This window comes from Rhinoraja longicauda, chromosome 2, assembly GCF_053455715.1.
Source record: "Rhinoraja longicauda isolate Sanriku21f chromosome 2, sRhiLon1.1, whole genome shotgun sequence".
NCBI classification, from domain to species: domain Eukaryota; kingdom Metazoa; phylum Chordata; class Chondrichthyes; order Rajiformes; family Arhynchobatidae; genus Rhinoraja; species Rhinoraja longicauda.
In genome coordinates, this window is record NC_135954.1 from 60,264,263 (window position 1) to 60,408,441 (window position 144,179).

Consider the following 144,179-nt stretch of genomic DNA (forward strand, 5'->3'; position numbering starts at 1 on the left):
TCATTTTTACTTACATTTTGTCAATTGAAATAATTGGGAAATCTGTAAATCAGGTTATCAAATCTAACACAGAATAACATGAGTAGAGTCTCTCTCCGACTTTAAATATGCCTTAAAATCTTCCCCTTTCTCAAGTCTTTGGACGTTTGTTAAATCAAGTTCTTTACCTTCAGTCTGAATAATCACATGTAATGCTGGATTAGCACATCAGATTTATTCCACCATGGAGTTCTTCCCGTGAGGATCTCCAGACACAATACTAGTGTCTGAAAAGATCTTAACTCAGGGGAGGGGAAGAACAACTTCTCCACGATTGTTTACTTTTTATACAGAAAAAGGGAGGTGTGACAAAAAGAAATCAAGGACCAATTACAAATCTAATACAATTCCCATGGTTACAGAGAAAACAAAATCATTGATACCGGTCACATGCTCAGAAACCAAACCATTAATATAAGTCACATGCTTTTAGAGAAACGCATCAATTTACCTAGAGTGGATTAAAAACGTTTCCTACTTTCACACGCACCCATATAAGGAGTTGTTATTAAGAAAGAAACTTTCTTTATCTCTATAGAGGAGCAATCTCGCAGCTGCATGACCTTGCTTTACTGTTTCAATACACAGCACTCACAGTCAGACAGAGTAGTGGGAGAGGACAATAGCCCCATCTCTTCTGTACACTCCTTATCATTCGTAAAGGGACAAACACATTCTGTTCCCAAGGATAACATTTCTGCCACAAGCATCCATCTTACTGCTTTCCACTAAAATAAGCATTCATTTTATATTAGCCAAAACAACAAAAGAAACCATCTCTACTACAACAAAACACAATATCTCTAATTGACAATATCAGCTAATAGCATAGATTCTCACGTTTGTTGTGATACGGGTGGCTCCGTACAATGGCTGTCTCGCCTACAGTCTGTCTGGACCCTTTCTCTCTTTGTTGTTTTTTAGGCTGTAGTTAAATGTTGTTTTAGTGTATTTTTAGTTTTGTATTATGTGGGGGATGGAGGGGAAGGGGGGGGGGGGGGGGGGGGGGGGGGGTGAGGGAAATTTTAAAAATCTTTTTCCTCTACGGATATGCGACTTTTCCCTTATCGTATCTCCGTCCGCACTGCGGCCTAACATCGTGGAGCTGGTGGCCTCTTGCTGGGGATCAACCTTGGGGGCTCCAATCGCGGGAGCCTGCGGATTTAACATCTCGGAGCTGGCGGTCCCTTTGCCAGGGATCGACCTCGGAAGCTCCAACTGCAGTAGCAGGCGGACCTTAACATCGTGAGCCTCGTGGTCCCTGGTTAACTCCAACCGCAGGAGCTTCGACCGCCCCGATCACGGGAGCTTCAATTGCCCCTACGTGGAAGCTTCAATTGCTGGCTGCAAAAGCTCCAATCGCCCCGACTGCAGATGGTTCGACTCCCCCGACCATGGGAGAAAAAAGAGGAAAGATCACCACATGTACAGTTCTGGTCACCACATTATAGAAAGGATGTGATAGCTTTGGAGAGGGTGCAGAGGAGATTCACCAGGATGCTGCCAGGGATGAAGAGCCTCGGCTATGAGGAGAGACTGGGCAGACTGGGGTTGTTTTCCCTGGAGCAAAGAAGGCTGAGAGGGGACATGATCGAGGTGTACAAGATCATGAGGGGCATAGATAAGGTAGATGGCGGGAAACTTCTTCCACTGGTGGAAGGTTCAACAATGAGGGGATATAGATACAGGGTAAGGGGAGGGAGGTTTCGGGGGGATGTGAGAAATAACTTTTTCACCCAGAGGGTGGTTGGAGTCTGGAACTCACTGCCTGGGGTGGTGGTGGAGGCGGGAACACTCACAGCGTTTAAGAGGCATTTGGATGGGCACTTGAAATGCTACAACATTCAGGGCTACGGTCCAAATGCAGGAAAATGGGATTAAAATTAGACTGTGTTTGGTAACGGGCGGCGCGGACACGATGGGCCGAAGGGCCTCTTTCTGTGCTGTAGGACACTATGAAGACTTTATTGCCTTCCATTACAGTGAGGAATGTTGAGGAGCTGCTGTGATGGATGTTTATGTTAAATTTTTATGTGGTTGTGCGTTTTGTTGCTTTTTTGGTATAATTATATGGAAAATCAAATTCCTCGTATGATTTACATACTTGTTTTGTTTTCACACTTGGCTAATAAAATCAATTACAATTACAACATTTCTTTGAGATTTGGTGTCATTTTTTTGAGAATGCTCATGGTGAAATATTTAGGTTCTTTATAGATGCTATATGGGTGCTTCTAGTGGGTCAATCTCTTAAACCGGTTCCACCAACCAGTCAGATCATAGCTGTTCTACTGATTAACTCCATCCATCCACGTTAGTCCCATAACTTTAGCCCAACACTGTATTCACATATGCACTTGTGATTATTTTATCCTCTGTGGACTATGAAACTGTACAAAACCTCTTTACTCATACCAATCCCATTCATCCCTCTGTCATTCATTTCTGTGCTTGCTGCCCATAGGTAACTCTGGTGAAACAATGTAGCTCCGACAATAGATCAAGCATGAACTGGCTCTTGAGGCCAACCTTGCTTGTCAGTCTCAGCTGGGACTCAATTAGTCACATTCTTGTCTCTGAATCATGTTTCTAAATTCAAGACTCACTCCAGGGATTTGGCAAAAAAAAACTGACCCTGTAATCCTTACATGGTGCTGAAGATGTTGGCCTATAGTAACATGGGTGGTGTCTACTGCATGCAATATTTAACTGAGGTCCCATCTGTTAAACCTGGGGAAATGAAAAACATCCCACAGTATCATTCTGAAGAACAAAAAAGTGTCGAAGCTAATATGTATTTCTTAACATATCACTAAAACTGATTATCTGGCCATGACCACATTGGTGTTTGTGGAGCTACTTCACTTTACCTTAGAGCTACAGCGTGGAAACAGGCCCTTCGGCCCACCAAGTCCATGCCGACCAGCGATCACTCCGTACCCTAGCACTATCCTACACACCAGGGACAATTTACAATTTTTTTTACCAAAGCCAATTAACCTACAAATCTGAACATCTTTTGAGTGTGGGAGGAAACCGGAGCACCCAGAACAAAACACATGGTCACAGGGAGAACGTACAAACTCCATATATCTGTAGTCAGCCCCCTTAGTAAGGATCAAATCTAGGTCTCTGGCGCTGTAAAGCAGCAGCTCTGCTGCTGCACCACTGTGTCGCCCTTTTTGGATTGAAGTTACCTATCCAGTTTCCTTGGTTGCCACAGTGATTACACGTTAACTATTTATCTTGCGGCAAAGCACCCTTTGAAAGGCTCTATAGGAATACTTCACAAGTGCAATACCAGCAAATGGCCTTTTTTGCTCCAGGTTCCAACATTTGCAGTCTATTGATTCTCCAATAATTCCATATGCTGACAGAACTTTAAGCAGGGAGCAGAAGCAATGAATCATGCCTGAGGCGTGGGATGGACTTCCTCAGTTATTGCTACAGTTTAGTGAAGTTCAATATGAAAACATTTTACAACAGGAAGAATTGTCTTCTGTAAAGCTATTCATGGATTATTTAAAATGCTCAGGACATATGGATCATTGTCAGTTGACACAGTCAAGGGAATTGAGTTAAAAATGGGTAAATGGAAGAGATTTATTTGCACTTTGTTGCAGGCACAAAGCATGATTCACCTAGGAATAGCCTGCTTATATTTTGCTTCTAGAAATGGTCAATTTTATTTTTATTTCCAAGCATCTCAATTTCTCTGGTCTTAGGGATGCTGACAAAATTCTTTAAGAAATTCATGTAACAGATAGCAAGAACTTGGGCTATATTCTCAGGATAAGGCAATGTGTACTTTCAAGTTTTTATTTTTGGAAATATCTATCGCAGGGGACTGTGGAAGTTCAGTCATTCACATTCAAGGGTACTTGCACAAGATGTTATACCCTTTATCCTAACTGTGTACTGTGGATGTCTTGATTTTATTCATGCACAGTCTTTTCTTTGACTGGATAGCATGTAAACAAAAGCCTTTCACTGTTCCTCGGTACATGTGACAATAATAAACTAAACTAAACTAAAGAAATCAAGTATTTATAGAAATGATGAATGGGGCATTTGGGTCAATTAGTCATGATCGTGAACAGTTTTTGTTCTTTGTCTTTATCTTTAAACGTGATAAACATTGGAGCATTTCTCACTCTGCTCATTTCCATCAGTCTTTATTTGTTTATGCGGTTTCCTTTAGTTTAAACCGTGCTATCACTTCCCTGCTCCGATCTGAGGAGTTTTTGGATAAATGGGGAATTACATGCTACAGATGCACGTTCCTATCAGACTCTCACGGGAAGCATGAACTTGTATTTGGCATTGCTTGCCATGATGAGGCCTGACATTGGTCTCCAGTTGGTCTCCAGTTGGTCTCCAGTTCAAGGTCACTTTTGGGGAGATTTGGTTTCAAATGACATGTCAAAGGTGGGTACAGGTAATACACTTGGGAGCAGCTGAGGTAAGGATACAGCTTTTCATTAATGCTCAAGTAGGTTTCACTCTTCCAGTAGGCAAACACGCATTCAAGGCCCAATTTCTTCAGTATGTAGGCATTCTTAAATGTACCATGCGAATTGTATACCGATGAATATCACTGCTGCTCATTCATACGCCTCCCCATATAGGTGTGCCTTAATCATTGAAGACAATATAGATTCCCATTAACAGCAAGGACTCTTCATCTTCAAGTTCTCCAAAAGCTTAAAAAGCATGGGCAAACAATAGAGGTTTCAGCCCATTGTGCTGCCACAAATAACGTTTGCATTGTGTCTGTGTGTTTACTGAATATGCCAAACCACCCAACTGAAAATCACCTAAATAACTAGGAAAATAATACTTGGCAAGGCACCAGGGAACAAGGAATAAATGAACCGTTTGATTTTTTGGGGGGATAAATTTTGCAGAACTACCATAGAAAGTATACCAAACAAAATAAATGGCACAAGATATGCAATTTCCACTGGAAAAAATCATGCAATCAATCCACACCATGAGAACAGTCCTTCAACATCACAGTTCCTGTTAATTTACAGATTTCTGCTAATTATAGACGAGGGAGTTGCAAAACAACACACGATGTGGAGGAACAGGGATTTACTGCCAGCAACTCTCAGTTTATGGTTTTCAATTCATAATTTACTTTATTACAGACCCAGGGTCCCGATAAAGACAAGACATTACATAGAATAAATTACATACAAAAGAATAAATTACATACAAAAGCACAATAAATTACATACAAAAGCACAATACATGATTTAAAACCAAGAATTAAAAAAATCAGTGTCCTACGAGACAACAATACCAATGTCTCCTCAGCTGGGATTGGTAGTGTGTAGTGCTAAACCTTACGTTTGATAAGGCCAAGATGATTTAATTTTCAGAGTCATTAATCCGGCAAATAAATTTATACATAAGATTTCTTAAGACAGTTTGTAAAGTATTGACTCCTGCAGCCACAAACATTTCACTTGCACTATGCCATCTAAGTCTCTTAAGTAATATTCTCAAGTAGCATTATAAGCTACTTGAAGTCTCTGTGAGCTTACTTTTCTGTAGTTTGATCACAAGTGTGCAGTATGGACTGGTATACAATATGCTCTGAGCAGAGACATCTTCACTCCATCTGTACACGCTCTAAACTTGCGTAAGAGAATGTTTGCTTGTGTATACATCATGCGGTGTTGCCTATAAATATCCTCATCATCTGTCATTTGTTCTGTAATAAAATGTCCAAGATATTTGACCTTATTACAGACACTAAGATTATTATCAGACAATTTAAAATCAGGAAATTTTAGACGTTTATCCTCTTTGGTTCTACAGATCATAATAACATTATGAGCATTATATTTGATATCATGTTCCACACCACACACAGAACAGATAGTAAGGAGCTGCTGGAGACCAGGGCAAGATGGACTAAGGACCACAAGATCATCTGCATACATAATATGGTTCACGAGAGTATTACCAATCATGCACCCAGTATTACAGGCTTTCAATTGCTTGGACAGATCATCAATATAGTGATTAAAAAGAACTGGGGACAAAATTCCCCCTTGTCTGACACCATTGCTAACCCCAAATATGGCTGAGACCCTATTGCCCCATTTTACTTGCATAGTCTGGTGGGCATACCAGTAAGCCAGAATTCTCACAATGTATTTGGGCACCCCCTTTGAATCAATTTAACAAACAACTTTCTATGATTAACATGATCAAAGGCTTTAGAAGCATCAATAAAGCACACAATAACTGATGAGTTTTTACCTCTATATTTGTTTACAATTTCCTTTAAGGCATATATACACAAGTCAGTGCCATGTTTAGCTTTAAAACCAAACTGGTTATCTGTGGAGTTAACAAACTCATTTAATCTATCCAGCGGAATTCTTTCGAGGACTTTTGACAGTATGCTGGCTAAAGCTATGGGCCTGTGATTATCTAGGCTGCCCACTTTACCAGCTTTGTCCTTAATGACTGGCAGTAACAAACCATGAATCATAAAGGCAGTAAAACAAATAGCAAGGAGAGGAGCTATCCTCATACTGGCATATTTAAGATGTTTAACAGAAATATGATCTAAACCACTTGCTTTGTTGTCAGACAGCTTGTTTATAGCTTGGTACACCTCATGTGACATTATCACCATTGAATCATTACTCTCAATATTGTCCACCCTATACAAATCACTTTGGACACAGTTGAATAAAGTACTATAATGCTGTTGCCATAACTCCGCAATATGGTCTGTTCCGGAGATTCCATCTACAGTGCACGGTAGAGATGTTTTGCAGTTGTAAAGAACTCTCACTTCTTTCCAAAAATCAGTAGCATTGTTACTTATACATACATATCCTCCAAACATTGCCATTGAAATGATAAAGATGAAAATTGACCGTTTCACAATCATTGCAATTGCAATGTGTTGGATAGGAGTCATACAGCACAGAAACAGACTTTTCTGCCCAACTTGTCCAGGCAGACAATGATGTCTATCTGTGTTAGGGCCATCTACCAGCATTTGGTCCATATCCCTCAAACTTTTCTATCTGTGTAACTGTCCAAATGTCTTTTAAACATTATAATTGTAGGTGTGGTGGGATTGGGGTTCCAGGCACAGATGGAACAGGTTTAATAGAATTTTAATTCCTTGGCAATTACTACTCCAGTATTTATTAATTCATGCACCTGTTGCTGTTATTCCAATTGTTTTTCAATTAATTAGCATCTTTTCTCTAGTTTGTTGCTGTCTGCCACAACGTATTTTGTTGATGGATTGATGGTTAGTGTAGTAATTCTGTGGTGATCATATAAATATCAGCAAAGCTCATCAGTAGCTTGTTGTTAGTGAATGATAATGTGTGTGGTTAGTTTAGGTTTCGGGAGATGAATTACTTTAGGGAGATGAATTATTTTATTCCAATTACACTTCTATTATAATTTTCTGTTGCTAACTTTTTTAATGCCTACTTTAAACCCAAGATCTGCAGCAAGGTTGAGAATTTCACCTTTCCATACTTCAGTTGTCAGATGTCAGTTTAAAGACTCTTGGTTCTTGCCCCCCTTAGCTTTCAGCCAGCTGAACATTTAATCATAATAGAGAATTCTTATGGACAACAAATCAGCCAACCAATTTTAACTGACATTTTAAGAAACGTAAAAGAGATTAAACTAGAAACCAAAATATTGTAACAAATACTCGTCTTTGTTGGTATTCGTTGGTAGGTGTCGTTCCTCAGACGAGTGCAGACAGAGCCAAATGGGGGGGGGGGGTGGTGGGGGTGGGGGTGGGGGGGGGGGGGGGGTGGGGGAAGGCATACCATGAGGAGTTTCACTGTACAAGAGGGCAAGAATGGTGAAAGAACATTAATAACAGGGCATTCAATAGTAGCCGGAGAGTCTCTGAGGCAGTGGACGTGACTCCAGAATGAAATTAGCCTCCCTGGTATCAAGGCCAAGGATGTCACTGAAAGACCACAGAGCATCCTGAAAGGGGCATTGAAGAACCAGAAATTGAGATAACATCAGTACCAAAGATAAAGGTGGAAAAGGGGGCAGCACAATGTGCAGCTGGTAGAGATGCTGCCTCACAGCGCCAGAGACTCGTGTGGTGTTTGTGTGGTCACGTGGGTTTATAGCCTCTGGAAAATAACATTGCCCTTAGTTTATAGGGTGTGGGTGCAAAAGCCGGATATCATAATACTAGTGTGATTGTTGTTGGCATGGACATAGTGGACCAAAGGGCTTTATCTTTATCATGCTTTATCTTTCAATCAATCAAAAAAGGGATTTAGGTCTTTTAAGCAGATTTAGTGAGCTAGGAAAGAAGGTAAAAGCAGGACTTTGATGATGGTAATCTCAGGATTATTTTCAGTGCCAGGTGCAAATAGTACACAACTAGCAGGATAAAGCGAATAAATGCATAGCTATGCCAAGAGCTTTAGATTCACGAGGCACTGGGACCATTTCCAGAGCAGATGGAACGTGAAATTTGTAAGCGGGTTACAACGCAGCAGGACCAGCAGCAATATCCAGCAAATGGGGTTTGCGATTGCTTTTATGGAGGGTTAAAACCAGCTTGGTTGGGGGTTAGAAACCCCACAGGAAATTCAGACAAGCATTCCATCATACTTCTGACGAGCCTTGCAGATGATGCCTTGAGCCTTCGTGGATTTGGGAAATGACGAACTTGCTACAGGATTCTTCGCCTCTGAACTGTTCTTAGAGACATATTATGCATATTGCTATTCATTTTCAGTTTATGGTCAATGGTAACCTCCAGGATATTGATAGTGGGCAATGCAGTGAGGACAATTGAATGCCATTGAATGTCAGAGGGTGACAGCTCGATTTTCTCTTGTTGGATGTTCATTATCTGTTACTGGTGTGGCATGAATATTATTACCACCTATCAGCCCAGACCCAGATATTGTCCGGGACTTGCTGCATTGGGTTGTGGACTGCATCATTATCTGATGAATCACAAATGGTGCTGCACATTGTGCAGTTATCAGTGAGCTTCCCGACTTCTGACCTTACATTTAAAATCTGTCATTGATGAAGCAGCTGAAGATGGTTGGAATTAGGACACTACCCTGAAGTACTCCTGCAGAGATGGACTATCGCTAACATGAATGACCTCCAACACCATATCCATCTTCCTTTGTGCTAGGTACAATTCCACCAGTGGAAGTTCCCCTCCCTTTCCTCCCTCCCACCCACCCCCTCAATTCCCATTGACTCCAATTTAGCCAGGACTCCTTGATGCCATATTTGAATAAATACCACCTTGATATCAAGGCAGATACTCTCACTTCACCTTTGAAGTTCACCGTTGTTGTCCATGTTTAAACCAAATCTGTAATGAGATCACGGATCATTCATTCAGCATTTCTGGCTAAAGATTCTTGCAAATGCTTCATATCATATCATATCATATACATACAGCCGGAAACAGGCCTTTTCGGCCCTCCAAGTCCGTGCCGCCCAGTGATCCCCGTACATTAACACTATCCTACACCCACTGGGGACAATTTTTACATTTACCCAGCCAATTAACCTACATACCTGTACGTCTTTGGAGTGTGGGAGGAAACCGAAGATCTCGGAGTAAACCCACGCAGGTCACGGGGAGAACGTACAAACTCCTTACAGTGCAGCTTTCTCTTTTCTCCTTGACCTGCAATGTTAACTAGGTCAACTTTCCATGAAGGCTGCCTGACCTGCTGAGTGTTTCCCACATTTCTGCCTTTATTTTGGGTACTGCAGAAATCTCTTATTTGCTGTCATTTTTAGAATGTTGTAATTGTTAACATCTATAGTTTTGTCACCTTCACAACCACAAAATCCAGTTTGAGCCCTGGAAAAACCATAGTAAAGCGATCCTTAGAAATTAGACAAGGAGTCAAAGCCAAAATGGGATTCAACAGTTTGTTCAATATCCTTTTCCAATTCCATCTGTAGTTGGTGCAGCCTATGTGACAGTGACGTCATCAATGGCATGTTTAAAACACACTATAATTATGGTAGCAGGTTGTATTTTCACTGTTCACAACATCAGTCTTTGACAATAAAAATGGCATTTTTCACATTATTACCTTGTGAAATTCCATGGAGTACTGACTAAACACAATGAATAGGGTTTTCCATTTCTGTAACTGACAACCTCTTGTCACTTTAATGGATGGGAGGCATCAGCTGAAGCACATACACCCCAAATAAAAAGTTGCATTTATGCTGTGCAACTGGAAATGCCATGTCAATTAACATCATTCACCTTTCTGTCAAGTAAAATAACTTTCTATCAACTAAAATATTCAATGTCATATTTTCAAGGTTTTGGTTTATTATTGTCACATGTACAGAAGTACAGTGAAATGCTATTTTTGGCATGCTATCCAATCAGATCCTGTAATACTATATATAAAAATAATAATTTCAAACTAAAGAACAACAGATAGAGCAAAAAGGAAGATATAGAGTACAGAAGATACTTCTCAGCATTGTAGTGCAACAGTGTCATAACTCTGTGAGACTGTAGTCGATCAGTTATTAACATGGACCGACTGTACTCGATTCTGTCAGATTTTTGTTGATTTAAGTCTTGTCCAAAGTATCAAACACTAGGCTGACATTCCACTGCATTACTGACTGCTGCTCTGTGGAACTAACATCTTTGAGATACTTTCTTACTAAATTCTGATTTTTTTTTTCTAGAATTCCCTACTCTGGGAAGATATCACCAGATTGGAAAATGGCAAATGCAAGTTATTCAAGGAAGCAGAGAAAGGCAAAGTACACAGCAGGTGGGCTTGACTAACTTCCCTTATGTCAAGTTAGCCTCCCCACCTTTTTGTCAACATGCAAAGGACAAAGCAGTGAATGTGTCTGTAGCAACATGATCTAAATGCTGATTGAATGCCTCCTGGACAACTTAAACCCCTACCACATCTATTTCTTCCTTGATGAGTGTGTAAATAGAGCTTCACTTTAGCTTCTCATCAAAAACATGTGGCAACAGTAATGTAACACGCCTTCAGCATTGTGTTGGAGCATCTGTCCACATTTCCGCATTCATCTCAAGTGGAACTGAAACCCAAATCTTCTGACTGAGAGGCACAGGTGGGCAGTAGACAAATGATTGACAAGGGATAGTCCCCAATTCCCTCTACACAACCCCACTTTTAACCAAAGCATCCAACTGCAATGCTTCATAAACTAGGGCTGAGTAAAGGCCGGATACGAGCAGAGGCTTGACATGTGCAACCACCGTAGAAGTTTAGTTTAGTTTATAATTGTCACGTATACTGAGGTAGAGTCAAAAGCTTTTTTTTTGTTGAGTGCTGTCCAGTCAGTGGAAAGACTGTATGTGATTACAATCAAACCATCCACAGTGTACAGATATAGGACAAAAGGAATAATGTTTAGTGCAAGATAAATTACAGTAAAATCCGTTTTAAAAATAGTCCAAGGGTCGCCAATGAGGCAGGTGGTAGATCAAGTCTGCTCTCTACGTGGGAGGATGGTTCAGTTGCCTGATAACAGCTGGGAAGAAACTGTCCCTAAATCTGGAGGTATGCGTTTTCACATTTCTGCACCACTTCCCCGATGGGAGCGAGGAGAAAAGGGAGTGATGGGGGTAAAACTAATCCTTGACTATGCTGGTGGCTTTGCAAAGGAAGTGTGAAGTGTAGATGGAGTCAATGGACGGGAGGTCTGTTTGCGTGATGGTCTGGGCTGTGTCCACAATTCTCTGCAATTTTTTGCATTCTTGGATGAAGCTGTTTCCAAACCACACTGTGATGCATCCCCATAAGATGGTTTTACAGTGCACCTGTAGAGGTTCGAGAGAGTTGTTCCAAAGCCAAACTTCCAAAGCCTTCTAAGGAAGTAGATGCATTTGAGTTGGATTTGTATTTGGCTGCACATTTGTGGGTGTATCAGGAGTCATGAAGGAGGCTGAGGATGCATCCTTGCGGGGCACCAGTGTTAAGGATTATCATAGAGGATGATTTGTCACCTATCCTCACTGATTGTGGTCCGTTGGTAAGGAAATCAAGAGAGTCAAGAGTGTTTTATTGTCATGTGTCCCAGATAGAACAATGAAATTCTTACTTGCTGGAGCACAACAGAATACGTAAATATAGTACACTGCAAACAATGAGAAAAAAAGTTCAGTGTGTATATATACACACATACTCCCAAACCTCTCCTGTGGGCCCGACAACCCTCCCCCAACTGATCCAAAACTCTCCTGCGGGCGCAGCAACCACCGTTGGGTGCAAACCTCTCCTGCAGGCCTGGCAACCCTCCCCCAACTGACGACCCATGGACCCGTTGCCGGGCGCCGTTGGACCGGGCACGAGGGGACACGGGGCCGTTGCCGGGCGCGAGGGGACACGGAAGGGGAGGGAGCCACTCACCTCAGCCCCGTGCAGCTAGCGCTGCTGCCAGAGCGAGCCGTGGACCTAAAATGTCTCCAGCAGCTCGGCGGCAAATGGCAGCGACGGCCATCTTGTTGGACCCTCTGCCGCCGCACTGCACCATGGGAGGAAGGTCAGGTGCGGGGCATGCCGGTGTGGGCGTCGGTCCTCCCGGCGTGGGGGGAAACGCATTTATTAAAGTTTATTGATAGACAATAGGTGCAGGAGGCCATTCGGCCCTTCGAGCCAGCACCACCATTCAATGTGAACATGGCTGATCATTCTCAATCAGTAGCCCGTTCCTGCCTTCTCCCCATATCCCCTGACTTCGCTATCCTTAAGAGCTCTATCTAGCTCTCTCTTGAAAGCATTCAGAGAATTGGCCTCCACTGCCTTCTGAGGCAGAGATTTCCAAAAAACAAATCAGGCTCAAAAACAAGTGTATCCTCCTCACCTCAGCCTCCTCGCCGAGACTCACAGCCAAAGACTCGCACTTTTCTCACAGGGCACCTCCCTCGACAGGGCCGCACCCCTTGTGCAAGCCTTGTTTATATCGGTCACTGAATTGACTAATTGGCCAATTTACCAAACTTCTAATTTAATTGCTCAGCCAATCCCTGCACACACTCCTATCCTGCCTTCCTCTGATGAACTTGGAGGAATGCGCTTCACTGAATGCCTGCTAGCATCCCTTTGGCGCTCTTTTTTAAACGGACTTTTACCTGCAATTCACTCACTTAATTTCAGCCAACGTTCATCCTTGCTGCTGCTGCTGCTGCACTCCTGACCTTTGCTGAATCAATTATTTTTAAAAAGTAACGAAACTTGATTTATTGTCACCGCGGGGGAATGGTGAGTAAGGTGGGCCTAAAATTGTCGCGCTATGGTGTACCGTTTTGGCTGTATTTCGAAAACAAATATAAGCACAAATAAACAAACACACCCACAAGTATACAAGATGAGAGTTTGAGTAATATATATACTAGACCAAGTGGGCCCGTTGGGCCCATTCTTCATTGGGTTCCATTGTGATGTTGGAAAATCCCGTTTTATCTGTAAAAAATGAGGCCTTTTCGCGATGAAGAGGTCCCGACGGACAACCAGGGTGCTTGGAGCATGAAGAGCCGGCGACCAACCACGTGGTACCCGGACCAATGAGTCGCCGAGTGTTTTTTAATTAAATTAAACGTTTAAAATTTTTTGTTTAAATCAACTTTTTTTTTTAATGAATAAAATGTAAATGAAAGTGGAGTTTAAAAAAAAAGAAATAAATCTTTCTTTTAAATAAAACGTCATTTCTTTAAATTAAACGCTTTTTTTAAAGGTGAAAGAAATGTAAATAAAAATGGCGATCTTTAAAAAGTTTAAATCTGTTTAAAAAATAAAGCGTTGTCTGTTTAAATTAAACGGCTTTTTAAAAAATGAAATAGACCAAGTGGACTCGTTGGGCCCAAACCTCTCCTGCATTGGTCCAGCACCCTCTCCTCTCCCACTCTATCCCTGCTTAGCTCTCCTTATCCCCCCTCCCCTCCCCCCCACTCAATCCCCGCCTCACCTCCTAAGTCATGGAGCATCTGTAATAGATGGACATGCCCCACCTGTGCACTCGCGGACTGACGTCAAAAACACAGCACGTCCTCTCGGTGGGGGGAGTGGGTGAGGGAGGGGTGCCGGTCCTCCATGCGGGGGGGGGGGGGGGGGAGAGCGGATGAGTGGGTGAGGGACAGGTGCCAGTCCTCCCGGCAGGGTGGGAGCACATTTATTAAAGTTAGCCCCCCCACCCTGATTGGCCGACAATCCCGTCACTCTGGCGGGTCCTGCCCCCGGCGGTCAGCATTCCCACCCCCCCCCCCCCTCATTGGCTGTTACTCGAGCGGGATCCCATTATGTCGTCATACGCTGAACATGGCAAGCATCAGTTTAATAAAGTAATTTTTAAACTTTAAAATCTCTCTAACTTTAAAAATATAAGTCCAATTTGAATGAAACTTGGATGAAGTTGTCCCCAGAACAAAGGTGAGTAAGGTGGTCCTAAAATTGTCACACTGTGAATGCACAAAGAAACTACCGCACAAAGAAACAACCGCACAAAGAAATAACAGCACAAACATACGGAACAAACCAGATGGGAGTTTTAGTCATATTAATTATATATATTATGTATTAAATATTATATATATAATATACACATCATATATATATAATATAAATATATGTAATATACGATACATATATTATAATAAATAAATATATATATGCATAATGTACATTATACATATAATATACATATAGATTGATATAGATATATATAGATTATATAGATATATTTATATATATATACACACATATCCATGTATATGCACACACACACATACTCAAAAAACAAACAACAGTTGTAGTGTTTAATATGCTGATGGCTGTAGGGAAGAAGCTAATCCTGAGGAAGGCTCCTGTACCTTCTTCCCAATGGCAGGGGTGAAATGCTTGTGTGCCAGGATGGTGTGGGTCTCTGATGATGCTGGCTGCCTTTTTGAGGCAGCGACTCCGATAAATCCCTTCAATGGTGGGGAGGTGAGAGTCGGTGATGGACTGGGCAGTGTTCACAACTTTTTGCAGTCTTTTTTGCTCCTGGGCGTTCTAATTGCCCGAAGCAGGCCATGATGCAACCAGTCAATATGCTCTCTAGTGTACACCTGTAGAGGTTCAAAAGAATCCTCTCTGACATGCCGAACCTCCAAGAATTCTAAAACTAGAGGGCAGACTTAAGGTGAGAAGGGAGAGATTTAAAAGGGGACTCAAGAAAGTACTTTTTCCACTGAGAAAATAGTCTGTATCTGGAACCAATTGTCAGAAAAAGCTACAGAAGCAGATACAATTAGGACTTTCAGAAGACATTTGGACAGATATACAGATGAGGAGGGTTTAGAAGACTAGGCCAAATGCAGTCACATTGAACTGGCCCAGGGTGCCAACTTGGTCAGCATAATCAAGTTGTGCTGAAGGTAGACACAAAAAGCTGGAATAAATCAGCAGGACAAGCAGCATCTCTGGAGAGAAGGAATGAGTGACATTTCGGGTCGAGACCCTTCTTCAGACTGACAGGCTGAAGGGCCTGTTTCCATGCTGTCTAGCCATATGACTTTATAACAGTAACACTGATTAAGTGTATTCCTGTTTAGGACGGTGTACTGCTTCTTGAGCACATTGCACCCATTCAGGAAAAAGGCAAGTGTTTATTTAGCCACATTTCTGAACTGAGCATTGAACATCACACGGTAGATCACAGTAAAACTCTCCTCTCCTCCTTTAACCATATTGTTCAGTTCATTGATCCGGTTCTGCTCTGGTCATTGGCTATTTCCACATTAATGGCTGGGTAACAATACCAAGGTAAATTGGATGGTCTTTCAGTATTAGAGGCAGCCTGTTACTCAGGTAAGACCACAACATAAGACCAAACATAACCACAAGGCAGCATTTTAAAAAAAAAATGCCTTCAATACAAGCTCAGTAGAAATACAAATTCATGATATTTTAATCAACTTGAAAAAGCTCGGATAATTTACAGTGTAAATTGATTACAGGGAGGATAAAGCCAAATACAACCTAATGTGATAATGCAAAGTTTTGAACAATTTCTTAATTTAAATTGAAATGGTATTTCCAGATGAGTCTAAAACTATGCAGAACTTTATCTGACACATCAATGCATATTGAATATAAATCTTTAACTATGTTGAAATGGAAACAAATAGGTGATTTTCATGGAACATGTTTTGTCTGACAAAACCATTTGCTGTATTATCCAAATTTTTGTTATTTAGGAAAATACGTGACCAATGCCCGACCTCATGCCAGACTTCCTTGTTCTTTTCTACATACATGATCAAAGGAAACTACTTCTTGTGCTCCAACTCTCACAAGGTTCCATTCACCCATGACCTGCATGCTGGGCGACCTCCAGTGGATTCCAGCGGGAACAAAATTTTTAAATTCTTATACTTCTTTTCAAGATCCTGCGATCTCTGTCCTCGCTTTCTTTGTAATCTTCTCCAGTTCAACAATTTTGAGATACCTGCTCACTTCTTATTCTGAGCTCTTGTCCATTGTTAATCAATTCACTGCTGGCAGCGTTGTCTTCAGTTGTCAAGGCTGACAATGTGGAATTCATATCCTTAACCACTCAGCCTCTCAGCCTCTTTTATCTAAATATATCCTGAGACATTTTTGTTCTTTTAAAAGATGCCATTTAAGTAGCATGTGTTTATTGAAACGTGCTTAGGATTTTTGCAGAACTAATGACACATTTAGTAAAAACAACAATAGCTTTGCTGGTACACATGGATTAAATGTGGTGGTTCTGTGTAAATTCAGTGCCGCTGAAGCCAATTGTAATTTTAACACCACTTCCCTTTCTAATTTAGCAAACTCAACCAAAACCAGTTATGAACCCTAGATCTCTCCAGCAACAAAGCATTATCATAACACAGTCATTGTAAAGTAACTTAAACAACCCAAATTAAGATGCCTAGAAGAAATGACTTGGTAAAAAAACATGTTTTTATTTCATGTATACTTTATGCTGAATACACTCCCCCCGCAACCATTCTCTCTATTTTAATCAATAATCAGATGCATTTATTGAATCAACCTAGAAAATGTTGGGAATTCTGCAGGCCATTGCAGGGTTGCAATAAATTTTACTGCCGTGCACAATTATCTTTCTTTTCATAATGCCTCCCAGCAGTATTATGCAGTAAATTAATCTCTTAAAGGAATATTCTGTGTCCATAAGGTAACTTCAGACGTCAAGATTACACAACAAATTGTATCTTTTCCTTCTTGTATTTTCAATTTACAGCGACTCTTCACTGATATGTTGTTTTAAATTTTGCTTCAGCTTCCACTGAATACATCAAATGGCACAAGCCAAGATATTAAGAAAACACAAGCTCTGGATGAAAGATTCAGCTGGGATGTGCGAGACAAGAGACTTGACACATTGTGCATCTCAAACATTAGGCAACACTGACAGAGGGCTCAGTGAATTGGAACATGTCATCATCAAACAGGTCTTCTGGCAGCTCCTCGCTTTCATCAGCAAAGTAAGTTGGAAATGGTGGATTCTTATTTTCTTCTTGGCGGTTAGGTAACATGGTATCAATGACCTGGTATAAAACAAAACATTGTAAAAACAGCATGAATTTTTATCAGTCACAATGAACTAATGTAACAAAGAAACATAATTTCAAACCAACAATAAAACTCACTCCCATGGAACATTAACTTCGAGAAACGTTTACCATGTTACTTTCAAAAAGCCTTTGATAAGGTCTCACACAGGAGATTAGTGGGCAAAATTAGAGCACATGGTATTGACGGTAGGGTATTGACATGGATAGAGAATTGGTTGGCAGACAGGAAACAAAGAGTAGGAATAAACGGGTCCCTGTTAGAATGGCAGGCAGTGGCGAGTGGAGTGCCGCAAGGCTTGGTGCTGGTGCCGCAACTATTTGCAATATATATTAATGATTTAGATGATGGAATTAAAAGTAACACTAGTAAATTTACAGATGACACAAAGCTGGGTGGCAGTGTGAACTGCGAAGAAGATGCTAGGAGGTTGCAGGATGATTTGGACAGGTTGAGTGAGTGGGCAGATGCATGGCAGATGCAGTATAATGTAAATAAATGTGAGGTTATCCACTTTGACGGCAAGATCAAGGAAGCAGATTATTATCTCAATGGTGTCAGATTAGGAAAAAGGGAAGTGCAACGAGACCTGGGTGTCCTTGTACACCAGTCACTGAAAATAAACATGCAGGTACAGCAGGCAGTGAAGAAAGCTAATGGCATGTTGGCCTTCAATGAGAGGATTTAAGTATAGGATTAAAGAGGACCTTCTGCAGTTGTACAGGGTCCTGGTGAGACCACATCTGGTGTATTGTGTGCAGTTTGGTCTCCTAATTTGAGGAAGGACATCCTTGCTATTGAGGCAATGCAGCATAGGTTCACGAGGATGGCGGGACTGTCATATGTGGAAAGATTGGAAAGACTGGGCTTGTATTCATTGGAACAGAAGGATGAGAGGGGATCTTGTAGAAACGTATACAACTAGATCCAGGAAAATGTTCCCAATGTTGGGGGAGTCCAGAACCAGGGGCCATAGTCAAAGAATAAAGGGAAGGCCATTTAAAACTGAGATGAGAAAAAACTTTTTCACCCAGAGAGTTGTGAATTTGTGGAATTCTCTGCCACAGAAGGCGGTGGAGGCCAATTCACTGGATGAATTAAAAAGAGAGTTAGATAGAGAGAGCTCAAGGGATGTGGGGAGAAGGCAGGCAACGGGTTACTGATTGTGGATGATCAGCCATGATCACAATGAATGGCGGTGTTGTCTCGAAGGGCCAAATGGCCTCCTCCTGCACCTATTTTCTATGCTAGCTAAATTTTCTTAATTTTATTTTAGATTTCCAATATATGCTATAATTTCATTTTGCATTGTAGGTGAACTTGTCTGCCTGGGCAAACATTATAAATGCTTAAGATCTTTTATGAAGACATTAAGTGCTGATGTAGTCCTAATATGGAGGATCCCAACTTTCAATTGACATAATTCCAAATAAAAAATTATTTCATTGTACCATCTCAGCATCTGATGCAAAATATGTACTTCACTCATGTTTATTGTTCTTCCAGCACGATTTCTTGTCGTCATTGTCTAAAACCAAAGGCAAGAGGCCTGGTAAACAAGTAATTTAGCAATCCATCAATAGATCTGAATGGACTACATCAACAGTTATTAGACATCGTTGGCAAGGATATTTTTTCACAACAAATGCGTGAAAATTCCAAAATCCGACAATTCTAAAGATCTTGCTAATTGAACTCTGGAAACCCAATACCTATAAAAACCTTTGATGTGGTAATTTAAACACAAAGTGCACATTTTATCCAGCGACACTTATGCCACCTTATTATTGATGGCAACATAAGGGAGATGAATTTTTTTTCCACACTTTCACCTTATTGCCATTCTGCCACATGCCAGTTTGTTGTAACAATAGTGTAAATGCACAATTAATAAGTATTAATGTAGATACTGAATACACATTGGTGAATTGAGAAAGTTTATTTTTGCTAAAAGACTTTTCTATTATTGAACAGTTTCCAAACTATTTTTTAAACTGTTTTTTTCTGTGATAAGAACATTGTTGCAGGGCGATAGTGGTGGGGGTGTGAATCATAATCATGTTGCTTGGCAATTCAAACCCATGTTTTGAAATTTAGGAGCTCAAGATGATTACCTATTAAGAATCCCCTCTCTTGGGAAATGGAGGTACATACTTGTACATTTTTTGTACATTTCTGAAACATGTAAATAGAGCTAAGGAAGCCAAGAGGAATTAAGGTTCAGAATTTGATCGGGTGAGTTACATCACCAGATATAAGCAATGAATCAACTTTGCAGCAGAGTTGGGTCAAATTTAGATTGAGGTCTACCGCCCAGTGTGAAAATTAAGAGTGAAGAAATCAAGGCTGGACATTGGGATAATCTTGACCTTAAAGGTTGAAGGTGTATTAATTGGAACATCAAGATAACTAAAAAGGCAATACGGGGAGAAATGATGAGGTATGACGGTAAGCTAGCCAATAATATAAAGGAGAATAGTAAAAGCTTTTTTAGGTATGTGAAGAGAAAAAAATTAGTCAAGGCAAATGTGGGTCCCTTGAAGTCAGAAGCAGGGGAATTTATTATGGGGAACAAGGAAATGGCAGACGAGTTGAACCGGTACTTTGGATCTGTCTTCACTAAGGAAGATACAAACAACCTCCCAGATGTTCTAGTGGCCAGAGATCCTAGGGTGACAGAGGAACTGAAGGAGATTCACATTGGGCAGGAAATGGTGTTGGGTAGACTGATGGGACTGAAGGCTGATAATCCCCAGGGCCTGATGGTCTGCATCCCAGGGTATTTCAAGAGGTGGCTCTAGAAATTGTGGACGCATTGGTGATCATTTTCCTATGTTCTATAGATTCAGGATCAGTTCCTGTGGATTGGAGGGTAGGTAATGTTATCCCACTTTTTAAGAAAGGAGGGAGAGAAAAAACAGGAAATTATAGACCACTTAGTCTGACATCAGTGGTGGGGAAGATGCTGGAGTCAATTATAAAAGACGAAATTGCAGAGCATTTGGAGAGCAGTAACAGGATCATTCTGAGCCAGCATGGATTTACGAAGGGGAAATTTCCCCTGGAACCTCACCCATTGCTAACCAAGATGCAAGAGTATCTGTCAGAACCTCAGCAATCTCCTCCCAGCAATCTACAGTGCCCTCCATAATGTTTGGGACAAAGACCCATCATTTATTTATTTGCCTCTGTACTCCACAATTTGAGATTTGTAATAGAAAAAAATCACATGTGGTTAAAGTGCACATTGTCAGATTTTATTAAAGGGTATTTTTATATATTTTATATATTTTATACATAGGCACTGGGCCTGTACTCGATGGAGTTAAAAAAAACATAATTAATGAAGCTAATGTATTTTCTGGACAAATGGCACAGGTTATCAGAATTGCACTGTTTTTTTAGAATGCATGCTAAGATTTTATCTTTGGGAATATTGCCCCAACATTTAGAAATCTCACTGCAATTCTGTACCTCACTCCTAATAAGCTTCACGCTAAGACAATGCTAGTTAAACTCCAAATCATGGTCAGCTTTTGCACAGAAGGGTTTAAGAGAATGGGTTTTGCATGTAATATCCACAATGCAACCTGCCCCCATGTGCACATTAACCCCAACAATAAAGATCCACAAGACGATCCTGGGAAAGTATAAAACAAAAGCAGAAAATACTGGAAACACTCAGCAGATCAAACAGCATCAAATGTGAGGATAGGTCTTCAATACGAAACTTTAACTCTGTTTTACTTCTAGAGTCATTGAGTCATACAGTGTAGAAACAGGCCCAACTTGCCCACAACGGCCAACAATGTCCCAGCTACACTCGGCCCACCTGCCTGTGCTTGACCCATATCCCTCCAAAGCTGTCCTATCCATGTTTAACTGTTTCTTAAACGATGGGATAGCCCCAGCATCAACCACTTCCTCTGGCAACTTGTTCCATACACCCCACCACCCTTTGTGTGAAAAAGTTACCCCCTCGGATTTCTATTAAATCTTTTCCCCTTCACCTTGAACCCATGTCCTCTGGTCCTCTAACAGGAGCTGTCTGACTTGCTCAGCATTTCCAGCCTTGTTTCAAATTTCCATCATCTGCAGTTTCTCCGATTTTGTTTTTTCTTAGAAAATGTAAACCACTTGCTTTCACTCAGTAGCTCAGTGAAATCAGGCATCAATGATGAAATTCACCATTGCTTTCAGTAAGTGAGCAGCCTCTGCTAGTCAGAATAAATCCTTTGAAGATCAAGACATCAAACCCAGCAAAAAGTTGTATTCTATTGAGACATGAACAACCTGTATTCTATTGAGACATGAACAACCTGTAGCACATATCTCAAAGCAGTGGAGAGGCAACATCAATGCAGCCTCTGTAAAATTCTCCAAATCTACCAGCTGGATAAGCAAAGCAACATCAATGTCCTCTCTGAAATAAAAATCTCCAACACCGAAGCTCTAATTGCACACTGCTCCAATGGGCGGGCCATATTATTCAGATGCCCAACCTTAGATTCTCAAAACAAACTGCCCACATATAACTTTATCATGGTAAGAGAGTTTTTGATGAGCAGAGAAAAGCCTCCTCACAAGTGTACAACATCCTCACCCACTTATGTGAATTGCTAGCCTTTGATTGGTTGGAATGAAAAGAGGTTTTAAGAATAATGTTGAGAACCTCAAGGCCTTTTGTCAGGAGTACACAGAACCCAAGCAGAAACAATGGAAGGAGCAGACTACCTCTAAAGTTATTAGTTTTATAATGTTGATTATATAATAATTTAAAAATCCACATTACAGGGCTTATAACTGGCAGGATATTGCATTAAATGCAGTGCATACATTGGCAAGAAATAATTTAAAATTTTATACTCCCTTTCAATTTATCTTGCTTTTAAAACAATAAAAGTGATCTTTAGCACAACAGAATTTAGTTCCTAAAAGACCAGCTGTCAAAACCTAGCAGATTTCCCCATCAATTCTTGTTTATAACTTAAGTTGCTCTTGCTATCTTGGGGCCAGTAAGTAGAAAACAAAGACATCCACAAAGTCAATGAAGCTATACACAACAGTGCTGAATAGAAAAGAGCATTCCAAGCAGTCTTCTGCTGAAACAATTAAAAATAAATCTGTCAGGGCAGCTAGCTGGAGATTCCGGCTTGAACCAAATATCGTTCCATGATGGAAACTTCAAATAGATCAAAACAATTCTTGCTATATTTACTTTGTTGCACAAACTTCTGTGTAAATATATTTACTGGCGGAATTACATTGCAAAATTGATGCAAATCATAAATCACTAAAATCAATTCATAAATTAGTTGTCATAAATAAACAGTAAATAAATACTCCATATGGTTTAAGGTTGTTGTCCCAATTAAAATTTTTCCCTTCAATAAAACTTAAGCAACAGAGATTTCTGAATTTCTTGCCTATGTATAAACAGGGAGAGTGAACAAACACATTTGGAGCTTCCAACCGTCAGCAGCAGATTTTTCTATTAATTTAAAGTGAAACCAATTATTTAAATTTATTAGGGGGACTTTGCTTAAAAATATCTTCCATATTTCATTAAATTATCTGCATGATAAACATCAATTTTTAGAAAATTGTGAACTTCAGTTTATTAACATTAGCAGGGTAAGCCTTAGTTCAATAAATCCATCCACCCAAATTAAATCCAGATATTATCTTCATATAATAAAATAACCTGACTTCAAATTTTAAAATTCCCATCCAAGATGCGAAAGGCAAGAATCAAAATTCAATGAAGAAAGAAAAACACTCGACAAATGAGTTATTTTTCAATTTAAAAACCCAATACTCTTTAAAGGATTAACCCAGGAATGTTGAAGTATTATGAACCAAATGCAAGAGAAAAAGACAATACATTGTGACCAACACTGCCACACTTCCTTAGAAGGTTTAGGAAGTTTGGCATGTGCCCAACAACACTCACCAACTTCTACAGATGCGCCGTAGAAAGTATTTTCTCGGGATGCATTACAGTATGGTTTGCGAACAGCTCTATCCAAGACCGCAAGAAATTGTGGATGCAACCCAGACCATCACACAAACCAACCTTCCTTCCATTAACTCCATTTACATCTCATGCTGCCTCGGCAAGGCCACCAGCATAATCAAGGACGAGTCGCACCCCAGCCACTACCTCATCTCCCCTCTCCCATCAGGCAAAAGGTATAGAAGTGTGAAAACACACACCTCCAGATTCAGGGACAGTTTCTTCCCAGCTGTTATCACGTAACAGAACCATCCTACCAACAAATAGAGGGCAGTTCTGAGCTACTATCTACCTCATTGGAGACCCGTGGACTATCTTTGATTGGACTGTATCTTGCACTAAACATTATTCCCTTTATCCTGTATCTATATACTGTAGATGGCTCGATTGTAATCAACGTCTTGTCTATCCGCTGACTGGTTAGCATACAACAAAAGCTTTTCACTGTACGGGCGGGTTCCCGGTCCTTGGTGGGCCGCCAGGTGGCGGGTGTGCCGGGCCCAACTTCATCCTCCATCCTTAGTCCCCGCCGTGAGCAAGTCCTCAGTGCCTGGCAGCGAGCTGGGCATACCGGGTGGATCCTCCGTCCTCGGTCTGCGGTGAGAGAGCCGGGCTGGTGGGATTGGCCGCGGCTCGCCGGGGTGTCTCAGTTTAGTTTAGAGATACAGTGCAGAAACAGGCCCTTCAGCCCACCGTCCATGCTCACCAACACTAGCGCAATCACTGCCTCCTAATGGCTCTTTTACCTTGAGTCCCTTTATCAGATCAGGCTCATTACACAACACTAAATCCAGAATTGCCTTCTCCCTGGTAGGCTCCAGTACAAGCTGTTCTAAGAATCCATCTCGGAGGCACTCCACAAACTCTCTTTCCTGGGGTCCAGTACCAACCTGATTTTCCCAGTCTACCTGCATGTTGAAATCTCCCATAACCACCGTAGCATTACATTTGCGACATGCCAATTTTAGCTCTTGATTCAACTTGCACCCTACGTCGAGGCTACTGTTTGGGGGCCTGTAGATAACTCCCATTAGGGTCTTTTTACCCTTACAATTCCTCATTTCTATCCATACTGATTCCCCATCTCCTGATATTTATGTCACCCCTTGCAAGGGAATGAATATCATTCCTTACCAACAGAGCGACCCCACCCCCTCTGCCCACCTGTCTGTCTTTTCTATACGTTGTGTATCCCTGAATATTCAGTTCCCAGCCCTGGTCCTCTTGTAGCCATGTCTCTGTAATTCCCACAATATCATACTTGCCAATGTCTAACTGAGCCTCAAGGTCATCCACTTTATTTTTTATACTTTACACATTTAAATACAACACTTTAACTTCGGTATTCACCTCCCCTCTCACACCAGTCACAATTGGCCCTGACCTTACTGTCTTATCCCATCTAGAACTTCCCTTCCCATTTATTCGAGAGTCCTTTGCAATTTCTCCTGTATTCACTTCCTCTTTAACTCCATCTTCATATTCCCAATTTGTCAACCCCTCCCCCAAACTACTAGTTAAACCCACACATGTAGCACTAGCAAACCTGCCTGCCAGAATGTTGGTCCGCCTGCTGTTAAGGGGCAACCCGTCCCTTTTGTACAGGTCACTCCTAGCCCAGAAGAGATCCCAGTGGTCTAGAAATCTAAATCCCTGCTCCCTGCACCAGCCCCTCAGCCATACATTCATATCCACAATCTCTCTGTTCCTGCGCTTACCAGCACGAGGTACAGGTAGCAATCCAGAGATAACCACCCTCGACGTCCTACTTCTCAGTCTAAACTCCTTCCTCTTCCTCCCGACGTCGTTCATGCCCATGTGCATAACTACTTCCGGTTGATCGCCTTCCCTCGCTAGGATGTTCTGAAGCCGGTCCGTCATGTCTTGAACCCTGGCACCAGGGAGGCAACAGACCATCCTCAAGTCCCGCCTGCCGCCACAGAATCTACTGTCCGTACCTCGGACAATGGAGTCACCCACTACTATGGCTCTTCCTGACTTCGGTCTCCCGGTAGAGTCTCCTTGCCTGGATTAGAGCCACCAACCTGTCCGCCGCTCGGACTGGAAGCGTCTTCTGCCCCGTCAGCTCCCAAGAGGGTGTACCTGCTTGCAATAGGCACAGCCACCGGGGTCTCCTGTAGTCCACGTTCACTCCCCTTTGAAACGGTCTCCCACCTTCGCTCGACCTGGACCCTTGGCGTGACAGCCTCACAGTAGGCCCTGTCCAGGAAACTCTCGCATTCCCGGATGGCCCTGAGGTTCATCCAGCTGCTTCTTCAACTCTACCACACGTCCATTCAGGAGCTGCACCTGGACACAGTTCTTGCAGGTGTAGCTCCCAGAAGCTCCAGCGGTGTCCCTACCTTCCCACATCCTGCAGGAAACACACTGCACCACTTATCCGCCATTACTTTAGTGTCGTAAAAACAAATCAGGCTTAAAAACAAGTGTAACCTCCTCGCCAACGACTGGCAGCCAACGACTGGAACTTTTCTCTCAGGGCACTTCCCTCTACAGGGCCACACCCAGACTGGGGCACACCCCTTGTGCGAGCCTTGTTTATATGTCACTAAATTGACTAATTGGCCAATTTACCAAACTTCTAATTTAATTGATCAGCCAATCCACGTGCTCACTCCTATCCTGCCTTCCTCTGACGAGCTTGGAGGTATGCGCTTCACTGACTGACTGCTAGCGTCCCTTTGGCGCTCTTTTTAAACAGACTTTTAACTGCAATTAAAACTTACTTTCTTTCAGCCAACGGTCGTCCTTGCTCCTGATCTCCCCACCTTTACTGACTTTACTGACCCTATATGGTCACGGGGAGAATGTACAAACTCCGTCCAGACAGTACCCAAAGTCAGGATCAAACCCAGGTTTTGCTGCTGCAAGGCAGCCCTGCACCGCTGCGTTACTGTGCCAGGCTAAGTGCCAAAGGTTATGGAGAGAAGGCAGGAGAATTGGGTCGAGAGGGAAAGATAGATCGCCCTGATTGAATGGTGGAGTAGACTCGATGGGCCGAACGGCCTAATGCTACTCCTATGACATGAACATAATCTCTATACGACTCTGGATTCCGATGAAAATAGCTGATTCCAAACTGCTCACCAAAATGGTCTTATCAAATCAGTAGCAGTAACACTTCTGCCATGCGGATTTCATCAGTACAAAAGAGTAGTTACACAATCTCAAGGGCAATTTAAGATACTTATCAATTGTTGGCCTTGGCTTTGCACAATAACTACAAAATCTAATGTTGCAAAATGAGAGTATAGATTTTTTACAAATGATAGAATTTCAAATAACTTTCACAATTTGCTTGCCTTGACATTTGAGAAAAAAAACGAATAATTATCCCTGCAATGCAAATTGAAAGTGAATTTTAGCAAGTAGTACGCCAATGATCAAATAATTATATTTTGCTGAATCCAAAGCCAGATTCCAGAAAATATACACTTTTGTTTCTTCCACGTGTTTGGAACTTTATACATCTCTTTTGCTACAATGTCTAAAACAGAAGTATTTACAGATGAGTTCATAAAACATCAGTGAATATACAATGAAGAAATAGAAATGGAAACAATGAAAATTGAAAACAATGGAAATAGGGCAAGAAGTTTTCATTTCCATTGCTTCGTTTCAAAAAAGGCAACTTCTACTCAGGTATCCTTCCGGCTTGTTCTGTGGATAAATATTTGATGATTCTATACAAAGTGCTCAGGCAGGCAAATTTTGAAAGTTCTTAGAAATTCTATCATTTCAAAAAAATCTGAACTCACATGGCAACATTAGACTTTGCACTTGTGCTGTGTGAAGATGGATTCTGAGGGAGAACAGTGTGCTGAGTTGTGAAGAATAGTCAATGCTAGAGGTTCTTCATGCATAATCAACAGGAAATACAGCAGGCAAGCAGTTTCACATAGATGTGCCTTTTTATTGGAACCAATGCAATAAAGGCACTTGAGACTTTATTAATGCTGCCTGTTTATATTTTTGCTTAAAAAATTTCTGAGGCAGAAGGATGAAACAAAAACTTTCCAATTAGTGTCAAGAAAATGTAGAGATGGGGGATGAAATTCTAGAACTTAGCAACTGTATACAAACCACGTATAACATATATCCTTCTTAGCTTGGGAATGCTTGTTTAATTTGTATGACAAAGATAGAAAGTACTTCAAATGAGAAGTTGCTAACCAACAACACCCATATGCTTTCCTGCTCTTCTAACAAATTGCAACAATTTTCTACTTGGTATAATGAATAATTCTTTACCTAATAAATTGCAAATATGTCCTACCTTCACATAACAGTTCTTGTGCCCTGGAACAGATCCATGAATATAAAGGATGTTCTGTTTTGTATTCACTCTCCAAATCTACAAACAAAAAAATATGTCAATAAACAAGTATCTACCGGAGATGCAGGATGAGCAGAAAAATTGCGCATGTGCACAAAATATTATTCCACTGAGCTTTGCAAAATCTACTTATGGGTGAAAAAACCCCAAAGTGCAGGAGTAAGTTAGTGGGTCGGACAGCATTTATGGAGAACATACAGTACATGGGTGATCATTCGGGTTGGGACATTTCTTCACACTGCTTGTAGAAGGGGTGAAAAAGCTGGAACAGAGGTGGGGGGGAGGGGAAACAAAGTCAGGCAGGTGATAGGTGGATACAGGCAAGGGGAGTTTTGTTAGGCAGATAGGTAGACAAGGATGGTGAGAAGACAAAAGGCTATGAAACAAGGAGAGAAAAGGTGCAAAATGTGAAGCCAGAGAAAAGGATATAGGTGGAAGGGGAAGGGATGGTAAGGGAAATTGTGGTGCATTCAGGAGCGACACATGAAGGGTGGAAAAATTGGGAAGGGGGTTGCTACTGGTAAGTTGCCTAAAATTGGAGAATTCAATTTTTATACCCTTGAGTTGTAAGCTACCCCAACAGAATATGAAGTGTTGTTTCTCTACGTGTAGGAATGGAGGCAGCTCAGGACAGGAGGTCGGTATTGGATTGGGCAGAAGAGTTAAAATACTCAGCAACCAGGAGACCCAGCAGGCCTTGAGCACAAGAGTTAAAAAAAAACCCAAACAGTTGCCTAGTCAACATTTGGTCTCACCGATGTAAAGAGGACAGAGCAGGAGCACTGAATGCAGTAGATGAAGTTAGAGGTGGTGCATGTGAACCTCTTTTTCACCCGGAAGGACCGCAGTGGTCCCTGAATGGATGCAAGTGCGGAGGTGCAGGGACAGGTGTCACATCTCGTGCGGTTGCATGGCAAACTACTTGGGAAGGGATAATACCTGGGATGGAGACAGGCTGGGTGGGAAGGGATCAGTAAACCGAAGAGTTGTGGAGGGAGTGGTCTCTACGGAAAGCGTAAAGGGGAGTGGATGGGAAGATGCGTCTGGTGGTGGGTTCATGTAGAAATGTCAGAAAATTATGAGTTTGATGCCAGTTCAGTAAATGTCACCTTTAGACCATGTGCTGTTCTATAGACATTCCCCATTCTTCCAGGCATTTTCTTCCCAGGAAAAACTCTCGCAGGGTCCTGAATTTAAGAAAATATAAGTTTGTGTGACAAGAAGCAAGCTAGCAAATTTAACAATGTTTCATAACATATGCTCTGCATACAGTAGCTTGCTAGTAATTATCCAGGATGATATACTACTCGTCTAAAATGATCACATCACATTTGCACAAATACAATTTCTATAGAATTTTAATAGCCAAAATGCTTCTTTAGAAAAATACAAAAATTAAATACAAAAGGGCCACCTGAACTCAAACAAAGAACATAATGCATATTTAAACAACAATGCACAATGAAAATTTTCAGATACCAGTTGCTAGAGAAGTAAACCAGTTTCATTCTGTGATGAATCACAATTTTTGAAAGTATGCATTTTCAAAATATAGTAACAGGCATCAGAAATCTTATTGCAAATGTCTCTGATTTGTTGATTTGAAGTAGCGCAACTATCTGGCAAAAAAAGCCCTCAAAATGAATTAAGCACAATGGCAAATAATATTAAATGGAAAAGAACCCGTGTGGCATAAAAGAGTTACAAGGGTTGAACTGCTTAATCATTAAACCTAGTGCAATGTGTGAACGGTAAAACAGCCGGAAATGCTAACAAATAAATAGCACTTACACCACCAGGGCCTGAAGCTCCTGGCCTTCTATGAGTTTTGGTTTGTCCATGAGTTGCAGGTTGGCCTTTAAATCCCCATCTCTTCATAACTCCCTGAAAACCTTTACCAATTCTGCAAGAGAATAGGATTAGAACAAAATATATTTCATCCATGGGTTATCTCAAAGCTCCAAATCATAATTCAGAAGCATTTTTCCAGATATTTACAATGACCAAAATAAGAATAATTAAAAACTAGAATACACTAGAATGCAGTGAGAAATTCATAACTCATTGGAAACTACACCCTAAATTTTAGCAATCACTGTATAATCATATAATCACCAAGCAACAGGACCCATTGAAGGGAAGGGAGAGGAGAGGGGGGGAAGAGGAGAGGGGAGGAGAGGGGAGGGGAGGAGAGGGGAGGAGAGGGGAGGAGAGGGGAGGAGAGGGGAGGAGAGGGGAGGAGAGGGGAGGAGAGGGGAGGAGAGGGGAGGAGAGGGGAGGAGAGGGGAGGAGAGGGGAGGAGAGGGGAGGAGAGGGGAGGAGAGGGGAGGAGAGGGGAGGAGAGGAGAGGGGAGGAGAGGGGAGGAGAGGGTGCTGCACCAATGCAGGAGGGGTTTGGGCCCAACAGGTCCACTTGGTCTAGTATACCTCTAAATCTTTTCAAGATTCAAGATTCAAGATATCTTTATTTGTCATCCTTTTGTACCTGCCCAAATGTCCTTTAAACATACAATTGTACCACCTCTGCTGCTCAGTCTGGCAACTCCTTCCATATACCAGTTACTCTGTGAATTTTTTTTTTTCCTCAGTTCCTTTTAAAATCTTTCCCCTCTGACCTTAAATGTATGCCCTTCAAATACACTCTGCTAACCGAGGAAAAAGAATGTGACCAGTCACTGTATCAATGCCCATCATGATTTTATGTACCATTTATATACCATATATCATTCCTCAGCCTCCTATGCTCCAGAGAAAAAAATATCCTTGCCTACCCAGCCTTTCTTTAATATAATCAATCCCTCCAGTGCTAGTAATTTCCTTGCAATTTTTTTTCCAGCTTAATGACGTTTTTCCTACAGCTGAGCGACCAAAACTGCACTTGTACTATTTCACCAGGACATCTGACTCGTGTGTACTCAATGCATTGACTAATGGAGGCAAGCATGCCAAATGCCTCTCCACCACCCTGTCTACCCAGGTCATCGCTTTCAGGAAACTATGTACCTGTAGCCCAAGATATCTGTTCTACAACAGTCTAGAGCACCACCATTTACTGTGCATGTACTGCCCTGGTTTAACTTCCCAAAATGCATCACTGCGCACTTGTCAGTCAAATTCCATTTGCCACTCCTTTGTCTGTTTCCCCAGTTTATCTGGGTCCTGTTGTGGTCTTAGATGACCTTTCTTTCATTCACTTGTAGTTTCCCCCCCATGTCAGTCTATAGCACCATGGCGTCATATCCTGGGCTAGAGCTCAGCAAAATTACAGCAGATCCATCAATCTCTTGTGGCTCGTACCAGTTGATCCTTTTGAATGCCAACTCCCTTGTTATTCTGAACACTATTTGGTTGAAAGATCACTGAAATGAACAGTGAACACTAGCTACCTCAACAAGTTTGGAAATCGAAAACTCAAGCCCAATGAATAAAAGTTACTTCCCACACATCATTCCCTGAAGTCTACCAAACTTTCCCCAAGTATACAAACCAAGATGCAAAAGGTCTTAACTACCCATCTCCTTTTGCAGATACATCTGTCCTTTTTTAAAACTTAAGCTTCAGAGTTGAATATTTCGACTTATAATTAAATAATTGCTACCTCATTATATTAACTGTAGACAAAAAGTACAATTATTTCATGGCTTCACCAACTAATCTTGTTCAAATCTCTACTGTTTAAGAGTAGAAAATGTATTCTATGAGCTTATCATCAATCCCAGAACGTACAAACATAATATAGTCACATGTCACTTTAGCTCAAAGTGAACAACTCAAACTCTAATGGTTCAAAATTCAGCTGGTTGAATTGAATTGAATACATTTTATTAGCCAAGTATGTATGCATACAAGGAATTTGCCTTGCTGCTTTGCTCACAAGTAACAACACAATATACAGTAGACAATTAAAAATAAAACATTATAATTTAAACATGTGAAGAATGAAATAAAATACCAGAGCAAAAGAAGGCTACAGACTTTTGGCTGTTGAGTAGAGCTACTGCTCGTGGAAAAAGCTGTTTTTATGTCTGGCTGTGGCTGCTTTGACAGTCCGTAGTCGCCTTCCAGAGGGAAGTGCTTCAAAAAGTTTGTGGCCAGGGTGAGAGGGGTCAGAGATGATCTTATCCGCTCGCTTCCTGGCCCTTGCAGTGTACAGTTCGTCGATAGGGGGTAAGATTGCAGCCAACAACTTTCTCAGCTGATCGAACAATGCGCTGTAGCCTCCGAATGTCATGCTAGGTGGCTGAGCCAAACCAGACCATGATGGAGAAGGTGAGGACAGACTCTATGATGGCAGTATAAAACTGGACCATCATTGCCTGTAGTTTGTTATGGTTTATTCTGCAGCATTAGAAGATAAACGTGTATTGTGTTCTGGAGTTTGGATACTTTTATATTTCAGATAAAATTTGCTTCAGCAATATTCCCTAGACTTTCGGTAGGGGGCAAGGATGAAGAGAGAAAGAAAGAGTATAACAGCATGCAGATTGGTTGCTAATTATTGCTACAGCAAATTTAAGGGAGATGCAGCTGTTATGTGTAATGGCATAATCATAATCCAAATCTTCATCCTCTAGGTCAGTTCAACTGGAAGGTTATAGAAGTGGCATTTGTTTTTCAGCGGAGAAACAGCTGCTGCAGCTTGTTTTGTTCTATACAAAGAGCAAACAAAGAAAGACGGGTGAAGGAATAAAAGAGTGTGTCCTTGAGCATTTACTCGATGGCACAGTTTTAGTTTGCTGCAAGTCACTCGGTAAGAATGTAATTTATTTGAAGTTCATCCATTTGCAGCATTCCAAAAATTAAACCTGTGCTTTTGAATGCAAGGATGTTAATCGTGTGAATACAGTATTTTATTAAAATTTACTGACTACACATCAATCTAAATAGAATCTAGTGTTGCATGAACATGTTCAAAGTCACTTAAAATGGTTTATTCACAGCTGCTGGACAGGCACTGTGAATAAAAATACTCTCTTTTAATGACGTCCTCGTTCAGTAACATTAATCAAATTTTCTGATGTTCCAACTCTCAAACTGATCCAAATTAAATGTTAAAATGCTGACTGATTATAATGGCTCCATATGTAAATAAGCAAATGAGTTTGCACAGAAACATGTGGGGGCTGAAGGGAACAAATTGTGATGGAATCATCATGCCCTCAACAGATACTCCATTCAAGAATTTTGAGCGATGTATTATTATTTCAACAATAAAAAATAATACAATGTTGCTGACTGAAAGCCATTTCACTGTTGTTTCATTGAAAGTCAAACGTTTGCATGGAAATGGTTGTACCCGTGAGGTGAACCAGATCTTTACAGATGTGATAGAACAGAGGATAGCAAGGCAGTATCTTCCTCCACATATTGCAGCTTTAATGTCTATAGAACCAGCTAGTCAATGAATTTTAGTAGAAAGTATGAGAGTAAATTCCTCAACTCATGTGAGCTTGTCATAAAAATCACCATTTAGGGGACGCATAAAAGAAAATCACAGCAGCAACCCGTGCTTTTTGCTGCTTTAGAATTTAATGGAAAGAAAATTATAGTAGTACGTATAATTTCCTAAAATACATCTTTGACATAAGAGGATCCACTTCATGAAAGTTAATACAAGGTAATTCATAGGAAATATAAATAGATAAAATACCCATTAAATGAATCACTAAGTACAGCAATTGCTATTGATGTTAATGCACCCAGCACCCTCAGGAGTCCTTTACATTTCAGAGTCACTCCCCCTTACATCTTCATTTTAATACATTAATTAATTGAGAAAATTGAATATTTAGTGTATGTCAGCAGTAGCATTCAAATTTCAGAACTTTTTCTGGGGTATCTGCAAGGTAAATAAATCTACAGATATCATTGAATAATTCAAAATTCAGAAGGAGATGGAATTATTTTTAGAATCATTCAGCAGAGGTGGTGGTCATGAGGTATTCTATGCCTAATCATTAAAATGTCTACATTTCATAAGCACATCTTTGATTGTGGAGAGCATTTGTACAGCAATGCACCAGAAAAGGTATTATCAACATTTTTTTTCAATCTCTTACCGGAGATGCGATTGTTTTCCGGATCGTATCTCCGGTCGCTCTGCGGCCTAACATCGTGGAGCTGGAGGTCTTGCCTGGGACTGACCTTGAGCCCCCGCGGGGGCGTAGACTTAACATTTGAGCTGATTGCTTGCCTGGGATTGACACTCCAACACGGCCTGTGGACATAACATCAAGGAGCTCGCAGTCTCAGGTTGAGACTGGTCAGGAGCTCGAAGCTGCACGAGGTTCGACTGCTCCCTACCCGGGTTAGATCGCCGGTGCAGGGAAGCTGAGATCCCCCCCCCCCCACCACAAGAGCTTGATCGCCCCGACGAGGAAAGCCTGCCACTGGCTACAGGAGTCAAGATCATCCTGTCAACGGTAGGTTAGAGGTCCCCAACCGCGGGAGAACAAAGAAGGGAGAGATTGAACTTTTTTTTCGCCTTCCATCACAGTGAGGAATGTGGAGGTATCACAAAATGCTGGAGTAACTCAGCAGGTCAGGCAGCATCTTGGAGAGAAGGAATGGGTGACGTTTCGGGTCGGGACCCTTCTTCAGACTGATGTGTATGCGGAGTTGTCACTGTGGTGGATGTTCATGTTAAAATGTATTTTGTCTGTCCTGTTGCTTTGTATTGTTATGACTGTAAGGCAAATGAAGTTCCCAGTATGTTGCAAACATACTTGGCTAATAAAGTATTATTGTGATTGTGATTGCAAATGCAAATTATTTCTTTATTCAGTTCTCACTTCATTTGATGCGTTACAATAACCGTACAAATTTCTCTTATTTACATTCCTTGAATCTGTTCTCCACAATGACTTATATAATCTTGAGAATGAATAGGGTTAAGTCTGTGCACTTACTTCACCCTCTTTGCATCCAATATTGTTCCACCACCATCTAATATAACTTCTCTGGATCCACTCATAGCTGACTTAACACCTGCTCTGTATTGTTTGCAACACCTCTACTAGTATGGTCAGCACCTGTGTAATAAAGATCCATCATTTGGCTTCAGATTTAATGCTGCTAAGTGTAGCATGAAGATAATATTTCAAACAAGCAACAGGTACAGTTACCTCATGGCGTAAATAATCTAACTATTGCTGCACTCCTGCACTGCCTGAAAAGACATGCTGAACATTTGTTAGGCAAGGAGTGCCTCAATTTCCCCACATCAGACATAAATGAATGTTGCTCCTTTGCCAGATCATCTTCAGAGATAGCTGCTTCATGTGAAATACCCTTATTGTCCCCAAAGGCACTATTTTGATTAGTTATTAAGCAGAAATTGTTTTGACACTTCGAGTGTATTAACCTACTTGAGTCATCAGAAGACTGGCTGGAATCGTTTTAGATTTGACGGTATTTCAGATATATTTCATTGCTGCAAAGATCTTTGAGATGGCCCAAAGTTGTCGAAGTCACTATATGGTTCAGTCATGGCTTGGAAAAACATTTTAATCTTACTCAAAATGATGAAGACTATACTCCAGGAAGTAGTCAGAGCAATGGTCATAAAAGAACAGGAATTATACATTTTTTTGCTATGGCCTTGGAGCACACAGACAGATATTTAACCAAATTTACTGAGGGCACGGTGGTGCAATAATAGAGCAGCTGTCTCACAGCACCAGAAACCCGGGTTCGATCCTAACTCCAGGTGCTGTTTGTATGGAGTTTGTATGTTCTCCCTGTGACCATGTGGGTTTTCTCCGGGTGCTCTGGTTTACCGGTCAAAGATATGCAGGTTTATAGGTTCATTCGTTTCTGTAAATTGCCCCTAGTGTGTAGGATGCGAAAATGGGATAACATAGGTGTACAGGTGACCAATGGTTGGTGTGGATTTGGTGGGCCAAAGGGCCTGTTTCTTTGTTATATCTGTATCTCTAAAACAGATAAAAACTCGACAGTTAGCATTTGAGTGGAAGAGCTAGTTATGATACAGTTACTCCTTAAACTATACTAAATAATATCTCCCAAAAATTAGAAAAATCTTCACAACCGCTGAAACTGGTAATACTTCCATTCATTTGTTTTAGTAGTGAGAGAGTGTGGGCCAAAGACTAGCAGAGACACTTTTTAGTTGGGCTTTTATGTAGATATTTAAAAAGAAAATATCGCCTGCATAAAATGGCTTGAGCACAAACTACACGAGGCGCTCTAAATTTTCAATTCTGGAATGGAATGGAATGGAATACTTTATTGTCACACGTGACAAGGCACAGTGAGATTCTTTGCTTGCATACCCAATGTATACAAATAGCGGCCACCTAAGGCGCTGACAAAGTTCTGAAGCTGCTTCCAATGACAATAATAAAAGGACAAATATATTACCTCCCAAATGGAGATAATAACTTTTTTTTTGTCATTGCAAATTATATTAATATACTTTAATTGGGGTTTAATTTGATTTGCCCAGATGACGTTAGACTACATTAATTTTAAATGAATGTCCTCAAAAGTTTGTATCTTATATAGATGTGAAACTTTAAAATAATGAATTCTGAGAAAAGGAAGATCTGAAACCAGTTAATGACATTGCATTTCAAAACACAGCTCATAACAAACATTATCTCTTCTAGTCCAGTTTTCTTGCTCATTATTAAATTATAAAAAGCAATTTCATAACTGGAGGGGAACCAATATCTTGACAAGCAGATTTTGTAGTGCTACACGACGGAAGGTTTAAATTAGATTGTAGGGGAGTGGAATCCAGAGCAGTAGTGAGGCAGATGGGAGGCTGGAATTTGGCATTCGAATCAAAAACAGCAAGTTCAATTATCAACATTGACAAAAAAGAGCATCTCAGGGAGTTAAGAAAAGTTGTTGGATTAAATTGCATTTATTGCAGTGCAAGAGGCCTGAAAGGCAAGGCGGATACACTCAGAGTTTGGATAGGTAAATGGGAGTGCGATATTATAGCCGTGACAGAAACCTGGCTGAGGGAGGGAAAGGATCGACTGGTTAATGTTCCAGGGTATAGGTGCAAAAAAAATGCACAAAAAAAGAAGAGTTGTATTTTTGATGGAGAACATCACTGCAGTAATGTACGATTAAATTACTAAGACATCATCCAGTGGAGCTTTATGGGTGAAGCTGAGAAATAACGGAATTATCAGCATATTGCATTTATACTATAAGCTTTCAAATAGTCAATGAGAATTGGAGGGAAAAGTGTAGGGTAATTGCGGAGAGTTGCAGGGAAAGATTTATTATAGTCGTGGATTTTAAGTTTTCCTTTTGTAGATCGAGACTGTCATGGTGCCAAGGAAGGTAAGCCAAGTTTAATACTAGAAATCATGGATGAACTGAGATCCACTTGAAGGTGAAGTCCGTGGCATTCAAGATAGACGATCCCAACCTGTACAAGATATCCATGTGCGGCCTCGTAAAGCCATTAAGGACACCAAGAGGAAATTCCGGACCAGGCTAGAGTCTCAGGATAACTATCTTCTGAAGGAGGCAAGGCTTGCATGCTATAACAGGCTTCAAAATGAAACTGGGCAGGACTACTAGTAACAATGCATTCCTTCTCAACTCAATGCATTCTATTCTTGTTTTAAACGGGCGATCAATGGAATGATATAGCCCGAGCCTAGGTTGTAACTGTACACACAGCCACCCATCGCAGACGTCAGGTTAGCCTGCCTGAGAGTGTACCTTGCAAAGCAACTGACCCGGATAGAGACCCCGGACGTGTCGCAGAACCTATGCGGGCCAGCTGGCAGGAATATTCGTGGACATCTCCTGACACCACTCTGCCATCTCCACCTGCTTTAAGAGGACCACTATCATCCTGGTGCCAAAGAAAAGTAGGGTAGTGCGCCTTAATGACTGGCGTCAAGTGGCTCGGACATCCAACTTCATGAAGTGCTTTGGGAGACTGATCTTAGCACACATTAATTCTAGCCTCCCAAACAGCCTCCACCCATTGCAATTTGCAACAGGTCCACAGCAGACACCATCTCCCTCCCTGGCCCTTCACGCATAACAAGCAAATCTACGTCAAACTCCTATTTATTGTCTGTAGCTCTGCCTTCAACACCATAACTGCAACCAAATTCATCTCCAAACGCATGGCACTAGGAGTCAGCACCCCACCTACAACTGGATTCTTGGCTTCCTGACCCAGGGACTGCGATCGAGGATAGGCAACAAGACATCCTCAATGAAAATTCTCAATTTGGTGTCTTGCAAAGCTAGATTCTCAATTCCTTCCTATATTTATTATACAGGCATCTTTAATGGTTGTAAAGTAGTGGTCGAGAGTGGTGGTATGGGAGATGCGAGGATCATATTTTGGTAGCACATTCTTGGGATCCGATTTGGTTGAAAATTGATATACACCCTACCATCTCTCATTATTTAAATCAATCTCTGTAAGAAATTTCTATTTCCCTTTACTTGTCCAGCCTCCACACTATTTCTTTCAATCACTCCTTGGCAAATGGCAAGTTCTGTATTTTCACTACTCTGTGTAAAAACATACTTCCGAATTGAAATTTTTGATAACTTGATGACCTATAGTTAAGCCATTCACCAAATGACAACATGTCATGAGAGCAAAATTAGGCCATTCGGCCCAACGAAACTATTCTACCATTGACTGATGGCCATTAGATCATGGCTGATCTACCTTTCCCTCTCAACCCCATTCTCCTGCTTTCTTCCCACAACCCTTGACACCCTGACTAATCAAGAATTTGTCAATCTCAGCCTTAAAACAAGCCCCTCGGCCCACCGAGTCCACGCCGACTAGCGATTCCCGCACATTAACACTATTCTACACACTGGAGACAATTTACAACTTATACCAAGCCAATTAACCTACATACCTGTACGTCTTTGGAGTGTGGGAAGAAACCGAAGATCTCAGTGAAAACCCATGCAGGTCACAGGGTGAATGTACAAACTCCGTACAGACAGTACTCGTAGTCGGGATCGAACCTTTGTCTCCGGTGCTACAAGCGCTGTAAGGCGGCAACACTACCGCTGCACCCTTTGTATGTTCTTTTATTCTGAGGTTGTGCCCCCTGATCATCTCCCACTAGTGGGAACATCCTCTCCACATCCACTCTATCCAGGCCTTTCACTATTCGGTAAGCTTCAATGAGGTCTCCCCTCATCCTTGTAAACTCCAGTAAGTACAAGCCCAGTGCCATCAAACGCTCATCATACGATAACCCAATCATTGCCGGGATCATTCTTGTAAACCTCCTCTGGATCCTCACCAGCGGCAGCAATCATTCCTCAGGTATGGGGCCCAAGCAGATCATAATACCAAAAATGGTCTGGCCAGCGCCTTATAAAACCTCAGCATTACATCCCTGATGTTATATTCTGGTTCTCTCAAAATAAAGGCTAACAATGCATTTGCCTTCCTTTTAACCGATTCAACTTGCAAATTATCTCTCTCGGCATCCACTCTATCAAAATCAACCATTGCAAAGACCCTCTATTCGATGATTCCTCTGCAGTGACGCAAGGGAATAGATGCAGGTTTGCCAAATGAGAAGGACAGCATGATCAGTTGCGCACCATCAAACCTAAGTACAGCTATACACCATAAAACCACCCATTACACAAAACAAAGGTAGTACCCATTAAATTGAGGAAATACAACCTTCAACCAAGCTGCTGAATCACTTTATCAGGATTATTTGTTTTAATGCATTTGCACCAAGCTTGATGTGATTGAGGGGTGGTGCACATAAGCATGCTGTGCAAAAATCATGCAAAAAATGAGAACCAATTACCAGCAATAGCAATTCATCATTTTAGTGCAATAAACTATCATTACAGATGAGGCTCAGAGAGTAAAAGTTTATAAAAAGAATTACGGAGTATTGAAATTATTAAACTTGTTCTCCACATGTCATTGAAATACAAATTTAAGATAACATTCATGTTATTTCCCATGACATAAAAATGTATTGAACTTTTTTTAATATGTAAACAAAGGCAGAGAGACCCTGGTATTGCTTGGAGTACAAGGCAGTTGGAGCCAATGTTAAAAAATAAAATAGCTTTACTGCATATTTTAGGCCCTCACCACTCTGAGAAAGTCCAGAATTTTTTCAAATATTCTCTGCACTGCAAATGTTTCAATAGTAATATATAATTTCAGCATTTATGGATGTAGTTTTATTTACAATGATACAACTATTGAACCTTGCATACTGCATCAGGACTAAACACCAGTGAGTACAAGCTGGTTAGGGACCGACTTCGGGAGATCCAGGCCACAGGAGCTTCGACCGCCCCGATCGCGGGAGCTTCGATCACCCCAACGCGGGAACTTCGATTCCCCCCGACTGCGGACGGTTCGACTCCCCCGACCGTGGGAGAATAAAGAGGGAAGATTAGACTTTATTGCCTTCCATCACAGTGAGGAATGTGGGGAATCTGCTGTGGTGGATGTTTATGTTCACTTTTATGTCGTGTGCCTTGCTGCTTTTTTTTTAGTATAGTTGCATGGGAATCGAGTTTCACTGCACCTTAATTGGTACAGGTGATAATAAACAGACCTTTGAACCTTTGAGAGCCAGCAATACATTATTAAAATGCAAGTTCACAAACTAAATATTGCTGGTCTGCTTCCAATTTCTACAGTCCATAAATGCAAAGTCATGGGGTGAAGGGCCTGTTCCTGTGCTATACTGTCCTATGGTTCTATATAAAACTCTACTCCTTACATCCTAAGGTGCACCACAGAGTGTTCTATAATTTTGGGTGAAGGACACTTAGGGATTGCGAGGGACATTCATTAATCACTCAGATTGTAATTATGTCTAGAAATCATTGCTTATAAGAATGGTAGAAATAGAATCAGTGCCTTTGAAAGCAATTTGGACACACTTAAGAGTGAACAATTTCTAAAAAAGAATGGAGGAACAGAACTGACAGATACAGACAATAGATTAAATGGCCTCGCTGCGCCACTGCAATTACTTTAGAGATAAAGCACAGAAACAGGCCCTTTGGCCCACCGAGACTGCACTGACCGGCGATCACCCAGCACACAGACACTATCCCACAAACGTCACCCATTCCTTCTATCCAGAGATGCTGCCTGCCCCGCTGAGTTACTCCAGCGTGTTGTGTCTATCTTCGGTGTAAACCGGCACCTGCAGTTCCTTTCTGCACCCCTCTGCTTGATGACCTTATTGGTGCTTATTTGAAAATGCTTTAATTTTGAAATTCATTTTAACTCTCCAATCTTTTCATGTCGCATCATTCACATCTGGAAGCTTCGCCAGAACTGAAACTCCAAGATTGCTGTGTTTCTCTCATTTTCTCCACAAAATTTGATTTTCATCCCGTTTGGTGGCTGTGTCTTTAGTTACCAATCCTGCAAGTTTCAACAATATTTTCCTAGACTCCATCCTCTCTTTACCTTTTTTAAACTCATAGGACATTGGCCATCACTCACTCTTTGGCCAATATCTTGGACATCCAACCTAAAACTTGCTTAAGTAGTACAGCACCAATTATTTATTTTAGTGTATGCTCCCATGAAAGGACTTTGAATGGTTTACTATGAAATCCATTGCACAATCAGAAGTCACTATGTTCACACAAGAAAGTTATGATCCATCTTCAAATCAAACCACACCATTGAGGACAGGATGAGACAGCGTTGTAATTTCTACACCTTTTCATGACTTACGTTTTTGCTGTGACATCAACATATTGGCCTGGTCGAAAATGAGCAGCATATAGAGGAGTACCTAAAATCAATTTAACATCATATTAATGGGAACGACATATCATTATGAATGATTCCAAATTTTAAATTTAGATCACCAAGGATAAATCAAGACCGCAAAAATTATGTGATAAGTATTAAGTGATCTACTGCCTTCCAGAGCTCTGGTCTATTGAACATATGTGATAATTTAGAATTTGACTATGACAGCGGGGGGAATTTAAATTCACAAAATTGGAAAAGGCATCTGCCATGGTAACTATTTTCTTTTTAATACTTATCTGGTCCACAAATGGAAATATTGTTCTTACCCAATTTGCAAATTCACATCAAACATAGGCATGTGGCTGATTCTTAACTGCCTCCGAAACAGCCTTGTATGTTTAGAATTAGGAATGCCAGTGACACACATATATATCAGAAACATATTTATCAGTCTTTGTCCATCTCATTACCAATGTACAAAGTTTATATGAGATCTTACCTGGTTTAATAATAGCATTTTCAGAGACTTTGAATGTTGTCAATTTCCGTTTTGGGGGTATGCCAGCTAGCCTGAATTTTTCCATGAAAGACTCTGACCTCTACAGAAAGAAACACAGATGTATAAATCAGTGATGAATGATTGCATAGATAGCATGGCCTCTTTATACATAACTACATAACTAGCTCACTGGATAACTGCAATTCAATGCAAAGCATTTGAGTGATGAGAGATTATTCTGCACAGTCACTCCATACATTAATTTTGCCACAATTTGTCCCAATTAGCACAATTTTTACTGCCTTTATTTTGGTAGTACATTAAATAAACATAACCTGTCTTTAGGGCAGGCATGATGGCGCAGCGGTAGAGTTGCTGCCTTACAGCGTCAGAGACCCGGGTTCGATTCCGGCTACGGGTGCTGTCTGTACGGAGTTTGTACGTTTCCCCGTGACCTGCGTTCGGTTTCTCTGAGATCTTCGGTTTCCTCCCACACTCTAAAGACGTACAGGTATGTAGGTAAAGCTTGGTATAAATGTAAATTGTCCCTAGTGTGCGTAGGATAGTGTTAATGCGCGGGGATCACTGGTCAGCGCGGACCCAGTGGGCCGAAGGGCCTGTTTCCGCACTGTATCTCCAAACCAAACTGTCTTTTACAGCTCTTTCCATATTTACAAAAGTCCTTTACAGCCAGCAAAATAGTTAAGTGTAGTCATTGCTGTAATGTACCAAAAGCAGTAAACAATTGAAGTACAGAAAACTAACAAAGTGTGTTGCGATAATGACCAGATAATCTGTCTGATTAAGAGATGCATAATGGGTATCATACACAACAGAACTTTTTGCCCTCAATTGTTTAGTGCTGTGAATCTTTTGAAAAAGACCGCTTTGGTCTAATGACATCTTGAAAAATATTGGAGCTGCACTGGAGTGCCAGCCGAGGTCTGTGTTCAAGTCTCCAGAGTGGGATTTTAATTACTTATTGAGTTTATCTTTAATTTAGTTTCCAGTTCAAACCAGACTATCATGAAAATGGTAGACTAGCAACAACTCACAATTATAAAATTTAGAAATACTATAATCAAATTTCAAACATTAAGAAATAACACAATTAGCAGATTATCAGCTCCCACAATATTTCACTTAATATGTAATATTTTTTATACTTAAATATTTCCTCATGAATAATGATAGCTTTGCAGCCTCGGCCAGGAAACCTTAGAACTGCAGTTCTGCTTGCAACTTTGGTGCCATACTAGCTATGATGAAAACACTTTCATCCCTTGTAAACATGGGACAATTTCTACAAATAAAACACCTTAGTAAACCAGGCTGGTGAGAAACTGATGTTAGATCAAAAGAGAAAAAAAGGTTTGTTTTAGTTTTAAAAATGCATTGTTTAAGATTAGTGGGTCACAGTCCCAAACGCTGCATGATGACAAGATTAGATATCTCAGCTGCACAAAGTTTCATCCCTGCATTTACCTTGTCAAGTACTCATTGCATTTTGCAGGTTTCAATGAGATCGCCTCACTCTTATACTGCTGAATTCAAGGGAGGAAAAGACCAATATGCTTAATCACACTGAATAGGATAGTTCTGCTCTCCCCATCCCAGGAATCAATGATTCCAATGATTTTACTATATTTTTAAAATTAGTTACTTTGTGTGCCAAGCTGTTGCAATGCTTTGTCTGATCTGTAGCCCAAATGTAAGGTAATCATAAGAGAGTATTCAGTCAAAATAGACTCTTGAAGATTTGATCACTGCACAAGTGCCTCAAATGCAAAATAATTTAAAGTCAAATCTTAGACCCACGTTCACCTATTCATGGTATGCAGAATTAACGGGAGTCTTAGATTGCTTATGGGAACTATTGCGCCATGAAATTAAAAGTACTTTTAGAATCTTTAAACTGTCAGCAAGACTCGTCACTTTTGCATGTGCAAGGAAGGGAAGTAACAAAGAGAAAAAAAAAATCGGGAAAATAAGAAAAAAATAAGAAAATGGGTTGGTTGGTGAATGACATAAGATTTTGCTAAAACAAGAATTAACGTTTCATTCCAACTTTCTCATTAATGGTTTAATGACCAAAATTTGTGAAAACAATGTCCTTACCATTAGGTGAGATTTCAATTCCCTATGTCTGCAATTTACCAATGTCCCCTTCAATTTTCATTGGGTTGTTTCTTGCTGGTAAAGGCCATTTTTTTCCATGTCAAACTGCTCGGTTTGCTCCACAGAAATGGAAACAAACTTAGATCTCAGTACAAGCACTGTCAGGTACCAATGTCCCAAATTTGCTGAAAGATTGAGCTGTTGAAACAGTTCTCTCAATTCACTGCTGCACTTCACGTGGATGCCAATAGCCGAGTATGAACTCAGTGAGATACCCCAGCAGTTACAAGTCCTGTGCCAGGTTCTATAAGCTAATTTAGTGAAACTAAGTTTACAGTTGTGGGGAAGAAAATAAGATCAAGGCAGCTTTCATTCTTTACCATGATTTTACTCATTTCGAAGTGTTTTCAATTAATTTGATTCTTGCTATGTGTTTAATTTTTAATATCTGTTCAATAGTTTTGCTGCTTCAGAAATGCAGAAATGTTTATGAACATTTCGATTTATTCACAAAATGCTGGAGTAACTCAGCAGGTCAGGCAGCATCTCGGGAGAGAAGGAATGGGTGACGTTTCGGGTCGAGACCCTTCTTCAGACTGATGTCGGGGGTGGGACCCACAGAGGGGGAGCAGCGAGAGAGCATGTTACTGAACTCTCGTCGAAGAGAGGAGGAGAACTTCTTCAAAGTGGACATACCTCGAAGAGAAATCGCAGTGGAGCAACCAGTAGTATAAGAAAATAACTGCAGATGCTGGTACAAATCGATTTATTCACAAAATGCTGGAGTAACTCAGCAGGTCAGGCAGCATCTCGGGAGAGAAGGAATGGGTGACGTTTCGGGTCGAGACCCTTCTTCAGACTGATGTCGGGGGTGGGACCCACAGAGGGGGAGCAGCGAGAGAGCATGTTACTGAACTCTCGTCGAAGAGAGGAGGAGAACTTCTTCAAAGTGGACATACCTCGAAGAGAAATCGCAGTGGAGCAACCAGTAGTATAAGAAAATAACTGCAGATGCTGGTACAAATCGATTTATTCACAAAATGCTGGAGTAACTCAGCAGGTCAGGCAGCATCTCGGGAGAGAAGGAATGGGTGACGTTTCGGGTCGAGACCCTTCTTCAGACTGATGTCGGGGGTGGGACATCTGTTTATGAACATCTGAATGTTGGGTATGTTGAGAAAGATTCCAGCAGCTTTGACAGGTGGCACAACTGGGAGTGTGACTTTGCCAGTTGTCAATGGTTTCCTTAGCATCTCCTTGAGGCAGGGTTCATTCTGGACATCCACATGATTCAGTTACACTGCACTGGGTCAATGTGCAAAACAGGACTTTTTCAGATGGTCTCTGTCACTGAGTTCTGCCTTACAATTCTGAGCATGAACGTCAGAGGTTGAGGGGATACTTGATGGAAGTATACATCTATGAGAGGCATAGATAGGGTGGACAGTCCGAACCTTTTTCTCCAGAGTGGAAATATCTAACGCTAGGGGGGGACGGGGGGGACGGACATTTAATGGAGATGTGCACGGCTAGATTTTTTTTTAACACATGAGATGCATTGTGGTGGAAGCAGATACAATAATGGTGTTTAAGAGGTTTTTAGATATGCACATGGCAGTGCAGGAACTTGATCAGGTACAGGCAGATGAGATCAGTCTAGCTTGGCATTATGTTCTGCACAAATATTATGAGCCGAAGGGCACATTTCTGTTAGTTCTATGTTCCATGAAAAGGGATGAGGGATGGGGACAGTTAGGGGCATTAGGGAAATTGCACATCAAGTGCAGAAAGCAATCCCCATTGCCTGACATTTCCATGGATACATTTTGTATGCTAAACATAGTTTCATCATATACATGGGCTCAGATAATGCTAGGCAATTAACAGCTTGTTAATTGTACATAAAATTTGGGTAATAGAAAAAAAGTGATAAGATGTGGCAAGAAAAATATGCCTTGAATTACAAATGGCACGTTATCAGATGATTTGCATTATCCTTACAAAAACAAACATTGCTGTCAATTTTTTGATTAATTCTAAAAAACTGCTGCACTTATGTCGTAAATATAAATTCCATTTTGAGTTGATGAAAAATAAATCTATGTACATATTCTTGATTGTGCTACTTCAGAAAATTCTGGGCTATTGACAGAAAAGCATTTCCCCTTGACTATAATGTGCAAGAAGGAACTGCAGATGCTGGTTTAAACCAAAGATAGACACAAAAAGCTGGAATAACTCAGTGGGACAGGCATTATCTCTGGAGAGAAGGGATGGGTGACGTTTCTAGTCGAGACCCTTCTTCAGACCTCAAAAATTGCAGGGATTTTTCTTTGCCGTTTATGTGGGCATCAATTTGCTGAAAACAAATTGTTTTTGTATCTTTAAACTAGGTTAGAACATCATAGAACAGTGCCCCCACCAAATGGACTTCAATCCTTGAATGGATCACTTCTTAGAAATGGTAGACACAAAATACTGGAGTAACTTAGCGGGCCAGGCAGCATCTCTGGAGAGAAGGAATGGGTGATGTTTCGGGTCAAGACCCTTCTTCAGACTGATGTCAGGGGAGGATGCGGGACAAAGGTAGGATGTAGTAGGAGACAGGAAGACTAGTGGGAGAACTGGGAAGGTGAGGGGAAAGAGAGGGACAGAGGAACTATCTGAAGTTAGAGGTCAATGTTCATACCGCTGGGGTGTAAACTGCCCAAGCAAAATATGAGATGCTGTTCCTCCAATTTGTGCTGGGCCTCACTATGACAATGGAGGAGGCCCAGGACAGATAGATCAGATTGGGAATGGGAGGGGGAGTTGAAATGCTGAGCCACCGGGAGATCAGGTTGGTTAAGGCGGACTGAGTGGAGGTGTTGAGCAAAACAATCGCCGAGCCTGCGCTTGGTCTCGCCGATGTAGAGAAGTTGACATCTGAAATAGCGGATACAATAGATGAGGTTGGAGGAGGTGCAGGTGAACATCTGCCTCACCTGGAAAGACTGTTTAGGTCCTTGGATGGAGTTGAGGAGGGAGGTAAAAGGACAGGTGTTGCATCTCCTGCAGTTACAGGGGAAAGTACCTGGGGAGTGAGTGGTTTGGGTGGGAAGGGAAGAGTGGATCAGGTAGTTACAGAGGGAATGGTCTCTGCGGAAAACAGAAAGGGGTGGAGATGGGAAGATGTGGCTGGTAGTGGGATCCCGTTGGAGGTGATGGAAATGTTGGAGGATAATTTGTTGTATGCAACGGCTGATGGGGTGGAAGGTGAGGACAAGGGGGACTCTATCCTTGTTACGAATGGGGAGAGGGGGAGCAAGACCGGAACTGTGGGATATAGAGGAGACCCTAGTGAGAGCCTCATCTATAATGGAGAAGGGAACCCCCGTTTCCGAAAGAATGGCATCTCTGAGGACATCTCTGATGTCCTAGTATGAAACATCTCATCCTGGGCGCAGATGCGGTGTAGATGGAGGAATTGGGAGTTGGGGTTAGAGTTTTTACAGGGAACAGGGGGGGAAGAAGTGTAGTCAAGATAGCTATGGGATTCAGTAGGTTTGTAGTAGATATCAGTCACTAGTCTGTCTCCTGTGATGGAGATGGTTCCCATCCAACTCTTCGAAATGGTAATTGTCTCTAGAAAACGAGAACTATTTAATAATTGGACGCTGCTTAGAATTAGCCAAGTGCTATGAAAGTGGGAAAATATAATCACAATAAACATGGTTAGAGTATGTAGACAACCACCAATCTTGGCATACTTAAATTAAGGCAGATAGCAACGGCTGTTGAATACTGGTTGAGGGCATAAAACAAAAATAAATTAACCAGGAAGCATACTAAAGGTGCTTGGAGAAGATTCAGCAAACTCAATAATGAGGATGCACTGCAAGATGCAGTTGAATACAGATATAATTAGAATGTAGTGCAAAGTGATTGCCTGAAGCAGTGCGCAGACTATATTTAGCTGATGGCCTTCGGACAATGATATACTAGTTTCTACCTTGCACACAGCGGTGATAGTTCATGACCAATATATTTTTGGCTATATTATTCAACACAAATTGTTGTGATATGGTAACTAACCTTAAGTGAAATTTATGTGTATTGAGAAATAAACATTTCTTTATTCTAATTCCTCTATTGGTGTGTTTAAATATATTCCAGATTCCCTGATTTTATGGTCTGTCAGAGATGATGGTCACTTGGGAAGAGATGAGATACCGGCTCAATTCCTGACTCTTACAGTGCATTCAGAAAGTATTCAGACCCCTTCACTTTTTCCACATTTTGTTACGTTACAGCCTTATTTTAAAATGGATTGAATTCATTTTAAAAAAATCATCAATCTACACACAATACTCCAGAATGAAGCAAAAACAGGTGCTCAGAAATTTTTGCAAAGTAATTAAAAAGAAATAAGTGAAATATCACATTTACACAAGTATTCAGACCCTTTGCTATGACACTCAAAATTGAGCTTAGGTTCATCCTGTTTCCATTGATAATCATCGAGATGTTTCTACAACTTGATTAGAGTCCACCAGTAGTAAATTAAATTGATTGGACATGATTTGGAAAGGCACACACCCGTCTATACAAGGTTCCACAGTTGACAGTGCATGTCAGAGCATGAAGACAAAGGAATTGCCCGTAAACCTCCGAGACAGGATTGTGTCGAGACACAGGTCTGGGGAAGTGTATAAAACAATTTGTGCAGCATTACAGGCCCCGAAGAGCACAGAGGCCTCTGTCATTCTTAAATGGAAAAACTTTGGAAACACCAGGATTCTTCATAGAGCTGGCCGCCCGGCCATACTGAACAATCGGGAGAGAAGGACCTTGGTGAGGGAGGTGACCAAGAACCCGATGGTCACTCTGACAGAACTACAGAGTTCCTCTGTGAAGATGGGAGAACCTTCCAGAAGGACAACTCTATCTGCAGCACTCCACCAATCAGGCCTTTATGGAAGTCATTCCTCAGTAAAAGGCACATGACAGCCCGCTTGGAGTTTGCCAAAAAGCACCTATAGGACTCTCAGACCCCATGAGAAACAAGATTCTCTGGTCTGATGAAACCAAGATTGAACTCTTTGGCCTGAATGCCAAGCGTTACGTCTGGAGGAAACCAGGTGCTGCTCATCACCTGGCCAATACCATACCTATGGTGAAGCAGGGTGGTGGCAGCATCATGCTCTGGCAATTTTTTTTTTTCAGCGGCAGGAACTGGGAGACTAATCAGGATCGAGGGAAAGATGAACGGAGCAAAGTACAGAGAGATCCTTGATGAAAACCTGCTCCGGAGCGATCTGGACCTCAGACTGGAGCATAGGTTCACCTTCCAACAGGACAGCGACCCTAAGCACACAGCCAAGAAAATGCAGGAGTGACCGTGACAAGTCTGTGAATGTCCTTGAGTGGCCCAGACAGAGACCAGACTTAAACATCTCTGGAGGGACCTGAAAATAGCTGTGCATCAACACTCCCCATCCAACCTGACAGGGCTCGAGAGGATCTGCAGAGAAGAATGGGAGAAGTTACCCAAATACGGGTGTGCCAAGCTTGTAGCATCATACCCAAGAAGACTTGAGGCTGTAATCGCTGCCAAAGGTGCCTCAACAAAGTACTGAGTAAAGGGTCTGAATACTTATGTAAATGTGATATTTCAGTTATTTCTTTTTAATTACTTTGCAAAAATTTCTAAATACCTATTTTTGCTTTTTTATTATGGGGTATTGTGTGTAGATTGATGATAAAAAAATGAATTTAATCCATTTTAAAATAAGGCTGTAACATAACAAAATGTGGAAAAGGTGAAGGGGTCTGAATACTTTCTGAACGCACTGTATATGCTATAACACACAGCAAAACATTCTGGGAATGGGAGGAAATAATCTTCAGGTGGAGAGAAGCTGCAGAACTCTACACACACTATGATGCGCAATTAACATGAAATTCACAGGAAGCAAAGCTCCCATTTTCAGATAGAAATCTAAACTATTACTTTATCTGTAAAATCTGCAAGAGGGGAAATCTGTTGCACTTTAAAACCTCCCCAATAGCAATTTCTAATAGCTTTACTTAGTGTATAAAATCATTTCCCCTGATTAATTTTTAAATTCAGTCACTAACCAGAGGAACCAAATTTGATTTGCAGTTATAGGCTGATCTCACCATTTAGAACGGAGATGAGGAAGAACTTTTTCAGTCAGAGAGTGGTGAAGGTGTGGAATTCTCTGCCTCAGAAGGCAGTGGAGGCCAGTTCGTTGGATGCTTTCAAGAGAGAGCTGGATAGAGCTCTTAAGGATAGCGGAGTGAGGGGGTATGGGGAGAAGGCAGGAACGGGGTACTGATTGAGAGTGATCAGCCATGATCGCATTGAATGGCGGTGCTGGCTCGAAGGGCTGAATGGCCTACTCCTGCACCTATTGTCTATTGTCTTCTAATAACTATATTTCACACTTCACTCTTCCTTTCATTTCCAACAAAATGTAATAGTTAAGCAGACAGAATGTTTCAAAATAAAGACTATTCAAAGTATGGTAGTTAGGTTAAAATAACCCTCACCCTACATCTGTGGGGTGTGCAATTGCTGTGTCCTCTGCACACTCAAAGATTAGAATGAAAGCAAAAAAAAAGAAAAAGGATTATTGAATATGACTAGATCACGGCAAAAAGGTATATATAATATTTCACTTAAGAGCACCAATCACCATGCTTAACTCAGGGTAAATTGCTGAAGCTATTTTGATTAAAGTGGCCAATCAAGAAGCTATTTTCAATCAATGACAGGTCACCTGGATGCTGATTGCTTAAACTCAACAGGGAAATTACAGATTTCCTCCAGTTAGATGAGCAATTCTAAAAAGATGTTATAATTTTAATATCTACTGTGGCCATTTCAGATGGCAATATATAGCAGGTATTAATAACTGGAAAATACTGGAACATACTATTAAGTGGTGCACTGAAAACTCTGTAGTTCTGGCAGGATATTCAGTGGGATATTCAGTGGGCATGTATCTGCTCAAGTTCAAACAAATGCCTCAAAACTCATTGGCCGGCGGTTCATTCTACAGCAAGACAATGATCCCAAACATGCTGCTAAAGCAACAAAGGAGTTCTTCAAAGCTAAAAAATGGTCAATTCTTGAGTGGCTGTCAATCACCTATTCTGAACCCAATTGATCTGAAGAGAAAACTGAAGGGGTCTAGCCCCCAAAACAAGCATGAGCTAAAGATGGCTGCAAAACAAGCCTGACAGAGCATCACCAGAGAAGACCCAAGCAACTGGTGATGTCCATGATTCGCAGACTTCAAACAGTCATTGCATGCAAAGGATATGCAACAAAATGCTAAACATGACTACTTTCATTTACATGACATTGGGGGGAACTAAATATAAACACTGCTGTAATTTCTACATGGTGAAACCAAAATATATAAAAATACCCTTTATTAAAATCTGACTTTAACGTGCACTTTAACCACGTGATTTTTTCTATTATAAATCTCAAATTGTGGAGTACAGAGGCAAATAAATAAATGATGGGTCTTTGTCCCAAACATTATGGAGAGCACTGCATCTACTGATGGCCTCCACAGCCTTCTGTGGCAAAGAATTCCATAGATTCACCACCCTACCTTTCTCCACTGTTCATTTTTTTATCCGGCTCGGTGGAGTGATCATGCACCATTATGGACCTGTCCAAATGTAATCAATGAAATGGCTTCCATTTCATCAAACACCCAAATATCTATCCATTGGTGACATTTTTTTCCGAATTACCATTCTCACTGACACCATCCATAGGAAGCCAAATGTTTTCTAGATGTACTCTGATTTGTACTAATCACATACCTTTCACTTCCAATTTAGTAAAGATCTCCCACTCCTTAACTGATACCAATCAGTTAAAGCAATTAACACAATTTATATCATTGAAAATGCTAAAAAACAAAGCTTAACATCCCCTGGTCCACCAAAACTATTTTCTTACCACTAACTTTATTTTCTTACCACTAACTAAATTTCCTCTCTTCAGTCATTTACTCAGTCTCAACTAAAAGAGGTAAAATCTTGATAACTTTATGGGACCAACATCAGGCACAAAAAGACAGGTTACATGGGCCTAATTTTAAATACACCAAATACTGCAGCATTGAGAATTAGGAGTAGGAGTAGGCCACTCAACCCTTTTATCCTGCTGCGTCATATAATGAAATCATGGCTGCTCCAATTATAATCTCAGTTCTCCATCCCTGTTTGATAGCAGTAAACTTTCACCCCATGCCCAACAAAAATTTAGCTATCTGTGCGTTCATTCACTTTGCTTGCACTGCCCTTTGTGGAAGAGAAATCAAAAGACTCAAACCCCCAAAGAAAAATTGTTACTGTTTTAAATAGGAAAACTCTTCATTTTAAGCAGTAACCTTTAGTTCCAGGTTCTTTCCAGAAAATGTATTCTCCACATCAACTCTGTTTAGACCCTTCACGATCGATCATACATGTTTTTCTCATGATTGTCCAGTGAATCTGGCTAGCTTATATAAGCTTTTCTTACAAGATAACCCACTCATTCAAAGTATTGTTTAGGAAGAAACTGCAGATGCTGGCTTAAACTGAAGACAGACACAAAAAGCTGGAGTAACTCAGCGGGACAGGCAGCATCTCTGGAGAGAAGGGGTCTCGACCCAAAACGTAACCCATTCCTTCTCTCCAGAGATGCTGCCTGTCCTGCTGACTTATTACAAGTATTCATCTGGTAAGACTTTTCTGAACTGCACCAATGCATTATAACCTTGCTAAATGCAATACCATCAGTGATGTGTACTCCCGATGCAATCTCACCAATGCCCTTCAAAATTGAAGCATTGTGTCCCTTTTGTATTCAATTCCCCAAATGGTATACGATAATATGCTGTTAGATTTCCAAAGTACTTGCTGTTAATAGCCTGAATACTTGCTGAATAATAGCCTTTTGGGAACCATATACTTAAGACACCCAGATTTCTCATATCTCAAGAACTTCACACTCTCACACTACATATATTCCTCCTATAATGCTCATTTCCGGAAGACAAATTGGATGCAATGCAAGTGACAAGTTAGGGAACACTATTTTCATTATGCGGCGTAATTGGTTAAAATGCCAAACCAATTGGAACTAGAAAATTACTTTGGAAATTGATAAGCAGAATAAAACAGTCTTGAATTTAAACAGTATAGGGGAAAAAAAAGTTACCATGCAACCTCCCTGCAGTAATCAAACACCATTATCGCTTAAGAATAAGTGGCTATTTTAACTGTGGGTGGGCATTGAAATTGACAAGCAATCATTTCAATTGACATTTGTGTCGTTTTTTTAGCTTGTAGTAAAAATAAACTATTGCAAATGCCTTTATTTTTGAAAATCGTATGGGAGAATATTACTTTGATTTTGCAAACCTGAAACTTTCAATGCCCCTTTGCCCTATTGGCACAATTGTCCTCATTTTCTAAAACACATTTCTTTGGGATGCAACTATTGATTTATAGCAGATCTACTTGCATTTACATGTTTGTAACTGCCAAAATGGAAACTTTCACCTTTTTCCATATTATAATTAATTTGCCACATTTCTGTCAACCCACTTTATCCATCGATAGCCCTATTTTGATCTTCCCAAATAACTCTTATGGGGCACCCTATCAAATATCTACCTGCAAATATATCTGCTGATTTCTCTTTATTATTGCATCTGTAACTTCATCAAAAAAATCCAATAAATTGGTTAAGCATTATTTTATTTTCATAGAACCATGTTGGTTTTTACTCAATTACATTTTTTAAGCGACCTGTTATAACATATTTAATAATTGCTTCTAACCCATTTTCACTGACAGATATTAAGCTAACTGGCGTGAAGTTTTTGCAATGTGTCTCCCACTTTTTTTGAATAAGGTAGTTACATATGCTATTGTCCAACATAAAGGAATCTACCTCGATTCTATGGATTTTTGTAAAATTAGAACCTATGCATTAACTAATAATTTGCTCCGTGTCATTTTCATGGTAACTATATTCTACTAGAGTTACTCCTTGTCTTCCAATTCATGATTTGCAACAAAATGATTTCTATGATGTTACTTGTATCTTCGGCATGTGAACACATCAAATACATGTTTGATTTATTTGTCATCTTCTTATTTTCTGTTCTTTATTCCTTAGACTCAGTGCCTATAGGACTAATGTTCACTTTGTGAAATTGTCTTTCATAGATATCTGAAGAAAATTATTTCTATTTGTTTCAACATTTCTCTGGCTAACTTTTTTTCGTGTTCTAATTTTTTTCCCTAATTCTTTTGTTACTCTTTGCTTGTTTAAAACAATGTTTTGACTTGCCATTTGTCTTTGAGCAAATGTATGCTTTATTTTTACAACTAATACTATTGTTAATTGTTTTAATTAATCATAAATAAAGGGCCATTCACTTGGAATTTTTATTTATTCAGTGGAATCTATGCATTGAGAGATTCCTGTTAATAACTGGCACTGCAATGTGATTGATCAATTCCTTAACCTGGTTTATCAGTTCACTTCATCTAGCTTTGCTTGTATGTCCTCACAATTATCCTTACTTAAATTTAAAATACTAGTCTTAAACCGATTATTTTCTTCCTCAAGCTTAATGTAATATTTAAGTGTTGTCTACTGCCGGACCCTGACGTGAGAGGACGCTGGCGCTGTTTATTCGCCGCTTCTCCGTTAGGATAGTTTGTCTGTTTGTTTTTATGTTATGATTGTTTTTGTAAAGCGCTTTGAGCTTCTGGTAAGGCGCTATATAAAATAAATGCTTATTATTATTATTATTATTATTATTATAAAGAGGTCATTAATTAATTCCATCTTGTTGCATGAGCCTTATTTTTGTGCTCGTGTCGTGAATGGGGCTTGAATGTGCATCTATCTAATAAATGCAAGAGGTAGAACTCAAGACAAATCTCCACAAATATGAATTAGTTCAATAATTAATAAATTAAATAACACAAACATTTCCTTACATTAAACAAAGATGTATTCTTTCCACCCACTACCAGCACGGGCCTTTTCCCATCATACTGCTCTTTTGATATATATGATACAACATGGCAATCTTGGACCTTGAAAAAAGCATAACCAGTAATTATTTATTGATATTAATTCAACAGAGTGAAAGTCATAAGCAAGCCATTGATTAACAAGGTGCACTATATTTAATTTTAAATTATGAATTAAACATAGCACATTATCATCACTAGCAGCAATAGGCTTGCAAGTTTTTCATTTCCATGATCATATCAACAACAACTATGAGACTGACATTTTAATAGTGTCTTTTTAATCCTTTTCCGGGCATCAAAAGCAATGAAACAATTTAAGAATAATCAAATAATCATAGAAAATTGGTGACACAAAAGGAGGCCTTTCTGCTCAAGATGCCTTTGTCCATTGTAAAATAACTATTCAGCCTCATCCCATTTGCAATACTTGGCCCATTGCCTTGCAGGTAATATCCAAGTATGACTTCAACAAGTATTATGACGCCACCTTTTCATGCAATTAATTATAATTAATTATAAATTTGGGCAATCATGAATGAGAAAATTGTTCCTCTTCTCCCCTGTAATAGCTCGACAAATTATTTTAAATCTATGACCCATATTTGTAGACTACACTGCAAAAAAAAAGTCCTTCCCCATCTACATACTAAAACTCTTGTTTGTATGTTTGTTTGTTCCTGAACTACAGCCAAAACAGTACATGATAGCGTGACAATTTTATGCCCACCTTACACATCGTCATCCCTTTGGTGCTAATGGAAGAAGTTTAATTGAAATCGTTGATATATTTTTAAAGTTATTCACATTTTAAAGTTTAAATCTATCTCCTCGGGAGGGAGGGGGGAGGAAGGGAGGGGAGGGAATGGGGGGGAGTGGGGTAAGGGGGATTGTGCGGGATGGAGTGGGGGGGGAGGGGAAGGGGGGTTGAGCAGGATGGAGTGGGGGGGAGGGAGGGGAAGGGGAGGGTGAGGGGGAAGGGGATAGGAGGAGGGAAAGGGGAGGGGGGGAGGAGAGGGTGCTGCACCAATGCAGGCGAGGTTTGGGCCCAACGGGTCCATTTGGTCTAGACTATATACTAAAACTCGTTTGTTTGCTTGTTCCTGAACTACAGCCAAAACTGTACATGATAGCGCGACAATTGTAGGCCCACCTTACTCACTGTGGTCCTATGGAAGAAGTTTTATTCAAATCGGTGTTATATTTTAAAATGTATTCACATTTTAAAGTTTTAAAAACCGCGCAGGCGCAGTTGGGGCTCCGTTGATCTGGTACTTACGCAGGATGGCCGCCGCATCCGCACGTGCGCAGAACGCGCCAGAGCCTGCGCAGTTGGGACCCGTTGAGCAGGGCTTGGTCGCCTGTCTCTTGGGGTCAGGTTTGCCGGCTCCGTAGTGGCGGAAGAGCCAGCCCTGGTGCCGGGGAAGCAGCTGAAGCTTGGGCCTGAGCCTGGGCGTGACCAGGTAACCGCGAGCCTGAGGTGGGCCAAGGGGAAAAGCAATAGCAGCAGCAGAGGCAGTGAGGCCGGGCGTTGGTGGAGGTGGAGGCTGAGACCTGGCGCTGGGCCTGCCCTCAGCTCCCCCGTCTCCCCGGCTGGCTCAGTGCCTTCCCCACGCCGCTCAGCAACAGTGGGAGAGCCGCCGCCATCTACCACTGAACATCCCCACACCAGGATGGGACAGGACTCTCCTCCCTCCCTCCTCCCATGGGGCTACCTCCCTCCTCCCCTGGAGCTCCTGGGGGGGGGGGGGGGGGAGGGGGGTGAGGAATGGAGGGGGGGGGGCGAGGAATGGAGGGGTGGGGGGAGGGAGGGAGGGGAGGGGGCAGAGGGAGGGGCAGACGATTGGGGGGTGGAGGGAGGGACGGGTACTGATTGTGGATGACCAGCCATGATCACAATGAATGGCACTACTGGCTCGAAGGGCCAAATGGCCGCCTCCTGCACCTATTTTCTATGTCTAACCTATCCTTAACAAATCCTATTATAACATAGGGATATATCATCAGACATTTGTGTAAAACAGGCTCCCCAAAATAGTACTGAGACTGACCAAATAACCTCTTTAATGTTGCTTGCAGGATAAATATTGGTCAGGACAATAGCCACACCTCAAATATCATGTGGGTCTTCTACATCCATCTAAAATAAGTCTTAGTTTGATCTCTCGTCCACAAGTCAGCATCGTCATATTTTCCGCATTTCCTCAGTACTACTCTGGAGTGTGTGCCTATAATTAGGTGCTTAAATCTTGAATCAGAATTAAACCCACAATCTTCTGACTCAAGCAAAACCATTACTGACAGGCCACAGCTATCACTTGCAAAACACTCTCTTACAAACACTATAACAATACCACATGTTCAGAGTTCAGATCATGCGAAACCACCTGCTCACACCACCCAAAAGTGTTGACTTTGAAATTTGTAATTAAAAAAGTGAATGAACTGGGATTGCAGCATATAATTATAAAAAAGGTACCAAATTCAACTTCTGTAAATTATTTGAACACAGCCAAGTAGTAAACACGTGTACACCTCGTTTTATCCCTCGTTTTAACAGACCCTTTTATAATGGATTTCGGATATATCCCCGTCCCTGGCTCGTAACGTCTCCCCGGCCATTTCGGATTTAGACAATAGACAATAGGTGTAGGAGGAGGTCATTCGGCCCTTCGAGCCAGCACCGCCATTCAATGTGATCATGGCTGATCATTCTCAATCAGTACCCCGTTCCTGCCTTCTCCCCATACCCCCGACTCCGCTATCTTTAAGAGCTCTATCCAGCTCTCTCTTGAATGCATTCTGACCCCACCCATGACTCACAAGATGCACCAGCGAGTTCTTCTTCAATTATAATGAGAGTATATTGTATATCAGGGTTTGTATGATGATGATGATGATGATTAATAGCACAACAAAAACTACTTGGTGAACTGTGTAGTTCTATAACAATGATTTTTAAGTGCTCAATTCCTATTTGTACATTCTCTCCTCTTGCTGAGAATGTACAAATAGGAATTGAGCACTTAAAAATCACTGTTATAGAACTACACAGTTCACCAAGTAGTTTTTGTTGTGCTATTAATCATCATCATCACCATGTGACATTAAAGGTGATTAATAATACCATGTACTTTCACGTCAGAATATTACCTGAAGTAACGTAACTGCATGCTTTTCGCCTGCCTTGGTCCACAAAGGCATCATCCCAAGCTTTGCTGCAACAAGCCCAACCCTGTGGGTACCTTAAAAAGTAAATAAGAAGACAGCATTCGGTTAACCAGGAATCGTGTCACAATTTCCATGCCTGATCTACTAAATACAAGAATTACAAGTATTGTAACAAATTGATATACTGTAGCTTCCACCTCATTCAATAAAGTTTAGAGTAGCAAAGTCACATTCTAGGTTCAGTGCTATTTAAATATTAATCATGGAAAATGATACATGGTATCAACATTCCTATTATTACTCTCAAAATTCAAGGGTCCTCCTGGTTCTCCTTTTCTAAAAGTATCCCTTAACTGTTCCTTAAAAGTATCAAGTTTCCCCATAACTGGTTACTAAATAATCAAACAGTAAAATGTTCATTAAAACTCAGATTATTTCAAACTGTTTCAGGCAAGGCAAACCAATATCAAATAATACTCAATTTTCTTTGCACAATTATTCCAGCATACCTACAAATTTCAATAGATTTCAGTTGCAACCAACCTGGTTCCCAAGGTAATCTGGGCCATGGCTCATCTTTTAGTGGGCAAGATCTGTTTACAGTCAATGATTTGTATTCTTCAGAAACAACTCTTCGTAAGTGGTGAATGTTTTCTTCCGAGAGATGCTCGTGCCACCAGGTGTTCTCTGTATTGGTTCTGACAAATAGTAACAACGGATTTCTAGAGGACAAAAAGACAGGACCAGAATGGTTTGTTATTTGTGCAGATGAAAAGGCAATTTTATTCAAAGCGCACAGTGGCAAAGCTGGTAGAGCTACTGCCTCACAGCGTCAGAGACTCAGCTTCGATCCGAACCTCGGCTGCTGTCTATGTGGAGTTTACATATTCTCCCGGTGACCGCTCTGGTTTCTGCCAACATCCCCAAAACATGTGGGTTTATAGGTTAACTGGCCTCTGTAAATGACCCCAAGTATATAAGAATTGATGAGATAGTGGGATAACACAGAACCCATATGGATGATGGTCGGCATGGACTTGGTGGGCTGAAGGGCCTGTTTTCATGCTGCATCTTTAAATGAAATGAACAATTAAATCTAAACATATACACAAAGTGCTGGAGTAACTCAGTGGGTCAGGCAGCATCTCTGCAGAAAAAGGACGGGTGACATTTTGAGTCAGGATCCTTCGGGTCTGAAGGGCCCCGACATAAAACGCCACTAACCTTTTCTCCAGAGATGCTGCCTGACCTGCTAAGTTACTCCAGCACTTTGTGTCTATCTTCAGTATAAACTAGCATCTGCAGTTCCTTTCTACACAATCAATCAAAACATTCTGAAAATGCTTTCTACAGAAATATTAGCAATACATGGAACTTAAATAAGTGGAGAGCTGCAAGGAGTAAGTGAAAAAATTGAGACAGTCAATCTTACAATAAAAGTTTGTGATGAATAAACCTAGAAAGGGCCAATAAAAGTTTGTGATGAATAAACCTAGAAAGGGCAAGACACAAAAGAAAGGGGATAAGTTGATCTGGAACTCTGAACTGAAAAGGTTCACTCCTTAGGGTGAAAACTTTGTCCAAAAATATGGACACAAACAAAGCCATGTAAAAGGTGCTGAGCATCACGCTGCATTTTTTATTTTTTTGAGATGTAGCTGCAAGGGGATAAAGATGAGGTTTCTGCCGATGACTGATCCTGCGCGATCAGAGATGTTACGGTCGGATGCAATAGTGAAAACACACAAAGGGAAAGCATGAGAGTGATGAGATCAGAGGAAAAATCCAGAAGAGTGTTTGAATTCAAAAGTTAAAGTTTGCAATCCTGGACACATGAAAGGAAGGAAAGAAATATTTTGCTAAAGTATTGGATGTAGTAAAGTATGAAGTGGAATAGCTGCTCATGACAGTTTTGAGAAAGAATAATTCTGTGCTGCTACAAAGAGTGGTCAATAATATGGGGGGGGGGGTTCTTTTAACTAAAGCAATGTTGTCATTCTAACTCTCGTGGTCTTCAATTCTCCACATCTCTACCCCAAAGGAGCTGGGAATGCTTTACCTGCATTTCCCACCTCTTCCTGCAACTGGCTTTATTCTTAAAATTTCCCAATACAGATTAAAACTTATTTATCAGAACCATTTTTTTCTCTCCACGAATACTACCTGACTTGCTAAGCATTCTTTAACTATAATGAAGATTTTTTTTAAGGTTATAATTGGCAGAATAGATAAAGGGGAAACAAGATGATGTTCTTGGACTTTCAAATGGCCCTTGGTAAGGTACCACACAAAAGGTTATTAAACAAAATTAGAACTCCAAAGACGTACAGGTATGTAGGTTAATTGGCTGGGTAAATGTAAAAATTGTCCCTAGTGGGTGTAGGATAGTGTTAATGTGCGGGGATCGCTGGGCGGCACGGACTTGGAGGGCCGAAGGGGCCTGTTTCCGGCTGTATATATATGATATGATATGATAACACATGGAATTTGGGTCATATACTGACAGACTGAGGATAGGTTAATGGAAAAAAAAGAGATGAATCATTTTCAGATAGCAGATGCTGTGACTAGTGGGTGCTGCAGGGATCACTATTGGGTTGTTGACAATCTGTATCAATGATTTAGTTGAGGACAGTGTAACATAAAGCAGGGTTTTTTGTGTCGATTACAAGGAGGATGCACAGTAGCACAGCAGTTGGAGTTATGTCTCACATCTCCAGGGACCCAGGTATTCCATACTGATCTAGGATGTTGTTTCCTTATGACGACGAGTTGGGATGTTTCTGGTTTGCCATGTTTCTGGTTTTTATCCACATCCCAAAGATTTGCAGGCCACTGCAAATTACTCTTTAGTATAAATAAGTGATAAAAGGAATTGTACAAGTTCATAAGTCATAAGAGCAGAAGTAGGCCATTTGTCCCATTGAGTCTACACCGCCATTCGATCATGACTGATCTATCTTTCCCTCTCAACCATATTCTCCTGCCTGCTCCCCATAAGCCTTGACACCCTTACTAATCAAGAATCTGTCAATCTCCACCTTTAAAATACCCAATGACTTGGCCTCTGCAGCTGTCTGTGGCAATGTGTTCCACAGATTCACCACCCTTTGACTAAACATTTCCTCACCTCCTTTTGAAAGGCATGCCATTTTACTCTGAGGCTGTGACCTCTGGTCCTAAACTTTCCCACGAGTGAAAACATCCTCTCCACATCCACACCATCTAGGCCTTTCACCCATTCGGTAAGTTTCAATGAGGTTCAAACAGGCCCAGTGCCACCAAACACTCATCCCCGGGATCATTCTCGTAAACCTCCTCTGGATTGTATCCAATGTCAGCACATCCTTCCTCAGATAGGGGGCCCATACTGTTCACAATACACAAAATGTGGTTTGACCAGTGCCTTATAAAGCCTCTGCATTACATCCGTTTTTATATTCTACTCCTCTCAAAATAAATGCTGGCATTGCATTTGCCTTCCTTACTACCGATTCAACTTGCAAATTAACTTTTTGGGAATTCTGCACCAGCACTTCCAAGTCCCTTTTTTTACCTCCGATTTCCAAATACTCTCCCCATTTAGAAAAGTCTACACCTTTATTCCTAATACCAAAATGCATGACTCCACACATTGCTATGTTGTATTCCATCTGCCACTTCTTTGCCCACATTCCCAACCTGTCCAAGATCTTCTGCAGTGCCCCTGTTTCATCTACACTACCTGCACTCTCCAACGGTCTTTGTATCATCTGCAAACCTGTCCACAAAGCCTTTAATGACCTCATCCACACCATTGAAATATACCGTGAAGAATAGCGGCCCCAGTATCGACCCCCTGCGGAACACTTGTTTGGCTTGGCAGCCAACCAGAAAAAAGCCCCCTTTATTCACACGCGAGTAACAGGCACATGAGAGGAAGTTGTTTAGGTCGAGAGAAATAAGAGATAGATTGAGTCGGACAACATTAGCTTTTCTGGGTTCCCGCAGGTTATAACAGGTAAATGGATGCTTCTGGGGCTTTTAGAATGGGGTTTACGAGCGATATTCGCGTCCCCAAGGTGAATAATGAGAAAGGTGAGTGGGAGTCGGTGGCCTGAGACTGAGTACAGGAGCGAGGGTGCAGCGTGATATCGAGGGGTGATGGAGTCGGTGCTGGCGGATCGTCCTTGACACAAGGAAGGAAGGAGGGCAGCGCAGCGCCGCGCCGCGCCGCGGGGTGCAGGCCTGAACCGGAGACCTCCTTGCGTGGCCCGGGATCTGCAGCGCCGACCTTCGCCTTCCCGCTCCGCGCCATACCTGAGCGGCGCGGCTCTCCCCGTGAGGCCGCCGACCCACTGCAGCAGCCGCCGCCGGCCGCCTCCCACCGCCGTCGCCATGCCTCCGGCCGCTGCTCCCGCCGCACTCAACCTTCCCCCGGCAACTTCCGCTTGCCCCTCACTCCCAATCCTCCGGGTTGTCGTCCCAACTCTCACGTTCCAGCATTCAACTCTTTGCACCGTGGTTTGTAACGTAAGTCTTACTTATAAACGTTAAAACGCGATTGTTAATACAACTGAATATCTTACAATATAAAACTTTGTAGACTAGCAGAGTTCTAAGGAATAATATAACAATAAAACATACAAAGCACTGGAATTTCAAAACGGAATTGCTTGCATTTCCACAGTACAATTTTATTCAGCACATCCCAAAGCAGTTTACTGTTAAGTAAGTACTTTTGGATTGAGGTGACCGCTGTGATGTGAATAATTTGCACATTTTATATCCTATTTTTACAGATTCTAACCATGAAATGTACTTTACAAAATAAAGAGATGCCTATCCCTTGATCAAGCCTGTACTTTTATACTTTGCACACATAATCACATTTCCGCTTCAGCCGTCAAACTGAAATAAGTCATCATCGGGATCCAATGTCAATGTTCATACACAATACAATTAGCCAAGTTAATTTTGAACCGAGGCTAAATTTGGAGTGTAAACCATAAGTGTTGATAGAAGCAATTTTATGAATTTATTGTCATTCATAATTAGAAGCTGGTGGTGAGTCATCATGTTGATCTGTGGTGCATGTTTCGACGGTGCTTTCACAGTACTGTTTCATGGTGAGTGCCAAGATTTTGACTCGGGAACAAGATAGGATATTATATGGCTTGGCAGAGAGTTTTCAGGAAGTGTTTTTCATATACACCTGCTGCTGTTGTTGTCCTTCTACGCGATGGTGCTCATGGCCATGGGGGTGGAAGGTGCTATTCAAAAAAAGGCTTAATTCATATGCAATGTGGAAGGAAAGAGGTTCCTCCAGAGAGCTTTACAATAAATTCTTTCTGATTTTTTACTCCAAAAAAACATGATAGAATCATCCAAAATGTAATACCCAATACAATTTATGGTCACTGTATTACAAAAGAGAAAAAAGGCTATCCAATTTAATTCCATTTTCGAGCCCTAAATCCATAGATGAAGATCAAGATCATTTCTCCTCGTGTACACATTCAAGTACTTTTTAATTGACATGAGGGTTTTGCCTCTACTATCTCACAGCAGTGAATACAAATCCCCACCACCATCTGGGTGAAAAAAAAAATCAGTTTCCCTCAAGTTCTTCCATTGATTACTTTAAATCTGAGGACCTGGATTTTAACTCTTCTCTAATGTAACTGTGGATCAGTCACTGTGTTCACAGTCTATGTTGAGTTATTGCAGACGCTGTTCCTGGAGGAAGTTATCTTGCGCATGTGTTTTACCCGGGGGAGGTTCCAGTGGGTGGCACTTGTTAGGGAACTGCGGCCTTATTTGTAACGTTGCACCCTCGTTGGTCATTAAACCAGGTTTGAAGTTAAATAACATTGTTATTCTTGCAACTTCATACATTGTGTCACACGTTTTATTCCGGAACTGTTACGGACTGTGTCTTTTGACCAGGATTTGTTTTTCAAGTGAGGCCAACTAACTAAGCCTGCTAGATGGCACAGCTAGCAGCTAAACAGTCAACATGGCGGATAGATTCTGGAGGTCAGACCCACTCGTCTTTGACGGTAACATCGGTGAAAAATGGCAGATTTTTGAACAAGAATACGACATTTTTATTGCAGCGGCACACTCTGACAAGCCAGCCTGCACTCAAGCATATATTCTCAATCTAGTGGGACCGGAGGCCATTGAATGTGAATGGTCTTTTGTGTAAGCAGGAGAAGTGAGGAAGGCCGGCGAGGGAGGAGACATCCTCATTTCTGCGGAATCCAAAGAGGATCCTGAATGCCTCAAGAGGAAATTTCAGGAGATATACAACCCTCAGACCAATGTTACTATGGAAAGACATGTTCAATACACGGAATCAAAAGGCTGGTGAGACAATTGAATCATATGTCAGTGATTTAAGAATTAAAGCAAAAAGCTGCAAATTTGGAGATCTCTATGAGGAGCTTATTAGAGATAGACTGGTCTGTGGTATCAATAATGACGACTTGAGAAAGGTGCTAATGCGTGATAGTAACTTGACATTAGTTAAGGCTGTCTCCATCTGTCAAATTTATGAGATGACTGAAGAGCACAACAAAACACTGGCTTCTCCACAGCACCCTGTCACAAATGTTGATGCAGTCCAGGCTAGGTTCATGAGAAAACAAACGCCTGAGATAAAAATGAAAAACCAGTCATAAAAAAAACTGAGACAGTGTATTGCCAACTGCAACAGCTGTGGAGGTAGTCATGCAGCTAAAAGAGACAAGTGTCCAGCTTTTGGTCAACAGTGCCATGCCTGTAAAAAATTGAATCATTTAAAAAGTGCTATGTCCATACAACAAACCTAGAACAGGCAGAGACCTAGGTGGACTGTTCACCAGCTAGAACCTGACCAAGCCATCAGGAGTGCTGATGAAACATTCTATGTCGATGGAATAACACTGCAAATGACTGCTGATTCAACTGTGCAGACACAGGTGCCAAGTGTAATGTGTTGTCAAAAAATACATTTGAACAATTACAGGATGAAGAACAAAATGCATTAAAGCCACAAATCTTGTTGCATATGGGGGCAGTAAAATCAAACCTGTGGGTATGGCTAAGTTGCAGTGCCACCTAGAGGGACAGCCATACACATTGCTATTTTACATTGTCCAAGAGGATGCTCTGTCACTGCTCGGGCTACGTCCATGCAGGCAAATGGGGCTGGTCTCATTCAGTAAGGATGTTCACCAGTTAGGCTCCACTGAAGATCACCTGTCACATCAAATTCAAACAGAGTACAGCGATCTCTTCACTGATGAGCTTGGAAAGCTGCCTGTGACCTATTCCATGACACTTGACCCGGATGTGAGACCTGTTGTGAGACCTGCACATCGCATTCCTGTGGCTATGAAGGACAGAGTCAAAGTGGAGCTAGAAGGATGCAGGAATTGGGTGTTATCTGCTTTGAAAAGGCCACATCACCCTATGCGTACCGTGGAAGAAGTGGCTGCACACACCTCAAATCTAACAGTGTTTTCAGCCTTGCATGCTACGAACTCCTTTTGGTAGATTTCACTTGACCAGGCATCTTCAATGCTAACCACCTTTAGCACTTCTTTTGGTCGCTACAGGTTTTTAAGGATGCCATTCGGACGCACGTCTGCCAGTGAGGTGTTCCAGCGCTCCATGGAGCAGATTTTCACTGGATATCCCTGTGTGATCATAGTCAATAACATAATCATTGGAGGTAAAAACGTGGAAGAACACTATGCTAATTTGAGAAAAGTGCTTAATCGTGCCAGAGAGGTGAACTTGAGGCTCAATCCTCTCAAATGCAAGTTCCGGCTGAACCAGGTCAGCTACATTGGACACGTTTTCACAAGTGAAGGCCTCAAAGCCGACCCTTCCAAAACAACAGCAATGAGTGAAATGCCAGTGTCAACAGATGTCCCTGCTCTACAAAGATTTCTGGGGTTGGTCAATTACCTTGGATAATTCATTCCAAACTTCAGTCAGCTGACGGCTCCACTGCGACAACTCACACACAAAGACACTGATTGGACTTAGCATGAACAGCAGCAAAATGCTTTTGAGGCACTTAAGCGGCATATGTCCTGCCCACCTGTTCTGTTGTACTATGATGTCAGCAAGCCGGTGACACTTACCTGTGATGATTCAGAGTATGGACTCAGTGCAGCATGTTTGTACGGAGGAAAACCCATAGCATATGCTTCACGGACGCTAACTGACACCAAAACCAGATATGCTCAAATTGAAAAAAGTGCTGTTGGCGGTGGTTTTTGCGTGTTCCAAATTCAATGATTACATCTATGGCAAGCCAGTGACCATAGAAACAGACCACCAGCCCCTGGTCACCATACTAAAAAGGATAATGTTAACACTTCAAAGGATAATGTTAACACTTCCAAAGTCCAGCATCACCCTCATTTACAAATGTGGAAAACAAATGCACCTGGCAGACACTCTGTCTCGAGCTCCCAGGAGTTCCACAGTTCAGCATGCTGAAGAGAGGACAGCTTTGATGTCATGACAGTCAACTACAGATCTTATTCTCGCTTTGAGGAGTTAAAGAGACACACAGCAGATGACACAACCCTGCAGACACAGCACTATCATCAGACATGAATGGCCCAGCAAACAATGCAATCTTCCACATGCTGTTCGCCCTTATTTTCCTTTCAGAGATGAACTAACTATTGAAGACGGGGTCATCATGAAGGGTCACAAAGCAGTCATTCCTTCCTCACTACAAAAGGAGTATGTCAGCATTATGCACAGAGGGTATCCTGGTGCAGAAGCTACTAAACGGAGAGCAAGAGGCATAGTTTTCTTGCTTACAATGACAGACGACATCAGCAAGGAGATACTGTCATGCTCTGTGTGGAACAGCACAAATTCACACCAGCAGAAAGAACCATTCCTGCTGCATCCAGTTCCAGACCTGCCTTCGTCGACGGTGGCAACAGACATCTTTGAATGGCACAGTCAGCAATACTTGGAGCGAGTGGACTCGTATTCAGGCTGGTACGAGATTGACCTGCTTCATGATGCTACTTCAGCAACAGTCATCTCAAAACTTAAGAGACACTTTTCAGTTCATGGAGCACAACATACCCTCATATCAGACAATGCCAAACAGTTCACAAGCCAGTGCTTTAAAGACTTTGCTACACAGTGGGACTTCATTCATGTTACCAGCAGCCCAGTATCCCCAATCTAATGGGTTAGCTGAAAGAGCTGTCCGCAGCGCTAACCAACTCATGGAGAAGTCTCACAGAGATGGAACTGATGTTTTTCTAAACCTCCTCAATCTCAGAAACGTGCCACGTGACACAAAGCTTGGATCTCCAGCACAGAGACTAATGTCAAGGCAAACACGTACTACTCCCCCAGTCTCAAGGAAGCTGCTTGAACCACACATGCGTAAGACTCAGGAGGTACAAGCCCAGCTTCTAAATAAAACACTGTCACAGAAAGTGTGCTATGACCAATCAAGCCGACCACTTCAGCCATTGATGGAAGGACATGTTGTCAGGTTGCTGACCCCACAAGGTTACAACCGGACAGGCATGGTAAAGGAAATATGCCAGGAGCCCAAATCTTACCTTATTCACTCAGAAGGAAAGCTGTACAGAAGGAATCGCAGACACATTTTGCCTGTAGTCGATCCTGCCCCAGCACAGCTAAATCCATGTGACACCGATCACCAGGATACTGGACTTGGGTCAAAAGACTATAACGCTCTCCCAAGAGACGGACAAGAAATAATGGACTGAGCAGCTCCAGGTTCAGGTGTTTGTGCCTGTGGCTAAGCTGCCTTTGAACACCACTGAGAGTCTGTACAGAACATGCTTAGGTCGTGTCAGCAAACCAAATCCCAAGTACAGAGACTGAATTCACATCTCAGCTAAATATACATAGACACATTATTGTTAATCTATTGTGTGCTAAAAGCTGACAATCAAGTGTTCAAGTCAATATGTAAAGTACGTTTACTATGCTGTGACCTTAATTTTGTGTTTCACAGTGTGTATACTTGTTTGGCTATAGTAACTGATAGCAGGGTGTTCTCTTATCTTTCTCACCTCATATGTTTTTTATAGCAGTAACTGAATATATCTGTTGGATATTGGTCATTTTGTATGTCCTGCTACATTTACTACATAACAAGATATTTTGTCATTATACAGAGCATGAGCTAAGGAAAGGGGATGTAGGTCAGTCACTGTTCACAGTCTATGTTGAGTTATTGCAGACACCGTTCCTGGAGGAAGTTATCTTGTGCATGCGTGTTACCCAGGGGAGGTTCCGATGGCTGGCGTTGCACCCTCGTTGGTCATTAAATCAGGTTTGAAGTTAAATAACATTATTCTTGCAACTTCATACAGTAACCATCATCTAACTCATCCAAGAGAAATATATGATTCCTAATTATCACCTACAGTTTAACACTTTTTAATTAAATCTTTCAACCTCCTCTGTTAAATATAGACAATAGGTGCAGGAGGAGGACATTCAGTCCTTCGAGCCAGCACCGCCATTCATTGTGATCATGGCTGATCGTCCCCAATCAATAACCCGTGCCTGCCTTCTCCCCATATCCCTTGATTCCATTAGCCCCTAGAACTCTATCTAACATATAGAAAATAATGTTCTATAATGGTCTATAGAAAATAACACAACCTGTCCAATCTTTTCTCAAAACTAAAATTTGCCAATCCTGCTAACATCCTTGTAAATCTTATCTGCACTCTTTCCAGTTAAGTGGTGAAAATATTACTAATTTCCTTAAGTTAAGTGTTTAATTGTCATATGTGCCAACAACAGAACTGTGGGATTTTTACTAGCAGCAGCAAAACAGGAAAAACACATTACTTTTTTGCATATCTTTCATTCATTGTTCTATATCTCTCGTTTCCATTTCCCGTGACTTTCAGTCTGAAGAAGGGTCTCGACTCGGAATGTCACCCATTCCTTCTCTCTAGAGATGCTGCCTGTCTTGCTGAGTTACTCTAGCTTTTTGTGTCTAAGGCAAAACACAATATTCCTTCATGCAACCAAAGACAGTACATAGTTCATAGTTTAGTTAATGTTGTGTAGTTTTTGAGATGTTTGTTGAGAAGAAGCTATTCCTGGACTTCGTGGTCATGGTTTTCACACTCCTTTTCCTTCTTCTTGATGGTGGGAGTGAAATGAAAGCATGGTCAGGATGGTGACAGTCTTTGATTATGCTATTTGCTTGTTTGAGGTAGTGCCTCTTGTAGATTCCTTAGATGGTAGAGAGATCAGTACCCATGATGGACCGGACAGTGTTCACCACTTTTTGTAATCTATGTTCCTGAACGTTTGAGTTGCCGAACCAGATTGTGATGCGACCAGTCAATATGCTCTTTACCACATACCTAGGACGTTCAAGAGAGTATATGTCAACATACCAAATCTCCTCTGGCTTCTAAGGATGTAGATACTTTGATGGGCTTGATTGCATCAATGTGCTGTGTCCAAAACAGAGCTCCAATGCTCGCTTCGGTGTAACCAACTTATGGCAGAAGTTAAACCCAAAAATATGATCTGCATACGCAGACCCTTCGTGAACATTGGCAAACATGTGAATCGTGAATTTTGAACAATGCTCTCTGTTTACTGTTTATGAATCTAAACATATAATCTTAGAATATTTCCCTATTTTCTTTGCAAGCACTTGTAGAGATACATATTCTTGTTCGCTTCCATGCAGTTTCATCATAGTTCTTGCTCCATAATCTCCTAAGTGTACCGAATCTCCATGCTTCTGTTTGTCTGGTGGAACAAGGTTGAATTACAAGTAGCAATCCATAGACAAGAATAAATCTCACCATGTCATCTGTGGATTTTAAATACAGCAAATTAAATTCTGTAATTTAAAAAAAAGGTACCAGATCCCCGTAACTTGGTCATTGCTCCTACTCTCACAGAGCGAGCAGCTTATGTTTGCTGTATTTTCTTCCCAGGGTGTTGTTTTAATAGCCATTTTGCGCTATCGTGTACCGTTTTGGCTGTAGTTCAGGAACAAACAAACAAACAAACGAGAGTTTTAGTATATTTCAGTTCTTTCAGAATGAATATTTATGTACAGTTTTTAACTGAGCACCAATGAAATGCTATTGTGTTTCGAACATGTCTGCTTTCCCCAAGGCATATATGCACCAGCCCAGCTTATTAAGATAACAAAAGTGTGTAATCAGTGTGTGAAATTCATCCTGTCCAAGAGTTATATGTAAATGTTGAATTCAATAGGCCACTTCAGATAGCAATTAAAATCAAGCACAGTGTGAGAATGGGGTCACGTATTGTTGGCCTTTATATCTAACCGGCTGGAATACATGGGGGTAGACATCACGCTGCAGTTACAAAAAGTTCTGGCTAGGAATCACAAAATGCTGGGGTAACTCAGCAGGTCAGGCAGCATCTAGGAGAGACGGAATGGGTGACGTTTCAGTCTGAAGAAGGGTCTCGACCCGAAACGTCACCCATTCCCTCTCTCCTAGATGCTGCCTGACCTGCTGAGTTACTCCAGCATTTTGTGATACCTTCGATTTGTACCAGCATCAGCAGTTATTTTCCTACACAAAAGTTCTGGCTAGATCACACTTCCGAGTTTTCTCTGACCAACAAAGAGTCAAACAGTACGGAAACCAGATGGTCGACAGTTTCAGGTTTTTCAGTTTCCTTATCATCAGCAATATAATCTGGTTGCTTCACACTGGTATGGTAATCATGACAGTGCAACTACATATTTACCTTGAAGATAGAAACAAAATGCAAGAGTAACCCAGTGGGACAGGCAGCATCTCTGGAGAGGAGGATGAAAGAGTGACATTTTGGATCAGGACCCTTCTTCAGAAACATGCATTTAAACATACTCAGTGACCAAGCTTGTACATTCCTGAATTGAGAATGCCATAGATGCACATCCTTTTATATGAAGAAAATTATTTTCCTCTCAGTTCTGAAAGGCTAATTCCTTAGTTGAGTCCCAGGTTCTAGAATGCAACCCTTGCAGGTTAATCGGCCTTTGTAAATTGCCCCTCATGTGTAGGGAGTGGATATGAAAGTGGGATTACACTGAAGTAGTGTGAACGAGTGATCGATGGTTGGCATGGACTCGGTGGGCCGACGGAACTGTTCCCATGCCTAATTTCTAAACTAAACATTACACTGCATCAGATATCCCAGAATTTCTAGAACTCACTATTTTCTCCTTAAGTGTGATAAGCAGAAGTATCTTTTGAGTAGCTTTCTCAAATCACTATCTTACTTATTTGGTCCTCTATGTCATTACATGTTCCCAACAAAGGAATGTGTACACTGGGTGCATGAACACTTGAGATGCCCTAAATATTAAAGAGCTGGAACTCCTTGAGCAATAATCAAACATAATTTCAGCAAATGATTTAAAAAGAGTCTTTCAAGCGTAAATAATTCAGTATAAATAATACAGAAGTGATAAGCTGCATGCTATCTACCAATATCTGTTTTAACAGTTCTTTATGCAATTTTTAATGAACATTTTTTACCTTGCAGAAATGACTTAACATTTCCGTATACTTTGTGTAAGGGTGAAACTTGCAAAAAAAAAATTAGTGGCTTAATGCTGCAACACTTGCAAACTCTTCTTCATACCTTTACACTTGCCAATCTTCTCTGAGTGTGGATCTTGGGTCTTGCTGTGACAAAGATGGCCGATCATTTAAGAGAAGCTTACGGATGTTAAGTAATTTCCAGGAAACAATTGATTATTTGGATTCTTGAGAACCTTGGGAGAAGTATTCTGCTGCCCTTAGTGAAAATCTAGTGTGATTAGTGGTAGAAGCTATTAACAGAGAATAATAATAATATCAATTGATATTACGGATCCCTCAACAAACTGCAGGACATTGACATACATTGCTCGATCATAATAGTACAGTAATTAGATTTTGGAAATGTTTGATTGGTTGGATTATCCTGAGGTAGTGCAACACACTCTAGAAATGCACATTATGGGACTTCGAGCGAAAATATTGTCTCTGCTATTTAATTATATTGCCTTCAAGATTTTCAGAGAATTAGCTCAAGGCACCTTGTCAATAAGAGCTTGCTGGCCCTTCTTAGTTGTTTAAGATGCATGGAAATAGCAGTTTATAAGAATTGATCCCCATGCTATTGTTAAGCCTGTAGTTTCTGTAGTATCTTGAGATTTCTGTTTAAAACCTTGATTACTATGCAATGCATGCTTGGCATTTATAGTCATCCTCATAAGAGAGCCCGTAAATAGCTTAGCTATTAATATTGAACATTAACTAATGTATGGGCAAATTATATATATGTCACTAATCAAGGCACAACTTAGTTATGCTTTTAATAACATAAGATTAAATCGAATGAACATAATTCTCCAAAATGCTCACAAACAATTAGAGTAAGTCACTTTGCCATTAAAATGTCATGAGTTATTTGTTTTTTAAGTTTGTTCGGATTCTACCGCAGATGTTGGAACGATGTGAGCTTTATGAACAATAGGATTTTCCAGCATTGTTGCTGGTCTCGTACAAAAGCAGGCAGCCATTGACAACATCCATGTGCCCCATAGGCGATCCTATTGTTAACTGAATCTTTCATGGACAGACATGTTGTTCATAAGTGATAGGAGCAGAATTAGGGCATTTGGCCCATCAAATCTACTCCGCCATTCAATGATGGCTGCTCTATCTTTCTGTCTCAACCCCATTCTCTTGCCTTCTCCCCATAACCCCTGACACCTGTACTAATCAAGAATCTGTCAAACTCTGCCTTAAAAATATTCATTAACTTAGAGGGCTTGGAGCAACCTCCAAGCGAGGTTCATTTTAAGCTAATATTCCAAATGACCATTTCAAGCCAAGGTGGTGTTTCTGTGGAATTCACTATGAACAATGGACAGATGTGATGAACTCTTGTACATTTCTTGCTTCCAGCTCCAAGTGGACATGATCAATGTTGTGCCACATGTTCCTGCAATCATGTTTGACACAGGTTTCCACCTATTCCTACCACTTTCATTCCCCTGCTTAAAGTCTTGCACTGGGGAACATTTAACATGGAGCAGATGTTCCATTTCACCATGCCACCTCAGTCTGTTATTAGTTTAGTTTAGAAACACAGCGCGGAAACAGGCCCTTTTGGCCCACCGGGTCCGCACCGACCAGCGATCCCCGCACATTTACAGTATCCTGTTGGGACAATTTTTACATTTATACCCAAGCCAATTAACCTACAAGCCTGCACATCTTTGGAGTGTGGGAGGAAACCGAAGATCTTGGAGAAAACCCACGCAGATCACGGGAAGAACGTACAAACTCTGTACAGACAGCATCCGTAGTCGGGATGGAACCCGGGTCTCCGAAGCTGCATTCGCTGTAAGGCAGCAACTCTACTGCTGCGCCACCATGCCGTTGTACAATAGGAGCCACTCTCTCAAACCCTGCCATGATACGTTTTGTAAGAGTAGACTAAACTGGGGAGAAGAATCCTGAAATAAGAATAAATTTCATTTTTGTTTTAGTTATTTCAGAGATACAGGATTGAAACAGGCTCTTTGGCTCACTGAGTCCAATCTGACCATTAATCACCCATTCACACTAGTTCTATGTTATCCCACTTTCTCATCCATTCCTTACACACTAGGGGCAATCTATTAGTTTACTATAGTGTTAGCTATTAGGAGAGGGTGGATAACATTAGATTGTTTTCTCTGGAGCGTTTGAGGCTGAGGGGACACTTGCTAGAGGTATATAAAATTATGAGAGCCACAGATAAGGTAGCCAAGCAAAGCCTTTTTTTCCCCAGGTTGAAATAGTCATACAGTGTGGAAACAGGCCCTTTGACCCAACCTGCCCACACCGACCAACATGTCCCATCTACACTAGTCCCACCTGCCTGCATTTGGCCCATATCCCTCAAAGCCTATCCTATCCATATGTGAAAGACTAGAAGCCAGAGGTTTAAGGTGAGGGGGGCAAAATTTGAAGGAGACGTGCTGGGCAAGTTTTTTACACAGAGAGTGGTGGGTGAGAGCATGGAATTTGCTGCCATGGGTGAGAGGAGGCAGATACGATGAGGGCATTTAATAGTCTTTTAGATAAACACACGCATGAGGTGGAAATGGAAGGATATGGATCTCGCACTGGCAGGTGAGATTAGTTTAACTTGGCATTTTGTTTGAAGAGCTTGTTTCTGTGCTGTGCAGTTCTATAAGACTGAACATTTAATTATGTCATAGTCATGCAGTGCATTTTCGCCATCGCTGTTTGAAATTTGTGCTTGTGTGGGAAACTTATGACTTCACAGTTATTTTTACAAAAATATTGAGGTGCACATTGCTCAAGAGTTCAGGAATGAAATGCCAATTAAATGGTGTGTGCTGTTATGCTGACACCTCATATACAGCATCATTAAGATTCAGCATTATGTTAAATAATCCAGTAATCACAGCTTTTACATAGAAAAAATAATTACTGGCTTTATTACTTTTTGGTCTGCACTTAGTAACTTGGGACCAGTTGTGGCAAACGTGGAGATCATGTATTTGATTATGTGGAGGTATCGAGGCATACAGATGAATGTTTGTCACCTTCACCTGTGTTTGCTTTTATTCCCCTGGCAGCAATTTCCGCCACTGATTTCTGTGGATCGGTTTTAAAAGCTCTAACACACTTCATGTGTCTCTGTGCTAAATGATATATAGTTCCTTATAATTCCCAATTTAGTGATTTTTTTTCCTGGGAAAACAGGATGAACATTATGCCATGGAATGTTCTGTACACCAAACAAGGGTAATCTCCAGTTCTTATGTTTATATGCTGCCTCGGTGACTTATCTCAAGCCAAGGTTAATAGATTTTAGCTAATCAAAGAACACTAAGGACTTAATAGGGTATAAAATGAAGACAGCACAGTGATGTTAAGTCAAGGATCGTCTACCTTTCACTGTACAGCAGACTTGAAGGAGTGCCTTAACAAGTGCCTTGCTGATGATTCACAGATTCTGAAAATGAATATTTTTTAAAAAAAGAACATCCATCCAAGGATGTATTCTCAATCTCCCAATTAACCTCAATGTGATACCTTCAGTGATCTATCTCCTGGATATCCAGCTCTGTCTAGGTTAGTTCTATTCCATTAATCTTGTTATCCTTCTTCCTGTTCTTTATCTCCAATGATCTAGTATGGCGGTTGATGTTACTTTACTCCATACTAAACTGCATCTGCCAACTGACCGTGCTTTTAAATTTCTGTAGATTTATTGGCAATTCCAACAAAGTTGGTGACTCTTGCAAACCTTGAAATATCAGATAATACCCGAGGCCATAACCTGACTTCAAATCTTTGACATTAGAACCTAGTCTCTTTTCCAACCAACCAATTAAACTATGTTTGAGTATGAGTTTAGTTTATTGTCACGTGTACCGAGGTACAGTGAAAAGCTTTTGTTGCGTGCTAACCAGTCAGCGGTTAGACAATACATGATTACAATCGAGCCATCCACTGTACAGATACATTATAAAGGGAATAGTGTGAATAACGTTTAGTAAATAAGAAGATCATAGTTAAAGTGAAAAATGTTGTTGTCGGAGTAGAGATTTAAAAGAGTAGAGCAATTGTAACGTGATTGCAGATCCATTTCTGTCACCTGGGTTGGGCGCCATCTTGGATACTTTTTACTAGTGAGGATTGAGAAAGTTGAAGCATGAACAAGAGTAAAGATGTCTTACTACAGTCACTTAGGGTCTTTATGGAACAACGTTTGGAATAATGTATGCAATTTTGGTCTCCTTACTTTAAAAAAATGACATGCTTACTATGGAGGAATTGCACTGAAGATTCACAGAATGATTCTTTTGGCAGCAGGAGTTAACAATGAGGAATGATCTCCATGAAACATGCACCATCTTTATAGTTTTCAGTCGAGTAAGTGTAGAGATATCTGTTTTCTGTCATTGAGGGGTCTAGAAATAGGGGTCATAATCTCAAAATATGGGGCAGGCCTTCCGTTTATGAATTGAGATTTTTTTTCATAAGGGGGCTAGTGGATCCTTGGGGTTCTCTGCCGCAGAGAGTTATGGGTTGTGAAGTTATTGGTTTCCATTCTAAACTGAGATCAATAGATTTGCAAATTAAAGGGAATGATAGGATCTGGAGATAGGGCAGGAAAATGTTTACATAGAGGATCAGCCATGATCTTGTTGGTGGTAGAATAGGTATGAAGGCTTGAATGGCCTTCTCACACTCCCATTTGTTATGTTCTTGAGATTATTTGAAGTAATTCATTTACCTCTAACTAGAACTGTCAATTTAACAATACACATTTATAAATACAGTCTTAAATGAACAACATCAATTTTATTTGAAGCAGCCAGGTTTAATTTTCTAAAGGAATTACAATTTAGAAAATCAGCTGAGCATTGTGTCAACTGTTTAACTGTGCATGAGTAATGACTGCATTTCTCTGCTGACAATGAAAGTTGTGAGAAGGCTGATGTTTTAGCTAAAAAATGTAAATAACATGTACCCTGGTATTGTCTCCTCAGAGATAATTTACCAGCTATTAGAAACTGCTTGCTTGTTGACATTAGGCCATCTCCAGAATATTAATGACTTAATTCTGCTTAAAAAAAGAATTGCATATTTAGTGCAAAGCACAAAGCATGTGGCCTCACTCTGTCATTGGAGAAGGCCGACAACAGAAAGGTGGAATGGGAAGGGGAATTAAAATGGCACACAAATGGATGCTTCAGAAGACAGACACAGGTTTTTGGTGAAATGGTCATCTAGTCTACGCTTGTTTGACTTAGATTAGGGACACATCATTAAACTGGGCCCTTCAGCCCACTGAGCACCCAAACCATCAATCGTATGCTCAGGTTAGTTCTATGTTATCCCACTTTCTCATTCACTCACGAGGGGTAATTTTATAGAAACCATTAACCTTCAACCTCGCATATGTTTGGGATGTGGGAGGAAACCAGAGCATCTGGAGGAAACCCACGTGGTCACTGGGAGAACGTGCAAACTCCACGCAGTCAGCATCTGAGGTCAAGATCTAACCTGGGTCTCTGGTGCTGTGAGGCTGCAACTCTACCAGCTCTGCCACTGTGCTTGGTTTCCCTGATGTAGAGCAGGTCAAGTTGAGAGCATCAAATGCAATAGATGAGGTTGGAGGAGGTGTAAGTAGACCTCTGTCTCACCTGGAGGTGAACAGAGGGAAGTTGCTGTGCTTACATCGTCTACTGTGTGTCAAATGCCACACCAGTGCACTGACAAAAAAAAGATTTGAAATATCATCTTGCAGAGCAACAGGTTGGTGTTCCTGAATGGAGGTGAGTGATGAGGTATAGGGACAAGTGTAGCATGTGCTGTGATTGCAGGGTAAAATGCCCGGGGAGGAGGAGCAGAAAACAGAAAATAGTTGCAGGAGTAGGCCATTCGGCCCTTCGAGCCAGCACCGCCATTCAATAAGATCATGGCTGATCATCCAAAATCAGTGCCCCGTTTCAGCAGTTTCCCCATATCCTTTGATTCCCTTAGCCCTAAGAGCTAAATCTAACTCTCTCTCTGGGAGTTGGGTGGGATGAGAGAACCAAGGAGTTGCAAAGAGAGAGGTGTCTGCGGAAAATGAAAGGGAAGGACAAAGATCTGACTGGTGGTGGGATAGATAGAAGGACAAGATGGCTGCGCCACCATGCGGATGCGGCTGCGGCTCGCCGGCAGTCTGTTTGTCTGTTTTCTTTTTTTGTCTATGTGTTAGTGTTAGATGTGTGTAGTAGTTTATTTTTAGCTGTGTATATGTGGGGGGTGGTGGGGGTGGGGGAAACCTTTATTTTTAAACCTTCCATCGCCCGGCTCGGCCGCGGGGCCTTCCATCGCCCGGTGCGGCTCGGCCGCGGGACTTTCCATCGCCCGGCGCGGCTCGGCAGCGGGACCTTCCATCTCCTTGCGGGGGCTGCGCGAGTCGGGAGCCTCGGTCGCCTCGGCAGAAGTCGATCTATCTGTCCATGGGAAAAGCATAGGGGGAAGAGAGAAGAATTTTTTTTGCCTTCCATCACAGTGAAGGGTGTCTGGAGGAGTCACTGTGATGGATGTTTGTGTTAAAATTGTGTGTTTTGTGTCTTTTACTCTGTACTGTTGTGGCTGCGTGGCAAATGATTTTCGTTCAATTCATTATGAATGACAATAAAGGTAATTCAGATTCAGATTTCAGATTCAGAAGGAAGCAGAAATGTCGAAGTATGATGTGTTGGTTGCAGAGGCTGGTGAGGTGATAGTGAAGGCCCTGTTCTATCTTCTGGGAGGAAGGTGAGAGCAGAACTATGGGAAACAGTGGAGACCTTTTATCTGCCCTATAGGAGGTCTCATGGTACTTTCTAAATAAAAGCAGGGACATTTTCCTGGTGTTTTAGATAATATTAACTTGTCAAAGTAACTAATCTAACAAAACTTTGTGATAAGGCCACAAGGTGCTGGAGTAACTCAGCTGGTCAGGCAGCATCTCTGGGTGTCATGGAGAACACTGATTATTTATTCTATTGTGGGAACTTGCTGTGCTTACATTGTCTACTGTGTGTCAAATGCCACACCAGTGAGTCCCTTTAGGAAGTACAGTTTTGATTGTAAAATGCTGTGGGACATTCTGAGAGAGACTGCTTTAAAAACATGTCCTTCTATAATATGATTAATTTTCGATTGGTGTGTGGTCACCCATATGCAGGTTTGTCTGAAAACTGCAAGAAGCTGGTGATCACTAGCTGGACTATTTTTATTCCCATTTTCCTAATAAACAGGATGGTCACCTATTAAAGATTTTCCAGAGCATTTAAAATGTTAGCTTAAGTAACTCAGCACTGACAAAAAAAACAACGATTTTATATATCATCTTGCATAGCAACAGGTTGTGGCTATAATAAGTGTTTTAAAGTGTTTGAAGCTGACAATGAAAATGTTCATTTAAACAATGCCTTTAATAAATTAAAATTCCCACTGCACTTAAAGTTCTATGAAAACATTTTGCTGCAAATTGAAGTACAGAGGATTTTAAAGAGATAGATTAAGGAGGAAAGGGAGGTAGAGACTCAGATGGGAATTAAAAAACCGAGGGGCTTGGCAGCTGAAGGTTCGACCAACAATGGTGGAGCAATTATATTTAAGGGTGTTCACGATCACTAATTGGAGCAGTACATGTGCCTGGAGGTTAAAGGACTAAGGGGATCACAGGGTCAAGGAGGGTGCGGACCCGGTGGGCCGAAGGGCCTGTTTCCGTGCTGTATCTCTAAACTAGACTAAACTAAATAGTGTCATATTATGCACAAGTGCCCATAAGTAACAATGTGATAATGACAAATTTTGTTTTAATCTCGCTGATTGAAAGAGAAGTATTGATCTAGACAACTCTTCTCCAAAATTGTGCCGTGTGATCTTTAATATCCGCTTGATAGTGCAGATGGTGCCTCAGGATAATATCTCAGCCAAAAGGCTGGCCAGCACTCTTAATCTGACAACTTGACAGTGTACATTATTTATTTGTCACCAGTCTTGGATCAGATTGCTTCTTTCACTCCCAAGCCTTTGTGCCACATCAGTGCAGCCTGTATTAGTTTCTCCAGCACAGAAGGTTTTCTTTATCATCCATCCCACTTATGTCACATCTGTTGTATCTTGATGCAGTCGAGCCTGATGTCATGACACTAAAAACAATTGTATTTGACTTGTGTTGCGTGTCGATAAATCCAATGCTGAGAGTGAACAAACACTATCTCATTGCAAAGAACCATCAACTGCTACCTTGCCAGTCTGTTATTTTCTTTGGTGTTTAAGTAATTATTTTAAAATTATATATTTATTGAATGCTTTCTGACATTCCTTCTTCTATCCTAATGAAATTATTGCCGCCATTTTTTTCCTTATGTATTTAAAATTCATTTTCCACCTTTGCAATTTCTGATTTGCTATTTCTTAACCCAAGCCTAGCTCTAGACTAAACCAATCTAGTCCTTCCTACAAACTTCTGCTGACACATTTCTATGGTAATTTCTCTAAAATGCAGTAATTGAAACCCTTGGGGTGTACTCGTTAACATGGAGTTCATTAGTTGGAACACAGGAGGGATACAGCCATAGGAACCTTACTTCTACAACCTTAAATACAGCACCTATCTAAAAGAAAACACGAAAAGAAATCATAATAGAGAAAATCATATGAATGGATTTGAACAGAGTATTTTAAAGCAGTCAACTTCTACTGAATCTTGGAAAATCTTAACATCCATTTCAGCTAACCACAATTTAAATATATCGCCTTCTGTGAATGTGATTGACTTTAATTGAAGGAAATGGAAATATCTGTTCGCTGTCTGCCTATAACAACGGCATATTCAATATTGTAAGCTGCACCATGACTTTTCATAGAAGTATTATCAAGCAAAGATTAATGCAGAGCCACATTGGAAAATATCATTGTAGCTAAGAAGTGGGTTTTCAACATCTTGTGAATTACCTACACAAAATAAATCTTGTCCAATCGCCCTAGAATGCTGAATTGCCAAACTCGCTTCACTGGATCACCTAAGTAATGTAGATCACCCATCTACAGTGGATAGACCAGGCACACTGGATGATCAAGCATAACTCAAACACATAGATTAATATGGACAAGTGCAGAATGTGTGCTGAATCTACACCCAGTAGATAGCATGTGCTCAATGAGTCAAATAGAAAAGCACTGGATCACATAAGGTCCTTTGATAAAGCAGTATAGTGGATTGAATGACTCTGGTGGATATTAAAAATGAGGTGAGTTGGAGTGAGCACCTTCCTGTCCTCAGTTAATTGTAGAAGGAAAATCAAATGGATTCTTCAGGAACTGTCTTTCAGAAATGCTGCCTGATCTGCTGAGTTACTCCAGCAGCTTTTTTAGTAAACCAGCATCTGCAGTTCCTTGTGTCTTGGATTCTTTTGGAAGTACCTATTATGACAACAGAACGTCTACTAGATGTTAAATCCATGTATTTTGATACTATTACCCGGATTTGAGAAAAAAATCATCAGTAAAATATAAAATGGTTTGAATTTGACAAGCAGATTGTGCTGCTCAGTAAGGGTTAGGGTTAGGGTTAGGGTTAGGGTTAGGACAATAGACAATAGACAATAGACAATAGACAATAGGTGCAGGAGTAGGCCATTCAGCCCTTCGAGCCAGCACCGCCATTCAATGCGATCATGGCTGATCACTCTCAATCACTTCTCCCCATACCCCCTCACTCCGCTATCCTTAAGAGCTCTATCCAGCTCTCTCTTGAAAGCATCCAACGAACTGGCCTCCACTGCCTTCTGAGGCAGAGAATTCCACACCTTCACCACCATCTGACTGAAAAAGTTCTTCCTCATCTCCGTTCTAAATGGCCTACCCCTTATTCTCAAACTGTGGCCCCTTGTTCTGGACTCCCCCAACATTGGGAACATGTTATCTGCCTCTAATGTGTCCAATCCCCTAATTATCTCATATGTTTCAATAAGATCCCCCCTCATCCTTCTAAATTCCAGTGTATACAAGCCCAATCGCTCCAGCCTTTCAACATACGACAGGGCATTCAAGGTTTCAAGGTCAGTATATTGTCACATGTACCAATTAAGGTACAGTGAAATTTGAATTACCATACAGTCACACTAAAAAAAAGCAACAAGATGCATAACTACATAAAAGTCAAAATAAACATCCACCACAGCAGATTCCCCACGTTCCTCACTGTAATGGAAGGTAATAAAGTCCAATCCTCTTCTTTTATTCTCCTGCGGTCGGGGCAGTCGAACCATCCGCAGTCGGGGCGATCGAAGCTCCCGCGTCGGGGCGGTCGAAGCACCTGCGGCTTGGAGTTCCCGAAGTCGGTCTCTAACCATAAATCGCGATGTTAAAGTCCGCAGGCTCCCGCGGCAGCAAGATTAATGATTGACATGTGGGTAAAGTAGGAAAAAACAAAGTGGAAGGTCTGTGAGTAGTAAATAATAGTTGAGATTAATGAAAACAGCAATGATGATGCCAGGCAAAAGGGAGTGGTCATTGGGGCAAGTAAAGTAAATAAGGTAGGTCCTGATGAGGTATAAATGGAAATAGCATAATCAATATCTCAAACTGTATTCTATTAAAATGGAGCCAGGGCATGGTCAGAAAAGCTTTAGTTCATTGTTAAGTCTGAAGGTTCATATGTTAATAAGTTATAGGTGCAGAATTAGGTCATTCGACCCATCAAGTCTACTCCGCCATTCAATCATGGCTGATCTAACTTTCCCTCTGAACCCCATTCTCCTGTCTTTTCCCCATACCCCTGACACCCTCACTAATCAAGAATCTGTCAATCTCTGCCATAAAAATATCCATTGACGTGGCCTCTACAGCCGTCTGTGGCAATTAATCCACAGATTCATCACCCTCTGACTAAATAAATTAGTCTAGGAAAGAAAACGGCTGATGCTGATTTAAATGGAAGGTAGACACAAAATGCTGGAGTAACTCAGCGGGTCAGGTAGCATCTCTGGAGAGATGTAATGGGTGACGTTTCGGATCGAGACCCTTCTTCAGACTAATTCATAAATTAGTCTTATCTGCTGTATTTCCAGCATTTTGTATTTTAATTCAGATGCTCAGCATTTGCAGCTTTTTTAGAATTACTGTTTATTTGCAAGGTTTAATATGCTTGTGAATCATATGCTTATGAATAATATGCTTCATTCGGTGATAAAATGTTCCTGTATTTACTAAGAATCCTGTTTAATCAAGTTGAACTCATCTGAAACTATTGAATATGTGTAGCAGTACTGAGTAAGTGGTGGAGCGTGATTGGATTGCTTCATAAAATAAATATGGCCATGACCTATTTTAAGTTCTCTTTCATGTTGCACTGTCATGCCTCCAGGGACGTAGCCAACTGCAGGTTTCAAAAGACAGGTATGATTTATCTACTCCATGAGAAATCCTTTCGATGGTTAAAGTAGGTGTTGAGAAAATGCTTCTTTTATGCATGATTTTTGGTGATAGACTCGTTTCTATTTCCATTCAGGAAGAAAAACTTACATTCACTGTGCAAGAAGTACAGGTTGCAGTTAAACTTGAGGGGCACCAATAACCTTGCAGGGAGGTTTGCCAGTGCTATGTGGGAGGGTTCAAACTAGTGTGGCCGTGGGGTGGGAAGTCCATAGCAAAAATGTGTAGGGCCAGGATAGTGAACATGGCAGGAATGGCAATCTTAAGTGCATTCATTTCAATGCAATGAGTATAATGGGTAAGGTAGATGAGTTTTAGAGCCCGGATTGGTACCTGGAACTATGACATTGTAAGCCATCACTGAACCTTGGTTGAGCGAATGGGTAGATTGGCAGTTCAACATTCCCAGGTTTAAATGTTTTAGATGTGACATAGAGAGAGATGTGAAAGAGTTGGGGTTCTCACATTATGTCCCTACAGCACAAATGGACATTGGGCAGTGAGACCATCTGGGTAAAACTCAGGAATAGGAAAATTGCAATCACTCTGATGGGGTTATACTGTCGGTTTCACAATTGTGTTTCAAACTATTGGAAGCCAAGGGAAAGAGCTGGAGAAACAGATATACAGGCAGAACATGGAAAGATGTCGCAACAAGAGTTATTGCTGTGAGTGAGTTTTAACTTCCCCGATATTGACTGGGACCCTCTTAGCGCCAGGGGCTTAGATGGGGCAGTATTTGTGAGGTGCATCAATTAGGGTTTCCTGAAACAGAATTGTCGTTAGTCCAATGAGGGATGGGGCCGCAGCAGAACTTGAATCATGGAATAAGCCAGGATAGGTTAGGTTTCAGTGGAGGAGTCCTTTGGGAACTGTGCCTGAAATTCTGTGAATTTTAAGATGGTAATGGATGAGGATAGGACTGGCTAATCGAGAGAAGATTAATTATAATAGTATTAGGCTGGATCTGTAGATTGGGGACAGCTGTTGAAGGGCAAGTCCACATCTGACATTTGGCAATCTCTTTGAAGCCAGTTGATTAGTTCGCAAGATTCAGGAGCCATGGGTGACAAGAGATATTGTATGTTTAGTCAAAAAAGTAAAGGAAGTATACACTGATCAGCCAAAACATTATGACCACTGACAGGCGAAGTGAATAACATTGATTATCTTGTTACAATGGCACCTGTCAAGGGGTGGGATATATTAGGCAGCAAGTGAACAGTCAGTTCTTGAAGTTGATGTGTTGGATGCAGGAGAAATGGGCAGGAGTAAAGACCTGAGCGACTTTGACAAGGGCCAAATTGTTATGGCCAGACGACTGGGTCAGAGCATCTCTGAAACGGCAAGGCTTGTGGGGTGCTCCCGGTCAGCAGTGGTGAGTACCTACCGACAGTCCGAGGAGGGACAAACCACAAACCGGTGGCAGGGTGTTGGGCGCCCAAGGCTCATCGATGCACTAGGGCAACGAAGGCTATCCTGTCTGGTCCGAACCGACAGAAGGTTTACTGTGGCACAAGTCACAGAAAATTTTAATGGTGGTCATGGGAGGAATGTGTCACAATACACAGTGCATCACACCCTGCTGCATATGGGGCTGCACACGGAGGACCAACAACATATTAGGCAGGCGGTCATAATGTTTTGGCTCATCAGGTCAAAATGTTTTGGCTGATAAGGTGTATATAAGGTTTTGGAAGTTGAGAATGGACAAAGCCTCTGAGGAAAATAAAGGAAGCACGAAAGAGCATAAGCAGGAAATTAAGAGGGCTGTAAGGAGCATGAAATGTCCTTGGCGATTGGGATAAGGTGAATCCCAATCCGATGTATAAGGAATGAGTGGGTAGCCAAGGAAAGGGTAATTCCACTCAAAGACAAAGAAGGAGATTTATGCATGGAGCCAGAAAACATTATGTCCTTAATGTCCTTGACAGCCAACAATAGACCATTGTGGGCTCCACCTTTCCCTGGTCTTCGGTGGTGGCTCTGATTTCTTCTCAACTTTTTCATGTAGAAGGTGTTTTTGTGTATAAAATCATGAAAGGAATAGATCGGGTAGATGCTCAGAGTCTCTTGCCCAGAGAAGGGGAATCGAGCACCAGAGGACGTAGGATCAAGGTGAAGGGGAAAAGATTTAATAGGAATTTGATGGGTAACAATTTCGCACAAAGGGAGGTGGGTGTATGAAACAAGCTTTCAGATGAGGTAGTTGAGGCTGGGACTATTCCAACGTTTAAGAAACAGTTAGACAGGTACATGCATAGGACAGGTTTGGAGGGATATGGACCAAGCGCAGGCAGGTGGGACTAGTGTAGCTGGGACAAGATGGGCGGTGTGGGCACGTTTGGCCGAAGGGCCTGTTTCCACACTGTATCACTGTCTGACTCCATGACTCTATACCTCTAGTCACCTTGTCTCCTGACTCAGTTTGAAAAAGGGTATCGACCCGAAACGTCACCCATTCCTTTTCTCCAGAGATGCTGCCTGGCACATTGAGTTACTCCAACATTTTGTGTCTATCTTCGGTGTAAATCAGGGAGTAATGAGTAGTTTGTATCAGTTTTCATGATGGAGAGGTACATTAATGGTGGTGAGTTTATGGAGAAGTTAAGGTCGATAAGTCCCTCGGCTATTGAAGGAAGGAAGGAGAGAGATTCCGAGTGCCTTGACAGCACTTCTGTTGAATCTTCGTCTATTCCTCCCAATGACTTTAAACTTATTTCTCCTGGTGATGGATTCATGCACTAAGGAAAATAGGAGCTTTTTATCCATTTTACCTTGGCACACCATAATTTTAAACACAATTGAATTCCTTTGGAAAGGAAGAATACGTCACAAGAGAAATGTGTAACCTTTCAATTCAGTTTACACAGATTAATTTATTTTTGGTGACTGCTACCCATCTTGTGATGGTTTTGGTAAACTGAGTTTCTGAGAAATGTAATTAACATTCATCTTACAAACCTGTTGAGATGCTCATTTCAAAATTATATGACCTAAAGGTTTCAAAAAATAATTGCAGCTCCATTTAACGAAGCAGACTTGCAATCAGCATCAATTTTTATGATTGGCCCACGCATTAACCTTTGCGTTGAATCATCCGCCATTCCATTTTGGGTTTGTAATGGTAGTGATTAACTGTATACAATTTTAGGATATCAATATTGTTTGGTGCAGTACATTTTAACCCCTTAGCAATTGAGTTGAGGTGGAAAACTGATTACAAATTATGATCGGCACTTTTGTTTGCACAAGTGAGATTGAAGTACTGATCTCTGTGACCCTGATGGAACATGGAAGCGGCTGGATGAGCAGCAGTCATATCAGTTTGCACACAATGCACACTGATTAGCACTGCTGTGATATTGAACCAGCATACTAACCTGTGAAATGTATTTGTTAGGACTTATTTCTCTGCTGTGCCCAAACATTTAGCAAAGTGCAGCATGCCTACAATTATCTCCAAGGTGCTATTGCTATTCATGGTTTGAGAATTGTGTATTAGGCCTAAGACTTGAAATGGCAGTCCCATTCTTGATGTTCCCCCAATGGTGGAAGATCGATAACATTAATTCCCGCTTCTTGAGCTCTTTGAATTGTATATGTGTAAACAAAATGCTCCTGCACAGCTTTGCATCAAATTGTCATGGGTCCAATGTGCATCATCGTGTTAGTGGAGGTTCCCAGACACTACATATTTAATTTTCCTTTTTGTTTTCTATATTACAACTCAAGATGAAAACTGTTCAACTGCAAGTCTTTTTGGTTGATATTAACTTACATTTTAACTATGAGTTTATGGTTCATAAAAGTGTGGGGGTGTTCCAGGGTAAGGTTGTTTTTAAGATGGTTTCAACCTAACGTGTGTATATCATTTTTCGTTAAAGAAGTTTTAAATACCACAAAATATTAATTATGCAAGTCATGTGCTTCATGTATATTCTAACTGCTTCTCCACCACAAAGAAATAATGGCCCAAAACAGGAATATAGTGATAGAAATTTCTGTAAATATTCAGCAGGTCAGCCAGCATCTGATGAGAGAGAAATAAATTAACATTTCAGGTCAGTGACCTTTTGGAGAAGCAGATGAATAAAATCAGATTTATTGTTAGGTCATTACCTGAAATTCTAATTATACCCTTCTTGCATAGAAAGTTATACTTACACCTGCCTTAATTTACCCAGCATATTGTTTTCTGATTTCCAGATTCAGATTTATTTTCAAATGTAAGAACGGGAATTGGCCATGCAGCGGCATGCGCCATTTCATTTAGCTGTTCAATGATCTCGTATCCGATATGTAATTTAATTTCATGTTCATATAATTTTCCTACAGCATTGGTTTATAAAAATCCAATAACAATTATGAATTTACAGTTCTTGAGTTTACAGTACATCTCTAGTTCCCCTCTCCCCTGACTCTCAGTCTGAAGGGTCTCGACACGAAACATCACCTATCCTTATTTTTCCAGAGATTCTATCTGACCCGCTGAGTTATTCCAGCATTTTATGTTTATCTTTGTGTTCATCATTTACAGTAATGGAGTGCATCACATTGGCAACAATCTAAGTTCCACACAGAACTGCTGGTTTCAGCCATTCAAATTAACTTAGTCCCAATTTTTCGGCACGGGTGCAAGGAAAGTAAAATCAGTGTAAATTTGGTGATGTCTTGAAATCCCATTTTTAAAGGTCAATAAATGTTGCATTAATTTAGGTTGCTGTCAGCATGGCACACTGATCTACTGATGTTACTTTACAGTCAATGAAGTACTTTTATTTAATATCCTCACTGTTTAACAAATGAAAATAGGGAGCCAATTTTTGTATCCAATAAGATCCACATATGCCTGTGTGATAATGATCAGGCAATTTGTTTATTAAATGGATTTAAGTGAAGGGCAGATTTTGGTCATGGCAACTGCCTTGGATGCCTTGCTCTTTGAAGTTGTGTTATGGGTTTATTTCTATGAGAAAATAGTAGAATCTTTAAACAGATGTGATGAACCTGTCTTCACACTCGAGTCAAAAACAAAATCCAAGAAATAGTAGGATGTCAAGAGTCCAATGAGAAAAGTTACATTTAAAGAATTTTTAGCAAAGGATTGAAGAAATTATTGGGATAAAATTGTTTAATCTGCCCCTGATGGCCTGCGTCCTTCGATTTGATAAGATATGGCTATTTAAATAATGAATGCACTGGTTTTGCTTTCCATTATTCCACTGATTTAAGGATGATCCCCACGTTATGGAAGGTAGCAAATTTAAAATTCAAGCAAGCAGGAAGAATGAAAACAGGGAATGGGAACTATAGGTTAAGTAACGCAACATGGAAATTGCTGGAATCGTGTACACAACATGATAACAAGGTACGTGGAATATCACAATATGACTTTGAAGGTACAAAGTGGTCTATGGCAGGGAAATTATGATTCAAAGTATTTGAGTTTGTAACAAGTCGGATAGATAAAGGTTGTGGTGCAAGATTAGGATTTGTTAGTGAGGGGCTAACATGTAAACATATAAATGAGTAGATAGGAAATGAACAGGTAGTAGAAATAAGCGCAGAGTGTAACCAACATTGCTAAGGCCTCAGTTGCATACAATTCATATAATGACTGCGTGTAATCTAACTAAGTTTACTCATGATATAAAAATACAGTAAACCCTCATTTTAACAGACCCCTTAATAACAGATATTGATTATAGTGGACGGATCTGCCGACACCACTCCTAGTTCCCATCGCCTCCAGCCTCAGCTTCCTACGCCACCTCGGCTCGCAAGGTGCACCAGCGAGCCCTTCTTCATCACCGCACGGCTGTTGTTGCAGCTCATGTTGAAGCCTCTGGCCGACAGCGCTTTCTTCAAGCCGCTATCACCGACAGGGCATGCTCGGACACCTTGGGGCTCTCTCCCCGTTCCCCAGCTTCCTGTTGGCCATTGCATTGCCCACTCGACCTCTTGCTCCCCCCCTCCACCACCATCTCCTCCTCGTTCTCCCATTCAGGCGCCGGCATACTCCACCTTGGACGATGGTGGCGAATGCAGGGGTAAGGAGGCAGCGGTGGAGCAGGGAGCAGACAAAGCGACAGCCAACAGGAAGAAGCAGCAGCTGGTGAGAGAGGAGAGAGCGCCACTGTGATGCATCACGACTTACCGTTGGCAGCGGCCTGAAGAAAGTACTGTCCCAAGGGCTACAACGTGAGCCGCAATAACAGCCGCTTCAGTATGGTGAGTGAAGAAGGGCTCGTGGGTGCAGACCAGCAGCATCGACACCTACTCTTAAGTTGAAAAGGCACAAAATGCTTGAGTAACAGCAGACTGAATCAGTCTGAAGGGTCCGGATGTCATCTATGTGTGCTCTCCAGAGATGCTGCCTGATCTGCTGAGTTACTCTAGCATTTTGTGTCCTTTTGTGTATTAACCATCATCTGCAGTTTTTTGTTTCAACTACATACAATGATAATAACTTACTTGGTTATAGTGTACAATCAGCAATAATGGACACCAAACCCACATATGGTCCATTAGAATGAGGGTTTACTGTGGGTGGGAATGTAACTTGTGAGGAGCATTTAAAGAGACAATGGAGAAACTGTAAATGAAAAATCTATAAGTAGGGCAGCACTGCGGCAGAGTTGCTGCCTTAGAGCACCAGTGACCCAGGGTCTATCCTGACTATGGGGGCTGTCTGTACAGAGTTTCTACGTTCTCCCTGTGACCATGTGGGTTTTCTCTGGGTGCTCCGGTTTCTTCCCACATTCCAAAGATGTGTAGGTTTGTAGGTTAATTGGCTTCCGTAAATTGTCCTGAGTGTGTTGGACAGAACAGATGATTGCTGGTCGGCATGGGCCGAAAGGCCTGTTTCCATACTGTATCTCTAAACTAAAATTAAAAATAATACCAAATGGAGTACTGGAGAACGAGATGGAAAGCCAAAGTTATTTATTTTGGAAGAAAAATAGGAAAGTAATATACTTTTTAAAGTATCAGAGGCTGCAAAATGTTGGTACACAGAGGAATGTGGATGTCCATGAACACAAATCATTGCAATTAGAAAAACAAATGGTATGTGAGCCAGTATTATACTATTCCAATTCTTCTGTACTTATTCAATTGAGAAAATACTTTTGTGTAACTGTGTGCAGTTTCTACAATCTACATGTGTGCAGTTTTTATCTCCTTCATTATGAGAAGATATACTCATCCAGACAGTGTAAATAAAGTTGAGAGCATATTCAAGACTGTTTTAATTTTGGAATTAAGGAAATTAAGATGTTTGAGGTGCTGAGGTTGAAAATTAGCCAAGAAATTATTAAATGGAGAAGCAAATTTAAAGAGATCAAGGGCTCTCTCCTCTATTTCTCAGGTCTGCACCATAAGAGGGCAGACAGACTCAATTTAAAGATTCATTCAAAATCCATCAGTAGTGTAACAGTGGGGTATCGCTCTAGTTTTTTATGTTCCAGTCACTGGAGTGAGTCTGGTTCTAAAATCTTCTTGTGAAGAAAGATCCACTGAAAATGTGTGAGTAGCTTGCAATGATTCTATTGGGTGCTTTAAAATTTAAGAGGAGAACTTTTGGTTATCTAAATAACTTTCATGCTAAAGTGTTCAATTCTGGGTTCAAAGTTTCCCTGGTCATCTTCAAAACTTCAAAATATTGCATTCTAGCAAGAGTAGATAGATCTTTATTTAGTCTGAGAGCACTTGAACCATTGTATTTCATAATGTGGACCAAAATATAAACTGCTGGAGTAACAGCGGGCTAGGCAGTGGAGGGAAAAGGACAGATAACACTTTGGGCTGGGATCCTTCTTCAGACCAGACATGGGCCCCAATCCAAACCATCATCTGTCCATTTCCCTCTACAAATGGTGGCTGACCTACTGAGTATCTTCAGCATATTTTTTGCTCAAGATTTCAACATTATCAGTCTCTTAATTTCAAGCTGTATCTGAATGTCTCTACCAATACTTAAGTCCATGGTCAGATTTAGATCTAATTATAACAAGATTGAATTAACACTGTTATTGATTTTGCTGAGAGTCTGTTGCCCAGAAGAAAAGATTTGAAAACAATTGGAAAACTGTCATCTTTATTACTGACATGCAAAATACAGTTCATGCAACTGCTGATTTGAAAAATCCATCATTAGTAACAGATGGAGCCAATACTGCTCTCTATCATCTTTCAATAATTGTTCCAAAATGCTTTACAGTGTAAGAATATTAAGAAATTTAGTAAAATCCGGATCAATCTGTATATAAAAAGAAAGATACTGATACATTTCAGGGGGACATGCTGTTTCTTATGCAAAGTAGTCTGTCTTGTAAAAACTTCTCAACAGTACAACAGCTTTGAAGAATGCAGGCCTTGTGGTTACACATGCAAAACATTTCCTCTCATTCATTTTAAAAGTCACTGTGACGTGTTCTACGTTAGATTGTGCACTAAGTAAATAGTTACTAAAGTATTAGGGTCCAACAGTTCGGGAAGACTCATAGTCGGACAGACATTTTGGAGGAATTGCTTTTCCATTGTAGTAGTCCACCACTTGGTTAGGTACCTCAGCAAGGACACTCTTGGCAAGAGCAGCAGGGGATGCCTATAAAAGAAACAGATTATAATTCTGTACTATCTAAGAATAAAAACAATGTAATTAATGACAGAAGGACTAACTTTTTATAGTGCCTTTCATCACTTCGAGGCATTCCAAATTACATCCACTCAAATGCTTCCCGATGCACTAGTCTGTACTGCAAAGTAGAAGTTCATAAATTATAGGAGCAGAATTAGGCCATTGGACCCATCAAGTCTACTCCACCATTCAATCATGGCTGATCTATCTTTCCCTCTCAATCCCATTCTCCTGCCTTCTCCCCATAACCCCTGACAGCCTCAGAGGATGTGGACATCCATCATGTTAGCACTCTGCAAACTCCCACTAACAATGCATGAACAATATTGATCATTTTATTTTTCATGAATGTTGATTAACGGATGTACATTAGCCAAAAAGAAGTTTCCGTGGTCATCTTCAAAACTTCAAAATATTGCATTCTAGCAAGAGTAGATAGATCTTTATTTAGCAAAAAAATGGATGTTTATTTAGCAAAAAGGTGCACCACATCCTCAGGGCTACTAGTGGAGTCCAAGCATAGGTTCCGGTGTTGATCAATGGAGTGGGAACTCAATCCAGTACCTCTGTGTTGATGGTGGTTCTGCTGCCAGATGAGCCTCAGCTGACATGGGTAGGGTTTGATTATAAAATAGGCAGTTTTCAAGTGAAATAGTGTCTTGTCTATGCTTCCATTCTTAACTTAGCACGTCAAACACAATTTATATTTCATCAAGGATTGTTTTGGCTAAAGCAAAGCTATGCGTCTTTAACTGCCTCAACCGTTGCTTATTAATTCAAATTGCATGCAGTCCAAATGAATGACATTTCAGAAATTTTGCATGGATCAGCTTGCTGAGATAGCAGCCTGGAATTAAAATCACTGTTAATTGTTTAAGGTTGATATCTTTGAGTAAAGATATTAATTCAAGCTAATTCTCTGGAGCCTCTCAGATTTGAACAAGATGCTTATAATAACTGAATATTCTGTTCTTCAACAGCCAGCTCTCTTGTTAAGAGAGTTGGTTTGCACTTGGATTTTTATTCTAAACAGGATGTTTCTTGAATATCCACAGTTTATTATTTAAAGGAGTGAGGTTCTTTATAATTTCCTCTTCAGGAACATTTCCTCTTCAGGAACATTTCCTTTTAATTAGTACAATGTTTCAGAAATAATGGATAAATACTAATCACTTTCTGTGGTGTTCTTTACATTCATTTCTGGACAATCCAAGGCCATTGAGTTTGATGTTGTCACTATGCAGTGTAGGAAGCACACTAAAATGTCAGCCAGTGCCCCAAGGTAGCAATGTGACAATGGCCTGGACATGGATTGTAGAAGAAGACTAAGAAATACATTTGAACACTACTCTATAGATAACTTATTCTTTTCCTTAAAATATAAGACCTCCTACATCCACTGGAGAGAATGAACAGGGCCTAAATGTAATGCCTAACCTGGAAGTTAATGCATCCAAAATGCACAACTTTGAATGTTGGTCCAAATTTTGGCACTGAAGGACTCTGGAATGGAATTTGTACAACTGTCTGACCTGGCGATTCACTACATTCATTCGTTGATTAAATAAAGGGCAGCTATAGCTAAGACATTTTTCTCACAACTCAATGATGTTTTGTGTAGCAAAACATTAAATTTACTTTTTAATCTGCTACTACGCCTGTGAAATACAGTCTATAGGATTTCAGTAGGATTATAGCAATGCAGGAACAGTCAACAACAAATGCCTTCAAGAAGGGGATCAGATAACATATAAGAAGCAGAAGCCACAGATTTCCTTGTTTTCCCAAAAGAGAATTAGCAATATCGTATATAGATACTTTACTATAAACCAGAACATGCTGTTACTGATTATTTAATTGCAGATTATTTGGGGAGTGAATCTAGATTTCCCAGTTGCCATGGTGGGAATTGAAGTCAACAGATCATTAGTTTAGTCATGAGGATCACAAATACAATAATTTACACACTATGTACCATTTCCCTAAGAATTGCAGTGTTTAAATTCTGAGACACCGATTGGATTCACATCAAGATGATTTGTATTTGCTAAAATTATTTTTAAGAATACACTCAAATTTTAGTATCACAAATCATTAAAATAGGATGTTACATTCTCCTAGCAAATTACCTGCATAAAGAGGAAGGGTTAAACATTGTTGTTTATTATAAATTGATTTCCAGTACACTAAAAAGTGGTGCCTGTTTTCCACACAGGCTAGCTTCAAAAGAGACTGTGGAGCTGAGAAAAGACCGTGGGGGGTCTGATAAACAGTCATGTTTCCGGATGTGAAAGCTCCAGTGATGTATTAAAGTGAAGGCAGGACCTCGTGGGAGTGGCAGTGCCTGATGTGAGGGGTTGTGTCCGAGGGTAGGTGCTGAGGCTTGGGTTCTCCAATTTTAGTTAATCTCCAACAAATCCCCCACTCCCCTTTCTCCCCAACACCCCACTTTCTTACCCCCCTCCCTAGTGCCCCACGTGAACTTGTGCCTATTTTACCCCTCGCCTCCAACTGTATTCCTTCACCTGGCTTTAGAATTTGCAGCTCTTCAATGCTTTTGTCTCACACTTTGTTATTTTCACCTCTGGTCTTTGTCAAACAATCTGTCTATCGAGCCCTCCACCCCTCTCCTGTGTTCACCTTTTACCTGCCATGCTTTGGCCTGTCTCTCCTCTCTTCCAGCTTCCCCCACCCCATACAATCAGTTTGAAGAAGTGTCCCGATCTGAAACATCACCTATCCATGTTCTCCAGTGATGCTGCCTAACCCGCTGAGTTACTCCAGCACTTTCAAAGACCAAAAACCAGGGCAGATTCTCTCTGTAACCTTGGCCAATATTTGTTTCCCATTCAACGTCATCGAAGGCAGATGATCTGGTCAATGTCATATTGTGAGAGTCCTACTGTGTATAAATTGACTGCCATGTTTCCTACCTTCCAGCTGTGTCTGCACTGCAAAAATACATCATTGGTTGTGAAGCACTTGAAGTTTGAATTGAAAAATGCTGCAGAAATCCAGTTTTTTTTGTCAAGATGCAAAGCACAGCACAACAGATTGATTACTAACATGCGGATGCTTCCACCAATCGTGAGACTCCAGTTCTTACTTACATGCTTGAAGTTCCTGAATGGCACAAATTGAACGATATCTCGTAAAACTGCTTCTCCCTTTGGTGATCGGAGAATGCCATCATCTCCATCCAGCATCTGCATGTCACTGAAGTCAGCATTCCCAACTCCCACTATGATCACCGACATGGGTAGGTGAGAGGCCTGGACAATGGCATCTCTGGTGTCTGCCATGTCTGTAATCACTCCATCCGTCAGTATCAGAAGGATAAAGTATTGCTGGTAAATAAAAAAAACATTTAGAATTGCAATCATAAAATGTTACTTCTTCGTGGGAGGTTGTTCAGTATGCCTCTACCCTCCCTTATCGGATGAGAGGGGATCTTATTGAAACATATAAGATCATTTAGGGATTGGACACGCTAGAGGCAGGAAACATGTTCCGATGTTGGGGGAGTCCCGAACTAGGGGCCACAGTTTAAGAATTGGGGGTTGGCAATTTAGAACGGAGATCAGGAAGAACTTTTTCACTCAGAGAGTTGTGAAGCTGTGGAATTCTCTGACTCAGAAGGTAGTGGAGGCCAATTCTCTGGATGTTTTCAAGAGAGAGTTAGATAGAGCTCTTAATGATAGCGGAGTCATGTGGATATGTGGAGAAGGCAGGAACGGGGTACTGATTGTGCATGATCAGCCATGATCACGGTAAATGGCGGTGCTGGCTCGAAGGGCCGAATGGCCTATTCCTGCACCTATTGTCTATTGTCTATCCAATTCATCCCAATATCACAGATGTATCAATTTATTGTTGAAAGTTTCTAATTTATTACCCTCATCTTTTTAGACAATATATTCCAGATCTACATTGCCATAAAACAAATGAATCGGTTTCAATGCAGAAATGAATGTGTTTCTTACTCACCAAAATCAACCAGCTGTTTGTAAAGACAGTAAACAATATTGCCCTCTGCTTTGCACACAGGGGAATCTTCCTATCAGTCTACAAGTGATTTCTCTCAAGTTCTTTTCAGTTTCAGCTGCTCTTTATGCTAATTTAATATGGGTTGCGATCCCACTGCCACAACATTCTGTATATTTTCTAAACTGACATAATTATGTGAAGATCAAAAACGTAATAATATAGACTTCAATTTTAATTAATGCACCCATGACCAATTCACTCACCCCACCAGTCTCAAGGGCCTGAGTGGCGTGCAGAGGTACGGTACTTAAATAAGACTGTCTCACAAAATTCTTTTAGTGATGGGATCTCCTTACTTTACACAGGGGATTGTTGCCTTGGATAGACTGCACTTAAAAACCCATTAAATTGACAGGACGCCTGGTGTTCAGAGTTTGATGTGAGTATACTTGGTCCAATTCTGCCAGACTAGGGTCTTCTTGCGTTTGAGGCAGCAGATTATGTAACGCTCTCCAGGCGCTGTAGCCAGTGCAATGTGCTGTTGTCAAGGGTCGTGAGGTCTACCCCTCCACCAGGGGGACGGAGGACAGTGCAGTCGAAAATGACGTGCTGCGCTGTTTGCTGGTCTGCTACACACACGCAGGCTGCTGATGAACGCAACCCCCAACGATGCATGTTGGCACTGAACCGGCCGACCCCTGTGCGGAGCCGGTTCAGGGCGACCCATTCTTTGCGGGGCATGTCCGAGCCGGGTGGGGACGGCCTCACCAAGGCAAAGACCACCATCATTGAACATCTGCTACAGACCCACAAAGTCACTGCAATCCTGCTCCAAGAGATTAGGGTGACAGAGGTGCTCTCAATGCATTCTATTAAAGGGACTTTCACTGGGAGATGCCAGGAGGATGTTTTCTCTGGCTAGTGAGTCGAGAAATAGAGATCACAATCCCTGCATAAAAACCTAGACATTTAAGAATCTTTAGTATTGATAGTCATATAGTGTGAAAACAGACCCTTCGGATCAACGCCCATGTCAACCAAGATGCCCCACCTACTAGACTCATCTACCCTTATAGTAGGGTGACCAATCTATCCAGTCAACTGGCTCTCCCTGGATCCCATATGATCTAACCTTCTGTAGCAGCCTACCATCTCGCTATTCTTGCTGAAAATGTCTTGCTGAAGTTCATATTGACAAAATCTACATCTTTGTCTTCATCAACCTTTATGGTTACTTCTTTGCAAAACTCATTCAGATTCGTAGAGACACGATCTCCCACGTACTAAACCATGCTGACTATCCCAAACCAGCCACTGTCTATCTCGAATGGGAAAAGAAGTGACAGATAATATTTAAAACAGAGAGGTGCAAAGTAATGCATGTCGGCAGAAGGAATAGGGAGAAACAATATGGGTTTCATGGTACAGTTCTGAAAAGTGTGCAGGAACAGAGGGACCCAGGTGTACATGTGCATTGATCCTTGAAAGAGCATTTAAAGATAGTGGTTTATAAAGCTGGGATCCTGAAGTGAGAAAGTTGGATACTCATAAGGACAGTTGACTTTCATAGTGAACATATGAATTTACAGATTAGGAGCAGGAATGTACCATTCAGCCTCTTAAGCCAGTTCCACTATTTACTAAAATCTGATCTGATTGTAACCCTCACTTCATTCTCGTCTATTGTAACCATTTAGGACCCTAAGCTCCATCCATAATCACTCACCGTGGCCTCTTTTGTGTGCATTTCCTCTGAGGCAGAACTTGCCACTTTCTGAATAATTGGAGCAATGTTCGTTGGTCCATAAAGCTGGATTTTTGGAAGGCACTTCTGATAGGCTTCAACAACTCCCTGTATACCTTGGGAAAAAGTATAATTAAGAAGGAGCATGAATATCTAGCAAAACCATTTACTGCACACAATATTCCTCCATAGGGTCATTGAAAAAACTAACAAATCTATGAAAGCCGTGTCTGAGTAAGAGAGAATTTCTGCTGTTAGAATTTACCTGCACATTCTGGATTGTCCTCATTAAAGTTGATTGCGAAGTCATGGGAGACCTGGAAATCATTAATTGAGAGAGAAAAGAGAATGGTAGATTTTTGCTGAATATAACTTGTTATTTGTGAAACATTTCATATGAACATTTCAATAGCTGTTACACATCTTTGCCGTAGAAAAGTGTTCACCAGCTCTATGTAAAGTTGCCTTCAACTGCCTAGAAGGACAAGAACATCAGTTACTTTACAGAACCACCAAGTGCACCTCCAATTTGCACATCATACTGTCTTGGACATATCTCTGTCAAATCACTGGAGAGCTTCCTTTAGTATGCCAGCCAATTTTGTTCCCCAACTAAAATTGGAGAAATCATCATTTGTTAAACCAGGGATGTATCAACTCTCTCAGTTGTAGGTAAAAGATCCCAAAGCACCATTTTAAAGAAAGGTAGAGACATTTTCCTGGCATCATTTACAATTTAAAATATATATATATTTAGTTAGCCCCACAATTATTGGGGGGGAGGGGGGTTCCTGTGCACAAATTGGTTGTCAAATTTCCTTGGGTACTTCTTTCAATGCAAAGCCTTTTGAGATATCATGAAGCCGTGAAAGCCACTGTAAAAATGCAATGTTTAGGAAGGAACTGCAGATGTTGGTTTACACCGAAGATAGACGCAAAACGCTAAAGTAACTCAGCTAAAGCATCTATAGGGAAAAGGAATAGGTGACGTTTTGGGTCGAGATCCTTCTTCAGACTGAGGCAATCTACCCTTTTCCTATTTACCATCAAGGACTTCTTTGTAATGCCTAATTGGTGTTGGAGGTGAATTTCTTATGGTGTTGCCTTTGTTTTTGAAGTGGAAAGTTACAATGATAATTAGAGTCCCAAATACAAACAAAAGGGGAGAGTTATAGATGAAATGCGGATTTAATTATACTTTTCTGGAAACTATGAATTTACAATCATATAAAGGCAGCAATAGATCCTGGTTTTAATTGTTAGTTGATTTTAATTGTGAGTAGGCAATGAGTTATAAACTCAGCTAGTGCAGTTGGAAGATAACTTAGAGTGTCTTAATTCCTGGGTTTCACTAACGTGCTGCTGCTCCATTCCATGTCTTAAAACAATAACTTGAAATTGATTCTGTTTAACAATATAATGCTTCGTGGGTGCCCACTGAAATGCAGGTATAGTGCATTGACTGAGGTTCTGGAAGGCTCCCACAAGAGTGAAGTCTGCTAAATAGCTGAGATCAATTGACAATTGAAAAAGATAAATACTAATAGCTTCAGCAATGTTAACTGTAAAAAAAAAAATCCTTCTAATCATCAGATTTAAAATGATAAGCCCTCCTATTTTTTGTTACAGTATAGAAATTATGCAATTAATTTTTTGTCAAATCTGTTACCTGGAAGGAGATCTGGGCATTTGAAAATGATTAAGACAGAAGATAATACAGGTAATTTTAGCAAAATGTAAACAAAAAAATCACATATATTGAAAACAAAGCACCAAAATTTGCTCCCACAAACAGCAAAGTGTCATTTTGTTTAAGTGAAACTGAGAGAAATATATTGCCCAGATTACTGGAGATAATTCATTCAGATTAGTGCAATGGGATGGTTTATATTCATCTGAGTGAGATTAGGGATCCCGGTTAATGAAAGATGGCACCGTCAGTATTGCAACAGCTCTGTCCTGGAATGACTGTTTAGAATTATGCTTGAATCTGTGCCATGGGAATTAAGCCCATAACTTTGTGACTCAGAGCATACTGCCACCCAGTTACCATTGCTTCCGAGTCAATAGATTGTGAGTTTGTATCCCATTCCAGAGACCTGTGCACAAAATCTAGGCTGGCTTGCCAGTGCAATAGTGAGGCAGTACTGCAATGTTTACATTGCATAATTTTCAGTTCGCTCTCTTAAATTTTCAATTAGATTTATTATTAAAGCACTGTGCAAAAAAACAAGACGATCCTCTCGAATCATGGCAGGAAAGGTCAGATGTGGGACATAAATTGGTAAAGTACAATTGTGAAAAGTAGCTGCACTCAAAGAATGAAAATAGATTATATGGGCTGCAAAAGTGAGTGTGACAGTGATGTGACAGTGTTTGTGATGTTCAGATAGAACCATTTACTCTAACTGCAAAGATAGAATGTGATGTGTCAGAGGGTTGGCAGCTTTTATTCTTCAGATGTTTTCTCAGGGCTTCAGACTCTGGGGTAAATTTTCACTATGTTGCCAGTTGTGAAAAAAAAGCGGCAGACAACAAATCTTCTGCTGTTGTTTGGCCCTTTGTTGGCTGCCCATTGAAGGCACTAAAAATAAATCAAGGATCGGATTGTTGTCGAAAAAAGGGCTGCTGATCCACTCAGTGGTCGAGAATGCAACCCTCTCCCCTTAAGGCCCTGTCCCAGTTAGGCGTTTTTTAAGGCGACTGCCGGCGACTGTCATAGTCGTAGCAGGTCACCGAAAAACCGGCAACTAGACTCCCCCCTACGACAATGTCCACGACAAGCTACAACAACCTACCACCTAGTCGACGTCAAGCTACGGCAAGCTACCGAAAACCGGCGACCCAATCATCGCAAGTAGAACGTCCACCTACGACCGCACCTACGACAAACTACCACCACAGAGACGACAACCTACAACAACTGAAGAAAACCTACGTCCACCGCGACAAGCTATGACCCTGAAGACTGAAGACAACTGAAGACAGTTTCACCCACTTTCCCTATAAAAGGGGGTGTACGGTAGGGTTACCAATCATTCTGCATCATGATTATTTGAAAGTGATGCCATGAGAAACTACTCTGAAATACAATAACTTCATACATCAATTTTCCATCAAAATGTCAAGAATTTCCTTTATTGATATACAAACAACATTTTTAAAAAGGTTGATAAGAACATACAACAGTGCATACAAAAATATTGTAATAAACTTCAATAAATTTCAATAAACTTTAAACTTTAAAATTCAAACTTTAAACAAAATACAAGGGCAAAAACATACAAAAGCTAACATAATTTATGATGGATGATCACATCAAATCCACACTTGGCATTCGCCGAAGTTAGCACCGGCAACCTTAATCACCTGGCGACAACCTGGCGCCAACCTACGACAGCGCCCACGTCAGGCGACGTCAAGCTATGCTCATTGGTGTCAAACTAACAGTCGCCGAAAAATTTCATGCCTTCACAAAATCCAGCGACGGCCAGAAAAACGCTACGACTCTTTGGTGACTACTCACGACCATGCACGCGACACCCACTGGTGACCGTGCGGCGACAGCGTGGTCGCCTAAAAAATCACCGAACTGGGACAGGGCCTTAACAAGTTACTTTTTCTTCAGTACACCCTTGAGAAAGAAGATGCACCAGCAATTTGTTGGGACGTTCTCTGTAACCATGAAACAAAGCTAAGCACAGAAAGGCAATTGCATAACATGAGCAAAGTTTCACAGGTTCCCATTAAATTTGGTGAGCAATTGAAGCAATGTTGTTATCTAATCAGGGAGATTTCCTTGTAACGTCTTGAGGAAATATACTTATCTGGAGACTCATCCCTGGAAGTACAATTCACAGAGTCTCTGAATTTAGTTCCATTGATTGGGGATAAATTTATATACTGTTAATAGGTCGCCATATTTCTGACATTTTAATCACATCCTCACTGCACAGCCTGACAGTAAGACATTTTAGTAAGAAAAGCATAATAAGGAATGGCTGCTAGCGTGGAACAATTGCATTTGGGACAGATAATAGACCAGAGTAAGAGAATCACAGTGACACAGAAAGACACAAACAATCTCCCAGAAATACTAGGGGACCGAGGATCTAGTGGGACGGAGGAACTGAAGGGAATCCACATTAGTCAGGAAATGGTTTTAGGTAAACTGTTGGGACTGAAGGCAGATAAATCATCAGGGCCTGATGGTCTGCATCCCAGAGTACTCAAGGAGGTAACCCTAGAAATCGTGGACGCATTGGTGATCATTTTCCAATGTTCTCTCGACCCTGGATCAGTTCCTGTGGACTGGAGGGTAGCTAATGTAACCCCACTTTTTAAGAAAGGAGGGAGAGAGAAAACAGGGAATTATAGACCAGTTAGCCATACATCGGTAGTGGGGAAGAAGCTTGAGTCGATTGTTAAAGATGTTGTAGCTGCGCATTTGGAAAGCTGTGACAGGATCGGTCAAAGTCAGCATGGATTTATGAAGGGGAAATCATGCTTGACTAATCTTCTGGAATTTCCTGAGGATGTAACAAATAGAATGGATAAGGGAGAGCCAGTGGATGTGGTGTATCTGGACTTTCAAAAAGGTTTGACAAGATCCCACACAAGAGATTAGTGTGCAAAATTAGAACACATGGTATTGGGGGTAGGGTATTGACATGGATAGAGAACTGGTTGGCAGACAGGAAGCAAAGAGCAGGAATTAACGGGTCCTTTTCAGAATGGCAGGCAGTGACTAGTGGGGTGCCGCAAGGCTCGGTACTGGGACCCCAGTTATTTACAATATATATTAACGAGGGAATTAAATGTGACGGCTCCAAGTTTGCGAATGACACAAAGCTGGGTGGCAGTGTGAGCTGCAATGAAGATGCTATGAGGCGCAGGGTGATTTGGATAGCTTGGGTGAGTGGGCAGATGCATGGCAGATGCAGTATAATGTGAATAACTGTGAGGTTATCCACTTTGGTGGCAAGAACAGGAAGGCAGGTTATTATCTGAATGGTGTCAGATTAGGAAAAGGGAAGGTGCAATGAGACCTGGGTGTGCTTGTACATCAGTCACTGAAAGTAAGCATGCATGTACAGCAGGCAGTGAAGAAAGTTAATGGCATGTTGGCCTTCATTGCGAGAGGATTTGAGTTTAGCAGCAAGGAGGTCCTACTGCAGTTGTTCAGGGCCCTGGTGAGACCGCACATGGAGTATTGTGTGCAATTTTAGTCTCCTAATTTGAAGAAAAACATTATTGCTATTGAGGGAGTGCAGCGTAGGTTCACCAGGTTAATTCCCGGGATGGCGGGACTGACATATGATGAAAGAATGGGTCGACTGGGCTTGTATTCACTGGAATTTAGGATGAGAGGGGATCTTACAGAAACATAAAATTCTTAAAGGATTGGACAGGATGGATGCAGAAAAATTGTTCCCGATGTTGGGGGAGTCCAGAACCAGGGGCCACAGTTTAAGAATAAGGGGTAGGCCATTGTGGACTGAGATGAGGAAAAACTTCTTCACCCAGAGAGTTGTGAATCTGTGGAATTCTCTGCCACAGAAGGCAGTGGAGACCAATTCACTGGATGTTTTCAAGAGAGAGTTAGATTTAGCTCTTAGGGCTAAAGGAATCAAAGGATATGGGGAAAAAGCAGGAACGGGGTACTGATCAGTCATGATCATATTTGAATGGCAGTGCTGGCTCGAAGGGTCGAATGACCTACTCCTGCACCTATTTTTCTATGTTTCTATCTCGGAGGGTTCTTACTTGATACTCACTTTAAAATCTGGTGGTATTCTTGCTCCAAATCCAAAGGCTGGGAACATTTTATCACTGAAATAACATTAAAAAATAACATTAAGTCTTGCCTTAATAGGAAACACGTCACCAATTTATAATTGTTTAAAAATTGCTGTGTGTATATACTGATCTATTCATGGGGCAGAGAAAGAATGAGTAGGGATCCGATATATTAATTAGTCCAGTGGCCATTTTAACCAGTCAGTAGTCAAAGCATCAAAATATTCAAATTGCTTCTTCCTTTAGTGGCATAAACATTACAAGATACAATAGCTACCAAAAGCTATGATTGAAAATCAATCCTGTAAATCACCTCATAATTTAACATTGATAAATTTGCACCAATTTTATAAATTTTCATCAAAAACAGAATTGATGAGACCTGCATTTCTACAGCACTTTTACAACCTTGCATTGAATGAGGTAGCATTGTTAATGTTGTAATTTTAAAATAGAACACCCGATTTCTGCACAAGAAGTTTCCTCAAATGACAATTTATAATGACTGGATCAACCTTGTACACGTAAACTGAAGGATAAATATTGGCTGCACCACTGGGGAGAATTTCCCTGCACACCTTTCAATGCAGCTACTTAATTTCCAAATTATAACACTTCTGAAAGTACAGTATTCCCTCGGGCTATCTCTGGAAATCAGGAGAGATCTATTATTTGAATTTTCTATTAGGTTGGGTGATTACTGGAACCACATTAGGAGGGAGCTTGATAAATATTCAATAGGACCATGGCACAAAGGTAAAACTTATCAATGTTAAAGACAGATATTGTGGAAAATAATATAGACAGAACCCATTAACATTCCCATAGGATATTAGGAGCATAAATTGAGTTTAGTTGCACTTTTTACTAACTATTGAAATGCTCATAAATTATGTGAGTGTGCACTTAAATATTCATATTTCTAATTCCTCTTTAGTGTCATCCCTTCCTATCTCTATAAATCCAAATGTTTGAGATTGTTATTAATTTTGGGCTATTGATTATCTTTCAATTGAATTGGTTCCTTAAGGTGTGATTTCAACGTACCTATCTGGAATGCCCTCTACATTTCTTCTTTCCATCTTCCTTTCTCTTAAAACATTCCTTCTAAACTATCCTTTTGGAGAAGCCGTTGGTCATTTTTGTTAATTTCCCATAATGTAACCCATTAGTTAAATTTTGCTTAACAACGGCAATGCGTTTGTGTTTTGTTATGTTAAATGCATTACCTATAGTGCCTATTATTACACAAAGGCAAGCCTTAATTGTTTCCACCATACTACTGCATATATATATATAGAGATTTGCAGCCCATGAAGGAATACAGTTCCATCCTATTCAGTCTTTCCTTATAGTAAACTGTTCCACTCAGGAAACAATGCAGGGAATCAATATTGCACTCTCTCCAAGGCAGATATATCATAGAATATAGAACAGTACAGTACATAAATGGACCCTCGGGCCCACAATGTTTGTGCCCAACAGGATGCCTAGTTAAACCGATCTCAGTTTAGGAGAAGATCCTATTGCAAATAATTCTCTCCGGCAGTTTTCCTCCACTGACGTGGGTCTCACTGGCCAATATATCCCTGGTTCTCTCTACTTTCTTTCGTAAACAAAGGAGCAACATTGGCCATTCTCCCGTCCTCCGGAACCTCATGGTGGCTAGAGAAGAAACATCCCAATGTAAGCAGAGCAAAACTGCACATGGTGCTCCATATCTGCAACCAAAGATCTATACAATTGCAGCAAAACCTCTTTACAATTGTAATCTAAGCCCCTTGTGATAAAGATCAGCATTTCGTTTCTCTTCTTATTTGCTTGTTGTTCTTTATATTTAGTTTCTGCCTTTCATGTTTCTACACAAAAGATCTCTCACTCTAATGCTGCCACTTTCTTAGATGGCTTAGGAAAATCAACATGTCCCCAACAACACTCACCAACTTCTACAGATGTGCCATTGAAAACATTTTATCGGGACGCATCACGGCATGGTTTGGGAACAGCTCCATCCAAGGCTGCAAGTTGTGGACATAGCCCAGACTATCACACAAATCAATCTGCCTTCCATTGACTCTCTCTACACTTCATACTGCCTCGGCAAGGCCACCACCACAATCAAGGACCAGTCTCACTCTGGTCACTTCATGTTCTCCCTTCTCCCATCAGCCAAAAGATACAGATGTTTGAAAACGCATACCTCGAGATTCAGGAGCAGTTTCTTCCCAGCTGTTATCAGGCAACTGAACTTTCCTCTCACCAGCTATTGCGGTCCTGACCTCCCATCCACCTCATTGGAGACCTTTGAACTATCTTTAATCAGACTTTGTCTTGCACTAATGTTGTACCCTTTATCCTTTGTACACTGTGATTGAAATCTTTGATTTGAATCATGTATAAACTTTTCATTGACTGAATAGCAAGCAATTAAAAGCTTTTCACTGTGCCTCGGTACACGTAACAATAATAAACTAAACTAATTGTACACCAATATTAAGAGGTCTCTCCTAATATAAAAGATGCTCTGTTTTCCCATTTTTTTCTTGGTGGGAAAAGTCATAACGAAAAGTGGCATTTTGTTACCAGAATAACATGACATGTGCATCACTCTGCTGAGTTGTTTGTTGCTCAGAAAAGCTTGCTTTCTCACTGAAGCAGTTACTTTAAATTATTTGCAGAAACCGTAAATGCAGATTAACTTCTTGTTTAAATCCATTGATATCAATACTTAACCTATAGTGCAATCTCTATCTGGTTCTTAGGAATAAGCTGATAAGGCAAGTACCAATCACTCGGGTCCACACAATGGAATAAAACTCGAATCTTTTGGTAGCACTTTTACCTGTCGTAGTCCTGGCAGATTTCTCCCACAGCCACCAATGCTTTCAGGTATTCATTAGGCTGGAAGGGATGGATGTAGTGCAGGGAGCAGCTATTTCGAGGGTCTCCATTGGATGCTGTGAAATCTATAGCAACCTGCAAGACCAAAAAGCACAGTCAGTCGTCATTAACCTATAACAAAAATCATCAATAAACTCATCAATTGATGCAGGACAAAGTCAGAAAGCCAAATCATTCTAAATGTTCGAAATGTAAAATAAACACACATTAAAAATATTCAGTAGATCAGGCAGCACGTGTGGAAAAAGAAACAAAGTTAAAGTTTCAGACTGAAGATAAATCCTCCAAACTCTTGACAAATGCTCATTGACACCATCTCTCTTTCTCATGGACACTACTTGACTGAGTATTTTTGGTATTTTCTGTTCTTAGTCAGGAGAAAGTTACTTTACCACAGTGAAGCAATGTGAAGCAGAGGAGATTCACTAGGATTTTGCTTGGGGTGGAAGAAATAGTTGACTAGGCTGGGTTTGCTTTCCTTGGAACACCAAAACATGAGGGAGGATCTGAATGAGGTGTACAAAATAATGAGGGATATAGATAGGGTAGATAGTGAGACACTTTCCCCTTTCAAATATCCATCTACAACTATAAAATATTTGAGGAGTGCATTTCAAGGGCTGCTGGAGAAACTGATGAGGAACAAAGTGTTAAGATCAAGATGAGTAGGAGGAGGTCGTACCTCTAGAGACTTGGACGGAAAGGGCTGAGTGGCCTGAATGTTGTAAATTCCACCTAATTCTCTGGGAGTGAGAGATCTTGCATAGATTGACCGGGCTCTGCTATTATGGTGGACATTCCTTGAGGCACCACAATGGAATAGAGGAAGCATTGCTCTCTTATGATATTACGAAGTGGGATATCGGTTATTGTAGATATTGTCATGTTTTTTTACAGAAGAGATTCGGCACAACATTCACTGATTTCATGCTGAGGTGATATTAGCAGCACAGAGGAAAATAATATTTAACAGGAATTGTGTGCCGGTGATTTGGCGTGTACACGTTTGCCTGTGTCTGTACTTGTTCATGGCAGGTATGTGTGCCTGTACATGCGGTTATTTAAAGTGCATGAGTTACCCAGCAGGAAATAAGCCTTTAGGCCCACTGCTTCTGTGCTGGGCATCAGGTATTTGCCGATCGTAATCCCATTTACCAGTAGCTGACTTTTATGCCGTGGAGTTCAGGCTCATCTACATACTTCTTAAATGTTGTGGGTGTATCAATTCTGGAACCCATGACTATCCTCTTCACTATCAATATCACCAGCAATTTCTGTGTCATCTGTGACTCTGTAATTATCCAAATCATTGATGTACATTAACAAATGGAAATTAACCAAGCACTGATAACCTGCAAAACACCACTGAGCACAAGCTTGCATTGCAAAACTGATTTTCAGCTATCACCCATTACCTCCTATCACCAAACTAATTTCAGATCTCCCCCCCCCCCCCCCCCCCCCCCCTCCCCCACCTCCTCAATTAAACAATTACACAGTTCACAACGGTGTATACCTCTTGGGATCACACCGTTCCTAGCCCACAATCGGCCTATCAGGGAATCTCCCTTCCCTAGGTAATCAGTTGTCGGCCCTGATTTGACTTGGACTTTTCATATATAAAGTTCCCCCCACCCCTACAATCAGTCTGCAGAAGGGTCTCATCTCGAAACGTCACCTATCCATTTTCTCCAGAGATGCTGCTTAATCCGCTGAGTTACTGCAGCATTTTGTGTCTGTATAAACCAGTATCTGCAGTTCCTTTCTATTACAATTTCAGATCTTATTTGCCAAACTGCCCAGTATATTGTGAATTGCACCTCATTCAAACTCATCTACTGTATCCGTTGTTCAAGATGTGGACTCTTATACATCAGTGAGAACAAACGTAGACTGGGCGATCGTTTTGCTGAACACCTTCGCTCAGTCCTCCTGGACCTACCTGGTCTCCTGGTTGCTAAACACTTTAATTCTCCTTCCCATTCCCACACTGACCTTTCTGTCCTAGATCTCCTCCATTGTAAGAGTGAGCTAAACGTAAATTGGAGGAACAGCATCTCATATTTCGCTTGGGCAGCTTACAGCCTAGTGGTATGAATGTTGATTTCTCTAATTCAAGTAAGCCCGGTATTCTCTCTCTCTCCATCCCTCCCCCACCCATGTCGTACCGGCTACTCATTTTCACCCAATGTACAGCTAACAATGGCCTGTTTCCTTTACCATCGTTACTTTGTTACATATCTTACAACACCGGGTGGCGCCAGCAATGGTTGCCTCGCCAACAGTCTGTCCCTTCCTTCTTTGTTTTTTTTAGTATGTCTTAAATGTATGTTTTAGTGTTATTTTGTTTGCATTATGTGGAGGGGTGGGGGGGGGGGGGGGGGGTGGGGAGTTGGGGGAAACGTTTTTAATCTCTTATGTCGACGAAGGTGCGATTATTTTTCCAATCCATTTAGACTACGTTAATCACACTGGCCCCATCAACAACCGAGGTTACCTTTTCAATAAATCCAGCAAATGAGTCGTGCAGGATCCCTCCTTAACAAAGCCATGCTTGCTACCTTTGATTAATCCCTGCCTCTCCAAATGCATATTAATCCTCTCTCTAAACATTTTCTAATAATTTTCCTACCACTGTCACCAGCCTGTAAGTAGCTCGCTTATCCCTTCCTTACTGCGAGGAAGAGAGAGAGGATAGCAATGAAATAAAACTGCTGGAGGAAAATCACAGGGTAATGAGCGGAGCCATCCTTTGACAGTTTTTCTGTCAGGCAACGGTGAACGATGGATTCATGGAGCTTGACTAGAACGGTATGTCATATTTGGTTTGTAAATCACAGCTGCAGTTTTTGTTTACCTGGCTGTTAATCATCTCAAAGGAAATATTAATTTTAGAGATTGCAACAAGTCTGAACAAAATCCCAGAGACCAATAAACTGTTTCACATCAGGAAATTGCTGTTCATCTGAACAGAAACAGAAATAGAAACACGACTGATTTTGTTTCAAAGCAAAATCTGGACTAAATTCTAAAAACCATAATTTCCCATAATTTTGGGTAAACTTTGCAAATAATATGACTCCGATATTTCTCCGCATATTGTTTTATTAATTTAGCATCGTAGAGAGATAAGTATGCTAACACCTTTTGCCCACGAGCCTGCAATATCACCCACCCATTCACACCAATCCCATTTTTTATTCTCCCCACATTCTCATCAACAGTGGTGCAGTGGGTCGAGCTGCTGCCTCACAGTGCCAGAGACCTGGGTTCCATCCTGACCTAGGGTGCTTTCTGTGTGTGGATTTTGCGTGATCTCCCAGTGACCATGTTGGTTTCCTCCAGGTGCTCTGGTTTCCTCCCACATCCCAAAGATGTGTGAGTTTGTACGTTAATTGGCTGCTGTAAATTGTTCCTTGTGTAGGGAATGGGTGAGAAAGTGGGATAACATAGAACTAGTGTGAACAGGTGATCTATAGTCGGCATGGACTCGGTGGGCTGAAGGGCGTGTTTCCATTCCATCTCTCAACTAAACTGCCCCAAGATTCTATCAGCCACATGTACAATTTACAGCAGCCGACTGACTCACACATCTTTGAGATATGGGGGGAAACTGGAGCACCTGGAGGAAACCCACTCAGTCACAGGGAGAACATGCAGACTCCGAGAGCACCGAAGGTCACATTTGTAGCTGGGTTTCTGGCTCTGTGAGGCGGCAGCAGCTCTATCAGCTGCATCACCGTGCAATCTAATTGCTTTTCAATTGAAAAGATTGATAATTTAAAGTCAGCACCAACTGATCATTCACATTCTCATCAGGTTTTCTCTGTATCCTTCTGAAATATCCAGCAGTCCATATGATTTTCCCACTGGATATATTTATCAACTAGAGGATGCAGAGCAGTGCAGCCAAGGCAAGCTTTGGTCTTCCATCTTTCTAATTGCTCATCTCTCCCCAATTAAGACCATTGAGTGACATGGCAAGTATTTCATTCAATGTGCATGGGCATAGACATGGGCAGTAAGCAAAAGTAGCTGTAACCTACTTGATGAAATAAATAGTGCTTTTATAAATAAATCAGGCTTTTCCTCAAAGCACTTATCACACAGACATTCCTGCCCACTAAGGTGCCTTGGCAGTAACAGCACGATGTGGCAAGCTGGATGTTAAATTTTGATTAAAATCTTTAATGAAGAGTCACTTACTGTAAACTGAATCTGACATCCACCCATGATATAATCAAGGAAAGAGTGCATCTTGTGAATCTGGAGGTCAGAAAGAACTTTAATTACTTTCAGCAGGAAAATCATTGTCTTCATTCAGATAGACTTTATTGTAAACAACTGTGGAGTTAAAGACTCGCAATTTAATGCAAGAATTAAAATTTCACTGGTTTGGGGGGGGTCTCAAATATACACAATACAGATGTACACTCATACCTGCCCATTCTTAATGTGAATCTACTTCAACAAGAGAAGCAAACCATTGATATGCAAGATGACCACTGGGATGTGGATCCTGGTTTTAATCAGATTTTAAGAATAAGAATTAGCAGAATTAATTTTAAAATAAGAAAGCAAAAATGTTTTGGATGAAATCCTCCTTATCATTTAAAAGTATTTTTCTGAGGCTAAGCCCAAGTTCTGCACTGGAGAAAACAGCCTTTTGGCATCTAATTTGTCAAAACCTCTCAATTATGAGCACTTGTTGCCATATTAAGTCAAAAACATTTTGAGAGTTATTTTTTTAAATGGGAATTTGTAGTTGAATTCACCACTCACGGTCTTCCTACGAAAATAGCACACGCTGTGGATTACAGCATGATTACAGCAGCAGGAATCCAAGTCTGCTGCCTGACATGTGCTTCCAAGGTGTGTGACTTTGACCATTATGTTCAATAGATTCAGTCACTGTTCATGGCATTGAATAATATTCAGTCAAATCTCCATACATTACAGTGGATTTTTTACACAAATGCAAGACATCTCGTCTGGCTCCACTCAGGGCAGCATGAACTCAGGGCAATTTCTGCATGTGCTGTAAGAAGTGACGGCCATCATATCATATCATATCATATCATATCATATCATATATATACAGCCGGAAACAGGCCTTTTCGGCCCTCCAAGTCCGTGCCGCCCAGCGATCCCTGTACATTAACACTATCCTACACCCACTAGGGACAATTTTTACATTTACCCAGCCAATTAACCTACATACCTGTACGTCTTTGGAGTGTGGGAGGAAACCGAAGATCTCGGAGAAAACCCACGCAGGTCACGGGGAGAACGTACAAACTCCTTACAGTGCAGCACCCGTAGTCAGGATCGAACCTGATCATATTTATCAGGATACTGTGATATCAGTAAGAGTCTTTTCATCACACGGCATTGTATTCTCTCATGTGTTGAAGATTAAAGAGTTTGTCATCTGAGCATTTACAATGTTAATATATTTCAGTAAGATATTTGCAGGAAAATTATTTATTTTTGGTTGATCAACAAAAACAAGAGGAGCTAAATCTTAAAAGTAGAGGAACAAATTAAGAGGAATATCAGAAGCTCTTTTTCCTCATGCGGAAGAGTGAACATTTGGGGCTTTCTGCACCAAGTTGATAGCATTTTCTTACAACATAAGAACATATGAAACTGGAGGACGAGGTCATACAGCACCTAAGGCCAATGACAGCACTCGGTGGGGTGACAATGATCCTCTGCTTTGCTCTCACATTCGTCAACTATGATGGTGTCCAAAAATCTTGTCATCTTTGAAACACTCAACTGCTGAACATCCACAGCAAGTTAAGCAAGGAGATCAAGGGCTTATAGGTAAGGTGGATACATGAATATATATAGATATGGATCCACCAGACTAAAAGTGGAATAATAGTTCCTATTGTAGCGGCTCCCAAGGGTCGGGCCATACCACTACCGACCCCTCGGCACGGGAATGGACCAGTCCAGGGGGGCGGTCCGGTACTACAGATATAAGGACAAGGTTTTGGGCGCGAAGCCATTCCGGCAGACTCGACCTGTCTGATAACCGAGTATTAAACCAAAACGCCCCCAAAATACCTGGCTCCTTGCCTTTATTTCAGGCCTCTACCGACGTGCCACACTATGTTGATTTGTGGGTGGTTACAGCTACCATTACTAACACAAACTGCCATCATTTCATCAATTATATTTTCATGTCAGAAATTGTCTCAGTCCTCTTTCAAACAATAAACAATTGAAATGATTTTTGTTCACATTAGCAACAACTTTATCATCATAAGTACCTTTAGTGAAGCAAAATACATCAACAGATAACTACTAAATTAAAAAATGGCACAAAGCTTTCCAAAGAGACATTAAGGCAGATGATCAAAGCGATATACGAGCATGAAACAGATTAAAGAAGTAAATAGTAGTAGGGAAAATTACAGAGGTTAGTGCCTCCCCATTGTAAAGGGACTATCAGGGACATTTAGGTGGTGTGAATTGGAGAGGCAAAAAAACCTTGGAGATCTATATGGTGGGAAGAAGTTATAGATACAGGAAAGGATAAGACCATGGAGTCATTTTAAAACCAGGATAAGTATTGTAAAGGTAGACACAAAATGCGAGAGTAACTCAGTGGGACAGACAGTAGGACTGCCTGTCCTGCTGAGTTGCTCCAGCATTTTGTGTTTACCTTCGATTTAAACCAGCATCTGCAGTTCATTCCTGCACATTAGTATTGTAAAGTCAGATGTTGCTCAACCAAGTGGTAGTGCAGGTCACCGATCACAGGAATGGTGGGTGAATGGGACTTTTTAGAGCAAGCACATGTTGGAGAGTTATGAAAGATTTCATGTCACAGAATGAATGAGGGCAGCCTGGACTTGATTAGAATAATCAGGTTTATTGATAATAGACAAGTGCGACCATTTCAGTAGAAGCTGAGCCATCAGAAATAGTAGGGATTTCAACATGTGACTGTGGCAAAAATGGCACAGATATGTGGTCTGGACCTTCCCCAACAGTGTTGCATACAGTTTGGTTCGATTTCCATGTGTGACCAGGGATAAGTTTAGAATTGATGGTTAGGGAATAATTTTGTAGCAAAGGTTAGCAAATAATTTTGTAACAGTTGAATACAATTTAAACATATGATAAAGTGTGAGAGCTGGCGTAGTCCATATGACCCATCAAACTGACTCAACAATTTACAGAGTTGATGACCAAAACTATGTCAGGTCCACTTTTCTACCAATACCTGGTTTTCTACAGAACAATAAATCTTCAATACAATGGCCAAGATTCACAGCCCTCTGGAATAGGGAATTGCACAGATTTACACCATCCTGGATAATGGCAGTTTTGTTCACCTCTGTTCTGTCCCCAAACTCTTACTTAGAGATTTGACTGCCGGATTCTACTTTACACCCAGGAAGCAGCCTGTCAATTACTGCATGAACACATTATGTTCGTCATGCTGCAGATTGTCACAACTGTTCGTGTCTACATATAGCCAGAGGAAAGAGTAAAGATGCTCACTTTACAGAGATTGAGGATAACAATGCCGGAATTCTTATAGGTTTTCTTCTTCATTTTGTACTTCTGATTGATGCACTCCCACTGAACCTGCAATCAAAGAAATCAGACACAAAGAGCACATTGCATTTAATTTACGTTGATTAGATTTATCAGTGAAACAACATGAACCTATGTTAGGGAGCAAATGTGAGAGATCCAGATGTGAAAGGTGCACACTATACCTGTCGGCCATCCATTGCTCCTCGCATCTCCACAAAGGTCGATATGAACTCTCCAATAAAGTCGTGCTTACCATTAGAATCCCAATCCCACACTATTAACTGAAAGGCAAAATCACATGCAGCATGAAGATGATTTAATTCAGTCCAGAATCACTAAGTACATTTCTTTAGCAGATCAATTAAAAAATCAGTTACATGCATCAAATCTTCAATTTAGGTATGCAGGACTCACATTTAAAAAAACTCTGTATTACTGTCAAGGAGCTGCGGGTAAGTACAAGGAGAACAGAACTTGCAGTAAGATTTATACTAAGATTTTTCTCTCGATTAACGAGGCTCCCGGTTCAGAATCTCCGATGGGATGAGGAAGGAAAAGCACAGGCGGTTTGAATCCTTGAAACCACAACCCACTGACTGCAACATGAGTGCCATTTGGATATTCCTGACTATTATGATATGATACAATAGAACTTTATTTATCCCAGGAAGGAAATTGATCTGCCAACTGTCATAAAACTGAAAATACATGAAACATGATATTAAAGTGACGAGTGGAAAGGATTGGGGATGTGCAAAGATGGGGGGGGGGGGGGGGGGGGGGAGAGGGGAGTCAGTCTACCCCACAACAGAAGGGGGAGTTGTATAGTTTGATAGCCACAGGGAAGAAGGATCTCCTATGGCATCCTGTCCTGCTTCTTCGTGTTACCAGTCCGTTGCTGAAGGTACTCATCAGGTTGACCAGTGTGTCATGAAGGGGGTGAGCTGTATTGTCCAGGATGCTCCGCAGTTTGAGGAGCATCCTCGCCTCCAAGACCACCTCCCATGAATCCAACTCCACCCCCAGGATGGAGCCAGCCTTCCTGATGATCCTATTAATTGGGTCTGGCCAGTGTAAGGTTGAACTGGCAAAGGCATAATTGAGATGGCCCACCATGAACTGAAAGTATAACAGAAAACACTAGGGCTGGAGATTTGCTTCATGTGGAAACCTTAATTATATGGGATTGACAGCTCCCTTGATTGCCTCTTCTGATATTTAATTATTTTTCTGTGTTTAATAGGCAGCTAGTCCAATATCACCTGGTTGGGTACCACAAATGAAAACAGATTTATATTTCTCTTTTAAAGAGTAAATTAAGAGAGGTGAAGGGAATGTTAGACAGAATATATGGTTCCTCTGAACTTCAGAGAAGGGAGAGGCTGATTTAGAATGGTGCGGGAAGAACTTGTTTGTGAGAGAGTGGTAGTAAAGACGTTATTTACTGGCTAATTGTTAAAGTTTCCTTCCAATTACTTAAAATGGACAGCCATTATTATTGTATTGACAACTGAAATATCCAAGTTACAGTGTTTTTTACATAAATAGCCTATGCATAAAAATATTCTATTTTGTTCATTATTAAATATTTATATGGCAATAAAAGCAGCATAATTTTATTTATAATGTAATTACATCGAAGACCTGAGAGCAAAACATAGTCTGACACTCTAGTGCAATGCCAAGGAGCACTTTACTGCCGGGAGATGCTGAGGCATTAACATTGTTCTCTTAACTAAATATAAAAGATCCCCTGGCAATATCTTGAAGAACAGCGGGCAGTTTTGTTTCCTGATATTGCATTCAATAACGCTAAATTGGATTATTTGGCCGTTATTGTTCTTCAGATGCAGCTCACTCTATTGCTCTGTTCCTGTACCAGTTTGTTCCATTTGATGATTATTGCCTTTCCTCATTTTATTTTTCTTATCAATATCACATGAACTGGTTTACTCATATCTATGTTTACATCAAAAACAAATAAAGAAAATTATAGACCCTAGTCACTAAACAGCAGAGCATGTTACTTACTTGGGAATCTTACTGACAACTTACATCGAATATCTGGGGTTTCTGGAATTGTTGGAAGGAATTATGATCATGAAGGAAACACCCATTGAATTATAAAAGGAGAATGAATGATCTTGAAAACGAGAGGACAATAAAATGCGTCTGCACACTTCTCGTAAATTAAAATTAATGTTTACTTTTAAACATTGCCTGAGGTAACAGTAGGCAACTTGAGCAAAGGTTTATATGGACTTATCCAGAGGCCTCAGCTTTGATCGTGGAGAGAATCTCACCCAAAGGCACATAAGGCAGAGACCTAAATGGCTTAGAATGCTGTCAAGCAAGAGAATAGAAACAAGCAGACACTATGGATAGAAACGTGGTATCAAATCAGTTTTAACTCCTGGAGCATGTTCAACGGAATACCATTCTCCAAGTCAATCCATCACGACTACCATTAAACAGTGAATCAAATTCCCGACATGGATGGATTTTGAATGTAGTACAGTACAGCAGAGAACAGGCCCTTTGACTCACCATCTCTGTCTCGATAAGGGAAGACTACTGGACATGTATTAGAGCGATACAGCACAGAAACAGGCCCTTCTGCACACTGAACACATGCTAACCATCAACGACACATTTATACTGATACAGAACCCAAGAGAGCCATGTATTATTATGAAATACTCATCATCTCACATTACTAAACTAATTTCACTGCTCCTTCCTCATATTTTTTTAAAAAGTGAATTAATTGATGTGTTTGTCCTCTTTTGTCAAAAGTGGTAAAAAATTCTGCTTCTGTCACATTTTCCATTTGGAAATTGCTAGAATGAGTACAGTTTTGACAACAATGAAGACAACAATTTGTGCGGCATAGTGGCGCAGCGGTAGAATTGCTGCCTTACAGCGCCAGAGACCCAGGTGCAATCCCGACTATCTGTCTGTATGAAGTTTGTACGTTCTCCCCGTGACCTGCGTGGGTTTTCTCTAAGATCTTCGGTTTCCTCCCACATTCCAAAGACATACAGGTTTGTAGGTTAATTGGCTTGGTATAAGTGCAAATTGTGCCTAATGTGTGTTAATGTACAGGGATCGTTGGTTGGTGCAGACTCGGTGGGCCAAAGGGCCTGTTTCCACGCTGTACCTCCAAAACTAAAAACTAAAGAAGTTTGATGTCACTCAGTACAAGGCAAACCTGGTTGATTGGCTCCCACATGCCACATTAAATATTCACTCATTCTACCACTAGTGCATTGTGGCTACAATTCTTGCCATTCTTGCATTACAACAAGCCGCCAAGGCATTTCTAACAGCATCTATCAAAACTACAACCTTTATTGCCTAGTATGAATATAGTATCTGTAATTCCTCTCCAACTGTATCTGAAATACAGTCTGGTGCAATTTCTTCATTAGTATCATACTTAAGTGATTCCACGTGGAGTTTGTGTTTTTGCATTTATTTTATGTGAATGAATGTGTGTTTATGGTGTCTGAATGTTTGTGCATGAATGTTCGCATGTAAGTATTCATTGTGTCCCACTGAGTTACTCCAGAATTTTGTGTCTATCTTTGGTTTAAACTAGCATCTGCAGTTTCTTCCTACACAGTATTCATTGTGTGTTGTGTAATTGTGCCAATTTGAATGACTGCATGACTTTACTGTGAGTGTGATTGCGTGTTTATGTATTCATTGAGTGTTTAGCGTTCTTCAGAAGCAGTTCACTAGATTTAGTTGAATAGCACAATAAAATCTTTTGAGATAAACAAAGCCTCAACCTAATGCCTTGTTGTCTCTACAGTACGTGACCTTTACATGTGTTGTAGGCCACTTTTTAAAACAGCATGTGTTAAGTGTTTATTATATCTCTTTATTGTCTGGACGTGTTAACTTTGTGCATATGCATGCGGATTTTTATTCTATGCGCGTGTATATTTATTATCTAAACGTTTATTGTGCACGTTGTATTTACAAGCCTATATGCACATCTGTAAGAAGGAACTGCAGATGCAGTTTTAACTGGAGATAGACACCTTTCCGTAGAAACAGAAAATAGGTGCAGGAGGAGGCCATTCGGCCCTTCGAGCCAGCACCGCCATTCATTGTGATCATGGCTGATCGTCCATAATCAATAACCTGTGCCTGCCTTCTCCCCATATCACTTGATTCTACTAGCCCCTAGAGCTCTATCTAACTCTCTCTTAAATCAATCCAGTGATTTGGCTTCCACTGCCCTCTGTGGCAGAGAATTCCACAAATTCACAACTCTCTGGGTGAAAAAGTTCCTTCTCACCTCAGTTTTAAATGGCCTCCCCTTTATTCTAAGACTGTGGCTCCTGTTTCTGGACCTCCCCAACATTGGGAACATTTTTCCTGCACCTGAATGTGTGGCTGAGGAAATGGTGCAGGGGTCAGGGATTTAGATTAGTAGATCACTGGGATCTGTTTTGGGGTAAGGGGGAATTGTACAAAAGGGATGGATTGCACCTTAACAGGTGGGGGACCAGCATTCTGGCAGGCGTTTGCCGCTGCTACACGGGTGGTTTTAAACTAAATAAGAGGGGGGGGGGGGTGTCAAATGGGATAGTCAAGGATGGAGTTAAAGGGAAAGAGAGTAAAGGGATAATTAATGACCCCAGAATTAACGGGAAAGAAAGCTCACAAAGGGATAGGAGAGTATGGCCAAGTGCAATAGGGATCGATGTGAAGGGTGAGATGAGTAAGGAATTAAAAGTATTGTATATGAATGCACAAAGTATAAGAAGTAAAGTAGATGAGCTTGAGGATCAGTTAGAGGTTGGTAGATATGACTGTGGGGATGACAGAGACGTGGCTGCAGGAGGATCGGGCCAGGGAACTTAATATTCGGGGTTATACATCCTATAGAAAGGACAGGCAGATGGGCAGAGGCGGTGGGGTAGCTCTGCTGGTGAGGGATGAAATTCAGTCCTTTGCGAGGGAAGACGTAGGGACTGACGAGGTAGAGTCATTGTGGATTGAGTTGAGGAATTGTAAAGGCAAGAAGACACTAATTGGTGTTATCTATAGACCCCCAAATAGTAGCCCGGATGTAGGGTGTAAGATGCAGCAGGAGTTAAAACTGGCATGAAACAAAGATAATGCCACTGTGATGATGGGGGATTTCAATATGCAGGTAGACTGGGAAAATCAGGTTGGTTCTGGACCCCAAGAAAGAGAGTTTGTAGAGTGCCTCCAAGATGGAGAGCAGCTTGTAATGAAGCCTACCAGAGAAAAGGCAATTCTGGATTTAGTGTTGTCCAATGAACCAGATTTGATAAGGGAACTCGAGGTAAAGGAACCTCTTGGAGGTAGTGATCATAATATGATTAGTTTTAATTTGCTATTTGAGAAGTAGAAGGTTAAATCGGAAATGTCAGTTGAACAAAGGGGACTATGAAGGAATGAGAGAGGAGCTGGCCAAGGTAGACTGGAAAGGGATCCTAGCGGGATTGACAGTAGAACAGCAATGGCAGGAATTTCAGGGCATAATCCGGAAGACGCAGGATCATTTCATTCCAAAAAGGAAGAAAGATTCTAAAGGGAGTAGGAGGCAACCGTGGCTGACAAGGAAAGTTAGGGATGGAATAAAACTAAAAGAAAAGATGTATAACACAGCAAAGAGTAGCCGGAAGCCAGAGGATTGGGAAACTTTCATAGGACAACAGAAGGTAACAAAACGGGCAATGCGGGCTGAAAAGATGAAGTACGAGGGGAAGCTGGCCAAGAATATAAAGAAGGACAGTAAAAGCTTCTTTAGATATGTTAAGAGAAAAAGAGTAGCAAAGTCAAATGTGGGTCCCTTGAAGGCAGACACGGGTGAAATTATTATGGGTAACAAGGAAATGGCAGAAGAGTTGAACAGGTACTTCGGATCTGTCTTCACTAAGGAACACACAAACAATCTCCCAGATGTACTGGAGGACAGATCTAGGGGGGTAGAGGAACTGAAAGAAATTTTCATTAGGCGAGAAACAGTATTGGGTAGACTATTGGGACTGAAGGATGATAAATCCCCAGGGCCTGATGGTCTGCATCCCAGGGTCCTCAGGGAGATGGCTCTAGAAATAGTGGACGCATTGGTGATCATTTTCCAATGTTCAATAGATTCAGGATCAGTTCCTGTGGATTGGAGGACAGCTAATGTTATCCCACTTAAGAAAGAAGCGAGAGAGAGAGAGAGAAAACAGGGAATTACAGACCAGTTAGCCTGACTTCGGTGGTGGGAAAGATGCTGGAGTCAATTATTAAAGAGGTAATAACAGTGTATTTGGATAGCAGTAAAAGGATAAGTCCAAGTCAGCATGGATTTATGAAAGTGAAATCCTGCTTGACTAATCTTCTGGAATTTTTTGAGGATGTGACAAGTAAAATGGATGAAGGGGACCAGTGGATGTAGTGTATCTAGACTTTCAGAAAGCCTTTGATAAGGTCCCGCACGGGAGATTGGTGACTAAAATTAGAGCACATGGTATTGGCATGGATAAAAAATTGGTTGGCAGACTGGAAGCAAAGAGTAGGAGTAAACGGGTCCTTTTCAGAATGGCAGGCAGTGGCGAGTGGAGTGCCGCAAGGCTCGGTGCTGGGGCCGCAACTGTTTACCATATATATTAATGATTTAGAAGAGGGAATTAGAAGCGACACTAGCAAGTTTGCGGATGGCACAAAGCTGGGTGGCAGTGTAAACTGTGAAGTGGATGTTAGGAGGTTACAGGGTGACCTGGACAGGTTGAGTGAGTGGGCAGATGCGTGGCAGATGCAGTATAATATAGATAAATGTGAGGTTATCCACTTTGGAGGCAGATTATTATCTCAATGGAGTTAGGTTAGGTAAGGGGGAGGTGCAGCGAGACCTGGGTGTCCTTGTACACCAGTCACTGAAAGTTGGTGTGCATGTATAGCAGGCAGTGAAGAAAGCTAATGAAATGTCGGCCTTCATAACAAGAGGATTTCAGTATAGGAGTAAAGAGGTTCTGCAGTTGTATAGGGCCCTGGTAAGACCACATCTGGAGTATTATGTACAGTTTTGGTCTCCTAATTTGAGGAAGGACATCCTTGTAATTGAGGCACTGCAGTGTAGGTTCATGAGATTGATCCCTGGGATGGCGGGACTGACATATGAGGAAAGATTGAAAAGACTAGGCTTGTATTCACTGGAGTTTAGGATGAGAGGGGATCTTATAGAAACATATAAAATTATAAAAGGACTGGACAAGCTAGATGCAGGAAAAATGTTCCCAATGTTGGGCGAGTCCAGAACCAGGGGCCACAGTCTTAGAATAAAGGGGAGGCCATTTAAAACTGAGGTGAGAAAAAACTTTTTCACTCAGAGTTGTGAATTTGTGGAATTCTCTGCCACAGAGGGCAGTGGAAGCCAAATCACTGGATGAATTTAAGAGAGAGTTAGATAGAGCTCTCAGGGCTAGTGGAATTAAGGGATATGGGGAGAAGGTAGGCACGGGTTATTGATTGGTGGTGCTGGCTCGCAGGGCCGAATGGCCTCCTCCTGCACCTATTTTCCATGTTTCTATCTAGCTTGTCCAGTCCTTTTATAATTTTATATGTTTCTATAAGATCCCCTCTCATCCTTCTAAATTCCAGTGAATACAATGCTAGTCTTTTCAATCTTTCCTCATATGACAGTCCCGCCATCGCAGGGATCAATCTCGTAGAGATGCTGCCTATCCCGCTGAGTTACTCCAGCTTTTTGTGTCTATATGATCTGCTCAGTTCACTTATAAAGCTCAGTGTGAAGAATGCACATTGTGTTGGTGCAGCCAGAGCGTTCTTTTTGCTGGGTTTGCAGTGCTGTTATGGCTGATGTGCTGGGTGAGTGTCCACTGTTGTGGTGTCACAGTCCTGCTTTGTTGAGAAGTGGCAGAAAATGTGGTGTGAGGTTATGTTTTCATATCCCTTGATAACATGTTGCTTAGTTACCAGTGATCCAGGTTCACTTGGAGGGGATAAGGAAGATTTTTATGTAAAGGACAATAAACAGTAGGTCATTAAATAATAATTTGATTTTATTTGCAGAGAAACCTTTATGCTTCATCAGAAATGAATAGAAATCTAACACTCCGTCAACAAGCTTGCCATCTCAAGATTTGTACATTATCACATTTTATATACACAAAAGGTGCTGTGCTATGATTTTTTTTGTGCAATAATGATTTACAATGAGATTCACTATACACCTCTATCAAATCTTGTTTCAAAATTCTCTGCCTCAGAACCAGAAGGTGGCCATTTGGCCCCTCAAGCCTTCTCTTCTGTTCAATATGATCATGGCTGACCTTTTACCTTAATTAACTTTCTCACCCAATTCTCAAATCTCTTGACTCAGTGTCCAAAATCGGTTCCTTCTCAGCTTGGAGTATTCTCAACAATTAAACCAGGACAGGTCTGACGAAGAATCTTCAACCCAAAATGTTGACTCTTTTTCTCTCTCCAGAAATACAGTATTTTCAGCATTTTTTGTTCTTGTTTTATCTTTCCAGCATCTTAAGCTTGGTGATTTTCAGTAAATCTTAATTCGTCAAATAAGCAGTGGTTGCTTCTCACAATCTATAATATTTGCACGCAGAGACTTTTCTTTACTCTGCTGCAGACTAGAGGAACCCACCATCTTTGAACTGCAGCAGATGAGAAGAAACAATCATCTTTGAACCACGTCGTTACTTGTTGCTTAACCTTGTTGCTCATAGAAACATAGAGTGGGGAGCAAGGGAGGTCAGAAAGCCGTGTGGGTGTGTGGTGGGTAAATCACAAGGGCATTGTAGGCAGGGACCCTTTCATCCTTTTTCCTAGAATGGCCGAAAGCTTGCTCACGGAGAGAATTGCTGATATGATTTAACTACAATATTCTTTCTCTCACTGCAGTCATAGAAGAACCTATCCTTCAATGTTATAGTGCGGAACTGGTTCAACAAAAATCTGGTTTATGTAATATTGATTATAAACTGCTTTAAGAATTGTGCCATATGACTAACTGCTCACCATGTGCATAAATATATACTTTTTTTTTTCAATCCCTTACCTTGCCGGAGATGCGATTGTTTTCCGGATCGTATCTTCGGTCGCTCTGTGGCCTAACATCGTGGAGCTGGGGGCCTTGCCTGGGACTGACTTTGAGCCCCCGCGGGGCGTGGGCTTACCATGTGAGCGTGCGATTCCTTGCCTGGATCAACGCTCCAACCGCAGCCTGCGAACTTTAACATCAAGGAGCTCGCAGTCTCGGGTTGAGTCCGAGGTCGGGAAATTCCAAGCTGCATGAGGTTTAACAAGCCCTGACCCAGGGTCCGATCGCCCGGTGCAGGGGAGCTGAGATCCCCCCCCCCCTCAAATGCAGGAGCTTGATCGCCCCGATGAGGTAGTAGCTGTCATCGCCTTCCATCACAGTGAGTCACTGTGGTGAATGTTCATGTTAAAATGTATTTTGTGTGTCCTGTTGCTTTTTATTGTTATGACTGTATGACAAGTCCTCGTTCCTCGTTCCTCCATACATTCCTCGTATGTTGCAAAACATACTTGGCTAATAAAGTATGATTGTGATTGATTGATTGTGATATTTACAAAATGCTGGAGTAACTCAGCGGGACAGGCAGCAACCCTGGAAAGAAGGAATGGGTGACGTTTCGGGTTCTTCAGAAGGGTCTGGACCGAAACATCACCCGTTCCTTCAGTCCCGCTGCCTGTCCCGCTGGGTTACTCCAGCATTTTGTAAATATCACAATCAATCAATCACAATCATACTTTATTAATAATTAATAATTTATTAATAATTACATACAATTAATAATTATACAATTCATAATAAATATACAATATATAATTACAATGTAATATGTAAGTATTGAGCGGGCTCCAACTGGTTGCCTGTGTGGTGGTTGGCAGGTGTAAGAAGAAATACCATAGCCCCCTTTGCAACAACATCTGTTTAGTAAATTAATTTGTTACCTTATCAATCGTCCGGTTGACAGATATATTGATACGGTCTCTTTTAGCCCTTCAGGAAAACCATTTCGAGTGAGAAGAAGCATTTTCCACTCCAGACTTGAACCTGTCCTTTTCCAGTGTGCACCACATCATTCTGCTCTGCCACCAAAGTCTAATAGAAGACAGTTTACCATTCTATTCCAGAACTCGAGATGCAAAAATAAAAGACCCACTTCATCATTGCTTTTCATGGCAGAAGATTCTACTCTTTCTTAGATGATATAACTACAGATCTAGGCTATTACAAACCTTTGCTTTTAATTTCCAGTCTCCATAATCTATTAAAACATTTCCCATCTCATGAAAAATGTTCCTTAGACAAACTACCTTATCCCTTTCGTCTGCCCCTTTATTCCATTTGCCCATCTAGTGGTTCATTTGCTCCATCATTCTAAGTAAAGGTGGAACTTTGCTTCTCTGATCACCAAGGGAAATCTGGCCCATCATAAACACACCGATTGAAAAAGAGACATTGGACAGCATCCCATTTTCCAACTTTCATGTCAGCTCAAGTTGAAAACAAGCTCATTCCTGTATTTGTTTTAATTAATTGACAGCTACTACCTTCGTCACACTTTCATGCAGTTGGTTCTAGGCTTAGAAAATAGGTGCAGGAGCTGCCCATTCAGTCCTTCGAACCAGCACCACCATTCAATACGATCATGGCTGATCATCCAAAATCAGTACCCCGTTCCTGCTTTCTCCCCATATCCCTTGATTCCTTTAGCCCTGAGCTAAATCTAACTCTCTCGTGAGAGACAGTCGCTTCATTACTGTCTGGTGAAACATTTTTTCCTCAACTTCTCTCTACTAATTACTTTAAATCTCTGCCCTCCTGGTTAACAACTCTGTCAAGGGAAGTAGGTCCTGCCTATACATATTACCTGAACCTGTTATTATTAAAATTTTAATTAAATCGCACCTCAGACTCCTTATTTCGAAAGAGAACAATTCCAGCTTTCCTAATCTCTTCACATTTCTAAAAAGTCAATCCTCTTCACAATCTTTTATCTGTTAATAAGACCATCTCTCATTTTTTCTAAACCACAGTGGGAATAGGCCAGTCTCACCCATCTCCCCTCAAAGGATAACCCACCACATTCCAGCAGGGTACAAGGTCACAAATCCTTCATGCACCACCTTCAAAGTAAAATAGTTGTCTTTAATATACCATTTCCCAGGTACAAAGAAAGTTTTGTTTTCATGAGGCTAAATCATTTTCATGAAGCACGAAGCACATTAATCCTGGAGGAAAAACTTCCACTCTTTCCTGTTTACAGTTAATATTGCAGATTAGAGTCGAACAACCAATGAATTATTTTATCGATAATTAGAAAGAGCATCCTCTGTGCAAGAGGCAAAATCTATGCAGTAGAATTTCTGCAAATCCCAAACTCATCAGCTTTCTAAGATGCTGAGGATTACTGGCACATTCATAGGAATTATTGGTCTGGATTTTAACCACCCCGGATTTTAGTCCAGGCACATCTCCAACCAGCGAAAAACAGGCAATGGTCCCAAATTTATATACTCATGCCCACTCCAAATACCACTGGTAGTTGGAGGATGGCTAGGTAAAATTATAGTTGCCATCTCTGACCCTAGCTCCCCCCTACATTTTCATCAAACCCATTTGCTCTTTTGAATTGTGGAGAGGAACTGCAGATGCTGGGTGGTACCGAAGATAGACACAAAGTGCTGGACTAACTCAGCGGGTCAGGCAGCATCTCTGGAGAACAAGGATGTGTGATGTTTCTGGTCAGAAGCCTACTTTAGACCCTTGAGTTGGCCAGCAGCACACCCTCAGCAAGACAGTGGGGTCTTTCTTTAATGGGGAAGTTTGAACTGGCGGCCAATGAGGTGGGGGGAGGAGAGCTCTCCTGCTGCTGGCCGCAGGAGAGGTTTGCACGGAGGATTGCCGGGCCCAGGGAGAGATTTGCACCCAACGGGTCCACGTCCGTCTAGTAGATAATAAAAACAGAAAATCCCGGAAATATTCAGGGTTCAAGTTTTTGACCTTTCGCATTCCGTTCAGAATATGTTATTCAGCCAATGAATTAATTTTGATATGCAGTTACAGTTGTAAAAGCCAATTAGTAATGCTGAAAGATGTACAACCAGACAATTTGAGTTTGCAATGTCAATTAAGTGATAACTCAGCCTGGATAACAATAATATTCACCATCACCAGTCATCAACAATCATCTCTCAGCTACACCCTCGCTGTCCTGTTCTGCTTTCGAGCAGTGACAGGAATTTTCTTATATTTGTATGGGCTTCTGTTTCTTACTGTAATATAAAGACTGTACCTTCAGCAGGGCAACAAGTTTGCAACAATACGCATTAACTATCAGTCTAGAAGGTGCTCTAAAAGTCATGTAACAAAGTAAAGCCAAAAATTGAGGCCTTGGGGATATTCAAAGAGGGTATTGAGATAGTTCTAGATATACTGCCACAACACTGCAGTGCATCCTCATTATTTTAGTTGGTATGTCAATGCTATACTCCAAGCAGTCATTCTCTCTAGGAAAAAAAACTGCAGATGCTGGTTTAAATCAAAGGTAGTCACAAAATGCTGGAGTAACTCAGCGGGTCAGAACGTCACCCATTCGTTCTCACCCGAGATGTTGCCTGACCCGCTGAGTTACTCCAGCATTTTGTGTCTACCTGTCATTCTCTCTGGTTGGATAATTAGTAGGAAACATAAAAGTGCAAAGTGTTGGTTAATTATTTCCTGTCAGTGACCAATTAAGTTATTTCGCTGGAAGTATAACAAAGCTACCTTGCCATACATTATGGGGATAATGTGCCTTTAGAAAAATACATGTAGGTATAAATAGGTATGACACAAAGTCAATTGTGTTTGGAAAAAATTAAGATGAGTAATTAAAATTGGGATTATAGCGGTGAAATTCTTATTGGGTGTTGGATAAATCAGGCAAAAGTGAATTTGTAGCTTAGTTCACAATGTGTATAGTGTTTTCTCCACTTGGATAAGAATCTGGAGACAAAGCATATGTTGGACAGTTATTCATTATTAACCACTTGGCTTTACCATCACGGGGCAAGTTTCAAACTGAGATATTTAGTGCATAGTACCAACAAACCAAAGACAGATTTAAAAAGGAAATGCACAATTCAACCAAAATTAACAGATGCCACTTGGTAGCCAATGTAATACAATGACTCATTTTGACTTCTGTGAAGTGAAAAGGATAAAATGATCACAGCAGACCATAAAAATCTATCTAGTGACGTGCTATTTTACTATATGACCCATGTCAAATTTATACCTCACTATGATTGTGAATTTCTGTAGATTAACAATACCATTTTTGATTATAAACTAAGTAACGTTGAAAAGTTTTTGTATAAAAATTATTCAGGACATAATATATGCCAATAAGACTTGAAGGAATGGTATCCAAGCTATTGTAGAACAGGTGAGTGCAAACACCGGTCATCAGTCACAGTTCCCTAATGGTGTCTTCACATATATTTCAAAAGAATTGCAAAGCCAAAGGAGGGAGGGGGGGAGGGGGGGGGGATTGGAAAGAAATGGACGCATGTTCAGATGGTTTGCTGATTTTACAGTAGGCTTATTTTACAGTAGGCTTTGCAAAAGAATTGCCTGGAAGGTTGACTCAAACTGAAATAATGTCTTCAATTTTTGCCCAAGCATGATCTACAAAATGTATTCTATCCTTATTTCACCTTTTATCTTTTCCTCTCTGGCCTTTGTCCAACCATCTGCCTATCAAAAACCCGTCTCACCTGTATCCACCTATGACTCGTCAGTCTTTCTCCTGCCCCTCCTCCTCTCCATCTCGCTCACTCCCCCCCCCCCCACTTCCTCACCGCAATTAGTCTGAAGAAAGGTCCTGACCCATAGCATTACTTCTCCATGTTCTCCAGAGATGCTGCCTTTCCCACTGAGTTACAGCTTTTTATGTATCCAGCATCCTTGTTTATTCTTTACTGATGTATACTGCTTTTTATTTGTTATTTCTCCTCTTTTAGGGAATTTGATAGCTAGGAACTGTAGTAATAATGAGGCACAGTCCAGCAACAAAGTTAAAATAGACCCAATCTGTTGGACATACAGATGGAATGAGAATATAGCCAAGAAAGGACAGGCCTTAATAAAGCTCCTTTCATTGCCTCAGGATATCCAAAGCTGCTTTACTACCCATCAAATTATTTACTATTTATCTGTGGTTCAGATAACAGCACTTTTGCCTCAGCACGAGAAGGTTATAGGCTCAGATGTTACTCCACAGTCTTGAGCATAAACATTTTTAATGACACTTCTGTATGACACAGAATTAGTGCTGCACCATTTAGGTGTAAAAACTTTAATCAGATTTGGCGTTAAGACCATGTTCCCTCAACCCATAATCTCAGAAGATGACAAAATATCTGAAAGCTCTATTCTGCAGAAAAGTAGAGGAACTTACTCTAGCCCATATTCATCCCTCAATTAACATCAATGAAACAATTTATTATCACTGCTGATGACAGGAACTATGGTATGCTAATTGGCTACTGTGCTTCCTACAATACAACAGTAACTAAACTTCACAGGCTGGAAAATGCTTTGAGATGACCCGAGGTCAGTACGGTGGAAATGCAAATACTTCTTTCTTTGAAGAGCTGTTACTGTTGCAATGGCAAGCAACAGACCTCCAGAAATGGTAGTATAAGAAAATAACTGCAGATGCTGGTACAAATCGAAGGTATTTATTCACAAAATGCTGGAGTAACTCAGCAGGTCAGGCAGCATCTCAGGAGAGAAGGAATGGGTGACGTTTCAGGTCGAGACCCTTCTTCAGACTGATGTCAGGGGGGCGGGACAAAGGAAGGATATAGGTGGAGACAGGAAGATAGAGGGATATCTGGGAAGGGGGAGGGGAAGAGAGGGACAGAGGAACTATCTAAAGTTGGAGAAGTCGATGTTCATACCACTGGGCTGCAAGCTGCCCAGGCGAAATATGAGGTGTTGTTCCTCCAATTTCCGGTGGGCCTCACTATGGCACTGGAGGAGGCCCATGACAGAAAGGTCAGACTGGGAATGGGAGGGGGAGTTGAAGTGCTCAGCCACCGGGAGATCAGATTGGTTAACGCGGACCGAGCGCAGGTGTTGAGCGAAGCGATCGCCGAGCCTGCGTTTGGTTTCGCCGATGTAAATAAGTTGACATCTGGAGCAGCAGATGCAATAGATGAGGTTGGAGGAGGTGCAGATAAACCTCTGTCTCACCTGGAAAGACTGTTTGGGTCCTTGGATGGAGTTGAGGGGGGAGGTAAATGGACAGGTGTTGCATCTCGTGCGGTTGCAGGGGAAAGTGCCCGGGGATGGGGTGGTTTGGGTAGGAAGGGACGAGTGGACCAGGGAGTTACGGAGGGAAAGGTCTCTGCGGAACGCAGAAAGGGGAGGGGATGGGAAGATATGGCCAGTGGTGGGGTCCCGTTGTAGGTGACGGAAATGTTGGCGGATGATTTGTTGGATATGCTGGCTGGTGGGGTGGAAGGTGAGAACGAGGGGGATTCTGTCCTTGTTACGAGTGGGGGGAGGGGGAGCAAGAGCGGAGCTGCGGGATGTAGAAGAGACCCTAGTGAGAGCCTCATCTATAATGGAAGAGGGGAAGCCCCGTTTCCTGAAGAATGAGGACATCTCTGACGCCCTAGTGTGAAACACCTCATCCCGGGCGCAGATGCGGCGTAGACGGAGGAATTGGGAGTAGGGGATAGACTTTTTGCAGGAGACCGGGTGGGAAGAAGTGTAGTCCAGATAGCTGTGCGAGTCAGTGGGTTTATAGTAGATGTCAGTCACTAGTCTGTCTCCTGTGATGGAGATGGTGAGTAGATGATTAGGGTTTCTTAAGTGATGTCTGTACATGGACAAGGATCATGTAAAAGAAAATATCGTTTCTCTGTTGACATCAGGCCCGTGGTTACATGTTCTCAAGTTTTCTGTTGTAAAGATTGAAGAGCAGGCTCCTGAGGCAAATCTTACCCAAAGAATGGAAGGTTCAACTAATGGAGTTTTTGTGTGAATGGATGCTGGGTGAAGAATGCCTTAGAGCGATGACAAGCAGTTTGAAGGTCTGAAGGCAATACATCGAAGACATGCTAAATATATAGAAATCATTACCAAAGCATAATATTATGGATGCTGGAAATGTCAGAGTTAAGTTGAAAAGGCTAGAAATTATTTCTGCTGAGCATATTCTTTTTTAAGGTTAAGAATTAATATCCTTGAAGTAATAGATGAGAATATCTTCATTCAATAATTAACATGCTTGTTCATATTGACAGGGGAATGTTTCCTGCTGTGAAATAGATTATAAAAAGCATCCCGTTAATGGAAATGTTCTGTAATGGAGAGTGGTTCGTCCCACGCACAGGCCACCTCCTCCCATAATGCTGACATCAGCGCCTCGGGTCCAGTGTACACTCGCCTATCTAAACTCAATGTAGACTCTCATTGATAAATCACTGCAGTTTTGTAAGTCTGCAGGCAGTTTAGCTTCCTACACAAAGGGGTCTATTAGTTCTCCGGAGAGGAATTCCAGGGCGATTACATCCTGGGCCCAGCATATGGATGCTATCGTGAGGAAGGTGCACCTGGGCCTTTACTTTCTCAGAAGTTTAAAGAGATTCTGTATGACGCAGATTACTTTAACAAACTTCTCCAGCTACCCTGCAGAAAGTATCCTACTTGGTTGCATCATGGCCTGGTACTACAATACCAATGCACAGGAATACAAGAGGCTGCAGAGACTGATGGACTCAACCACTCGGCACGGTTGTACAGCGGTAGAGTTGGTGCTTTACAGCGCCAGAGACCCAGGTTTGATCCTGACTACCTAGGGGTGCTGTCTGTATGGTGTTTGTATGTTCTCCCTGTACAAAAGGGACGGGTTGCATCTTAACAGCAGGGGGACAAACATTCTGGCAGGCAGGTTTGCTAGTGTGACACCTGTGGCTTTAAACTAAGTAGTGGGGGGGAGGGGTTAACAAATTGTGAATATGAAGATGAGGTAAAAGGGAATACAGGAGATATTGCAAAAGACTCTCGGAAGAATGGGAACAGAAGTTCTAGAGGGGAAAAGAAATTAAGGGCAGGGCCAATTGTGAACGATGTGAGAGGGGAGGTAAATACAGAAGTTAAAGTGTTGTACTTAAATGCGCGTAGTGTAAAAAATAAAGTGGATGAGCTTGAGGCTCAGTTAGTCATGGGCAAGTATGATGTTGTAGGGATCACTGAGACATGGCTACAAGAGGACCAGGGCTGGGAACTGAATATTCAGGGGTACACAACGTATAGAAAAGACAGACAGGTGGGCAGAGGGGGTGGGGTTGCTCTGATGGTAAGGAATGATATTCATTCCCTTGCAAGGGGTGACATAGAATCAGGAGATGTTGAATCAGTATGGATAGAAATGAGAAATTGTAAGGGTAAAAAGACCCTAATGGGAGTTATCTATAGGCCCCCAAACAGTAGCCTCGACATAGGGTGCAAGTTGAATCAGGAGATAAAATTGGCGTGTCAAAAATGTAATGCTACGGTGGTTATGGGAGATTTCAACATGCAGGTAGACTGGGAAAATCAGGTTGGAAATGGACCCCAGGAAAGAGAGTTTGTAGAGTGCCTTCGAGATGGATTCTTAGAACAGCTTGTACTGGAGCCTACCAGGGAGAAAGCAATTCTGGATTTAGTGTTGTGTAATGATCCTGATCTGATAAGGGGACTAGAGGTAAAAGAGCCATTAGGAGGCAGTGATCACAACATGATAAGTTTTACTCTGCAAATGGAAAGGCAGAAGGGAAAATCGGAAGTGTCGGTATTACAGTATAGCAAAGGGGATTACAGAGGCATGAGGCAGGAGCTGGCCAAAATTGATTGGAAGGAGGCCCTAGCAGGGAAGACGGTAGAACAGCAATGGCAGGTGTTCCTGGGAATAATGCAGAGGTTGCAGGATCAATTTATTCCAAAGAGGTGGAAAGACTCTAAGGGGAGTAAGAGACACCTGTGGCTGACAAGGGAAGTCAGGGACAGCATAAAAATTAAGGAGAGAAAGTATAACATAGCAAAGAAGAGTGGGAAGACAGAGGATTGGGACTCTTTTAAAGGGCAACAAAAGTTAACTAAAAAGGCAATACGGGGAGAAAAGATGAGGTACGAGGGTAAACTAGCCAATAATATAAAGGAGGATAGCAAAAGTTTTTTTAGGTACGTGAAGAGGAAAAAAATAGTCAAGGCAAATGTGGGTCCCTTGAAGACAGAAGCAGGGGAATTTATTATGGGGAACAAAGAAATGGCAGACGAGTTAAACCGTTACTTTGGATCTGTCTTCACTGAGGAAGATACACACAATCTCCCAAATGTTCTAGGGGCCGGAGAACCTAGGGTGATGGAGGAACTGAAGGAAATCCACATTAGGCAGGAAATGGTTTTAGGTAGACTGATGGGACTGAAGGCTGATAAATCCCCAGGGCCTGATGGTCTGCATCCCAGAGTACTTAAGGAGGTGGCTCTAGAAATAGTGGAAGCATTGGAGATCATTTTTCAATGTTCTATAGATTCAGGATCAGTTCCTGTGGATTGGAGGATAGCAAATGTTATCCCACTTTTTAAGAAAGGAGGGAGAGAGAAAACGGGTAATTATAGACCAGTTAGTCTGACATCAGTGGTGGGGAAGATGCTGGAGTCAATTATAAAAGACGAAATTGCTGAGCATTTGGATAGCAGTAACGGGATCATTCCGAGTCAGCATGGATTTACGAAGGGGAAATCATGCTTGACAAATCTACTGGAATTTTTGGAGGATGTAACTAGGAAAATTGACAAGGGAGAGTCAGTGGATGTGGTATACCTCGACTTTCAGAAAGCCTTCGACAAGGTCCCACATAGGAGATTAGTGGGCAAAATTAGGGCACATGGTATTGGGGGTAGGGTACTGACATGGATAGAAAATTGGTTGACAGACAGAAAGCAAAGAGTGGGGATAAATGGGTCCCTTTCGGAATGGCAGGCAGTGACCAGTGGGGTACCGCAAGGTTCGGTGCTGGGACCCCAGCTATTTACGATATACATTAATGACTTAGACGAAGGGATTAAAAGTACCATTAGCAAATTTGCAGATGATACTAAGTTGGGGGTAGTGTGAATTGTGAGGAAGATGCAATAAGGCTGCAGGGTGACTTGGACAGGTTGTGTGAATGGGCGGATACATGGCAGATGCAGTTTAATGTAGATAAGTGTGAGGTTATTCACTTTGGAAGTAAGAATAGAAAGGCAGATTATTATCTGAATGGTGTCAAGTTAGGAGGAGGGGGAGTTCAACGAGATCTGGGTGTCCTAGTGCATCAGTCAATGAAAGGAAGCATGCAGGTACAGCAGGCAGTGAAGAAAGCCAATGGAATGTTGGCCTTCATAACAAGAGGAGTTGAGTATAGGAGCAAAGAGGTACTTCTACAGTTGTACCGGGCCCTGGTGAGACCGCACCTGGAGTACTGTGTGCAGTTTTGGTCTCCAAATTTGAGGAAGGATATTCTTGCTATGGAGGGCGTGCAGCGTAGGTTCACTAGGTTAATTCCCGGAATGGCGGGACTGTCGTATGTTGAAAGGCTGGAGCGATTGGGCTTGTATACACTGGAATTTAGAAGGATGAGGGGGGATCTTATTGAAACATATAAGATAATTAGGGGATTGGACACATTAGAGGCAGGAAACATGTTCCCAATGTTGGGGGAGTCCAGAACAAGGGGCCACAGTTTAAGAATAAGGGGTAGGCCATTTAGAATGGAGATGAGGAAGAACTTTTTCAGTCAGAGAGTGGTGAAGGTGTGGAATTCTCCGCCTCAGAAGGCAGTGGAGGCCAGTTCGTTGGATGCTTTCAAGAGAGAGCTGGATAGAGCTCTTAAGGATAGCGGAGTGAGGGGATATGGGGAGAAGGCAGGAACGGGGTACTGATTGAGAGTGATCAGCCATGATCGCATTGAATGGCGGTGCTGGCTTGAAGGGCTGAATGGCCTACTCCTGCACCTATTGTCTATTGTCTATAAACTGCTTCAAATAGCAATGCAGTGTAGACCAGTTAATCTATTTATGGGAGAAGTAAATAAGTCAATATTTTCTCTAACTCTTTTCCTCATTGAAATCGTGTCGGGTTCTTTTGTATCCACCTGAAAGGGTAGCTGGAAATCTCAGTTTAAGAGTGAATGTAATCCTGAGAGTGTGGCATTCCCACCTATTGTCTATTGTCTATTGGCCTCCATGGGTTTTCTCCAGGATCTCCAGTTTCCTCACATATCCCAAAGACGCATAGGTTTGTATGTTAATTGGCTTGGTATAATTGTAAATTGTCCCTAGTGTGTGTAGTACAGTATTCGTGTGTGAGGATCGCTAGTCGTCGCAGACTCAGTGGGCCGAATGGCCTGTTTCCACGCTGTATCTCTAAACTAAGTGAAACTAAACTAAACAATCTATCACGGGCACAGGCGTTCCCACTATCGAAAGCATCTTACATGACGCATTGCCTCAAGAAGGTGGCATCCATCATCACTGATCCCCACTATCTGGCCCATGCCCTCTTTTTCGCTGTTACCGACGGGCAGGAGGTAAAACAGAGAACAGTACAACATAGGAACAACCCCTAGAGCCAGCGATGTCCATGTCAGACTTAATGCCTACTTAACCTGTGGGGGAGTGACCAGAACTGCACACAATAAAGCAGTGGTACTACATTGGAGCTCCATCTAGATTTTTGTGTTGAAGTCTCCGAGACAAACTGCCACTGTTCTGACTCGGAGACAAGAGGATATTACTCACTAAGCCAAGACTGATACCCTGCACACACAGAATAATTGCTGCTGGGTGCATCCAAATGCATAGTTACAAGTTCATGCCCTGACAAAGCCCCTCCGTATAACAACTTGTTTACAGGCTTATTGTCAGATCTGTTTCAATTATTTATTTTCAGATGTGGGTGTTAGAAGTGGGGGAGCTTGGTCCTTTTTAGATTGTAAGTAAGTTTACTGAAACTTTTAAATTGATCTCGTAGGAGTGGGGTAAAATGAATGGCCTGGCCTGGCTGAACTGCACGGACCACTAAATTAGGGGTAATGACTTGTAACCTACCTCAAAGATGTCTGCAGTTTTGCTAAGGCACAGTAGGCCAAATCATCCCACACACGAGACATAAACTGCTGTTAAAACATTGACCGACACCATTGGAGAGTGTTTGGGGTAACGGTAGAGTCAAACATCCAGTGGGAAACTAATGGAGCCTCTCCACTTGGTGTCCAATTCTGCCCAAAGTTGAATGGAGCTGAAGATTTTGTCCTATCTGGTTCCATATTCTGATTCTCTCAGTTTCCGACCAGTTCAGGGGAAGTTGAAACACTATCAGTGACGCAGAATAAACAGCATTTTGAAAGAGACTCATGATACTGCTAACATATACTGCATTATCAGCCAGCCCATCATCTTCAAGGAAGATTGGTGGTTGCCACAGAGAAGCGATCCAAAGCTAAGCCAGGAAGCACTGCATTTGAACAATTCGAAACACACTGCACATAACCAGCGAAGGGTGCTATCCTAACACCTTCCAATGATGCAGGGCCTTTAATGTAATAATGGATCACAGGCACTTCATCGGCATGTTATTCAACAAGAATTCACTGAGCCACATCAGAGGATTTTAGAATAGACTAGACCAAGTCTACTGTGCCAAAGTGTGGCCCTGCATCATTGGAAGGTGTTGGCCTTCGTAACAAGAGGAGTTGAGTATAGGAGCAAAGAGGTCCTTCTACAGTTGGACCGGGCCCTGGTGAGACCGCACCTGGAGTACAGTGTGCAGTTTTGGTCTCCAAATTTGAGGAAGGATATTCTTGCTATGGAGGGCGTGCAACGTAGGTTCACTAGGTTAATTCCCGGAATGGCGGGACTGTCGTATGTTGAAAGGCTGGAGCGATTGGGCTTGTATACACTGGAATTTAGAAGGATGAGGGGGGATCTTATTGAAACATATAAGATAATTAGGGGATTGGACACATTAGAGGTAGGAAACATGTTCCCAATGTTGGGGGAGTCCAGAACAAGGGGCCACAGTTTAAGAATAAGGGGTAGGCCATTTAGAACGGAGATGAGGAAGAACTTTTTCAGTCAGAGAGTGGTGAAGGTGTGGAATTCTCTGCCTCAGAAGGCAGTGGAGGCCAGTTCGTTGGATGCTTTCAAGAGAGAGCTGGATAGAGCTCTTAAGGATAGCGGAGTGAGGGGGTATGGGGAGAAGGCAGGAACGGGGTACTGATTGAGAGTGATCAGCCATGATCGCATTGAATGGCGGTGCTGGCTCGAAGGGCTGAATGGCCTACTCCTGCACCTATTGTCTATTGTCTATTGTCTATTGACCCGTTGGGCCATTCCTCATAGGGTTTCCATTGTGACTTGGGAAAATCGTGTCTCTTCTTTAAAATAAAATGGATCTCAATGAAATAAAGATCTTTTGTAAACTAAAGAGGCCAAGCTGGATCCGAGGTCTTTTCCAAAAATGGGCGGCCGGGCGGGGAGTGACTCCCGGGGCCGTGGGCGGGCGGGCGAGGGGGGACAGGGAAGGGGAGAGGGTGCCACTGACCTCGGCCCTGTGCCGCCAGGGCTGCAGCCAGAGCGAGCCGTGAACCCAAAGCCTCTCCTGTATTGGTCTAGCACCCTCAGACCCCCCACTCGCCCTTTCTTTAAAATAAATAGCTTTTTAAAAATAAAAATAAAGAATCTCAATGAAATAAAGATTCTATGTAAAATTAAGAGGCCGAGATAGATCCGAGGTCTTTTCCAAAAATGGGCGGGCGGGCAAGGGGGGACAGGGAAGGGGAGAGGGTGCCGCTGACCTCGGCCCCATGGCACCAGCGCTGCAGCCAGTGCAAGCCATGGACCCAAACCCTCTCCTGCATTGGCCTAGCACCCTCTCCACCCCCCCCCCCCACCACTCACCCTTTCTTTAAAATAAATTGGGTTTTTTAAAAATAAAATGGATTTCAATGAAATAAAGATCCTATGTAAACTGAAGGGGCTGAGATGGATCTAAGGTCTTTAAAATGGGCGGCTGGGCGGGGAGTGTCTTCCGGGGCGGCGGAGGGGGGACAGGGAAGGGGAGAGGGTGCCACTCACCTCGGCCTCGTGGTGCTAGCGCTGCAGCCAGAACGGGCCCTTGGACCCAAAGGCTCTCTTGTATTGGTCTAGCACCCTCACCCTGCCCACTCAATCCTCTTATCCCCCCTCCACCCACCCTCCTCCCCCCCACTCCATCCCCCCTACCCCATCCCCACTCCCTCCCTCCCCCCAACCCCCCACTCGGCCACAACCCCACTCCCCCCTCTCCTCCCCACCCCACCCTTACTCCCCCTCCCCTTCCCCACCCCTATTCCCCCCACCCCTACTCCCCCCCACTCTGCCCTCTCCTACTCCCCCCCCACTCCCCCCACCCCTACTCCCCCCCCACTCTGCCCTCTCCTACTCCCCCCACTCCCCCCTCGTACTCCCCCTCCACCCTCCTCACTCCCCCTCCCCTACACCCCCTCCCCCCACTTGCACCTCCCACCCCCACTCTCTCCTTCCCCCACCCTTCCCCTGCTCCCCCACTCCCTCCCCCCACTCTCTTCTCCCCACCCCCACTCTCCCCCACCCCGCCTTTCCCCCCAACCCCCCTGTCCCCCCACCCCTCCTTTCCTCCCTTACTCCCCCCACCCCCACTCTCTCCTCCCCCCATACCCTCTCCCCCACTCTCCCCTCTTCCCCACCCGCATTCTGCCCTGCCCCCCACTGTCCCCCTTTCCCTCCCCCACCCCCACTCTCATTTACCACTCACCGTGCGTGCAGGGAGGCAGCGGGAGCTGGCGCTACTCGAGGCTGGCGGCGGTGGCTGTGGCCTGGCGGAGCTGGGACTACTCGTGGCCGGCGGCGCGGCGGCTGTGGCCTGACGGAGCTGGGACTACTCGAGACGGACAGCGCGGCGGCTGGGACCCGGCAGAGGTGGGAGGCGGTCAGTGCTGCAGCGGCCCTGCCGAGCTGGGACTACTTGAGGTCGGTGGCGGCGGGACGCGCGCACAAGATGGGGGAGCATGAGGAGAAGGAGGAGAGCGGCCACCATTTTTCTGGAGTCGTGACGGGGCCGTCGGTGGAAGCGGCCCTCGTCGACGACGCCGTCGGTGGAAGTGGCCGCTGAAGGCGGAGGAGAAGAAGCTGCCCGCTGGTGCTTGTGTTGCGGTGATGGTGCGGGGTGCTGGGCCCGGGCAGGAGCGGGGACTCGAGGACGCCGTGGGTTGAAGGGACGGAAGGGAACGATGAGTGGACCATCAGTCTGACCATCTCCCTCCTGCTCGGAGTTTCCCCCGGGTGTGGGAGAGTGGGGAGAGAGACGAGGCGAGAGAGGAGAAAGGAGGCACTGAGCCTGGGCGGACAGCCCCGCTAACGGCGTCCATCTTGTTTGGGCGAGTGAGGAGAGAGGTCGTGCGTGCTCCATTGTGACGTCATATGCAGAGCACTTTGAAAAATATGGTTAGAAATGAAATTTTGAAACTTTAAAATCTCTCTAACTTACAAAATATCAGACCACTTTAAATAAAACTTGTTATAAACAGTCGCCAGGACCGTGGTGTTTAAGGTGGTGCTAAAATTGTGGCGCTATCGTTTACCGTTTTGGCTGTAGGTCCACATGTCCACAACCAAATTTCAAAATTTCAGAAGTATATATATATACATACATTTATATACATACATATATATATATATATATATACAAGATCTGAGTATTAGTATATAGAGAAGATAGACAGATATATAAATAAATAGTATAAGAAAATAACTGCAGATGCTGGTACAAATCGAAGGTATTTATTCACAAAATGCTGGAGTAACTCAGCAGGTCAGGCAGCATCTCAGGAGAGAAGGAATGGGTGACGTTTCGGGTCGAGACCCTTCTTCAGACATATAAATAAATAGATAGATAAAGATAGATATAGATTGTTAAATACTGGGTCAAGATGGTAGGTTTTAAGGAGCGTATGAAAGGTGATAAAACATCGGGGGTGATTCCCAGAGCGATGGACCCAGCCTGCTAAAGGCTTACCCATTAATGGTGAAGAATGACATTTGGGAATTAAGAAACAGATCATGCGTTTGATTTTTTTAAAAACTTGTGCCTTGTGGGACTACATAAAACACTTCTGTTAATGATTGTATCCTGTGCCTGGGAGCTTAGACTTATCTGTCAGATCACATGACTTATGAGTACAGATTCACTATCTGGCTTTATCAGTGCATGTTCACAATGTGTGGCAAAGAAAGCAAAAAGAAAATCCACTCAGAATTCTTATTGTTATCAGGTTGTTGTTGCCTGATAAAACCAAGTCCATGCAAACTAGATGAGGGGAAAGGTCATATTGGTTACAAACCTCGCTAAACATCAAAACCCCAACATTTCCACCCTGGGGAAAAAGGTTCTGACTATCTATCTGATCTATGCCTCTCAAAATTCTATGCAGTTTAGTTCAGTTTAGAGATACAGCATGGAAATAGATCGTTCAGCCCACCGAGACCACGGTGATCATTGATCATCTGTTCATACTAATTCTATTTTATTCCACTTACCCTTACACTCCCAACACACAAGAGCCAATTAACCTACAAACTCATACATCTTTGGGATGTGGAAGGAAACCGAGGTATTTGGAAGAGACCCAAGCAATCACAGGAACAATGGCCAAATTCCATACAGACAGCACCCAAGATGAGGTTCAAGTCCAGGACTCTGGCGTTGTGAGGCAGTAGCTTTACCGCTGTGCTGCCCTGATATACTTCTATCAAGTCTCCCCTCAATCTCTGACATACCAGCAAAAACAATCCAAATCTATCCAACCTCTCTCTGAAACCCACTAATCCAGGCAGTATTCTGGTAAACTTCCTTAGCACCCTCTCCAAAGCCACCACATTTTTCCTGTAATGGGGTGACCAGAACTGCACGCAATATTCCAAATACATTGTCCGTGCTATCTGTGTGTATTTGTGTTCTGGACATGGCATATATTTGTAATCCTCGTGTATCTGCCTGATAACAGCAGTAAGTCATTTAAATTTATTCTTTGGTATCACAAAATGCTGGAGTAACTCAGCAGGTCAGGCAGCATCTGGGAGAGAAGGAATGAGTGACGTTTTGGGTCGAGACCCTTCTTCAGACTGAATTTATTCTTTGATGTGCTCACTAGTCTGCTCAACAGTCTGATCGACAGGTCAGAGAGCCTGTGTCCTCTGTAAGGAGTGGGGCATTGGTGATGGACAAGGACATTATTAGGATACTGCGGGTGTTAGTTTTCTAGTGCTGTGGAGGGGTTTTTATTGTATGCTGTAATGCTCATTAATGAAGTACTTGTATGCACTGTTGTATTATATCGCTGCTGTCACCCCCATTCTGAAAAAACCTGGTCTAAACCCTGACACCCCAAACAACTTCAGACCAATCTCCAACCTACCCTTTCTGTCCAAAGTTTTGGAACGTGCTGTAGCTTCCCAACTCAAATACCACCTCTCTACCAACAACCTGTATGAAACTTTCCAATCCGGATTCCGCTCAAACCACTGTACTGAAACTGCGCTCCTCAAAATCACAAACGACATTCTCCTCTCCTCCGACGCTGGCAACCTCAACATCCTCATCCTACTTGACCTCAGCGCCGCCTTTGACACCATAAATCACTCCATTCTCCTCACCCGACTTGAAACCTCCCTTAACATCACCGGCACAGCCCTATCCTGGTTCAAATCTTACCTCTCTGACAGACACCAGTTCATCTCCATTAACAACTGTAAATCCCCCAACGCTCCCCTCCCCCAAGGTGTCCCCCAAGGCTCAGTCCTTGGCCCCCTCCTCTTCATCCTCTACCTGTTCCCCCTTGGTCAATTAATCCGCCGTCATGGTCTCAACTTCCACTGCTTCGCCGATGATATCCAGCTCCTCATCTCCACCAAGTCAATTTCCCCCACCACACACTCTACACTGACAAACTGCATCACTGAAATAAAATCTTGGCTTCAATCAAACTTCCTCAAACTCAATTGCAACAAATCTGAAATCATCATCATTGGTCCAAAAACGCTCACCAAATCCACCCAAAACTTCATCCTCAACATTGATGGTCTCCCAGTATCCACCTCACCTCACATCCGAAATCTTGGAATCATCCTTGATCAAACCCTCTCCTTCGACAAACACATCAAACACATCACAAAGACAGCCTTCTTCCACCTCAAAAACATTGCCCGTCTCCGTCCATCCCTCTCCTCCACAGCTGCAGAAACCCTCATCCACGCCTTCATCACCTCCCGTCTGGACTACTGCAACAGCCTCCTCTATGGCGCACCCTCAAAAATCATCAATAAACTTCAATACATTCAAAACTCCGCTGCCCGTCTACTCACACACACCTCGATCCGTGACCATATCACCCCCGTCCTTTATAAACTCCACTGGCTCCCCATCCCCCAGAGAATCCAGTACAAAATCCTCCTCATAACCTACAAAGCCCTCCATAACCTGGCCCCATCCTACCTGACCGACCTCCTCCACAGGCACACTCCCACCTGCACCCTCCGCTCTGCCGCTGCCAATCTCCTATTCCCCCACATCCGGACCAAACTCAGATCCTGGGGGGACAGGGCTTTCTCCATCGCTGCTCCCACCCTATGGAACTCACTACCCCAAACCGTTAGAGACTCCTCCACACTCACCACATTCAAAACATCGCTGAAGTCTCACCTGTTCAGTACTGCCTTCAACCACTGAAGGTCACCTCACCTTCTGTCTCCTTTCTCTGTTCATTTATTTATTTACTTATTTATCTATTTATTCATTTCCCTATGTTCTCAAAATCTCTGTAAAGCGTCTTTGAGTATATGAAAAGCGCTATATAAATAAATTGCATTATTATTATTATTATTATTGTGTTATCAAATTGCTAGAAAATCATGCGTTGAGTAACTTCGCAAACATTATCATATCGTGACATTTATATCACGAGAGACAGGAGACAGAGTGACAGAAAATTAAAGGAGACGTAAAAAGGTAGAGAGAAAGCCAGCCTTAGAAAGAAACAATGAGAGTTGAAGGGAGAAGAGAGACATGGGGAGAAACAGTTAAAAAAAAGAAATGGAGAAGGAAGAGAATAAAATACAACAAAGTGAGGGAGAACATGATAAAGTGACCAAGAAAAGATGAGGAGAGTAGGAGCTACAGGGTTTGATTTATTAACCTGATGATAATTGTCCCAATCAAAAATGAATACAATTTCTTTCTCCGACCAGTAATAGTAATGAAAATCAACTTATCAAGCCCCATGCAACCGTTGCCAAGATATTGTGCCAACAAATTGAGGGGTATATATACAACAAAATAATCACAATAGCGAGGATGACTTTCAAAACCTTCTGTAATGAAATCAATTTTATTATCTGCTTAGAGACTGATGGATATGTCACATTCAACAAACATAAATTCTGTGCGAAAACCCAATCTACAGCGAATAAATTCCGCCCCAGATTGCTCTGCTTGCTTCGACACTGTTATAGACTATAAACTTTGTTTTTCCCAGTAACATGCTGATGTGACAGCATTATCCCCTTCAAGATCACTCATTGCCATTATTCCTCATACATTCAGTCTGCTCGTTGACACTAACATAGATTTCTAATTTAAACCAGGCCAGCTGGATGCAGGTGAATGCCATCAAGATTTGTTTTGTTGTAATGGGATAGGTTTATGGAATTTACAGAAGCCAGAAGCTGAATTTCTGTAGCAATTTCTATTTGATTAAAGCAGACTGTTCTGTTGAATTATGTGTCAGCAGATGGCTATGCAAATCTCCACAGACAAATCCTTCTGGCGCATTTTACAATTTCCACCACTATATTTCATGTGCCAGGTTACTAAAATTAATGGATATTCAAGCAACTAGTATTTAAAGGGGCTACTCATTAATATTTTGCAAAGTCTCCTGTATCTCCTAATGTAAAGTAAAAATCACTGACAAAAATTCATTGTCACATGAGTAAGCCCTTAGGCATCATAGTGCATTTTACAGAAGTTTCTTACACAACAGTTGCACTGGTGTTACAAAAACATTTATTTTTCATCTAATTTAAATTTTAACCTTTATTTTTAATTTCCACCGGTTGGCGCCATCAGCTCTACCGCTGCGCCACTGTGCCGCCAGAGGAAATAATACATCATCAGAGGTACTGCCTTTTGAATGAGGTTGCTCATACCAGATGACTACCATTGATTCACTCCCTGGCTTCTAGTGCTCAATATCCATGCTGATGGCTGCTCATTGAACTGTACCAATTTCTTTCAATATATTTCCTGAAACATTTATGTAATCCTTCTCAATCACTCTTGGATAACGGTTATTGTTATAATAATCCTGACCATATTTGTTTAAACCCTGTCAGATTGCTTCATTTTACATATAAGAAAATAACTGCAGATGCTGGTACAAATTGAAGGTATTTATTCACAAAGTGCTGGAGTAATTCAGCAGGTCGGGCAGCATCTAAGGAGAGAAGGAATGGGTGACGTTTCGGCTCGAGACCCCAGCCCTTTCCTGACCCCCGATGTGCATCTTAAAACTGTGAGGCAGCACAGTTCTAGCCTCTGGAAACATCCTCATCAAGCTGCATTCCCACAGAAGGGGAGTTCTCATTCAGGGTGGGTCCCTCGAAAAAAAGGAGCACTTAGTCATAGTGATAAGGTGTGGAAACCGGCCCTTCGGCCCAACTTGCCCACACCGGCAACATGTCCCAGCTCCACTAGTCCCACCTGCTAGTATTTGGTCC

General features: G+C 41.7%; 2 protein-coding genes across 5 annotated transcripts in view; both read right to left on the reverse strand.

Moving 5' to 3' along the window:
* Positions 1–16,027: 16,027 nt before the first annotated feature.
* mrpl3 (mitochondrial ribosomal protein L3) lies at positions 16,028–63,058 on the reverse strand. Its single transcript, XM_078428148.1, has 10 exons — positions 62,932–63,058; positions 59,176–59,354; positions 58,615–58,706; positions 55,426–55,524; positions 42,277–42,376; positions 41,754–41,814; positions 29,828–29,939; positions 29,146–29,223; positions 27,977–28,054; positions 16,028–17,638 (listed from the first exon to the last, which is right to left on the reverse strand). Exons 1-10 carry the CDS (start codon positions 63,009–63,011, stop codon positions 17,489–17,491), a joined length of 1,029 nt encoding a protein of 342 aa, XP_078284274.1. The 5' UTR covers positions 63,012–63,058; the 3' UTR covers positions 16,028–17,488.
* Positions 63,059–91,708: 28,650 nt separating this feature from the next.
* Positions 91,709–144,179, reverse strand: part of cpne4b (copine IVb) — a 286,135-nt gene continuing 233,664 nt past the window's right edge. For 3 of the 4 annotated variants that reach the window (XM_078419814.1, XM_078419805.1, XM_078419823.1), the window contains exons 8-16: positions 114,448–114,546; positions 114,227–114,313; positions 110,912–110,971; positions 106,647–106,780; positions 103,783–103,837; positions 98,271–98,322; positions 97,988–98,121; positions 95,385–95,621; positions 91,709–92,241 (exon numbers count right to left, since the gene is read on the reverse strand). In XM_078419814.1, coding sequence (XP_078275940.1) covers positions 92,110–92,241; positions 95,385–95,621; positions 97,988–98,121; positions 98,271–98,322; positions 103,783–103,837; positions 106,647–106,780; positions 110,912–110,971; positions 114,227–114,313; positions 114,448–114,546 — 990 coding nt within the window. In that variant the 3' untranslated portion in view covers positions 91,709–92,109. The remainder of the gene's footprint in view (positions 92,242–95,384; positions 95,622–97,987; positions 98,122–98,270; positions 98,323–103,782; positions 103,838–106,646; positions 106,781–110,911; positions 110,972–114,226; positions 114,314–114,447; positions 114,547–144,179) is intronic. The other variant, XM_078419794.1, reaches the window with a different exon arrangement.

What these genes read in the sequence shown, in the direction of transcription:
- mrpl3 (XM_078428148.1), bottom strand. Translation starts at nt 63,011, where the DNA reads ATGGCGACGGCGGTGGGAGGCGGCCGGCGGCGGCTGCTGCAGTGGGTC. An exon ending in ATGCAGTTACGTTACTTCAG is followed by an intron (nt 55,525 to 58,614) that starts GTAATATTCTGA and finishes GCTTTTTTCAAG; the next exon opens with GTCCAAGATTGCCATGTTGT. An exon ending in GAACAGCACATGGTCTAAAG is followed by an intron (nt 28,055 to 29,145) that starts GTGACATTTACT and finishes TTTTGTTTGTAG; the next exon opens with ATTTGGAGAGTGAATACAAA.